We start from the raw sequence: 131,430 nt of genomic DNA on the forward strand, positions 1-131,430 counted from the left end.
TTACCCAGGGCTCATGGAGGGATGTGAGCCCTGATGTCCTCATTCACTGAGTTCTCTTATCTCCATCATTTTAGAATTTTTGTCCCTTTGTCTTTGTGGACATTCATTTTTCTAATGTCCCATCCCTTTGCAATAAGCACATTGGTGTTTTGGGAAATGGGGTCAGTGTTGCCCTTCCCCTCTCAATTGTGGGGCTGGTTTGCCCCTGTTTCTCCCATAAGCCATGTTTTTAAATTCCCTTGGGTCAGATTTTCCCATGGTAGCCAGTAGTATTTTGGCTTGTCTTCTGGAGTCTCTCTATTATTATAAACTTTTTCTGCAATTACTACAAGTTCTGACATATGTTTACCCACGAAACCATCCAGTCATTGGAGTTTTCTGTGGATGTCTGGTGCCACGTGGTTGACAAAGGCCATGTTCATGGCAGACTACTTTTCTATTCCTTCCAGGTCCAGGGGTGTATATGTCTGGTATACTTCTAGTAGTCTTTCTAACAAGGCACTGGGGCTTTCCTCCTTTCCTTGTATAACCTGTCCTACCTTAGATAAATTTGTGGGCTTCCTAGAAGCCTCTTGGTGACCCCCCCATCAAAATCTGGTGATAGGCTTGAGCCTTTCCTTACCTTCAGGGCTGTTGGGGTTCCAGTCAGGGCAGGCTAAGGAGAAGGCTGTGTCCACAACAGCCTGCACAATCATGGGTTGGTCATTAGGTACAGGAACTAGCTTGTGGGCAGCAGCTAGAATCCGTTCCCTTTCCTCTGTTGTAAAGAGAACCTACAAAAGCTGCTGACAGTCATCCCAAGTGGGCTAGTTATCATTATAGAATCTAACAAGTGTAGGAGGGCCAAGGGTTTTTCTGAAAACTTTGGATTCTGCATCTTCCAATTATACAGGTCACTAGTGGAGAAGGGGATATGGGCCATGAACGGTTGGCCATCCTGATCAGGGGTGCCTACTGCTCACAAGGGCAATGAAACCACTGTGGGGTCTGCCTGTCTTGTGGTCTGGGCCTGTGTATGGGGAGGACTCATCATGTTTTCTCCTCCTTCCCTTGGGCCCAGATCAGTAGCTGCCACTTGCAGTGCAGGGGCAGGTACATAGGGATGTGGGTAAAGGTCCTCTTCAGGGGCAGAAGGGGGCAGGACTTCCAGCTTATGATCCTCTGGTGGTTTAGATTCCTTAATAGACAAGATGGCTGGGGCAGGCAGCAAAAAGGGGCTCAACAAAGGAGGGGAGCTTTCTACCAGGTGTTGCCAGGCTGTGATGTATGCGACCTGGTCAGGATTCCCAGGATTCCCATACACAATACCTTTAACCTTATAAATGGTGGGGAGGTGGAAGGTGCCTCCCTCTGGCCATCCCATGTTGAAAGTCGGCCATTCATTCCTGCAGAAGATGGTTAGTTTCCCCGACCATACTGTTAGACCCAGATTGTCTGCCAGGCATCTGAAATCCTTGAATTGTGACTGGACTAGGTCCAGTGGGGTGGAACTGGTTGCCTGTCCCATAGTACCTTTCAATAAAACTTTCAAGAAACCAGAAAAGGACAAACAAGACACAGACATACAGACACAAAAATTAATTTCCTGGGAAGTGAGAAAGAAACCAAAAGGCTGCAGACAGCAGCCTATCTCATAAACTGGCTCTGCCAGATGGGCATGACATGTCAGCATTTACCAAAACCAGAGTCAGACTGGAGCACTCAGGCTCTGCCAGATTGGAGCTTTCCAGCTCCACCAGATGGCAGCTATCCTGTGTAGGGGCTCTGCCAAAATGGAGCTCTCTAGCTCCACCAGAAGGGGTTCTGGGGCATACTTGGAACCCGCTGGCCATGAGGTAATTACTGGCTCATCAGCCTTACCTTTGTGGGCTGCCAGATTGTGCCCGGACACCAGGTTTACTGAAAATGAAACAGAGAACAGAGCAGACAAGAGACACGTAGTACAAAAACTGCTTCAACTCACTCACTGATTGACAGAGAACCAAATGCTCTCCTGAAAACGCTCCACTATTGAATCGGTGGGGGGGGGGGTAAGTGATCCCGGATGAGCCCCCAAATGTAAGGGTCTGAGAATCACTGAAGAAAGACCACAGACTCATACAGTATGTAAAAGCAAAGAGCATTTATTTTGCAGAATTAGCCAGTATATGAGGGTCAAACATTCATGCAAAATGGTGACCCTGAGAGGAGCTTGCAGGCTCCTTTTAAGCACAGCTAGAGGAAGTTTGGTGGGCTTAGTCTTTTCTAATATGATTGGCTAATTTGAACAGTAACTGTACTTGTATCCTTTTGATTGGTCCCAAGGTATTGGCAGGCTAGGTCTAGGGGAATATCAGGCAGGTTAGGTAACTTTTAAAATGATTGGCTAGGCAAGCAGCATGTCCAGGAACTGACTCAGCCTCTGGGCAGCTACTTCCTGGCCACATGTCAGGGCAGGCCCTTTTGAGAAGTCCTCCCTGCCTTTCTGGGAAACTGAAACGTAGGCCTAGTTAGAGTGGCACCTTACTGAAGCCTGTCATGGTGTCAGTTTGGTCCCTTTACTGGACACCATAGAGGACCTGACCCCAACACCTCTAGCTCCTCCAGCTCCCTCAGTCTCTCCTGATACCCTGACTGATAACAAGGTTTGATTTTAGACTCCAGAGTTGTAAATAAAACAGAAATTTAAAGTGGGAATGTATAACTTCTGAATGAACGAATTATGGGGAAACAGTTGTCTAGAGGCCATACGAAAAGTACACTTAAGGGCTGGAGAGATGGCTTAGTAGTTCAGGCATTTTCCTGTAAAGCCAAAGGATCCCGATTCGATTTTCCAGGGCCCACGTAAGACAGATGCACAAGGGGGAAGCATACAACTGGAGTTCATTTGCAATGGCTGGAGGCCCTGGCATGCCCACTGTCCCATTTTCTCTCTCTCTCTCCCTCTTTCTCTCTGTCAAATATATATATTTTAAAGTACACTTAAAATAAATGTGTTGTATGAGTATTATGAGGCTCACAGCCCTAAGGTTGCAGAATGATTTCTGTATTGAGCAGTGACATTTCATTGTGGGGGATGTTCTCCACCAAGCCCACTGTATGAGATGGTATGGCCAATTTTTACAGCATAGCTAATTTTTATTGTTGAGCGTCCCCTAGAGAGAACAATAAAAGTAATTAAGAGCATAGCCTCCCCCCCCAAAAAGCAAGATTCTCCTACTCTTAAAGAGTTGTAAAATGAGCCGGGCGTGGTGGCGCACGCCTTTAATCCCAGCACTCGGGAGGCAGAGGTAGGAAGATTGCCGCCGAGTTCAAGGCCACCCTGAGATGACAGAGTTAATTCCAGGTCAGCCTGGACCAGAGTGAGACCCTACCTCGAAAAATCGAAAAAACCAAAAAAAAAAAAAAAAAAAAAAAAAAAAAAAAAAAAAAGAGTTGTAAAATGGCAGGAGCAGAAAGCTGCCCTGTAGCCATGAGGGAAGTCCAAGACCCTCCTTGGAATTTAAGAGAAAAAAATTGGCTCTTTCTTAGCTTCCCTGCCTTGCAGAGCCAGAGGGCAACAAGCACAGGGAATTTCAGGAACCTGGTCCCAGCATGATGATGTGTAAATGCCAAGGCTCTATAAACAGATGGGGACTTCTTATAAGAAATCTGTAATTGTTTCATGTTTACTTTATCATTCTATGCTTCTATGGAAATACTAACAGCCTCAGGATTTATATTTAAATTTAGAAGTACTCAATACTAAATTTGTAGAAAAATTTTTTCAATTTTTTATTAACAACTTCCATGGTTATAAAAAATATCCCATTGTAATACCCTACCTCCCCTCTTTCCCCTTTGAAACTCCATTCTCCATCATATTCCCTCCCAATCTCAATCTCTCTTTTATTTTGATGTCATCATCTTTTCCTCCTATTATCATGGTCCTGTGTAGGTAGTGTCTGGCACTGTGAGGTCATTGATATCCAGGCCATTTTGTGTCTGGGGGGAGCACATGGTAAGGAGTCCTACCCTTCCTTTGGCTCTTACATTCTTTCTGCCACCTCTTCCACGATAGACCCTGACCCTTGGAAGGTGTGATAGAGATATTACAGTGCTGAGCACTCCAGCCACTTGTTTCCAGCACCATGATGCATTCTGAGTCATACCAAGGCCACTGCCATCTGAAAAGAGAAGATTCTCCACCAAAAGTGAGAGTAGCATTAATATAAGGGTAGGAACAATAAAGGAAATGCTTACTGGGCAGTTTTATGAGCATAGTATACATATTTATCCAGACAGCAGCAGATGTTACATCCCTAGGACTCATGGCTACGCTTGTTTTAAATTTTCAGTGTCAGGGATGTATTCCCTCCCATGGAGTGAGCCTCCAGACCAATTAGTGGGCAATTGTTTTCCACCATGATAGAAGTGCCATTATTGCACCTGTTGGTTCATTTGCCACTGTTGAGTATCTTAAGTAGCAATTTATCTCTCTCCCATTGAACTGCATGCAGAATGGCATCTTCCAGCTTTCTGTCAGCTGATCTACATGGAGGAAGTTTTCAGCTGAGCTCCAGCAGGATTTCTCAGTAGCCTTGCAGCCCAAGTATGTGGAGTCTTCATCAATAGGGCCTTACCATCTATTCCTGGTGGGAAATCAAGGGCCTTGGCAATGCCTTAAATGTTTTGTAGGCATCAGAGACCTCCCTGGTCAACAACTCACTGTAATGTATCCCATCCCTGGCACTGAAAATTTGCTAGCAACTATCTATGACTCCTGAGTTGTCCACTGTCCAAAAAAGTAGGTTTCCATATAATTTATTTATATTCTCTTAGATTTTGATTAGCTATCCCTCCACCTTTCCTTTACTTAATCTCTTCCCCTGACCTCATTTTGGGTCTTTTTACCCCAATAAATCTATTCTTCTACTTACATATATTCAATACCATCCTATTAAGTAACCCCTTCCCTTCCTTTCTCTTCCCTTTATATCTCCTTTCTAGCTTATTGGCCTTTGCTACTGAGTTTTCTTCCTACTCACACAGAAGTCCAATCATCTGTAGCTATGATTCACATATGACAGAGAACATGTGACGTTTGGCTTTCTGGGCCTGGGTAACCTCACTTAGTATAATCGTTTCCAGATCCATCCATTTTCCTGAAAATTACATTTTTCTTTACTGCTGAGTAGAACTCCATTGTATAAATGTGCCATATCTTCATTATCCACTCATTAGTTGAGGGACATCTAGGTTGGTTCCATTTCCCAGTTATTGTGAATTGAGTGGCAATAAACATGGTTGAGCAAGTATCTCTAAGGTAATGAGATAAGTCCTTAGGATATATGCCGAGGAGTGCTATAGCTGGGTCATATGGTGGATCTATTTTTAGCATTTATGATCATTTTTTTCATGATGGTAGCCAATCTGACAGGAGTGAGATGGAATCTCAATGTAGTTTTAATCTGCATTTCCCTGATGACTAGGGATGTAGAACATTTTTTTAGATGCTTATATGCCATCTGTATTTCTTGTGAGAACTCTCTATTTAGTTCCATAGCCCATTTTTATTGGCTTGTTTGATTTTTTATTATTGATTTTTTTGAGTTCTTTGTATATCCTAGATATTAATCTTCTTTGAGATGTATAGCTGGCAAAGAATTTTTTCCCATTATGTAGGTTGCCTCTTTGCGTTACTCACAGTGTCCTTTGCCATACAAAATCTTTGTAATTTCATAGGTCCCACTGGTTAATCTGTGGTTTTATTGCCTGAGCAATGGGGGTTATATTCAGAAAGTCTTTGCCAACACCAATATTTTTTCCTCTAGCAGTTTCAGAGTTTCAGGTCTGATGTTAAGGTCTTTAATCCATTTGTACTTAATTCATGTGCATGGAGAGAGAGAAGAATATATTTTCATCCTTCTATAGATACATATCCAGTTTTCACAGCACCATTTGCTGTCTTCTCCAATGAATATTTTTGGCATTTTTATTGAATATCAGGTGGCTATAGCTACCTGGACTTATAATCTGGGTCCTCTATTCTGTTCCACTGATCTACATGTCTGCTTTTGTGCCAGTACCATGCTGTTTTTGTTACTATGGCTCTGTTGTATAGGTTAAAATCAGGTATGGTGATACCACCAGCCTTATTTTTGTTGCTCAGTATTGTTTTAGATATTTGAGATTTTTTTTTATGATTCCAAGTGAATTTTTGGGTTGATTTTTCTATTTCCATGAAGAATGCCTTTGGAATTTTGATGGGAATTGCATTAAATGTGTAGACTGATTTTGGTAAGATAGCCATTTTCACACTATTGATTCTTCTGATCCAGGAACAAGGGATGTTTTCCATTTCCTAGTGTCTTCTGCAATTTCTCACTTGAGTGTTTTAAAGTTTTCATTGTGGAGATCCTTCACTTCCTTGGTTAGGTTTATTCCAAGGTACTTTATTATCTTTGATGCAATTGTGAATGGGAGTGATTCTCTGATTTCATCCTCTGTGTGTTTGTTGTTAGCATATAGGAAGGCTACTGACTTCTGTGTATTTAGTTTGTATCCTGCTACATGGCTGTAAGTGTTTATCAGCTCTAACAGTTTGCTGGTAGAATCTTCAGGGTCATTTATGTTTAGAATCCCAGCTATAGCACTCCTAGGCATATATCCTAAAGACTCATCTCATTTCCTTAGAAGTATGTACTCAACCATGTTTATTGCTGCTCAATTTATAATAGCTGGGAAATGGAACCAGCCTAGATGTCCCTCAACTGATGAGTGGATAATGAAGATGTGGCACATTTATACAATGGAGTTCTATTCAGCGGTAAAGAAAAATGAAGTTACGAAATTTGCAGAAAAATGGATGGATCTGGAAAGGATTATACTAAGTGAGGTAACCCAGGCCCAGAAAGCCAAGTGCCACATGTTCTCCCTCATATGGGGATCCTAGCTACAGATGACTGGGCTTCTGCGTGAGAAGGAAAATACTTAGTAGCAGAGGCCAGTAAGTTGAAAAGGAGACATAAAGGGAAGAGAAAGGAAGGGAGGAGGATACTTAATAGGTTGATATTGTATATATGTAAGTACAATGATTGAGATGGGGAGGTAATATGATGGAGAATGGAATGTCAAAGTGGAAAGTGTGGGGGAGGAGGGAGGGTATTACCATGGGATTTTTTTATAATCATGGAAAATGTTAATAAAAATTAAATTAAAAAACAAGAGGAAAAGATGATGACATCAAAATATAAGAGAAACTGATTGAGGGGGGAGGGGATATGATGGAGAGTGGAATTATGAAGGGGAAAGTGGGGATGGTGAGGGAATTATTATGGTTTATTTTCTATAATTATGGAAGTTGTAAACAATAAAAATTTATATATATATTAAAAAAAGAATGTATATTCTGCAGCATTTGGATGAAATGTCCTGTATATATCTATTAGGTCCATTTCTTCTATGACCTCATTTAATCCAGATGCCTCTCTTTATTTTTTGCTGGGATGACCTGTCAATTGATGAGAATGGGGTGTTGAAGTCATCCACTACTACTGTGTTTGGTGTTATCTGTGACCTTTGTTCTAATAGTGTTTGATGAATTTTGGATTCACCATGTTAGGTGCATATATGTTTAGGATTGTAATGTACTCCTGTTGGAGTGTGCCTTTAATCAATATAAAGTGACCTTCCTTATCTTTTTTAACTCATGTTGGACTGAAGTCTACTTTGTCAGATATTATGATAGCAACCTCTGCTTGTTTTCTAAGCCCATTTGCTTGAAACACCATTTTACAACCGTTCACCCTAAGATAGCATCCATCCTTTGTGGAAAAGTGAGTTTCTTGGAGGCAACAAATTGAAGTATCCTGCTGCTTAAACCAGTCTGCAAACATATGTCTTTTGGTTGGGGCATTGAGGCTGTTGATATTAAGAGATATTATTGAAAGGTGTGTATTTATTTTTGCCATTTTTTGTAGTTCTTCTGGTTTTACCTTTGCTTTCTTGCATTAACTAGTATTTGAGTATTGTTTGTTTTTTTCAGGTTCCTTATATGTGTGCTTTAGTTTCTCTTCAGCATAGAGGATTCTTTCAAGCATTTTCTGTAGAGCTGGTTTTGTCTTCAAATATTCCTTTAGCCTGCTTTTGTTATGGAATGTCCTTATGTCTCCATCTATTTGAATGGATAGCTTTGCAGGATAAAGTAACCTTGTTTGACAGTTTTTATCTTTCAGAACTTGGAATACATCACTCCAAGCCCTTCTGGCTTTTAAAGTTTGTTTTGAGTAATCTGCTGTGATCCTGATGGGCTTGCCTTTGTAACTTTATTTTCTTCTCTAACTGCTTTCAATATTTTTTCTGTGCTTTGTGTGTTTGGTAGTTTAATTATAATATGGTGAGGAGAGGTTCTTTCCAGGTTTTGTCTGCTTGGTGTTCTAAAGGATTCCTGTATCTGCATGGCACGTCTTTCCCAATTTGGGGGAAGTTTTCTTCTATGATTTTGTTGAAAATACCTACAATGCCTTTTGAGTGAAATTCTTCTCCTTCTACTATACCCTGAATTCTTATGTTTGATCTTTTCATAGTATCCCAAATATCTTTAAATTCCCATTTATACATTCCTATTAGTTTTTCTTTCTCTTTGTTGGACTGCATTAGATCTGACACCTGGTCTTCTAGTTTAGATATTCTGTCCTCTCCTTTATCCATTCTATTGGTGAGATTTTCTACAGAGTTTGTTATTTCATTGACTGAGTTCTTCATTGCTAATAATTCTGACTCATTTTTCTTTATTATTTCTATTTCCTTATGTATGTCTTGTATTGACCTCTTTATTTTATTAAATTGGTTTCCTGTGTCTTCTTTGATTCCTTTGATTTCTTCTTTTATTCCTTTGATTTCGTCTTTGACTTCTTTGAGCATATTTATTATCATTCTTTGGAAATCTTTCTCAGGCATTTCCTCTAACTCAATTTCACTGGAGGTCATTTCAGATGCATTAATACTTTTTGGTGGATTTATATTGTCTTGATTTTTGGTGTTTCTTGTGTTATATATATTTTTGTATCTTGGATTAATTTAATGCTTGGATTTTCCAGTTAGCTGCAGGATTATGAGATGTATCAATCAATATGATGTTATATATCTTCAGGGTAGGAGCTTAAGGTGCTAGATGTGCTCTCAAGACTCTCAGAGCATCTACAAAAGTGACCCTAGGTTTTGAGTTTGCCTGCTATGAGAGTATTCACATAGGCTGAGTGGAACAAATACTGGGAGATTCTAAAATTTAACTAAACAATGTACACTTTCAATGAAATACAGCACAGAGTATTCATACAAGAGTAGGTATTATGACAACCAGATCCTTTAACTGTCCCTTAGGGTGTGTGGTACCCCACACCCTTAATCCTGACAACAAGGAGGTTAAGATTTCTGGTATGTTGAGGGTTCCAAGTCAGCTTGTGACTAAGAGACACCCTTCTCTAATGTACTACAGAAGAGGAAACAAAGCCACTATAAATCAAGAAGCAACAAAGAACAAGCCCAAAATATAGCTTATTTAAGAATGGCAAATCTGACCGTCCATCAGATTTAACATATAATTTATCCTGATATGGAAGGTGCAATTAACACTTCCAGTTCACGACTATATACCAGGTTTATTTGGCAGGTACTGACCTGGTGTAATCCCAGTTACCTTTTGGGGTGATTTTGGTCTCAGTTATGCTGTGCTCCTTCTTGGGCCCCTCTTTGGTGCTCTGTGGGTTCAAATAGGCTGGCTGGGTCACTGGATCACTGCTCTGTTCCTCAGTACTGGGTGCTGTAGTCTCCCTTCCATTCTCTGGTGCTTGTTGTGCTTGCACTGGTGCTGGGGCAGGGGAGGCTGTGGATGGTGGCTCTAGTTCGCCCACTCTGTAGAAAAATTGTCTAAAGTTTCTAATAATGTTCAAATCTGCTTTCATATTTTATTTTTTATTTATTTATTTTTTTAAAGCTTTTTAAAAAAATTTTTATTTATTTATTTGAGAGCGACAGACACAGAGAGACAGATAGAGGGAGAGAGAGAGAATGGGCGCGCCAGGGCTTCCAGCCTCTGCAAATGAACTCCAGACGCATGCGCCCCCTTGTGCATCTGGCTAACGTGGGACCTGGGGAACCGAGCCTCGAACCGGGGTCCTTAGGCTTCACAGGCAAGCGCTTAACCGCTAAGCCATCTCTCCAGTCCTGCTTTCATATTTTAAATAAAAGGGTGGCTAAGTGTTTCAGGAAAGTTATAAGAAACAAAGTTCACAAATCAAGAAATGATTAAAAAAATCTATATGTGTATTCTGGGTAAATAGCATAAGTCAAATCTGATCTACTCTTTCTTTAAAAAGTTATTTCAGCTGGCTGTGGTGGCGCACGCCTTTAATCCCAACACTTGGGAGGCAGAGGTAGGAGGATTTCCATGAGCTCAAGGCCACCCTGAGACGACATAGTGAATTCCAGGTCAGCCTGAGCTAGCGCAAGACCTACCTCAAAAAAAAAAAAAAAAAAAAAAGTTATTTCAAAGGTCTTTTGAGGGGAAAAATGGTCATATTAAAAGTGTTATGGTAAGGACAATAAAGTTTTTTTGGTAGTTATGAGATGAACTGACTACATGTTTGATGAAAAAGATTGCTACAGAGTGGTTATATGGATTGTAAGGTAAAAGTATGTAGATGAAGGTATGAGTAAAGTATGTAGGTGAAGATATGAGTCAGCTTAAACAGAAGGCTAAAGACAAAGTAGTCAGATTGCAGTCTTCTTGAGATATAAATGACTATTAGCCTATCCTTGCATCAGACTAACAAAGTATGGCCCTGGCTGGTAGCAGGTTGCTATGGTATTCAGGTTGTAAACTTAACTTTAAGTCATTGATGTTAATATGGTCATAATAATGGTCATGAAAGACTGAATTTAGAGCACCCAACCAAGTTAACTAGGTTCCTGTATTTATCAACCTCTTACCTAAATCTTAAGGTTAAAATTGACTTAATATTTAATTATCTCTTAAGGTTATTATATCTAAACCCCATCTCAAAAAAAAAAATCTCAGAGGAATTATTTACTCCCCCCCACCCCTGCATTTTATAAGGTAAAAAGACCACATTTGAAACATTACACAGTATTTATCTATCACACACTTGAAAACTATTTACTTCCTGGTGAACAGTAAAAGAAAATTCTAAACAAAGTTATGTCATGATTTAAGATGTAATTCCTCAATGCCTCCAACAGTCAATCTTAATACTTTAGTTTTAACTTAGTCATTACTGAACAAGTTTACCAAAGTGCCACAAACAGAATTATAGAGTTGGTTAAGGTTTGAATAAAGATTGTGTCAGGGCTGGAGAGATGGCTTAGCGATTAAGCGCTTGCCTGTGAAGCCTAAGGACCCCAGTTCGAGGCTCGGTTCCCCAGGTCCCACGTTAGCCAGATGCACAAGGGGGCGCACGCATCTGGAGTTCGTTTGCAGAGGCTGGAAGCCCTGGCGCGCCCATTCTCTCTCTCTCCCTCTATCTGTCTTTCTCTCTGTGTGTCTGTCTCTCTCAAATTAAAAAAAAAAAAAGATTGTGTCATAAAATTTTGTGTATGTTAAGAGATTAAAATATGTCTATTTGGCTCAGCAGTTAAAGGTGCTTATTTGCAAAGCCAGATGCACACAATGGAGCATACATTTGGAAATTGTTTGCAGTGGCAAATGGCCCTTGCATGCCCAGTCCCTCTCTTTTCCATGAGACTTAGTCTCTTTTTTTCATTAGATCATGTCAGTTTAACCCAGTTCCTCTATTCTTTGGGTATGTTAAATATAGCTAAATTAATTTCAGAAACTTATAGATTGGATGGATATCTTATTTAGCTTTTAAGAGTGCTAAATCTAAATGTATGCATATAAAGGTATCCCAATTCTGATAAGCTTAAAAAATTATAAGCCCTCTAATTGGACTGGTGCCGCCGCTGCTGGAGCCACTTCTGCTGGCCTATGTCTCTCTGGATGCTCTGGATCTCTCCTACTTCTCTGCTGCTGTTTTAATTTCTTATACACGCCACTTTTTAGTAGAAGAGTGTGTTTTGCTGTTTTTTTTTTGGGGGGGGGAGGTGCTTTTTCTCCCCTAGGCTGCTTTGGTGTTGATCCTATGCTGCCATCTTAACCAGAAGTCCGAGAACCTTCTCTTTTCTGATGGCAGTGACCTTGCCCCAAGCCCTCTATCCCTCGGCTCTGAATGCCCATCCTCCCTTTATGCCTTGCATTTTGATGTCATAGCTGTTGACCAGAGTAATAAGCTCCTTTATTCTCCCTTCTGTCTTCTCACAGGGTGCACAGAGCCCATCTCCCTCACCTTCTGTATAACAAGTGTCTGCCAGTGACTGCCTCAAGCCAACTCAGTACAGGGATGATATGAGAGAAGTCTCTGTTTCATTCAGGACCAAGTCATAATAACATTCTACAATGGTGCTGTTGATCTCACCACTCTGCCACCTCTAGCCACCATGAAACTGCCTCCTCATCACCTGCCCTGAAGGGAGAACAACTGACTGCATTATCCAGCCTTTCCCATAAGAACTCATTGCCCTTAGGATCAGCATGAAAAAATTAATCTTCGCCTCTTATCATTAACAAAAGGCTGGAATGTTAGGTCGGAACAAAATTGAGTCACCAAGGACAGCAGGATGGCAACAGACACAGGAAGTGGGTCATTCACATTCCTCAAGAAAACTGCCCAGCCATTATCACCCCCCCACACCTTTTTTTTCTCTAACAGTGGCCCCAGGTCTTGGTCTCCTGCCCCTTTATCTCCCAGGTCACTGTTCTGGTCTCACACCCTAGGTATTTGAAGTGGCTAATGAAAAGAACAAAGGAGTTCTTTTCCCTTCTGTTAGGTGGGACCATGCTCAGAACAAAGGATCTAACATGACCACCATTCCCTCCAATAACCCAACCCCCACATTCCTGGGCATGATCAGTACCAACAGTTTCAAGAGCCCCTGCTGGCCAACAGCTGATCCCCCTCCCTAGTTGGGACCTTATAAGGAGACCTCTGTTCTCTCCTATCCTTGAAATAGTTACTTTCCTCAGCCTGCCCCTGGTTCCTAGCTAACACACCATCTTCCCTCACCTTCCTCTTTAAAATACCTGCATCTTAGGTCCCAGATATGACTTCTTTGGCCTCACATCTTGGAGCCAGTGAACCTTGCACAAGAGCTGTGCCAATAAACCTGAACTAGCATTACTGATCTGGTTGGATCTTGTTTCTCATGTTGATCAAGCCTTTTCATCTGGTGCTGAAACCCAGGATGGAGCTGATGCCCCAGTCCCGAGGGGCCAGGCCCCCACTCAACTGTTGGAGGCCTGTCCTCTTCTAGCTGTGGACCCTATGCAATTGGTTACCTCCTGGTTCATGGTAAGTTGCCTGCTTTTTAGTCTGTGCCACCCAAGGCCCCTGTCCAAAGCTGTGGCCACACTAAGACAAGCCCTTCCATTTTTCTCCACTGCCAGGCAGCTGGGTACCCTAAGGTACTGGGAGATGTTCCCCCTTATGATTACCCACTCTCTCTCTCACTGTTTTGGGCCCAGGACATTGTGGGGAACGCCTCACTCTTCTCTCAGGCCCCCTGGCTCAGAGCCTCTGGCCTCAGCTTTAAAATGGGCAACTCCAAAACTCAATGCCCAGTTGCCTCTGGTCTGTCTGTTATAAAACATGTCCAAATTGGAGCTCTCTCAAAACATTAAACCTAAACATCTGATTTTTTTACTCTCAAAAAGTTGGCATTTTTACAAACTCAACAACTACTTACCCTGGCCTCCAGATGACACTTTAGATTTCAATGTCCTCGGTGATTTACAAAACTTTTGTCACCGCACCAAGAAATGGTCTGAGTTCCCTTATGTTCAGGCTTCTTAAAAACTACACTCTTGTCCTTCTCTATATAGCCAGTTTCCACCTCTTGGGTTTTCCTACCCATAAAAGACAAGCCTATGAATGAATCAGAACCACAACACTCAAATCCTGAACCTGAGTCTTTAGCACTAACTGAACAATGGGCTCCCCCAGTGGTTCCCAGCCTTCCCTTTGTTCTCCCTCTCCTGGCACAGGCAGTTCCTGACACAGACCCAAGATAAAATTATCAGGAGGGGGGCTGGAGAGATGCCTTAGTGGTTAAGGTGTTTGCCTGTGAAGCCAAAGGACCCAGGTTTGATTCTCCAGGACCTACATAAGCTAGATGCACAAGGGGCACATGCATCTGGAGTTTGTTTCAAGTGGCTAGAGGACCTGACATGCCCATTTTCTTTCTGTCTCTCTTCTCTCTCTCTGCTTGAAAAATAAATAAAAAGGAAAAAAAATATTTTTTTAAATTATCAGGAGGGATGAGGAGGTAAAAGATAAGAGACATAACAGTTACTTGTCTTGTTATGGGTATAAAAACAGTATCTAACAAGATAGTTAACTTTGATAAACTTATAAAGACCACTTAAAGCTCAGATGAAAACCCAGATATTTTTCTAAATAGGTTACAAGAGGCTATGATCCAATACACTCACTTAGATCCAGCTTCAGAGGCAGGGGCCACAGTACTGGATACCCATTTTATTTCTCAGTCCTTCCCCAATATTAGAAAGAAACTAAAGAGGATGAAAGAGGGCCCTCAAACTCCTATTCAGGATCTGATAGGATGGCTTTTAAGGTCTTTAACACCTGAAAAGAGGCAGCTAAGTCCTCCCAGTCCTCCCAACAGGCTAGGGTGCAACAGATGGTGAACCCACAAGCCCAAGTCTTCATAGCTGCTCTGAGACCATCAGTCTTCCCACAGAGGGGACAAGGGAGTGGTTTTAAGCCCCATTCTGCTGGGGCACAGTCACGGTCCACCCCACCAGGGACATGCTTCAAATGTGGCCAAGAAGGCCACTGGGCCCATAAGTGCCCTAATCTGCCACCACCCACCAAGCCATGTCCTATATGTCAACAATCAGGTCACTCACTGGAAGTTGGACTGCCCACATATGGGCTTGTCCTCTACACTGGGCCATGGAGGTCCAACCCCACAAAGTGAGGCTCTCCAAACTCTCCCAGCATTAGAGATTCTTGGGTTGGCAAAGGACTAATGATGTCCAGACTCAGAGACTCCTATTACCCTCACCAAGCCTAGGACAAAGCTCCAGGTAGCAGGTAAGTCCATCACCTTCCTGGTGGAAATGGGGACTACCATTTCAGTTTTGCCTGCTCACTGGGGCCCCCACCATCCCCTCATACATCTGTTACAGGAGTTAATGGGGTTCCCTCTTTCCCACCAAAGTCCCTACCTCTCCCCTGCTCATTGGCCAGATGCTTTTTCTCACATTCTTTTTTTTTTTTCTCTTTGCCAGTTTATTATCTTTTTATTGCAAGTATGTATCACAGTCATCATTTCAGCCTCTTTGAATAGAAAGGAGTTTTTGGAAGTAATTTCTTGTCACTTTCAGGTGAAGAATTTGCAGCCATATAGGTGGTTAACTCATCAGATGTTATGTGCATAAGTAGACAGAAAGAAAAAAAAATAGGTCAAGATCTAGAAATTTGCTATTGTGACAAAAGCATGTTTTACTACAGTTGACACAAAGATCCTTTCATAATATTTTTCTAGTGCCATGGCTTGAATTCAGGGCCTTGCAAAGACTCTTTGGATCTCTTTCTGTGTGTGTGTAGTGTGAGGTGTATGTGTGCTATGAGAGGTGAGTGTGATGTGAGGTGTGTGTGGTATGAGTTGTGTGAGAGGTGTGTGTGTTGTGAGGTGTGTGGTGAGAGAGATGTGTGGGGTTATGAGGTGTGTGGGAGGTGTGGGGGGTATGAGGTGTGTGTGTGTGGTGTGTGAGGTGTGTATGTGGTATAAGAGGTGTATGTGGTATAAGGTGTGTATGTTATGTGAGTGGTGTGTGTGTCTCACATTCTTTTTTAATCATGCCTAACTGCCCAATTCCCCTACTTGGCTGGAACATTCTCAGCCACTTCAGGGCCACACTCTCATTAGCCTCCTCTGCCTCCCCGGAAACACATCTCCTTCTTCCTTCAATAGTTTCTCAAACCTCCACCCACTACTGCCCTATTCCTTTCCTCCTACACCCAGTTGATGCCCAAGTATGGGACATCTCTACTCCCATAATCACCACATCATCAACCTGTCTCTATTCATCTCAAGAACCCTTCCTCTTTCCCATCACAACCCCAGTTTCCCATTTCTGAAATACACTGCCTGGAGCTCAAACCTATCATCACCCATCTCATGTTGCAAGGCCTCCTTATACCTACTGACTCACCCTGTAACATTCCCATCCTCTCCGTACACAAACCCTCTGGCACTTATTGCTTGATACAAGACCTCTGACTTCAATGAGGCAGTTGTCCCTGTTCACCTGGTAGTAACTAACCCTTATACCCTCCTGTCTCATATCCTACTCAACACCACCTACTTAACAGTCTTAGACCTCGTTCTTTATAGTTCCCCTCCACCCTGACTCATATTTTCTTTTGCTTTCACTTGGGAACATCCTGACACCCAGTCCTCCAGGCAGCTTACCTGGATGCTCCTCCCCCAAGGCTTCTGAAACAGTTCCCACTTTTTTGGCCAAGGCTTAGCCAGAGGCTTCTCCACATGCAGTCTAGAAATCAGCACCGTCTTACAGTATGTAGATGACCTTCTACCCTGCAGCCCATCCCTCCTCTGTCTCAACAAGCCTCAGCCTCCCTCTTGAATTTTCTTGGTAATAAGAACTATAGGGTGTTTCCCTCCAAAGCTCAGCTTTGCTCTCCTACTGTAACCTACCTGGGAGCCCAGCTCAGCCCTAGCTCAAAAACCTTCACAGTTGATAAAATCCAAACTCTCCGTGACCTCCAGCCTCCAAGAAAATGCTGATCAAATCCTCTCTTTCTTGGGTTGCATGGGAAGAAAAAGATCAAAATACTCAAAACTCTTCAACAGTTCAGGGCTCAAAACGTTTTGGCAGTCCTCAATCAGACTGGCCATAGTACTTCCCTATCCTTACAGCACCTCCACTCTTCCTTCCATTACTCTTGAAAAACAATCCTTTCCATGTCCCTGGGACTCTTACAAAACTTAACTCCATGATATGTTTACTTTGTTATGTACTCCAAGGGCCTGCTTTTTTTCCTCTTCCTACAAAGACCTATATTACTGTAAAAAAAAAAAAAAAGTTTAAGAGAAAAACAAAAGAAAACACTGGACTTGATCTCTACAGGTAGACTGTTCATTAAAAAAAAAAAAATCAAGGGGCCTCAGCTTTCCCTCAGGATGAAGGCTGAAGCACTAAGCCAGGCTAGGGTGTAAGTTTATGTTGGGAGCTATGAGCCTAACCTCAGCCATATTGACAGAAACCACCATATAGCAAGTTAAGTTTCTATCTCCTCATCTAAATGCTCAGTTACCAGAAATGAAGAAATTGTACCCTTGGGTGATAAGCCCCCTTCCCTCTGTGCTGCTGGTAACTGATGAAGAAACAAGAGATTAGCCAGTAACTCTGTGATCTTTGGCCTGATTACATCCCTTTCCCCCTACAACCTTATATAAACCACATGTAAGAATAAACTCTCGAGGCCTTGACCAGAAACTCGGCTTGGTCTCCTTCCTTGTGTCTGTTTGCCTCTTCCCATTCAGGTTAACTTCTCCTCGGGTCCTTGTTCAACTCCCTGCTGGCTGGGACAAGTGGCGCCCGAACGTGGGGCTCAAGGTACGAAGAAAAACCTGAACATCGCTCAAGTGAACGGCCATTCCTCTCCCTGAATCGCTGCCTCATTGGTGAGTGAAGATTCACACAGTGATCACCACAGGTAGCCTGCCTGTGATATAGATTGGCACAGTGATCACCACAGAAGCCCACCTGTGATACAGATCCGGTTAAGGTAAGAAGAAGGATGCAAACTTCTAGGCAAACTATTTAAAGACTATTCAGTCAGATTTGCAAGACACAGGAACTGTGGGATTTCTTTGTTGGCCTTTGTAAACTTCTTTTCTTTCTTTTACTTTCAGTTGGCACCATCACGTGGAGTCGCAACATAGTGACAGGGCAACTGAAGCCTCTTGGCCAGGGCTACCCTCTGGCATTGGCTGAAGGCCCCTAGCTCCCTGTGCGAATCCCAACGGCCCATTTGGGTGTTGGCAAAGATCTCCTATCTAGCCTCTCTTCCAACCATCGAAACAGGTCATGCAATGGCCAGTAAGTGCCCTTAGTGCGGCTGCTGGATTCTTAAACTTGCAGACAGACTTGCATCAGGCCCATTGGGGAATCCCCTATGCCGATTCTCCAGTGAGAACACTGCCCTCTGGTCTTGCCGTTTCTACTCCTTCCTTTCTATCATGGGACAGACCCTAAGTAAACAGGAACTTTTCATCCATGGACTTAAAGACTCCCTCAAGACTCATGGGGCAAAAGTTAAGAAAAAAGATTAATAAGGCCCTGGTACCTATGGGAGCCCTACAACCAGTCCTCTCCACTCCAGTGGCAATTCCTGCAGGATATTGTAAAATCATTATTGACCTAAAGGAGTGCTTTTTCACAATTCCCTTGCACCCTGAGGATCATCAGCATTTTGCATTTAGTTTGCCTGTAGTAAATTTTAGAGGCCCTATGCCGAGATTCCAATGGAAAGTCTTGCCCCAAGGGATGGCCAATAGCCCTATGCTGTGTCAAAAATTTGTGGCCCAAGTTATAGATCCATTTAGACATAGATGGCCTTCTTTGTATATCATTCATTATATGGATGACATTCTCCTGGCTGGACCTGATCCCACTGAACTCCTTATTTGCTCTCAAGAGCTTTCTAGGGCCCTTACCAGAGCTGGTCTTCAGGTAGCTCCTGATAAAATTCAATTAAAACCCCCTTACTTATTCTGAGGCTTTGAACTTTTTCATAACAAAATTCTTTCACAAAAAAATTCAACTTAGAACTAATCATCTAAAAACTTTAAATGATTTTCAAAAACTCATAGGAGATATCAATTGGCTCAGGCCTTATCTTAAGCTAACTACTGGAGAGTTTAAACCCTTGTTTGACATCCTCAAAGGAGACCCAGACCCTGCCTCAGGCCACTCATTAACAGCCCCTACCCTAGAAGCCCTAAAAATAGTAGAGGCCACAATTCTGAGCCAAAGGATCACATTTATCTCTTATGAGAAACCTCTTCTCCTGGTTATTTGTGCCACTGACTTTATACCCACCAGGGTGTTCTGGCAGGAGGGGCCCCTCTTCTGGGTCCATTTACCCGCCTTGCCACCCAAAGTCCTTACCCCTTACACCTTGTGGGTGGCAGAATTAATAAAAATTGGATGTGACCAAAGCAGAAAAATATTTGGTAAAGACCCTGATAAAATCGTTCTACCCTATTCCACTACCCAAATACAGTGGTTAATACAAAATGATGATGACTTGACAATATCTTGCACTTCTTTTCAGGGATCCCTTGATAACCACTACCCTGCTGACAAGCTTCTCCAATTTCTGAGAATTTAGCCATTTGTTTTTCCTACATTGACTTCTCCCCAACCCCTTCCCCATGTCCCCCTAGTTTTCACTGATGGTTCCTCTAATGGAGTGGCAGCCTTCACTGTAAACAATCAAACCACTTCCCTAAAATCCCCATTCCATTCTGCTCAACTGGTGGAACTTTTCACTGTTTTACAGGTTTTTCAACAACTTCCAAATGCTTCCTTTAATCTATATACTGATAGTGCTTATATTGCTCAATCCATCCCCCTGTTAGAAACTGTGCCATACATAAAGCCCACCACAAACGCTACCCCTCTGTTTTTCTCCATCCAGCAATGCATACATTCTAGGCAACACCCTTTTTATATAGGCCATATAGGCCGCAGGCAATGCCATAACTGACAAAGCTACCCAGTTTGCCTTCCTTGTTAAGCTCAATCCTGTGGCCCAGGCCAAAGCAGCTCACTCTGTACATCACCTTAACTCTCAAACCTTGTGTCTTCTTTTTAAAATCACTAGGGAACAATCCAGGCATGGTGGCACACGCCTTTAATCCCAGCACTCAGGAGGCAGAGGTAGGAGGATCGCCGTGAGTTCAAGGCCACCCTGAGACTCCATAGTGAATTCCAGGTGAGCCTGGGCTAGAGTGAGACCCTACCTTGAAAAACAAATTAATTAATTAATTAATTAAAAATAAAAAATAAAATAAAATCACTAGGGAACAAGCTCGCCAGATAGTCAAACAATGCACAAACTGTGTCACCCTCCTACCCATCCCCCACTTGGGCGTAAACCCTAGAGGTTTAATTCCCAATGAGGTCTGGCAAATGGATGTAACACATGTTCCCTCATTTGGTAATCTTAAGTACCTACATGTTACTGTGGATACCTTTAGTGGATTCATCTTTGCCAGTCTCCATGCTGGAGAAGCTTCAAAAATGTCATTGCTCATGTGCTCAATTGCTTTGGTGTCATGGGAAAGCCCCAAATTATTAAAACTGATAATGGTCCTGGATATACTAGAAAAAAATTCCAAAATTTCTGTCATCAATTACAAATTGAGCATATTACAGGCATACCATACAATCCCCAGGCTCAAGGAATTGTTGAGCGAGCCCATCAAACTATTAAACATACCCTCCAAAAATTAAAAATGGGGGATTTATATCCCATAAAAGGTTCCCCCAAAAATATCCTTCATCATGTCTTGTTTGTCCTGAACTTTTTAAACCCCTGATGCTCAAGGAAAATCAGCTGCTGATTGCTTTTGGCACACAAACACAAAAAATACCTTTGCCAAAGCTATGTGGAAAGATCTTTGACTCTAAAATGGAATGGCCCAGACCCAATCCTTATTTGGGGTTGTGGGTCAGTTTGTGTGTTCGATACTCAAAATGATGCCGCAAGATGGCTACCAGAACGTTTAGTCAAACAAGTCAACAAACCTATAGGCTCTCAGTAAAACACGCCCAAGAACACCCTGTTCCTGAGGCAACCTCCTCTTTTCTCTTCCAGCTTTCCAATACCCAAGATTCAAGATGAAAACGACTGACCCCCGACATCTTCTACTCCTCTGCTCCTTGTTGCCCATCATTCCCCTAACTACCGTTCTCGTTCTTCAATGGGAATTTCAAGTAAAGGAGGGCCCCATCAAACAGGATTCCACCACCCTTATCTGATCAAGGTGTTGCCACTGAAGACCTACCACCTGCAGCTGCCTCTCTCCCTTGATCATAAATTCTGTAGTCGTTTACTATTCCACTGTCCTCTACACCTCTGCTATCACTGCAGTCTACCTGTCTTATGGCCAAATAGCTACCCCTCCTTTAGGAGATGCATAGGATCCAGACCTACACATATCAGCTCACAATAAAGTGGGTGCGATATGGGCACCAACATGGGTGCGAGGCAAAGCACCACAGGGGAAGGTCCCTTTCTGAGCACTTTTGGATTCCCTGAGAGAAAAACCTGACTTGCATGGAGGTTGGTACCATTAACTGTTATCACATAGGCCCTGCCTCCCCTCCCCAAAAGGTACCAAGGGCCAAGATTGTGAGAAAAAGACATCCCATGGGAAGAGTCAGAGCACTACTCCCCAAGTTGGTTAATGCCTACTGCTGCATAGCGGGCCTCTCCCTCTTTTTGTATAAAAGAAGGGAGGAGATGTTGGGAGCTATGGAGCCTAACCTCGGCCATGTTGACAGAAACCGCCATATAGCAAGTTAAGTTTCTATCTCCTCATCTAAATGCTCAGTTACCAGAAATGAAGAAATCCTACCCTTGGGTGATAAGCCCCCCTCTCCCCGTGCTGCCAGTAACTGATAAAGAAACAGAGATTACCCAGTAACTCTGTGATCTTTGGCCTGATTATGTCCCCTTCCCCCTACAACCTTCTATAAACCTACATGTAAGAATAAACTCTTGAGGCCTTGACCAGAAACTCGGCGTGGTCTCCTTCCTTGTGTCTGTTTGCCTCTTCCCATTCAGGTTAACTTCTCCTCTGGTCCTTGTTCAACTCCCCGCTGGTTGGGGCAAGTTTATAAGTTATAAGGAGGATCCTAAAAAAAAAAACAAACAACAAAACAGACTGTACCGGGTGCAGTTGATTAAAAAAAAAATAGTAGCTGTTTGTGTCCTTGTTCAGAATAGGCTTCTTCAGCCAGGAATGTCTAAGGGGGGACACTCAGATGGTCTCTGGTCCTTTAAGGCCATCTAGGCTAAAGGGAGTACATCAACCAGAGAAGAGTGCCAAACTTCTTTATTGCCTGCAAACTTTAGGGATAGCTACTAATTCCCTTTAGTTTTCAGGAAAGTTTATTAACTTTCAGTTACCCCTGTAGATAATTGCCCAAGACATCCCCTCTCCTCTCCTCTGTTCATATCCCCATATCTCAATATCTCTGAATTCCAGCAAGGATACAGTGTCCCCCTGCCACACAAACCCATAATATTGCTTCAGACTTGTCTTTACCTCTGGGGATATTATTCCTTTGCAATTCTTCACTTTACCTCTGTGCTTCTCTCCAGTGGAAAGTCCCATGCATTCCAATCACCTTGATCCCCAGCCTAACAGTCTATACTAAGGGAGAATTAGAATTATATTATCAACAATATTCAAGTGTCCCAAAATCGCTACAAAGAAAAAGACGAGGAGCAACATTGACTGTACTGGTTGGAGTAAGCTCAGTCACATCAATCACAGCATCAGGCCTGGCTGGAGGTGGCCTACCGCAGCCTGATGACAGACCAACACTTTCCCAAGAGCTAACTGACCTAACTGGAAGGCTCACAGACACGGTGGAGACCACCACAATGGCCATATAATCCCTACAGTTCCAGCTGTCATCGCTGGCACAGGTAACTCTACAAAACAGGAGGGCTCCAGACCTACTAACCACAGAAAAGGGCGGGGGGCATGTCTCTTTCTCAGGAAAGAATGCTGCTACTATATAAATGAATCAGGCCTGGTGGAGACTTGAGTAAAAACACTCCAGACACCGGGTGAAGCCCTCAAATGCTGCTCCACTAACCAGGCATCCTCCCCAAGCTGGTGCCTCTACTCACCCCACTTATGAGTCCATTAGTAACGATTTGACTTTTTCTTCTAATAGCCTCTTGCCTCCTCTGCTTCCTCCAGGAGTGCATCCGGGAAGTTTCCAAGGTGGCCATCAACCAGATGCTCTTACAGTCATATGTTCCCTTGAGCACAGACTCTCCCTCCGACTCTCCCTCCCCCACGTCATCCCCAACCAGCTTGAAGTAGCCAGGAGCTGAGTCTTTCCTTCCCCCATGTCGTCCCCAACCAGCTTGAAGTAGCCAGGAGCTGAGTCTTTCCTTCCCCCATGTCGTCCCCAACCAGCTTGAAGTAGCCAGGAGCTGAGTCAGTGCCCACATACACAAAAAGGTCAGAAGGTTAGGTGGGACCCACCACCCACATTCCTGGGCATGATCAGGACCAGCACTTTCAAGACTCCCCTGCTGGTCAACGGCTGGCCTCCCTCCCAACTTGGGACCTTATAAGAAGACCGCTGTTTTCCCCCATCCTTGAAATAGTTACTTTCCTCAGCCTGCCCCTGGTTCCTAGCTAACTCGTCCTCCTCCCCCAAAAGACCATCATCTCAGGTCCGGGATTTAACATCTCTGGCCTCACATCCTGGGACCAGTGAACGTCACCTGAGAGCTGTGCAAATAAACCTGAACTAGCTTTACTGATCTGGTTTCTCCCGGTCAGTCAAGCCTTTCACCTTCCTCATCTCAAAGTTAACGGTGCTCCGCTCTCCAGAGTCAGCCCTGGCAGCTCAGGTTTTCCCGGAATAAAAGCTTGCATCTTTGCCCCAGAGTGTTCTCTGTGGTCTTGGTCACTCCTGAACCTTACAACAGTCACCCTGTGTCCTCATGGAGGGCGGGCCTCATGCCCTCCCTTAGTGACAGCCACCCGTGTCCTCAGGGAGGGCAGGGTCTCCTCAAGATCTTTGGCTCAGGTACTTGTCTGGGTCATGGAAGCCTGGAACTCAGTGTCCGTGGACTGACAGTCCGTTCGAGAACCTGTCCTGAGGAGAAGTGGACATTGCGCTCTCAGACCACAGGGCGACCACGACAAAAAGACGCCCTCCTCCAGTGAGATTAGCTGAGTTACCCGGCAGAGCAGGAACCGCTCACGGGGGACTGTGCCCGCGACTGGTCACCCGTATGTATCCGCAGGAAGGGGCGGGGCCTAGTGAGCCCCGCCCCCAGAAGCCGTGAGCAGCCCATCAATCTTCAGGCCGCAGGAGGAAGGGCCTGCGGGCGGGGGGCGGGGCCTGCCGCGGGGCGGGGCTCCACCTTGCCGCAGCGCGCTTACAGGCAGAGCAGTCCCGCAAGGGGGCGTGGCCTGGCTCTCGGTGGCGTCACGGCCAGCCCGCTGCAGGCAGACTCGGCCATGGCGGCAAGCAGCTCTTCCCGCAGCGCGCCAGGCACCGGCCCGTCGTCCAGGTAACCGGGCGATCGGGCGATCGGCGCGGAGCTGGAGGTTGGGGGGAAGCTTTGCTGGATGGAGAGGAAGCGGGGTGCGGCGGGGCAAGGGCGACATTCCCCCGGGATGGCGCGGGGGCCTCGGCCGCGGTGAGGGTCGGTGCAGAGTCCAGAGGGACGGGAGGGAAGGGGTCAGCCGACATCGGGGTGCCGAGCTCACGTCCATGGTTGCCGAGGAGCTGCCGCGGTGAACATGCACACGGAGGACGAGTGAACATTAAGGGCTGGGCCCGGCGAAGGCGTCTGTCACCCATACTGGGGAGGGAAGCTGAGGCCGGGGCATGGCAAGATCCGTACTCCCTGGGCAACCTGGCGTAACAGCACCGAGCTGGGGACAGTGGCGCGCACACCCTCCAGCTGGTCACCCAGAGTCGCCATTTCTGGGTCACCCAGAGTCGCCATTTCTGCTGTCCGTGATGGAGGGGGGAGGCTCCAGGACGTCACACCCACCTGTCACTCAGTCCTTCCCCACCGAGTTCTCAGTCCCTGGGGCCAGAGAATGTCTGCATTGCAGCAACAGCTCTGGCTGACATGCCTGAGACGAGCTTGGCTTCTGACACGGGGTCTCCTCGCTGTGTAGCCCAGGCCAGCCTCAAACCTGCAGTCCTTCTGCCTCCCGAGCGCGCCCCTCCATACATGGCGCTTGTTTTGATTCAAATGATGTGCAGCTGTTTTCTGAATTCTCATGAATCCATGTACACGTACGCAGAGGTGACGCCATCGCCGAAGGAATGTCAGGTGACTGATCAGACATGACATAAGTTGAAAATACATGGGTCTCAGCAAAATAAATCTAGGCTCATTCAACCTCTAAACAATATAGTTGTGTTTGAATGATTTTTTTTCTTTTTTACCTGAAATGATGGGGAAAGCACTTAAGGCCTTTAGCATACTAGTCGGGAATTCTAGGGCTGACCACTCCCCCAGTCTCTCATTGGGGGACTCTAGGCTGTCACTCTACCACTGACTACACCCCATCCCTCACTGTGGTTTCTAGCTGTCACTCTACTGCTGACCACCAGCCCCTCAAAATAAATGAAAGTGGAAAGAAGGAAGGAGGAAGGGAGGGAAAGAAGGAATGACTTGATCCAGTTGTGCATTATTATTATTATTATTATTTTGGTTTTTCGAGGTAGGGTCTCGCTCTAGCCCAGGCTGACCTGGAATTCACTATGTAGTCTCAGGGTGGCCTCGAACTCATGGCGATCCTCCTACCTCTGCCTCCCGAGTGCTGGGATTAAAGGTGTGTGCCACCACGACTGGCTCACACTGTCTCTTTCTAATAAAAAATAAATAATGGAGCCATGCCCGGCTAACTCTCTCTTTCTAATAAAAAATAAATAATGGAGCCACGCCCAGCTAACTCTCTCTTTCTAATAAAAAATAAATAATGGAGCCGGGCATGGTGGTGCACACCTTTAATCCCAGCACTCGGGAGGCAGAGGTAGGAGGATCGCCATGAGTTCGAGGCCACCCTGAGACTACATAGTGAATTCCAGGTCAGCCTGGGCTAGAGTGAGACCCTACCTCAAAAAAAAAAAAAAAAAAGAAAGAAAGAAAGAGTGAGAGACATTATGGGCATGCTAGGGCCTCTAGCCACTGCAAACAAACTCCAGATGCATGCACCACCTTGTATAGCTGGCTTATGTGGGTTCTGGGGGGTCAAACTTAGGTCCTTAGGTTTTACGGGCAAGCACCTTAACAGCTAAGCCACATCTCCAGCCCCAGTTGTGTATTTTAAATTGTGATTTAGAATGAGAAGCTAGGACTGGCAGTGCAGGTCAGTGGTAGAAAATTGGCTTTGTGTGCTTGAGGCCCTGTGTTTGACCCTTAGCATCATCAACAAATAAAGTCTGGAGCTGGGCATAGTGGCGCACACCTTTAATCCCAGCACTCTGGAGGCTGAGGTAGGAGGATCACCATGAGTTCGAGCCACCCTGACAATATAGAGTGAATTCCAGGTCAGCCTGGGCTAGACTGAAACCCTACCTGTAAAATAAATAAATAAAGTTTGGTATTTGCTTAGAAAGAAACATTAATTTATCATTGGAGCAGGAGTAGATTACTGACAGAGGTCCTATTTCCCCAAACATATGTCCAGATTTTTTGTGTGTGTGCAGTGTATGGTATGCATGTGTCCCATATTTTGTGCAGAGGCTTGATGAGGCTATGAGACATCTGCCTGTATCTCTCTTTCACCTTATTTCCCAGAGCCAGACTCTCACACTGAACCTGAAGAGCCTCAGTTTTCATTGAGACTGGCTTGTCCAGAGAGCCCAGCAATCCTCCTGTCTCCACCCTCAGCACTGAAGTGAGCGCATCCCATACACGGCCACACCTAGCTTTTTGCATGGGTGTGGGCCTGCTTATACTACAAGCACTCTTACAATTGAGCATCTCCCACTGTGAAGTTTTTAAAATATTTATTTGCTAGCAGAAAGAGAGAGAGAGAAAGACAATATGTGCACCCCAGCATCTCCTCCACTTCAGACAAACTCTAGAGGCACGCTGTAAATTGTGCATCTGGGGAATCAAACCCTGGGCCAGCAGACTTTGCAAGCAAGTGGTTACTATCTGCCCAGCTCCTTGTTTTGTCTTTTAGATAGGGACTCACCCTAGCCCAGGCTGGCCCCTAACTTGTGGCAATCCTCCGGCCTTAGCCTCCCAAGTGATAGGATTAGATTAAAGGTGTGAGCTGCCACACCCAGCCTCAGTGAATTTTTTATACACTTTTGTTTTGTTTTTGAGACAGGGTCTCATGTAGTCTAGAATTGCTTTGAACTTACTATGCAGCCAAGGATGACCTCGGACTCCTGATCCCCCATCTCAGCTTCAGGAGTGCCACCTCACCTGGCTCTGGGCACATTTGTCCCAGGCTATGCTGTCTTTGCAGCCTTGCCCCATGTGTCATTCATAGTGAGTGAGGCTGGGGACTATCCCCTCTGTGATTAGCAACATTCTGTAGTTGAAAGACTGAGTGAGATGTCCTCACTTCTTGAGAGCTCTTCCCCCCAAAAGCAGTGAGCACCTGCCACCCAGCAGCTCTATGAGTGTGTTTAAAAATGTGAATGGGGGCCAGATAGATGGCTTAGTGGTTCAGGCGCTTGCCTGTGATGCCAAAGAACCCAAGTTCAATTCTCCAAGTCCCATATAGGCCAGATGCACAAGGTTGCACAAGCATCGAGTTCTTTTGCAGTGGCTAGAGGCCCTGCCATGCCCATTTCTCCCTCTCCCCTGCCCCTCTCTCAAATAAAAATTTTAAAAATGCAAATGGTGGGGCTGGCACATATGGCTCAGTGGTTAAGTGCACTGCTATTTAAGGATGAGGGTCACTTGGCAGGAGACTGCCAAGTTTAACTCCCTTGAACTCACATAAAAAACTGGGTGTGGCCATACACATCAGTAGTCCCCATGGGGGGCAGTCAGGGAGGGCAGAGACTAGAGAATTACTGGGCATGTTGATAGTAGCTTCAGGTTGAAGAAGAGACCCCCATCCCAAGAAAAGAGAGCGGGCTGGAGAGATGGCTTAGCAGTTAAGCGCTTGCCTATGAAGCCTAAGGACCCTGGTTCGAGGCTCGATTCCCCAGGACCCACGTTAGCTAGATTCACAAGGGGGCGCATGCGTCTGGAGTTCGTTTGCAGTGGCTGGAGGCCCTGGCATGCCCATTCTCTCTCTCTCTCTCTGCCTCTTTCTGTCTGTCACTCTCAAATAAATAAAAAATAAGCAAATTAAAAAGAGAGAGAGAGAGAGCAATGATAGCACACCGAGTGTTCCCCTCTGGCCTCTGTACCCATCTGTGCACACACATGTTATGTACTACTACATTACACACAGCATACTACCACATACTCCACACATACACACAGAAATACCAATGTACCAGTAATGGGATCAGGAGATGGCTTAGTTGGTACAGTGCTAAGCTTACAAGCATGAGGATCTGAGTTCAATCCCCAGCACCCTCATATAAAAGCTGGGTTTGGGGGCTGGGGAGACGGCTTAGCAGTGAAGGCAATTGTCTGCAAAGCCTAAGGACCCTTGTTCAACTCTCTAGATCCCATGTAAGCCAGATGCACAAGATGATGCACACAAGGTCGCACATGAGCACAAGATGGTACATGTGTCTGGCGTTTGATTGCAGTGGCTGGAGGCACTGGTATGTCAGTTGTCTCTCTCTCTCATATTAAAAAAAAAAAAAGCTGGGCTTGAGGCTAGAAAGATGGCCCATTGGTTAAGGTACTTGCCTACAAAGCCTAATAATCCAGGTTTGATTCCCTAGTACCCACATAAAGCCAGATATGCAAAGTGGCACATTTATGTGGAGTTATTTGCAACAACTGGAGGCTGTAGCCCACGCCTTCTCTCTGTGTCTCTCAGCTTGCAAATAAATAAATAAATAAATAATATATTAGCCAGGCGTAGTGGTGCACATTTTTAATCCCAGCACTTGGGAGGCAGAGGTAGGAGGATCACTGTGAGTTCAAGGCAACCCTGAGACTACATAGTGAATTCCAGGTCAGCCTGAGCTAGAGCGAGACCCTACCTCAAAAAAAAAAAAAAAAATAAATAAATAAATAAATAAATGTTTTAAAAAGCTGGGCTTGGTGGCCTGCAACTGTAATCCCAGGAGACAGGAGGATTCCCCAGGGCAAGATGGCTAGCTAGATTATCTGAATTGGTGAGCTCCAGGTTCAGTGAGAGACCTTGCCTCAGTAAATAATGTAGGGAGTGATGGAGAAAGCTACCTCATGTCAACATCTGATCTCTACACACATGTATTCTAGGCAAAGTCAGGCCTTACTTTTATTAAAAAACACAGCAGAGCTGGGCCTGATGGCACACACCTTTAATCCCAGCAGCCTGGGCTAGAGTAAGACCCTACCTCAAAAAAAGGGGGGGTGTCTGGAGAAATGGCTTAGCAGTTAAGGCACTCAGCCTATAGAGCCTAAGGACTCATGTTCGACTCTCCAGTTCCACATAAACTAAGTTTACAAAGTGATACAAGCATGCAAGTTCACATATGCACACAAGGGGGTGCATCAGCTGGAGTCTGATTGCAGTGGCTGGAAGCCCTGGTGCACCAATTCTCTCTCTCACTTTCTCTTTCTCACTCTTACTCTCTTGTTAGTCTGTTGAGCTTGCCTCAAAAAAAAATGGGGCTTAAGCTGAAGAGATGGCTGAGTGGTTAAGGTGCTTGCATGTGAAGCCTAAGTACCCAGGTTTGACTTCCCAGAACCCACATAAGCCAGATGCACATGGTGGCTCATGCATCTGGAGCTTGCAGTGGCTAGAGACTGGTGTGTCCATTCTATTCCCCAGCCCTCTGTAATAAATAAATAAATAAAAATTTGAAAATAGAAAAAAATTTAAGATGGGGCTAGAGAGATTACTTAATGGCTAAAGTGCCTGCCTGCAAAGCTTAAGGTCCCAGGTTTGATTCCCCAGTACCCACATAAACCCAGATGTACAAGGTGGTGCATGCATCTGGAGTTCCTTCTCAGTGGCTAGGGGCCCCAACCTCTTTCTCTCTCTCTCCTTTGCAAATAAATAAATAAATAAATAAATGATTCCTTTGTTTGTTTGTTTGTTTTTGTTTGATTTTTGAGGTAGGGTTTCACTCTAGCTCAGGTTGATGTGGAATTCACTATGTAGTCTCAGGGTGGCCTTGAACTCTTGGCGATCCCCCCACCTCTGCCTCTCAAGTGCTGGGATTAAAGGTGTGTGCCACTCTGCCCTGCTAAATAAACAGTTTAAAAAAAAAATTAAAAGGAAAAAAAATTCAGGTATGGAGGCACACGCCTTTAATCCTAGCATTTGGGAGGCAGAGGTAGGAGAATCGCTGTGAGCTCGAGGCCAGTGTGGAACTACAGAGTGCACATCAGCCTGGACCAGAGTGAGAGCCTACCTCAAAAAATCCCCCCTTCTCCTCCCCCACCCCACAAAGAAAAGAAGCAGTCCAGTATATCGGTACAGGACTATGACTGCAGCCCTTGGGAGACTGAGGCAGGAAGATATCAAATTTGAAGCCAGCCAGCAACATAGTGAGACCCTCTCTCAAAAACAAAGCAGCAAACCAGGTCGTGACTGGCAATTGTCACATGTGCTAAAAGCTCTCACTTGCCCTCTCCCACAATGAACTCTGCCCCCCCTCCCATGACCTTTAATGATATACTCCATACCCACATTCCTGCGCAGGCTCACTCAGCTGAATGAAGCCAGGCAAGACTGGATGTCCCCACCACCCTTTGGCTAGCAGCATGTGTGTGCGCCTGTCCACTGGGCAGGGCCATAAACAAACTCTGCATGAGGTGGGCCAGAAATCCCCGGGTTGCTGTGACCACACGTTGTCAACAACCATCTGTGACACCCCATGTGATATAAGTCCGCAAAGCCCTACACCCCGAGAGCTGGCCTTAACCTTGCTTTCAGCAGGTGACAGGAAGGTATGTGCCCTCTGTTCCCATCTCTTCATCTCTCTGCACTTCCAGCCCCCATGTATCTTGGGTCTGGAATAATCCTTTCCTTTCTGGCCTCTTTGGATTTTCTTTTTTTTTTTAATTTCATTTTAATTTTTAAGTTCTTTAGTTATTGTTGATTAGAGTTAGAGAGTGAGAAAGAGAAAGAATGGGTGTACCAAGACCTCTAGCCACTGCAGATGGACACCAGATGCATGCGCCACCAACGTCCATCTGGCTTACATGGGTTCTGGGGAATCTCTAGGTCCTTAGGCTTTGCAGGCAAGTGCTTTAACCACCAAGCCATCCCTCCAGCCTCTCTTTCTTTCCTTTCCTTTCTTCCTTCCTTCCCTCCCTTCCCTCCCTTTCCTTTCCTTTCTTCCCTCTCTTCCTTCCTTTCTTCCTTCCTTCCCTCCCTTCCTTTCCTTTCCTTCTTCCTTCCCTCCCTTCCTTTCCTTTCCTTCTTCCTTCCCTCCCTTCCTTTCCTTTCCTTCTTCCTTCCCTCCCTTCCTTTCCTTTCCTTCTTTCTTCCCTCCCTTCCTTTCCTTTCCTTTCTTCCCTCCCTTCCTTTCCTTCCTTCTTTTTTTTTTTTCTTTTTGATCTTTCAAGTTAGGGTCTCACTCTAGCCCAGGCTGACCTGGAATTCACTATGTAGTCTCAGGGTGGCCTTGAACTCACAGCAATCCTCCTACCTCTGCCTCCTGAGTGATGGGATTAAAGGCATGCACCACCATGCCCGGCTGGATTTTTTGTTGTTGTTGTTGTTTATTTTTATTTATTTATGAGAGCGACAGAGAGAGAGAGAGAGAAAGATTGAGGGCAAGAGAATGGGCGCGCCAGGGCCTCCAGCCACTGCAAATGAACGTGCCACCTTGTGCATCTGGCTTACATGAGTCCTGGGGAATCGAGCCTTGAATTGGAGTCCTTAGGCTTCACAGGCAAGTGCTTAACCACTAAGCCATCTCTCCAGCCCCGAATGGATTTTTTTTGTTTTGTTTTGTTTTTTGTTTTTCGAGGTAGAGTCTCACTCTGTTCCAGGCTGACCTGGAATTAACTATGTCATCTCAGGGTGGCCTTGAACTCATGGCAATCTTCCTACCTCTGCCTCCTGAGTGCTGGGATTAAAGGCGTGCGCCACCACGCCCGGCTTCCGAATCGATTTTTTTAAAATGGTGTGTGTGTGTGTGTGTAAGCCAGGGCCTCTTACCACTGCAATAAATGCCTGTTTGGGCTTTATGTGGGTGGTTAGGAAGTTGAACTCAGCTAGCCAGCTTTCTCCCCAGCCTTCTCTTTGGTTTTCTTACATGTGTAGGTCTGTGTGGCATGCATGCACGTGTGTGTGTGCATATTCAAATGTGTGTGAATGCATGTGTTTGTATGGCTGAGCACATGTGGAGGCCAGGGGCCAATGTCAGGTATTGTCCTCAGTCACGCTCCAGCTTAGTTTTTGACTATCTCTCATTAAACCTGGAGCTTACTTGGCTGGCCACTCAGTCCCAGGGATGTTCCTGTCTCCCAGCACTGGGATGACAGGTGTTGCCATCAGGATCGCATTGCTTGTAGAAATCACCCAACCAAGAGCAGCTTGTGGGAAAAAAGGTTTATTTTGGCTTACAGCCTCAAGGGGGCAACTCCATGATGGCAGGGAAAATGCAGACATGAGCAGAGAGTGGACATCACCCCCTGGCCAACATAAGATGAACAGTAGCAACAGGAGAGTGGGCCAAACACTAGCAAGGGGGAATTGGATATAATACCCATAAGGCCGCCCCCAACAATACACCACCTCCAGCAGGCATTAATTCCCAAATCTCCATCAGCTGGGAACCTAGCATGCAGAACACCTAAGTTTATGGGGGACACCTGAGTCAAATCATCACAATTTTCTCTTGGCCCCCATAAACTGATATCCATACATGATATAAAGTACAGAGCATGCATCCAACTTTAAAAGTCCTCATAGTTTTTATCAATTCCAATGATATTCATACATCCCCATAGTCCAAGATCTTTTAACTGAGCCATAATACCAAAAAATAACCTAAAAAACCCATAATGGCACAGAATATGGCATTGGGCAATATAAAGAAATACTCAAGCAATACATGATTTAAGCAGGGCAAACACAAACTCTGTAGCTCCAAATCCAACAACTCTAGCCAGTGATGTCTTTAACCAGCAACAAGTGTCTGGAGTTCCAATTCTACCCCTCTAGCTAGGCTACTCACAGTCCTGGAAAACTTCATCAGGGCCAGCAGCTGTCCTTAACAGCTATCTCATGGTCCCAGCATCTCCACTGGGTCTCCATTGCAATCCATAGTTCATCCTCGGCCATGCAGGCATATGGCAAACCTGCTTCACACTGCCCATGACCATTTCCAAAACACAAGCCCATGTTGCAAACTCAATGATCCTCTCTTTCCTGCATTTCTTATACTCCACAATACCAGGTAGGGTGCCAATTTGTTAATCCATGGAGGGAATAAAACAGTCTTTGAAGAACAGGACACTCCTTGAGCACTCAGACCCCTCCAAAAGAGTCTACATTCTTCCTGTTGCCCCATGCAGGTTGGCTGGCCCAATCTCAAAGGTTGTAATCTCTCAATTACAGCTGAATGGACAGCAGTTCACCCAAAGATTTTTTTTTTTTCTGTTCCATATCCCTCTGCTCACACCAGTTCATTTCTACCCAAAGCAACCCTGCACAACTTCTCAGGACATAGGCATAAGAGCAAGCTTCTCACACAAATTAGCCTAGTCCAAGCAAAGCTCTTTCTCACCCTCATAAGCCAAACCTCACAAGCCATAGTTCTTACTGTGTTCAGGTCTTTCAACTCTGACCAGAATAGTCCATCAAGTTGTACTTACAGCACTGCAAGGCATCTCTTAGGCCAAGGTTTCAAGTCCTTTCATATTCTTCTTGAAAATCAGCTCAAAAAGGCCAAAGCCACACAGTCAGGTTTCTAGCAGCAATCCCACTTCGTGGTACCACGTTACTGTTGCAGTAAGGTTCTCATTGCTGGCAGAAATCACCTGACCAAGAGCAGCTTATGGGGAAAAAGAGGTCTATTTTGGCTTACAGGCTCAAGGGGGAAGCTCCATGATGGCAAGGAAAACGATGATATGAGCAGAGGGTGGACATCACCCCCTGGCCAATATCAGGTGGACCATAGGAACAGGAGAATGTGCCAAACACTAGCAAGGAGGAGCTGGCTATAACACCCATAAGCCTGCCCCCAATAATACACTGCCTCCAGGAGGCGTTAATTCCCAAATCTCCACCAGTTGGGAACCTAGCATGCAGAACACTTAAGTTAATGGACAACACCTGAATCAAACCACCACAACAAGTGTGTGGCACTGTTTCCCGCTAGCACATGGGTGCTGTGAATGGAACTCAGGTCCTAGTGCTTGGGTGGCCGCTCTGAGCCATCTCCTGGCCCACTTTATCTTCTTCAGATGATCACTGGCTTTCTGTAGGCTTGGGACGCCTTCATCATGTGCCCATCCTGGGGCTTCCGCCACACATACCCTGTCAGTTCAGCAGGCTGAAGTCCAAGGTCAAGTCAAAGTGTGGGCAGTTCTCCTGGGGCCTCCCTGTATTCATAGGCAAATGCTGTTTCTTCAGCTTTTTGTCACTATAGCAAATTGCCTACAACAGTTAACTTACAAAGAGGACAAGGCAATGTTTTTCTTGACACATGGTCTTATGTAGTCCAAACTAGTCTCAAACTTGCCATACGGGCTTAGCGGTTAAGCGCTTGCCTGTGAAGCCTAAGGACCCCGGTTCGAGGTTCAGTTGCCCAAGACCCACGTTAGCCAGATGCACAAGGGGGCGCAGGCGTCTGGAGTTCATTTGCAGTGGCTGGAAGCCCTGGCGCGCCTGTTCTCTCTCTCTCTCACTCACTCTTTCTCTCTCTGTCGCTCTCAAATAAATAAACAACAACAACAAAAAGCTTGCCATACTTCTGCCTTAGACTCTCAAGTGCTGGGACCACAGGCATGGGCTACCACATTGTATTATGTATTGATCATTTATTTTTAAATATATTTTATTTATTTATTTGAGAGAGAGAGAATGGGCACGCCAGGGCCTCCAGCCACTGCAAACAAACTCCAGATGCGTGTGCCCCCTTACGCATCTGACTTACATGGGTCCTGGAGAATTGAACCAGGATCCTTTGGCTTTGCAGGCAAATGCCTTAACCACTAAGCCATCTCTCCAGCCCTATTTATTTTTTAATATATATTTTTTATTTGACAACTTCTATACTTAAAGACAATAAACAATGATATTTCCCTCCCCTCTACCACTTTCCCCTTCATAACTCTGCTCTCCATCATATCCCCTCCCTCCCTCCATTTAATCTCTCTTTTAATTTCATGTCATCAACCTTTTCCTTCTATTATGAGGGTTTTGTGTAAGTACTGCTAGACACTGCAAGGTCATGGATATTGAGGCCAATTTCTGTGCAGACAGTTGCATTGTAAGGAGTGGTACCCTTCCTTTGGCTCTTACATTCTTTCCACAACCTCTTCTGCAATGGACCCTGAGCTTTGGAGGGTGTGAGAACACAGTGCTAAAAAGAAGGGATGGAGAAGTGTCCAGCATTGAAACATCTCCAGGAGTGGTGGCATACGCCTGTAATCCCAGCACTTGGGAGGCAGAGGTAGGAGGATCACCATGAGTTCAAGGCCACCCTGAGAGTACATAGTAAATTCCAAGTCAGCTTGGGCTAGAGTGAGACCTACCTTGAAAAATCAAAACTGGAAGGAAAAAAAAGAGAGAGAAGTTTCTCTAACCAAAAGTGAGAGTAGCATTAATATGTGAATATGAATATTAAGTGTAGTGCTTTCAGGGCAATTTGGTAAGAATAATATAAGCATTTTTCCAGACAAGAGCAGGCTTTATACCCCTAAGGCTCATGACCTCCCCGCCATAGGCTTCTGATTAGATTTTCAGTATCAGGCATGTATTCTCTCCCATAGAGTGGGCCTTCAGTCCAAGTAGGGAGCAGTTAGTTTCCCCCAGAGCAGACATGCCACTATTGCACTTGTTTGGTCATTTGGCCTGTCTGGACAAACTTGAGGCTTCCAGTGTCCATTGTTTTCACTGCTGATGACGTCTGTCTCCCATAGGGCTGCTTTCAGTTGGCTGGTCTACAGGGAGGAGGTTTTCTGCTCAGCACCAGCTTGATTTCTCAGTGACTTTGCTGCTCAGGCATGTGAAGTCTTCAAGAATAGGGTCTTACTATCTGTTTCTTAAGGGTTGTGCATTGATTTTTTTTCAGATAGGGAGAAATATGGTCTCATATAGCCCAGACTGGTCTTGAACTTGCCATATATAAATATATAATCTGTCTGTCTGTCTATCCATCCATCAATCCCAGGATAACCTTGAACTCCTGCTCCTCCTGCTGTCCCCTCCCAAGTGCTGGAATGAGAGGTGTGCACCACCACACCTGGTTTATGTGGTGCTGGGGATGGAGCCCAGGGCTCTGTGTGTGCTAGGTGAGTGCTCCACCCACAGCCCCGACTTCCCATCATGGTATATCTTGATGCCATTGGGCATCAAGGGTCAACTGTACCAGTGAAGCTCTAGCCCATGAGGAATCCTGAATCAGGAGACTTCTTTTTGTCTTCTTTCTTTTTCTTTTCTTTTTCTTTTTTTTTTTAAGTTTAACACTTTTGTTTTAGCTAGACATTGTGGCGCACACCTTTAATCCCAGCACTCAGGAGACAGAGGTACGAGGATCGCCGTTAGTGAGTTTGAGGCCACTCTAAGACTACATAGTAAATTCAAGGTCAGCCTGGACTAGAATGAAACCCTACCTCATAAAAACAAAAACAAAACAACAACAAAAAAAGTTCAACATTATTTATTTATTTGAGAGTGCACACATGCATGTGAATGAGAGAAAGAGAGAGAGAGAGAGAGAATATGGGCATGTCAGGGCCTCCAGCCACTGCAAACACATGCACCACCTTGTGCATCTGGCTTATGTGGGTCCTGGGGAATTGAACCGAGGTCCTTTGGCTTTACAAGTAAACACCATAACCACTAAGCCATCTCTCCAGCTTGTTATGGGAGATTTCTGCACAATGGATTATCTGATAAGTGGTCTAATGGGTTTGCCTCTCAACTTCGCCTCTCACCGTGCCTGTTTCCTCATTTGTAAACTGGGTAAAAGATTAATCCTTGTAGGACTAGGAGATGATGGCTCAGCAAGTTAAAGCTTATTTGCAAAGCCTTCCAGACTGGGGTTCAGTCTCTAGTATCCACGTAAAGCCAGAGACACTAAGTGGCGCATGTGCCTGGAGTTTGTTTGCAGTGGCAAGAGACCCTGGTGGACCTATACATGCTTTGTCTTTCTCATTAAAAAAAAAAAAAAAAAAAAAAAAAAAAAAAACACAAGCACTACTCAGGAGGCAGGAAGATCGCAGTGAGTTTGAGGCCACCCTGAGACTACATAGTGAATTCCAGGTCAGACTGGCCTGGAGAGATAGATCAGCAGTGGTTAAGGCACATGCCTGCAAAGCCTAACAACCCAGTTTCAATTCCCTACTATCCATGTAAAGCCAGATGCTGCCGAAAGAGGCACATGCATCTTTTTTCTTTTTTTCAAGGTAGGGTTTGACTCTAGCTCAGGCTGACCTGGAATTCACTATGTATATGTAATCTCAGGGTGTCTTTGAACTCAAGGTGATCCTCCTACCTCTGCCTCCCGAGTGCTGGGATTAAAGGCCTGCACCACCATGCCCAGTATTTTTTTTAAGAGAGAGAGAGAGAGAGTGGGCATGCCAAGACCTTTAGTGTGGTGCAAACTCCAGTCGTGTGCACCCCTTGTGGAGTATATGCAACATTGCGTGCTTGCATCTGGCTATGTGGGACCTGGAGATTTGAGCATGAGTTCTTAGGCTTCGCAGGCAAACACCTTAACTGCTAAGTCATCTCTCCAGCCCTGCATCTGGTATTTGTTTGTAGTTGCTGGAGGCCCTGGCATGCCCATTCTCTGTCTGTCTCTCTTTTCTCTATCTCTTTCTATTTGCAAATATAGATAGATGATAGATAGGTAGATAGACAGACAGATAGATAGATGATAGATGGATGGATGGACAAATAGATAGGTATAAAACAAAACAAAAACAAAAAATACAGGGATAGAAGGATAATCCTCAAGACTCAAGATTGTCAACTCATGTGAACTTATGAAAAGTGCCTGAAACCAGTATCTGGGCCCTTTGAAGGTCATCGCAAGGTTGTGTTGCTGGGGTCCTTGCTCTGCTGGGATTTACAGCACATGCTGTGTGGACTTCATCTTATCTGCTCTGGTTTCTGTGTTTTTGTGTCTCCAGTGCCCAGTCGCCCTCAGCCATGAGGACCAGCTACACCCCAGAACCTGAGGCAGACGCCCCTACCCATCCACCCATGCCCAGAGACCCAGATGAGTACGGCTTCTTCCAGCCTCAGTCCAGCCAAGACTTTGCATATGACAGCCAGGATCCTGGCCTTTTAGCACCCACCGAACAGGTATCTCGCCACCCAGCATGTGGCAGACATCTTTTCATTGCTGGGACAAGACGTAGGACCAGAAACAGTTCATGGGAAGAAATGGTTTGTTTCAGCCTTCCAGTTTCAAGGGGTTACTTCATCGTGACAGGAAAGCATGGCCTGAGCAGGAAGCTGGCTCACATCTCCACACATATCCTGATGGCAGTGATCTCAGTACTGGGCTTGGAGCTGGGCTAACACACCTCCTCCCGCAAGGCTCCACCAGCTGGGGCTGAAGTATGAGGCTTACTCACAAACACACGAGGCTATGGGGGACATTTCACATTCAGACCACCACATGGAGTAGCACAGAAAATTGTTAGCATAGCTTGAAGGACTGGGGGCTTCTGCATTGTCACCTTTCCTTCTGGTCTTGTGTCTCTGTGGTAGAGACATCAGCTCCATTAGAGTCACTTCTCAAGGAGACAATCTGCTCTTGAGGATGGAGGTGCCCAATTCATACCACCTCAAGCCAGCAGAGCTTCTGGGGACATGCAGACAGAGTTGTGAGCCTACAGACCTGCCCGCTGTGTACCCACCTGTTCACTTCCCCTAGATCACAGCCAGACCTCTGAGCCTGCAGACATGCTCATTGTGCCCAACTGGATGGGCACAGCGGCCCACAGCTGCTCACTTCCCCCAGCTCCCCGCACCTCTCCATGTCAGTAAAGTGTCACAAAGGTGAGCATGGTGGCACAAGCCTGTCATCCCAGCACCGGGGAGGCCGAGGCAGGAGGATCAGGAATTCCAAGTCATCCTCCACTACATAGCTTGAGGCCACCCTGGGCTACATGAAACCCTGTCTCAGAAAATCAAACCACGGGCTGGAGAAAAGGCTTAGCAGTTAAGTCACTTGCCTGCAAAGCCTACGGACCCATGTTCCACTCTTCAGATCCCACGTAAGCCAGATGCACAGGGTGACAAAAGGTTGCACATGCACACAAGGTGGCGCAAGGGTCTGGAGTTTGGTTACAGTGGCTGGAAGCACTGGCAAGCCAATTCTTGCTCTTGCTCTCTCACATAAAGAAAAGAGACTAGTATGTTGGGCTTGCCCCCACCCCCCAATCAAACCAAACAAGCATGATCAGACTCCTGGCACTGCAGCAGCTATGCCTCCTTCTGCTAGGTGCCCAGGTCCCAGCCTGTGGCCGAGTACAGGCTTGGGGTCAGGGACGGTACAACGTGGTGCATGTGCCCCGGCTCCCGGGCTAGGGCGCGGTGCAGGCTTCGAGACAGGGACAAAACAGTGCAGAACATGTAGCGATCTTGCCCCTGAGCTGCTTTTCCTTATGTCTCTCTGCCCCTTGGAACCCTTCACACAGGAAAGTTATGGCCATCAAGAGTCATTGGCCACCAGGAGCCATGGGGACAGACAATGTGACCAGTCAGCAGTCATCCAGGGTGGGCTTGAGGCCAGCGACTCACTCTGCCAGCCAGGTGGGTGACAAGGGTGTTCTCTGGGCCTGGAGGGGAGAGGCATGGCCATTTAAGGGAGACACTTAGGAGCTAGTTTGGGGCACCCATGCATGGGGGAAGAAGTCAGGCTTGCATGAGGTGGGCCCAAGTTCATGAGCAAGTCCCAACTCAGCCCCAGATGCAGGTTTATGTTCCAGCCAGCTGAGCTGTGGCTGGGAGGGAGGCAGCTGTGAGAAGTTCATTCTGCAGGGACCCTGGTCCGTTCTCTAGGGAGCACAGGTGATCATATGGCTGAGCTGCTGTCCAAAGGCAGAAACTCACCCAGGGTTTGAGTTATGTTTGCCCCATTTTCTTTGGATCCCCTCTGCGTTCTGCACCCCCAGATGACATCATTTCCCCAGGATGGCCATTAACCTAGGCTGTGCCCCACTCTGCCAGAGCTTGGCTGGAATCAACACTTTCCCCTCTTGTCTCTTGCCCTCCAGGACCAAGCCACCTGAGTTGTGACATGCTTGAGTACCCAGAGGCCGGGCCTTCACCCCTGACCTCTCAGACATGGTCTTCGCTGACCCAAGGACCTCTTCAGCAACCTTCCTCACCACCAGCACCCATGGGCTCATCCCCATGGGATGGCTCGAGAAGTGGGTCCCGGGACACTTCGGCCAGCAGCTTCACCATTGAGTCACCGCCATTCCCCAGCAGGGTGTCCAAGCCCAAGGCTGGGTCCAGGCAGCCCACACTGCACTACTGCGAGGTCTGCAGGGTCAGCTGCGCAGGGTCGCAGGTCAGGCCTCACTACCACTCTGTTCTCAGGTACCCTAGGGCTGAGCAGAGGTCAGGATTGAGTGTGGGCTTCAGGGTCAGAGTTGGTGTCTGTCAAAGAGAGATCAGCTGTCAATGTGGTAGGGCGGGCCTGTCGTCCCAGCATGTTGGAGGTTGAGGCAAGTGGATTGCCATGGGTAAAAGGCCAGCCTGTGCTACATAGAGAAGCCCTGACTCCTACAAACAAAACAAACAGCCAGGTGTGGTGGCGCATGCCTTTAATCTCAGCACATGGGAGGCAGAGGTAGGAGGATCGCTGTGAGTTCGAGGCCACCCTGAGACTACATAGTGAAATCCAGGTTAGCCTGAGCTACAGTGAGACCTTACTTCAGAAACAAAACAAAACAAAACAAAACAAAACAAAACAAAACAAAACAAAACAAAACAAAAAACAGGCATGGTGGCTCACACCTAAATTCTAGCATGCAGGAGAAGAGGATCTTGAGTTCAAGGTCATCTCAGCTACAGAGTGAACTTGAGGCCAGTCTGGGCATTAGAATAATGAAAAAGAAGAAGAAGCTGGGTGTGGTGGCGCACCCCTTTAATCCCAGCACTCGGGAGGCAGAGGTAGGAGGATCGCCGTGGGTTTGAGGCCACCCTGAGACTCCATAGTGAATTCCAGGATAGCCTGGGCTAGAGTAAGACCCTACCTCGAAAAACCAAAATAAATAAATAAACAAATAAATAAACAAGGCTGGACACAGTGGTACACACCTACTGTCCAGCACTTGGAAAGTAGAAGCCGTAGGATTAGGAGTTCAAGGTCATCTTCCACTACTCTGTAGAAAGTTCAATGCCAACCTAGATAACATGAGATCTTATCTCAAAAAGAAAAAAAGATAAGAAAAGAATATAGAAAAAAATAAGTTACTTAACTTTGCCCAAACCATGTCACCTTTGAAATGGGCCTGCTGATGTCTAGGGACAAAAACAAGAGCTGGGCACCACCTGCCACAGTGGCGTGTGTGGTCCTGACCCTCTCGTTGCGTTGGATGTCTCTGCTGGCGAAGATAGTCGCCTGCCCCACAGGTTGCTTGAGGGTGGGGAATATCACTGAGCCTGAGGCATGTGTGCCATGCCCCATATATGCACATGTGTTCCCATGTGTGTGTGCATGTGTGTGTGTGCAGGGAACCCCACCGAGGCATGTGTGCTGGTGGGTGTGCACCCCCATACATGCACAATCACATGTGTTCCCATGCGCGTGTGCATGCACGTGTGTGTGCGTGGAACGCCCTGAGCCTGAGGCATGTGTACAGGTGGGTGTGCATCCACACATGTACACACGGCCGTGCGTTCCCATGCGTGTGTGCACCCTGTGTTTGAGGATTTCCCTGCAGATGCAAGTGTAAGTAAGATTGCCGAGCTCAGCTGGGGAGCACCACACAAGGTCCTGGGTTCCATCCCCAATACCACAATAAAAATGTAAACTATGCATAATAAAATCAAGATAGAGAGGGCAAAATTCAAAAATAACCATCCGAATCATGCACCCATTTCCTGAAGGGACTCTGGTGTCAGAGGCTATTCTTGCCACATGCACCCCATGGCTTTGTGTCAATTTTTTTCTTTTTTGGAGATGATATTGTATGTAGCCAAGGGTTGCCTCAGATTTACATTAATCCTCTTGCCTCAACCTCCCACGTGCTGAGATGCCACGGGTGCACCACCACCCCAAGCATGGAAGGCGCTGGAGAACCCGCCCAGTCCATGAAGACCAACAACGCCTGCCGAGGACAGGGCTGAGGCTGGGGCTCATGCTCGGGTTGTTCACCCCTGAGCTGTCCCCTCTGGCTCTCTCCTCCATCTCATGATGGCGAGGGCCACAGGCCTCTGTGGAGTCCTAGGACACACTTTCTCACATGTCCCTTGTCACAGATACGCCCGTCAGCCAAAGGCACCTCCATTTCTCCAATGGGCACTTCTGGGTGGGAATCTCCTTTTGCAGCCACATGGTTATCTTCACACATCTCTTGGTTCTGTGTCTCTTAATCCCAGACTCCCAATGATAGGTGGGTACTATCCCTTCCTTTTGGATGCCTCACAACAGGGATGCCAGGGTCTATCACCCAGCCCACTGCCAGGCAGCTGGTGACCTGAACAAACAGCATAAGAATTCACTGAGGCAGGAGGATGACAAGTTTGGGGTCAGCCTGGGCTACATTGTGAGATCCTGTTTCAAACAAAAAAGAAATGGAGCCAAGGTTGTGGAAGCTACGTGACTAACGTGATTCATGCCAAAAGCAAGGGAGAAAGATCTACTTGACAAAACTGTGAAAGAAAGATGCCTGCCCGTCTGCTGCCCTGTCTTACTCTCCTTTTGTCTTTTTTTTTTTTTTAAGACAAAGTATCATCTAGCTCAGGCTGGTCTTGAACTCACTATGTAGCGGAGAATAACCTTGAACTCCTAGTGCTGCTGCTGCTATCTCTCAAGTGCTGGGTTGACAGATGTGTGCCATGTGGTGCTGGGATTGAGCCCAGGGCCTTGGCATACCAGACAAGTGTTTTGTTTTTTGTTTTTTTTTTTTTTCAAGGTAGGGTCTCACTCTGGTCCAGGCTGACCTGGAATTAACTCTGTCATCTCAGGGTGGCCTCGAACTCATGGCAATCCTCCTACATCTGCCTCCCGAGTTATGGGATTAAAGGCGTGCGCCACCACGCCCGGCCAGACAAGCGTTTTTACTGCTCAGCCACTGCCCCCACCTGGAAGAGCCAGACTTCCTTCTTTGGCAATCCTCTGTTCCCAAAGGAGACATGGGACCCTTGAAGGGTGCTTTCTTAAGGAGCTGGGTTATTTTTACATTTTTAAAGTCTTTTAGTAGAACTTGAGTGTGCTAATTTAAGGCATCAACTGAAGTCGTGGGGGCTGTGGAGAAGGGGGATAGTGGTCTCTGTCTCCCACTGAGCTCCTGCCAGTGGGAGACAGGAGCCTGGTGGGAGACATAGGCTCAGGGCACTGCACCCTCTCTGCTCCAGACCTATCGGGACCACCTGGAAGGGCAGAAGCACCGGAAAAAGCAGGCTGCTCAGAGGTCCAGTGCCCAGTCCAGCAGCAGCTCCCGCGGGTTGCAGGCCCAGCTCTACTGTGGTCTTTGTGCTGTGTCCTGCACCGGCGCAGATGCCTATGATGCCCACATTCGGGGAGCCAGACACCAGAAGGTATGAGCCTCCAATGCCAGCCAGGGAGGCTTTTAGGATCACAGCAGCCTGACCCCCGCTAGCGGTGTGAACAGGTGTGAGCCAAGAGGCAGACATGGGGAAGGCCACCATGGCCAGTTGCTGCGCCCGCACAGGTCACCGTCCCCAGGCTGGAACTTGGTTGGAGGTCTGCAGTCCTGAGGGTGGATATTGGATAAGAGATGCCAGCAGAGACGCTCATCCATGGGTGTGGCTCTCGCTGTCTAAGGAAGAGGGTTAGTGGAGCCAGTGAGGGGTTTGGAGAGATGGTTGTGCTGAAGGGATGGGGCCTCGAACTGGAGGTAGCTCCAGGGAGCCCTTCTTCAGGAAGCCAAGCGCTTCAGAGGGAGGCAGGGACAGACCACTCGTTTTCTCCCATGGCCTGCCTGCCATGGATGTTTGCCCATCCAGCAGATTGAGGGGTGGGCTTTGTTCCAGGTCGTCAAGTTGCACACAAGGCTGGGGAAGCCCATTCCCACCATCGAGCCCAGGCCAAGGAGCCCCACCTGCTCCCGCCAGCTGGGCACCATCCCGGGAGCCTCTGCCAAGTCCGCAGCCCAGGCTTGCCATGGTGCTCACGCCCCAAGCCGCCCAGCACCAGCCAAGGGACCCTCACGCAAGGGTATGTGTCTCCTCAATGCTGTCTGTGTGCCCGATTTTTCAACACATGTGAGGCATGCCATGTATGCTCACGTGATGTTCTCAGGGGCTTAGGCAGCTCCACATCCAACTGTACCCCCAGCCCTCACTGTGGGTTCTAGGCTGTCCCTCTACCTCTGACCATGCCCCCAGTCCTCACTGTGGGGTCTAGGCTGTCACTTTAGTGCTGACCACACCTCTAAGCCCTTCCTGTGAATTCTAGGTAGGGGCTCTATCCTTGAGCCACACTCCAGCCCTTGTTTTTGTTTTTTTTTTGTTCATTTATTTACTTGAGAGTGACAGAGACAGAAAGAGGCAGAGACAGAGAGAGAGGGAGAAAATGGGCGCACCAGGGCTTCCAGCCACTGCAAACGAACTCCAGACGCATACGCACCTTGTGCATCTGGCTAACGTGGGTCCTGGAGAACTGAGCTTTGAACTGGGATCCTTAGGCTTCACAGGCAAGCGCTTAACCGCTAAGCCATCTCTCCAGCCCCAGCCCTTGTTTTTTATTAATTTTTTTTGTTTGTTTTTTGTTTTTCGAGGTAGGGTCTCACTCTGGCTCAGGCTAACCTGGAATTACTATGTAGTCTCAGGGTGGCCTTGAACTCTCGGTGATCCTCCTACCTGTGCCTCCCTAGTGTAAATTATTTTTTAAATTTTATTTTATTTATTAGAGAGGGAGAGAAAGAATGGGCATGCCAGGGCTTCCAGCTGCTATAAATGAACTTCAGACACATGCGTCACCTTTTGCATCTGGCTTACGTAGGTCCTTTGGCTTTGCAGGCAAACACCTAAACCGCTAAGCCATTTCTCCAGCCCCCTTTTGTTTTTGTTGTTTGAGACAAGGTCTCACTTTGCAGTGCAGATTGACCTGAGACTTTTTTTTTAAATAATATTTATTTGAGAGACACAGAGAAAGAGGCAGACAGAAAGAGATCGAGAGTATGAGCATACCAGGGCCTCCCACCATTGCAAATGATTTTCAGGCACATGTGCCACATTGTACATCTGGCTTTATGTTGGTACTGGAGAATCAAACTCAAATAGTTGGGCTTTTAGGCTTGGCAAACAAGCAAGCACCTTTAACTGCTGAACCATCTCTCCAGCCCCGTGACCTGAAGCTCTAGATCCTCCTGCCTCAGCCTTCCAAGTGTGGGATGACAGGTTTGTCCTACCACGCCTGATTCTGGAGTCAGCTATAATGAGAGGCCACAGGCCCTTTAGAGCTCACAGGCAGTGGCCAGCAGGATTGGCTAGTCACTGTGCCTCTGCTAAGGTGGCAGGCTAGCTCTGCATGGTGTGTGCAGGCACCGTGCCTGACCCTCTCACTGCCCTTGCAGCGTCCCTGTCATCCTTATGTCTGGTGACAGCCCTTCATGGCCTGCCCCTGTGCAATGCCAGGCCGAGCCTGACGGCTTTCACAGGAGGACGTGGCCCACTGCCTCCTGTATTCTGGTCTTCATCCTGTAGTATGAATGGGACCAGTAAAATCTGACAGCTGGCCAAGGTTTCCAGATAATGTGAGAAATGAATGACCCAGATGCCTCCCTTCAGGGCTTTCTGAACCTCAGACAGCACACAACAGAAACAGAAGAGGGTCCCAACCCAACTCAGAAGCAGCCCGAGAATCGACCATCCAGGGAGGTCCAGGAGAAGCGTCTGGAGATGCCGAGCAGCTGGGCCCAGACTACGTGGAAGAGGTACGTGGAGGCTGCTGTAGTGTCGGTCCCTGCTAGCAAAGAACCCAACTCAGTTGTATCTTGAAGGCCACATTGGCTACACAGGCCAGGCCGACAGGCCCAAACTTCATGAGAAGCCACAACTGCCCTGCAGCTTGTGAGCTCTGTGTGTGTGTGTGTGTGTACATGCGTGCATGCACGTATGGAAGTGTCTGTCTTGCCTTCCCTGCAGGAGGGAAATGGGAATAGGAATTAGAGTGCAAAGACCCTCCCATCCAGCCCACAAAAAGGCCTGTGGGGTCTTGGGACCCACCTAGGTCAGTCTGGGACATTGGAGAGCCAAGTCCCACTCCAGCCCTCTTCTTGTAGATGTAGGGTTGCAGTCCCTCAGCCTCACCCCCAAGGTCTTGGATTCTGAGTCCTAGTTGAAGATGTCTTGGGAGTTGCCACACAAACACACGCAGCAGTTGACCTGCAGTGCGGACACTGTTCAGAGCCTTCCCCATCCACAGCAGCTCCCCGGCTTTTTCCTCTTTTCTCCCACTCCCCAGCGTCCCAGGGACATGTAGACTGTCACTTCCACAGACAGGTTGGTAGATCGTCTGTCCCATATTCACACATCTTGCATCCTGTGCAGTGCAGGGGACTCCATCAGCCCGTCCCAGCCGCTGCACAGCCTGCCACTTGGTTAAGGGAGTTAGAGACCAAAGAGGAGACATAGTGGCCAACCAGGCATCCTGGGGTGTGTGGCTGTACCACAGGTGGCCAGCAGGTGGGAGTGCAAGCTGGGGTTCAAAGGCCACAGTTTTGACCATGACCCCAGCGTCCGTGGCCTCAGGCTGATCAATACACACCTGTGATTTGTGTTCAGGTGTGCAACGACGAGGGGAAGGTGATCCGTTTCCATTGCAGGCTGTGCGAATGCAGCTTCAACGACCGCAATGCACGCGACATGCACCTGAGCGGGCGCCGGCACCGGCTGCAGTACCGGGTGCGTCCAAAGGGGGCGCTGAGTCTCGGGCTCTGCCCTGGGGGAGTGACGCAGGCAGTCAGTGGCTGCCTCCTGCACCCAACGAAATCATTTAGGGATGGGCTGGGAAGGGAGAAGTGACTGATGTCTGCATCTTGATCCACAAAGGTGTGTGAGTGGGTGGGTGGGGGTGGATAGGAAGATGGATGAATGGATGGGTGGGTGGGTGGATGAATGGGAAGATGGATGAATGGGTGGGTGGGTGGGTAGGTGGGTGGATGTGTGGAGAGGCACAAATATGGAAGCTCTTTCTTATTTGGGAAGCGCCTTCACTTGTGGTACCTGGGACAGACTTGCAGGCAGGTACCTGAAGCGAAGAAACCAGAGAGAACCCCAGGCTGTGCTTGGGAGGGAATTTCTCTCACTGAGTGTTTTGGTCAGAATGAAGTGTCTTCCCGTCAGCAAGTGCTCGTGGGTTGGATTTCCAGCAGATCCTGCAGCCGTCATGGTATCCCCCGGGGGGAATAACACTATTGGTACACAATGACATTTTGGTCAACAGTGGATTGAATGACCAAATATAAGCAATCTCCTCAGGTCATGTGACTGAGTGACATGATCACTTTGCTAAGTTGGGTAAGCACAGCCACGAATCACCTCGGGAGACATTTCCCCCAATTGTGCCCTTGTAGTTAGGTGACACAATAGTCCTGGCCATGGAAACATGGGTTGCTGGTCCGTGGGTGGTTGCTGTGGCCTGAGTCTGTCATACGCTGACCACCCAGCACCCTGCCCTGTCACTGCTTCGTGGTACAGGATCCCTACTCTCCTATAAGAAGCTGGGGATGTCGGCGGGGAGGGGGGGCCATATTCCTGTAGTGGGGCCTCAAGGGTCACTATGTTACTTGCCTTTGTAGAAGAAAGTCGACCCTGGGATCCCAGTGGCAGCCAAGCCAAGCAGCAGGGTGCAGAAGGTACTGGCTGAGCAGCTGCGGAAGCGGAAGCAGCTGGCACAGGAGCAGCTAGAGGATGTGCGACGGCGCTGGAGCTCAGAGCGGAGGTGACTGTGCCCCCTGGGCCTCGGGGTGAGGTGCCAGTGCTCCTCAGGTCCATCTGCAGGTTATGTCCTGGGTCACAGGAACTGGCCACCCTGGCATTGCCCCGCTGCCCAGCTGGCTGTCAGGCCCTGCTGTACATCCCACATAGATAGCACCAGCCTGACTGAGGTGAAGGGGCACCAGCAGCCACTCAGAGCAGCTGGCTTCTCATCACTGCCACAGTACACAGCTCCCGTGCCCCCTGATCCCTGGCACCCCACTTCCTGACCACTGATGCTGCCATCTCCTTTCGCCTTTGGAGCAGCCTCAGCGTTTCCATGTGGCACTTGGTTCACCAGGTGTGGTAGTGAGGAGAGGCTGGTTCTTTGGCCAGGGTACCCTTCACGTGTGGTAGTAGGTACCAGCAGTGCCAGGCTCTGCCCACCTTTTACACCTGAGGCTGTAGTGTGTGTGCCTTCTTGGGCCAGCTGGGACTCTGGCAGCCACACAGCCAGTGTCCCCATCTTGCCCCCATAGGCAGCTGGAGGAGCCACCAAAGTCCCAGAGTGAGGTTCAGCCATCTGTGTCACCTGCCTGGGCTTTGCCTTCCACCTCAGGAAGGCCGGGGACAACTACTGCCCCACGCCAGGTAGGTACCAGGTGCCTGTGTGACATGCCGGTCATCTGCTCTCTCCTTGTAAAGGCCTGGCCTCTCCCAGGCTGCAGAGCTTCTCGGAGGATGTTGGGACCCTGAGTGCTGCCCAGGCTTGGGGGTGGAGCTCCACAGCTGGCTCCTCACCCCACAAGTGAAGCCTCTGCTTACTGCCTGGCGCTGATGATCCCTTCAGTTTCCTGACGCAGTGACATGGGGTACCTTGTCTCACATGCCCATCTGTCCCCACAAGCTAAATGGGAACCTTAGATTTGACCATTGTCGTTGACTCCCATGTGAGCTGCCCAGGCTCTGGGCTATTAGCTTGGAGCCTGTCTAGCCATGGCTACCTGCCCAGCTCTCATAACTCCCTGATGCATCCTGGCCTCTGGGTCCCCCACCACCACCACTGAGTTCTGCAGCCACCTCCACAGGATTTCCCAAATGCTTTCTTGTGCTCACTTGGACAAAGAGACCCTTCAGCCTGCCCTTGACGAGGGTGGCCTCTCCCCACAGCCCGGGCGTCGGCCGGAGACCAGCGATGATCGCCATGTCATGTGCAAGCATGCCACCATCTACCCCACTGAAGGGGAGCTTCAGGCTATCCAGACAGCCGTGTCCCATGCAGAGCGGGCCCTCAGGCTGGTGTCTGACACATTGGCTGAGGAACAGCGAGAAGGCCTTGCTGAGGATGGCAGCCAGTGCAGGTAACAGGGAAGCTCTTGATTCCGAAGGGACAGTGGGACCACAGAGGCTTCAGGCCTAGGGCTCAGGCCTACCTTCTTTGTCTCAAGTCTTTGGGGGCCCATGGAGTAGAGATGTTCTGGGCATGGTCACCTAGACCTGTGCCCCAGCACTCAGGAAGCTAAGGCAGGAGGATTTCTCCTGTGAGTTGAAGAGCAGCCTGAGCTACCCAGCAAGCCCCTGTCTCAGATAATAGATGGATCAATGGTAGATGATAGGTGATAGATAGATAGACAGATAGACAGACAGACAGATAGATGGATGGATGTTGGTAGAGGAATGGGAGATGGATGGTAACAAGCAGGCCAAATAATCACAGAGGCTGACCTGTCCCCAAGAACCCAGGATCCAGGGCTGTGACCGTCTTTCCCTATGGTGCTGCATCTGTGCGTTCTGCCCCCCATGGAGAGAAAGTAGCTTGTAACAAAGCTGCACCTGGACTGAGCAGAAAGACTTTGTCCCTGTTGCAGTCAGGATCGCATTGCTGGCAGAAATCACCTGACCAAGAGCAGCTTGTTGGGGGGGAAAAAAAGACTTTTATTTTGGCTTACAGGCTTGAGGGGGAAGCTCCATGATGGCAGGGAAAACGATGGCATGGGCAGAGGGTGGACATCACCCCCTGGCCAACATCAGGTGAACAATAGCAACAGGAGAGTGTGCCAAACACTGGCAAGGGGAAACTGGCTATAACATCCATAAGCCTGCCCCCAAAAATACACCGCCTCCAGCAGGCATTAATTCCCAAATCTCTATCAGCTGGAAACCTAGCATTCAGAACACCTAAATTTGTGGGACACCTAAATCAAACCACCACATTCCGCCCCTCACCCCAATAAACTGATGTTCATATATGATGTAAAATGCAATACATTCAGTCCAACTTCAAAAGTCCCCATAGTTTTTATCAATCCCAATGATGTTCAAACATCCCCATAATCCAAGATCTTTTAACTGAGCCATAATACCAAAAAACTCCCCCAAACCCATAATGGCACAGAATAAACATTCACACTGCAAAAGATGGCATTGGGCATAGCAAAGAAATATTCAGCCAATACAAGATTTAAAACAACCAGGGCAAATATCAAACTCTGTAGCTTCAACTGCAACAACTGTAGCCAGTGACAAATTTCCAAATCTGATAGTTCTAACCAGCAACAAGTCTCTGGAGTTCCAATTCCACCACTCCAGCTACACTACTCATAGTCCTGGAAAACTCCATCCGGGGCCGGCAGCTTTCCTTAGCAGCCACCTCGTGGTCCTGGCATCTCCACTGGGTCTCCACTGCAATCCATGGTTCATCCTCATGGCCCCATGGGGTCTCCATTCAGGCATCCAGCAAGCCTGCCTCACACTGTCTATGGCCATTTCAAAAACACAAGACCATGTTGCAAACTCAATTACCCTCTCTTTGCTACATTTCTTATACTCCACAATACCAGGTAGGGTGCCGATTTGTTAATCCAGAGGGGAATAAAGCAGACTTTGAAGAACAGGACACTCCTTGAGCACTCAGACCCCTCCAAAAGAGTCTATATTCTTCCTGTTGCCCCATGCAGGTTGGCTGGCCCAATCTCAAAAATTGTAATCTCTCAAGTGCAGGTGAATGGGCAGCAGTTCACCCAAAGATTTTTCTTTCTGTGCCATATCCCTCTGCTCACACCAGTTCATTTCTATGCAAAGCAACCCTGCACAAGTACTCAGGACATAGGCATATCAGCAAGCTTCTCACACAAACTGTAGCCCAGTCCCAGAAAAGCTCTTTCTTACCCTCATAAACCAAACCTCACAGTCCATAGTTCTTACTGCATTCAGGTCTTTTAATTCTGACCATAATAGTCCATCTGGCTGTATTTACAGCACTGCAAGGGATCTCTTAGGCCAAGGTTTCAAATCCTTCTACATTCCTCTTGAAAATCAGCTCCAAAAGGCCAAAGCCACACAGTCACATGTCCAGCAGCAACCCCACTCTCGGTACCACTTTACCGTTGCAGTCAGTTTTGCATTGCTGGTAGAAATCACCCAACCAAGAGCAGCTTGTTGGAAAAAGAGGCTTATTATACAAGCTCGAGGGGGAAGCTCCATGATGACAGGGAAAATGATGAATGAGCAGAGGGTGGACGCAAACCCTGGCCAACAGCAGGCAGACAATAGCAACAGGCGAGTGTGCCAAACACTGACATGGGGAAACTGGCTAGAACACCCATGAGCCTACCCCCAACAACACACTGCCTTCAGCAAGTGTTAATTCCCAAATCTCCATCAGCTGGGAACCTGGCATTCAGAATGCCTAAGTTTATGGGGGACACCTGAATCAAATCACCACAGTCCCCATTACACAGCATGCCAACCATGCACACAGCAGGGACATGGAGCCAGGTGCTGGCTTGTGTAGGAGAGGGTGCACAGGTCCTAGGCCGACGTGGCACCGTGGAGAGAGATGACTGGTTGTGGTGCCCACAGGTGCTGGCAGCCATTCACAAGGATATCCACAGGGGGCCTCGTCTGGGACCCTTTAGGTGCCAGAACTAAATCCCTTGTGTCAAACAGGTTATTTGCAAGGATGGATATTGGGGGCAGTATATGAGGTTTCATTTCTTACAAGCAAGTGCCCCCCAAAAAAAGTGGCTGGGTACCACTTTACAGATGAGGAGACAGAGGCACATTGCTTGGGTGACCAGAGCTCATGAGTGTAGCAGGCGGGGATTCCTCGTGCCTCTTCCCTCACGGCAGTGTGCTTCTGTCTCTGCAGCCTGGCGCCCCCACCACCAAGAGTCCTCAAGGGTGTTGTGCGGGTTGGCATCCTGGCCAAGGGCCTGGTCTTGAGGGGGGACCGGAGTGTGCAGCTGACACTGCTGTGCTCCAAGAAGCCTACACGCTCTCTGTTGCAGAGGATCGCCCAGGAGCTGCCCCGTGAGCTCCCGGTGAGGGACAGGGCGTCTTCTCCCAGGGAGCCCTGTGATCTCCCAGTGAGGGATGGAGGGTGTCTTCTCCCAAGGTGCCTGTCTCCAGCTGGGGAGACGGCTCAGTGGCTGGAGTGCTAACCTCCAAAGCATGATGACCTGAGCTCCATGCCCAGAACCTAAACTCTAAAAACATCTGCCACCCTAGCACTGTGTACCGAGGCAGGGGCATGGCAGGTGCCAGGTTAGTCTGGGCTACAAAAGCAAGACCCTGAAGTAACAAAAGGGGGGTGGGTGCTGGGGTAATGGCTCTGCAGTTAAGAGCACATGCTTCACTGGCAGGCCTGAGGACCTGAGTTTTGTCCCCAGCACCCAGGTAAAAAGCTGAGTGTGCCCATGTCCTGAGGGGTGCAGAGGTGACTTGCGGGGCTCACTGGTCTCTAACCAAACAATGGCAGCTTCAGGTTTCGTGAGAGACCTTATCTCGAGGAAACAAAGCCGGAAAGGGCTGGAGGAGGGCACCAATGTCCTTCTCTGGCCATGTGGGTCTTGTTCCATTGAGGTGCTCAGTGTCTGACGTGGATCTGGAATCTAGGCTGCTGTGTGCTGCGTCTAGTTTGTCTTTTGGATACTGGGCTGTAGTAACAGCCTGGTGTTATGTTCACACCTAGATAGTGACTGAAACCAAGTATGAGGTCTCCTCGGACCCTGAGGCCAACATTGTCATCTCTTCCTGCGAGGAGCCAAAGACCCAGATCACCGTGTCTGTCACCTCACCCCTGATGCGGGAGGAGCCCTCCGTGGAGCTAGGTGCAGTGGGGCCCTATCTGCTTCCAGGCCTGGGGCCACTCCCACCTCTGCCCTGGGCAAGAAGTCACAGCAACAGGGACCTTCCAGCCAGTTGTCTGTGTTACTACGGGCTCCTGGGGGGCAGGGGAATCACATGGGGTTGGGACAGTGGAGGAAATGAGCTAGTAACAGAGGGCCCGCTAGCTCAAAGTGCAGGCCATGTCTTCGAGACAGCCGCCTCATGAGCAGTGCTATGTGCCCTTCCCTCACCTGCCAGACCCATGTGGCCCCTGCTGCCCCACCCAGGGGGCACCCAAACAGGGAACCCCCATGTCATGGGGGCCACAGCAGACCCAGCCTCAGGGTCTCAGGGCCACTCATCAAGGACACAGGTTCCAGAGACAGGGCTTGAAGCTAGAGTCACCAGGCCCCAGAGAGTAAGAAGGGCTCTGGGCTGGGCCACAGGGAATGAAGAGAGCCACAGCCAACACCACACAGCTGCGCACTGGGGTCTCTGGGAGAGTGGGGGGGGGCTGTTATTCTGACACCCACTGAAGACTTACTTTATGAGAGCACTCGTGGCTGTTTCCATGGTTCCCCTTTGAGCTAAGAATGTGGGAGCTGGGAGTGCAGCTGTACAGTAACGCACCCTGCTAGGATCCCAATGAGAGGGCGCGGATACGGCTCAGCGCAGAGTGCTGACCTATCATGTGCAAAGGCCCTGTGAGCTAGTCCCTGGCAACACCAAAGTTTTTTTCCAAAGTTAAGATTTTGAACTGTAGGTGAATAGCCCTTGGTCATCTGTCACCTGTGTATCTGTCCCTCCACACAAGGAACAACATGCTCTTGTACTTGAATCAGGCAAGGAGGTCTGGGGACTGTTCCCAGAGTTCATGTGGTCAGTTCCTCCACACAGGGTCTCCTGTGGCCTGGCTAGGTGGATTAAGACACTCCCATCCTTCTTCCTGGAACATTCTTCAATAGGCAGATGTCACCCACACCCCTTCCCACACTCCTCTGTAGTTCCACCTCTATTTGCAGGACTTTGGGTGACTGTGCAGAGATCCAGCACTCCATACCATGAGGCTTTTGGGTTTGCACAAGGGCATGAGAAGAACATTCTTGTTCTGCTACTGCTGAGCTGGAAGCCAGGACTTTTGCACATGCTCAACCAGTGCTCTTTGCACCTGAGCCACTCCCAACCTGTGGGTGACAAAGTCTCCCTGTGGAGCCCAGCACAGGTCTAAGGCCTACTGGGCAGATTCCCTTTTGCCTTAAGAATGTTCTGTGTGCTGGACGTGATGCCTCACAACTGTCACCCCAGCACTCAGGAAGCTGAGGCAGTCGGACCCAAGTTCCGGGCCAGCCTGGACTATGTAGTGAGCCCCTGACTCAAAAAACCAAAGTGAGGTCCCAAAGATTGAGTCCTGACCCAGCCACCCAGCAGAGCAGGGAGGCTTCCCCACTTGCTCAGGGACTCCATATCCTATTCCTTCTAGAAGGATTGCAGGAGCCCCCAGTGGACCCGGTAGATGTCCTGAGCCGGGAGAAGTGTCTTGAAGCCCTGGCTGCCCTCCGCCATGCCAAGTGGTTCCAGGTTAGACTCACAGGGTGGACAGGGATGGAGTGCCAACCCCAACGTGGCTCTGGGCATCCATGCCCAGGCTGGAGCACCAGAGGGACCATAAGGCAACTCTGGTCCTTGGGGTCACACCTCTGATCATTTCTTCCTCACAGGCCCGAGCCAGCGGTCTGCAGCCCTGTGTGATTGTCATCAGGGTGCTCCAGGACCTCCGTAGGCGCCTGCCCCCCTGGGGGGCCCTGCCCACCTGGGTAAGGTATCGGGGCCAGTGGAGATCCCAAGTGGGGACAAGTCACACCTTCTCCCCCACAGTCAGCTCTCTCAGACCCAGTGGGTGTGTGGGAGCTTTCAAAGAGGGGGCTGAGCCTGAGGGTGTCATGGGGCACCTGCTGTGGGAGGGAATCTTAGACTACAGGCTTGTTAGCTAGTATTACCCTAAACCCAAACCTGATGGGGAAAGTCCAGACCACATGCAAATACAGACGTATTGGGCAAATGGGTTGGCTATGGCCTAGACCTGGTGGCGTCAGGGTGGGGAGCCTGGCCTAGTCCGGCCATTCCACACTAGCCATCTGCTCTGAAGCGGAGAGCCCCGTACCTTTAGAACCCTGCCTCCAGTCAGCAGACCCATGTCCCGCAGTGAGGTCTCACAGTGAGCTTGCGGGTGCCCACCCAACTCATACCTCTCTGGCATGTAAACCCCTGCCCCAATGCAGCCTTCTCCCCCGCCCTGGCACCCTCCCAGAACCACAGCATCTCCTTACCTTCCCTGGCAGGCCATGGAGCTACTGGTAGAGAAAGCCCTGAGCAGTGCGACCCGGCCCCTGAGCCCCGGGGATGCCATGCGGCGGGTCCTGGAGTGTGTGGCCACAGGCACCCTCCTCACAGGTCAGTGCCAGGGACAGAGGGCTGGGATGGGGGCCGCAGAGGCCCCGTCATCTGCACACACCTAAGGAATGAGTGCCCTTCCCCTGCCAGAAGAGCAGCCTGCAGCCCATGCCACCAAGGTGTCTCCGTGCAGTGGCAGGCATGTCTACCTTCCAGAGGGACAAAAACTGGGAGGCATAGGAGGTTTGTCTTGTCTCTAAGCCAAGACTGCTTCCAGACTGCCACCTTGTCACCAGTGCCATTGAAGCTGGCCAGCACTGATGGACTGTGTGTCGCCATGCACAAAGCCACCTGTGTTTCCCAATTGAAGGAGGAGCAGAAAGTGCTGTGGTTCCTGGCTCAAGGAGATAAGGGTGGGCCACCGAGAAGGGTGTGCCTGGCTGTTTAGGGAGACCGTGGTGCTGAGTGGGGAAGGAGGGTCAAGGGTCAGCCCCTATAGCTACAAAGTGGCTTCATGCATACACGCACACACACACATATGGAAGGACATGTGTGGGCTGGAGGCATGGCTTAGTAATCAAGGTGCTTGCCTGCAAAGCCTAAAAACCTAGGTGCCATTCCCCAGGACCCATGTAATCCAGATGTACAAAGTGGTGCATGCATCTGGAGTTCATTTTCAGGGGCAGGAGGCCCTGGTGTGCCCATATTCTCTCTCTCTTTCAAATAAATAAATAAAAATGAAATATTTCTAAAAGTTTTTTTTTTAAAGGATATATGGCATATTTGTAAGCAGAGAAAGAGAGAGGGAGAATGGGTATGCCAGGGCCTCCAGCAATTGCAAGCAAACTCCAGATGCATGTACCACGTTGAGCATCTGGCTTTATATGGGTACTTAGGTTTTGAACCCAGGTTGTTAGGAATTGCAAACAAACACCTTTAACTGCTGAGCCATCTCTTCAGCCTTGTTTCAAGCTCTGTAAACCAGAGATCATCATTGTCAGGAGCAGAGAGGATGATGAAGATGACTTCCCTTCATCTAGGGATGAATTGCTATCCTTCTATTTTGACCCTTCTAGCACATTCCAATTGCATCATGACCTTGTAACATTACTCAGGGACACAGACTCCATGTCACTGCATCGCTCACTTCAGAGGGTTCACATTCTGTACTAAAGTGAAATCTTATACAACGAGGCCACATAACAAAAAAATAAATAAATAAATAAAGTTCTCAAACCAATAAATATGACAAATGAAAATTAAAAAAAAAAAAGGATATATGGACCTGTGGGACCCTGTGTCACCCAAGCTGGCCTGATGTGGCCCTTGGCTTGGCACCATGGACACAAGTACCCCTAAGGTCCCACATAGTGGGGCAGAGAGGTGCTGTCTTATCCCAGGAGACCCTTACCAGGATGTCCACCCTCTGCCTGGCTCAGATGGCCCAGGATTACAGGATCCCTGTGAGAAAGACCCGTGCGATGCCCTGGAGCCCATGACGCTGCAACAGCGTGAGGACGTGACTGTCAGCGCCCAGGTAGGGAACCGGTGCGGGACCCTCAGCCACCCTCTCCTGCAGAGAGTTAGGGTACAGGATAGGGCCTGGGGTGGTAGGACAGCTTCCTGGGACAGTGACAGTCCAACACCAAGTCCCAGTACTTAGAATGATGACTGTGGCGGGGATGAAGCTCAGATCCCAGGGCTGATGGCCAGGACTGTCCCAGGTGTCCCCAGCCTTTTACAGATTTACTTACGTGGGTACTTGGGGAGTGAACCTAGGGTGGCAGACTTTACAAGAAAGCACTTTTTTTAGTGTTTTTTTAAATTTTTTTATTTTTATTTATTAACTTGAGAACGACAGACAGAGAAACAGGCAGAGAGAGAGAGAGAGAATGGGTGCGCCAGGGCCTTCAGCCTCTGCAAACGGACTCCAGATGCATGTGCTCCCTCGTGCATCTGGCTAACGTGGGTCCTGGGGAATCGAGCCTTGAACCGGGGTCCTCAGGCTTCACAGGCAAGCCCTTAACCACTAAGCCATCTCTCCAGCCGAAGAAAGCACTTTTAATCACTGAGCTCAAGGCTAACCTGGAATTCACTATGTAGTCTCAGGCTGGCCTTGAACTCATGGTGATCCTTGTACCTGGGAATGAAGGCATGTGCCACCACACATGGCCATTGATACATTTTTATAAGCATAGTGGCCAGAAGCTGGGAGAGAGACACATGCCTGGGATCCCAGCGCTTGGGAGGCTGAGGCAGGAGAATCACTACCAGCTCAAGGCAAGCCTGGGCTACCTAATGAGGCTGGCTCCAAAAAAAGTAGGCATATATAAAGAAAAGATGGGAGGAAGAGAAAGGGAAAAGGGAAGGAAAAAAGAGACTGCAGCCTAGTTGCTAGAGTGCTCACCTAACATGCACATATCTCTGGGTTCATCTCCAGCACCCCAAAAACCAGGTGTGGTGGTACACTCTTATCACCCCAGCACTGTGGAGGTGGAGGCAGGAGAAACAGGTGTTCAAGGTCATCCTCAGCTACATAGCAAAAGTAAAGGACCTCCCAGCCCCACAACCTCCATTCTCACAGGCCCCATGCTCATTCCAGAAGAGTTGATCTTGCAGGGTTCAGAACCCCTTTAGTCAGGGCTTGAGGCAATCCCGTCTAGGCCACCAGCCAGCAGCATGCAGTCAGGGAAGAACAGGCCCAGGCCCCTGGTGCCAGGGACGGCAGATCTGAGCCTTGTCCTTACTGTCTCATCTCTGTGGTCACAGCATGCCCTACGTCTCGTAGCCTTCCGCCAGATCCACAAGGTCCTGGGCATGGACCCACTGCCACCCCGGAGCAGGCCCGGGGCCCGGGGCCGGAAGAGGAAAAGGGAGGCCAGTGAGGCCCAGGAGGCTGGCAAGAGGAAGCGAGGTTGGCAGGGCGCAGCGGGCCAGGAGGGAGAGTCCCCATAGCTGGATACAGCTACATCCCCAGCTTCAGATGCTCCCTGACATGGGACAGAGGTGTTTGCTCTATATTGTGTCCTGTAGGTCTATCTAAATATTGTGTGTCTCTCGTCAGAGAAGTCACAGTCTCCATCACCAAGAGCCCCCTTGGGTGGCTCCCATGTCCATAACTCTGTCCACAGGCATGCCAGTGGCTCATGACTCCACTGGTGCTTCTTGTGACTTTAAACTCTCCTAGTGGCATCTATATGAAGTGGGTGGATCTTTATTTGACTTCACTGGGCTGGAGAGGATGGCCTGGAAGATTGTAGAAGGAGTTACAGAACAGGCCTTAGGAAGCATGGAGTGGTATCCTCTGGGCCCCAGACTTAGCCTGCTCCACACAAACACCCCACCCTGTCCCAGCAGTGAGAACATAGGCTGGACCCCCTGGGAATCCTTCACCCCATCAGGGGATCCCATCTCGAACTAGAACCACCGAGTGCCTTCTGCAGACAGGGCCCCTGTGTCCCATGACCCCTCAGAGGAGCCAGGACCAGCCTGCATCTGAAAGGACTTGGGCAGGTGTGGTCACCTTGTGGACACTAGATGCAGCAGACAGCCCTGGTTGTTCTCCACTGTGCCCCATGAGTCTTTCCCCTCTTGTCTTTCCCAATGGCATTGAAAGAGAAGTTCATCTGTGGCCCAATTGATATGATCGCTGGGGATTAGAATGGCTCAATGATTGAAAGGGATACCCACGTGTGGCTCAGTGTCTGGATGTCTCTGAAGAACTATCTGGAAATTGGGGTGGTCATTTGGGAATAAAGATTTGCCCATGTGTTGTGTGACCCGTGTGTCCTTTGCTTGGGGTGTGGGAGGCTATGCATGCCAGGCCCTCTGCCTGGATGGGGGCTGCACACAGCAGGCTGTTCCCAGGTTCTGTCCTGAGCCAATGTCCACGGCACAGGCTTCCTTGACTGTCCCCGTACCTGGCCCCTGGGAATGTCCCACAAGCCGGATCCCGGCCTCAGGCCTCAAGGAGCTCCCTGGCCTCAAGGGGACTCAAGGTTATGTGACTGGTAAGATGATCAGGAGGTCCCCAAAGCTTCTCTGGGGAGGTATGACTCAGTGAGTGTGGATGGAGCAGCCCCCCTCGTCCACACCACTGGGCTCCAGGCCATTTGCCCCCAACATCCCCTCAAACCAGGGAGTACCAGGTTCCTCTGCCTTCTTGGCCAACCTACCAGGAAACCTTAAGCTCAGTTTCCCCTCTCCCCATCTTCTTAAACTCCCAAACAGATCCCGACTTCACTCCCAGTGAAACCCCAAATCCAACAAAGGCCCCCACTAGAAACCTCCTGCTTCGCTGCTCCATTCCTTCACCCAAGACCAGCTAGATCAGTCCTGCCTCAGGACCTTTGTGCGTGCTGTCTTCCCCTCCTGTCAGCTCCTCCCCTTCTTGAAACCTCTGTGCCAGAGGGTTCCTCCACCTTCACATGCCACATAGCCCTTGTCCGGTGTCATTACACCAGACCTGCTTAGTGAAAATGACATCAATCACACTGAGCAGGAAGCCTGTCTGCCTGGCTGTGTGGCCCCAGGTCAAAACGGGCCAGGTACGCATAGGCTAGTGAATGATAATATGTTCACACAGATCTCCAGCAGGCTAGAGAACACTGTGTATTTCTGTATTTCCATCTGGCTACCAGAGATGATGGCTAACCGTCATCCGGGCTCATAGGGAGGGGAGGAAGGAGGGGATCAGCACTCCCCCCAAAGAACAGTCACGGTGACAATGTTGTAGAAAGGACCGAGCTGGCTTGAGCCCCTGTCTACCAAGCAAATTCTTCCCACCCTGGCCTGACAGCCCTCCCGAGCCCAGTGGCTGTCACTCCTGACTTCCTGGGAAGGCAGATGACAGTCACCACCAGGTGACAAGGAGTTAAGTGGGCTCCTAGCAACCCCAAACCACGGAGCTTCCGCCGGCGACAGCAAAACCTAGCAGTTGGTGAGCACAGAGTCCGGTCCAGATGAGTGAGCCATCTGAGTGATGAAACCCTAAGGAGCAGTAGCAGCTTTTGCTCTTGCAGCCCAGCCCTCGTGGCACAGGGCTCGGGGACCCCACGGCAGGTGGGCGCGTGACCCAGACCGTGAACGCGAGGCAGGTCAAGAAACCAGACCCTTGGGGGCTGCAAGCAATAGCCAGGCTGGACCACAAGCTGTGGATGCAGGCGGAGCGTTGCTAGGAGACACGGTGAGTGTGGGCGGATGATGCGTGTGTGGGCGGGGCCGCAGCCCATCTGCTAGGATGGTTGGGAAAGAGAACTGACACCTAGGCCAGGTCTGTCACCTCCATCCCTGCAAGGTCACCCTCAGCAGCAAGGATAACTCAGACTCAGCCCTGTGGCTATGCTGCCCACATGGGGATGTGGGGCGCACACTCAAGAACTGCATCCCCACTGTATCTGCTCTGGGCTTCTGGACCAAGTTCCCCAAGAAGACGGAGAATGCAGCCCCTCCCCTCTCCCCTGCAGCTCCTCGTGAGGTGACTGGCGTTTTGAAATGAAGTATTTAGGGACACCGATGCTTGCACATTCACGCTCACTGTGATTCACTTCAGCCGAGAGATGGACGCACAAGTGGGGTCCAGCCATACGCTGGACTGTCATAGAGCTACAAAGGGCCTTCTGACTCTTTTCCAACATGGATGGCCCTTGAAGGACACGATGCTTGGTGACATGAGCCATACACAGAAGGACACACTGCAGGGTCCCCTCCCAGGAGGTCCCCCATGTCGTCAGACCCAGGGACAGGAAGTGGATGGTGGGGGCTGGGGCTGGGAGTTAGTGTTAAATGGGGACAGAGCTTCACGGTGGTGAGATGGAAAGTTCTGGAGCTGGGTGATGGGGACAGTTGCACAGCCATGTGGATGGGCTTTATGGTACCAACCTGTGTGCCGAGACATGGGTATAAGATGGCAAACTTTATGTCATATGTATTTTTCTTACAATTGAGACTGAGTGCGCTGATGCCAGCTGTATTTTTTTTGTTTATTTGTAGTTTATTTATTTGCTTGCTTGCATGCATGCATGCAAGAGAGAAAGTGAGGGAGAGAAAGAGTGAGTGTATGTGGAAGGGCCAGGGTCTCTTGTTACTGAAATTGAATCCTGTCTGACTTTACGTGAGTGGTGGGCAATCGAACCCAGGCTGGCAGGCTTTGCAAGGAAGTTCTGCTTTTAGTTTTCTATACACTATTGGTTATGGTGGGCACCTTCTGCCATGTTGATTCTTGCTGTCTTCACTGGACAGGACACCTCCTATCTGCCTGTGCTTGGAGTGTTGGAGTGCTTCGCTTGTCTCGTGTGTGTGTGTGTGTGTGTGTGTGTGTGTGTGTGTGTATTGTGGTAGATGCTCATGTATGTGGCAGAAGCAAATGTTGGGTGTCCTGCTCCATCATTCTTTGCCTGTCCTTATTTGAGTTGGAGTCTCTTACTGCCTGGAGCTTTTGCTGTTTTTTTAGGAATTCTGGAATTCTTGGGTCCTATCACCCCAAAAGGTAGCCCTGTCTCCATGAGCTATAACAGCCCCTAGCACCCACAAACCACTTCCTGCCCCTAGTCACCTAATCTGGACACTTCCTGTCATGGAGTCCCACACTGTGTGGCCTTTTGTGTCTGGTCCTCAGTGAGCCCAGTGTCCTGAGGTCCTCCATGCTATGGTGTGTTATAGTCTCGCTCCTGCTTCTGGCTCCAGTGTGTGGCTGGACTATGCTCAGTATAGCCTTTCATCCATGGAGAGCATGAGCTGTTCTCATGTGGACCCTTGGGAATGGCATAGTATTTTAGTGACTGCATAGCACGTACTCATGCACCCTAATGTGCTCACGTTCCCCTGTTGTTGAACCCATTTGTGAGGTCCTGATGACATCAGAGCACAGTGTCCTGAACAGTTGGGATTCTCTCTGACACAGCCCCTAGAGAAGGATGTCATCATCAAAGGACATGAACGTTTTTATTTCAATTTTCCTTTCTTTTTAAACTTTTTTGACAACCTCTGTATATATAGATAATATACCACGGTCATGATCTCCTCCCACACCCTTCCTTCCCCTTGCAGATCCCCTTCACTGAGTCCCTCTTCCTTCCAATGAGTCTCTCTTCTCTTTTGAAAGACACCTGAAACTGACATGTAAACCTTCAAGAGAAGCCAGTTTCAGGGTCCTCATTCCAGATAAGGGTCCTCATTCAAGGTCCTCACTCACACTTTAGGTAAGGACTGGACCATCTTCCTTCATCTTTCACAGGGTTTTGTGTTTGATTTTAATTTTTTATTTATTTTAGAGAGAGAGAAAAAGAGACAGAATGGGCATGCCAGGGTCTTTAGTCACCACAAATGAACTCCAGATGCATGTGCCACCTTGTACATCTGGCTTACGTGGGTCCTGGGGAATCGAATCTGGGTCCTTTGGCTTTGCAGGCAAGCGCCTTAGCTGCTAAGCCATCCCTCTAGCCCGTTTGTTTTTTGAGGTAGGATATCCCTCCAGCCCAGACTGATCTGGAATTCACTATGTAGTCGCAGGCTGGCCTTGAACTCACAGTGATCCTCCTACCACTGTGCCCGGCCTCCTTTATCTTTGACACAGAATTTGGCTACAGCACCCAGGCTGGCCCCAGCCCCTTGGGCTCAGGTGATCCTTCCAGCTCAGTCTTCCACGTAGCTGGAATGACAGGCATGTGCGCCACGGCACCCATTCTGTTCTTCCATGTCCACACAAGCCCATGAGGTTGCTGGCAAGGTTTCAGTTTGTGCACATTCCATGTCCCGAGCCCTAAGTCATGCGGGTTCCCTCTACCATTGAGTTTGGTAACATGCGTCCACCGATCAATCAACAGATACCACTTTTCTTAGGAGACCTAGAAATGAGCCACACAGGACAATGGTGGCCTCTAATCACAGCTTGGCCCTCTATCATACCTATGCCCTTCCCAAAGTGGGGAACAGTCCCCTAAGGTTCTGTGCAACTGAACGAGAGCTGCAGCCTGACCTTGAGGAGTGGGAGAGGTTCAGCAGTCAGGGATTTAGTCATGGCGAAGGGCCCCGAGGGAAGGGGGCTGTAAATAAACAGCAAAAGGTAAAAATAGCTGGCCATTGCCAGGCACTGCATCATCCTAGCACTCAGGAGGCTGAGACTGGAGGATCACAGGTTTGAAGCCAGCCAGGGGTATACAGTGAGTCCCCATTTCAAAAGCATGGCATGCGCCTTTAGTCCCAGCACTCAGGAGGCTGAGGTAGGAGGATTGCCTTGAATTCCTGGGCTAGAGAGTGAGTTCCAGGTTAGCCTTGGCTAGCATGAGAGCCTGCCTCAAAAAAAAAAAAAAAAAAAAAAGAGAGAGAGAGAGAGAGAGAATTGTGCCTACACCAGTGCATGGAAAGTGGGAGGAAGACACTATTTCTACAATACCTGGGGTCCATGTTCACAAAACAAGGACACAAACCAAGAAGCTGGGCCCTAGGCCAATAAGTAAGAGCTGCATCCCAGAGCCCCCACTGTGAGTGGAAGAGAGGGGTTCCTCAGTGGGCAGAGCTAGTTCTGCTGGAGGCTAGGAAAGAGAAGGGGCCACAGACACCCCTCCCCCCCGACACACACACACACACACACACACACACACACACACACACACACAAAACCAGGGTGGTTTAAAGGCCAGAAAACCAAAAAGCACATCCTAGAAAGAAAGTGTTCCTCCTGGGCCTGGCTCCACTGTGAACCATGCATACCGGTGACTGTATAGGCCTTAAATATCCATTTAACCAAAAAGTGCAATGTGACTCCTGAGAACCCAGAATAGGATGTTCCAGAAAGCAAGATCTCAGCCTTTGGCAACAGGGATTAAAAAGGTATGCACTCTCTGACCAGTATATCAAGAGATGTATGAAATATGGAGGTCAGAACCAGAGACAGGGAGGGAAAACAGCAACGGGGAAGAGAGGGAGCAGGGGAGGAGGTAGTGGGAGGTGGAGTTGCACATGCAAAGGCCCTGGGGTTGGGCACTTCCTGGAGCATCTGAGGAGCACTGTGAGGGCAGGGGAAGCCACGGAATGAGGTAGGAGCTGGGAGCAGAGAGGACACACTGGATGGACCCAGGAGCTCAGAGGTGCCCTGGGCCTGGCAGGAACCATGAGAAGTCATTAAAGCTGGAAGTAGCTTGGATCCAAGCCTCCAAGTCCACGAGTGCTGTATCTTCGGTACCAGGACAATGGGCCTAGAGGGGAGATCACACCACACAGTACCCACCAGCACCTCGAAGCCACTCACCCCAAGAGAATGTCCATGCCCCCCGCAGCTGGGCGGTGGCCTGCTGCAAAGAGCCAATATATCCCCCCCCCCCAATCCCACAGTCCCCTCACAGGGGAGGAAAGGCTAAATTTAAAGGCATGCTAACTGGGGCAGGTAGATTGGGCCATGAGCCTCAGCTGGTGACAGGCCGGGCAGGAGTGACTTCCACTGAGCTACATGACATGTCCCCACCTGCCAGACTCCTCTTGTCCAGAAAGCTCCATTATGGGCACATCCATGCCGGACACCTTGTTGGATGGTAGCGTTCCTCAGAGCCTCAGTCTCCCATCTATTATAATGGCCGTGATGAGTGCACATCTCTCTCAGGCAACAAGCACCATCCCTTAACCCTTTCAGTAGGTGCTGGCTTTAAAAGTGTGGAAAGCCAGGCCTGTCATTCCAGCACGAGGGAGGCTGAGGCAGGAGGATGGAGAGATGCTGGCCAGCCTGGGCTACGTGCCTCAAAACATGGTTCTAGGGCACCTTTAAACCCTCTTGCACCCATACAGAATCCAGTCTGCATGGGGCAGGGCTTCAGCCAGTGGCAGAGGCCTCTAAACTAGACTTCCTGACTCTTTAGGCTTCTTGTTCCTATGTTAACTTGACATTTCTTCACACACACACATATGCACGCACGCACACACCTTTTTTTGTTCTGTTTTGTTTTTATATGTGTTTTATTTTTTCGAGGTAGCGTCTCCCTCTAGTCCAGGGTGACCTGGAATTCACTATGTACTCTCAGGGTGGCCCGGAACTCACAGTGATCCTCCTACCTCTGCCACCCGAGTGCTGGGATTAAAGATGTGCACCACCACGCCCGTCCTCTTTACTTTTTTTTTTTTTATAATATTTTATTTATTTTTTTCATGAATGAGAGAGGGAGAAAGAAGCAGATGAGAGAGAGAGAATGGATATGCCAGGGTCTCTGGCCACTGCAAACTCCAAATGTATGTGCCATCCTGTGCATCTGGCGTTATGTGGGTACTGGGGAATCAAACCTGCGGCCTTTAGGCTTTGCAAGCAAGCGCCTTAACTACTGAGTCATCTCAGCCCCTGTTTTTTGAGACAGGGTCTTTTGCAACCCAGGCTGGCCTTGAACTCTTGATCCTCTGGCTTCTGCCTCAGGAGTGGTAGGGTCACACCTGGAATGGCTGGGGCACGCTCATTCCTTCTCTAACCAAGTGCTCATGCATGTGCACGGGGTGCCCCCGCCCCGCGCCCGGGGTGGGTGGCGACGTCCACCCGTGAGCGCGCACTCGCGGGAGCCGCGGAGGCGGAGCGCCGGGCCGGGAACGCGCTGGGAGCAGCGCAGTGCGGTAGGCGCTAGGACCCGCGGGGACCGACCCGGGGGCGCGCCCTGAGCCGGTGAGCGCGCGCGGGGGCCGCGGAGGGGACCCCGGGATACGGCCGGGGACGACAGGGGGATCCCTGAGGGCTCCGGTGGAGAGGGACCGGGGCGCGTGCAGATGTCACCGAGCGCGGCTTCCTCGCTGTGGCGCGCTCCCGTCCTCGCGTGCACGTGGCCTCGGGCGCGCGCGTCCCCTTCCCATCCCGGCTCTTGCGCGCGCCCTGCGGACTTCGTGCACGTGCGCTTGGGACGACACGTGGGCCCCAGTACTTAGAGACCTGAAATGCACCCCTAAACTTCCCCGACGCCGCCGGGCCACCAGCCTGAGGGACACGGGGGCCACAGCCAGCGCCCCCGCCACAGAGGGGCCTGGGGTGTTTGTCCTCGGTTGGGGTAGGGGGATGCGCAGACGCTGCCTCACGACCCCTGGCGGCCCTGGTTGGCACTTGGTGGCCCCTGGTGATCCTTGGTGGCCCCTGGTGGTCCCTTGGCCCCTAGTGGCCCCAGGAGGCCTCGGGCTGCCTGGCTCCACCCCAGGTCTAGATCCTAGGGACTGATCTTGACTCACAGCCCTGCCCAGAGCCTCAGAAAGAGGAAGTGGCCGCCCAGCACAGGGACACCTGCTCTGTCCACACAGCGCCCGGCGGCCAGGCCTGACACAGGGGACTCCTCCAGCCCAGCCTGTGACACTAGCTGTGGGCCTCAATTTCCTTCTGGGAGAAATGGCAGGGCAAGACTCTTGGGGTTCCAGGGTGGCATTTCATGGCTGTGACTCAGCTAAGGACCTTACCCGGGTAAAGAGACTTCCCCAGAGGGCTTTGGGAGGGGCCAGGAGATGGGGTGCCTTCACCTCCAGGCTGTGGATCACTCTTGTACATGGCCAGCGGAATGAACTGAACACAGGGATTCCCAACTAGCTGGAGCTGGAGGTCCCCAGCCTGACATGGTTTCCTCCACAGGTGAGCCCTCGCTTCCTGCGAGCCTGGCACACACCACACGTGGCAGTGAGGATGCCAACCGTGAGTATCTGGATGGGAGGGTGACACACACCTTAGTGTGCCATCCTCCACAGAATGTTCCAGACCCTCTGCTCTGGCCTCTGCTTCTGACTCTCGTTCTTTCTTTGTTTTTCCCTTCCTTCCTCCGTCCTTCCCTCCCTGCCACCCTTGGGGACTGGAACCCAGGGCCTTTGCACATGCTAAGCAAGCACTCACGTAGCCATGCTCCAAGCTTCTCTCTCTCTCTGTCTCTGTCTCCAAGTCAGGTCTCACTTTAACCCAGGCTGACGTGGAACTCACTATGTAGTCAGTCTCAGGCTGGCCTTAAACTCACAGTGATCCTCCTACTTCTGCCTTATGAGTGCTGAGATTAAATATATGTGCCACTACACCTGATATATACATATACATATACATCATATACATATACATATACATATACATATACATATACATATACATATACATATACATATACATATACATATACATATACATGTATCAAACCCAAGCCTTCAATCTTGCAAGCAAGTGTCTTTAACCCCCTTGTTTGTTTGTTTGGTTTTGGTTTTTCAAGGTAGAGTTTCTTCCCTGGCTGACCTGGAATTCACTATGTGTTCTCAGGCTGGCAATGTGTCCCTTGGCCCCTAGTGACCCCAGGAAAGTCACAATGATCCTCCTATCTCAGCCTCCCAAGTGCTGGGATTAAAGGTGTGCACCACCACACCCAGATTTATTTTATTTATTATTATTATTATTTTGTTTTGTTTTTTGAGGTAGGGTGTCCCTGTAGCCCAGGCTGACCTGGAATTCATGCACCACCACACCCGGCTCTTTTAATTTTTATTTGGGGTGGAGAAATGGCTTAATGGTTAAGGTGCTTGCCTGCAAAGCCAAAGAACCCAGGTTCAATTTCCCAGGACCCATGTAAGCCAGATATACAAAGTGGCACATGCATCTGGAGTTCCTTTGCAGTGGCCGAAGGTCCTGGTGCACCCATTCTCTCTCTCTCTCTCTCTCTCTCTCCCTATACATACATACATACATACATACATACATACATACATACATTCTCAAGTAAATAAAAAATTTAAGTTTTATTTATTTATTTACAAGCAGAGAGAGACTAGGAAGAGAGAGAGAGAGAGAGAGAAAATGGGTGCACCAAGGCCTCCAACCACTGCAAATGAACTCCAGATGCATGTCCCACTTTGAGCATCTAGCTTTATATTGGTTTTGGGGAATCAAACTCAGGTGTTAGGCTTTGCAGGCAAGCGCCTTAAGTGGTGGACCATCTTTCCAGCCCCAACCTCCTGGTTGTTGTTTTTGTTGTTGTTGTTTGAGAGAGAGAGAATTGGTGTGCTAGGGCATTAGCCACTGGAAACGAACTCCAGACACATTTGCCACCTTGTACATATGGCTTTCTGGGTTCTGGGAAGTTGAACTTGGCCTCTTAGGCTTCATAGGCAAGCACCTTAACCACTAAGCCATCTCTCCAGCCCCTCCACCTTGGGTTTTTGAGACAGAGTTGTCTGTAGCAGAGGCTAGTCTGGAATTCCCACAGTCCTCCTGCCTTAGCCCCTCCACAGCTAAGATTGACTATTATTCCTTTGTTATTTTCTCGCCCTCTCTCCTCCTACCCTGGCTGACCTGTTTGCACTGTTTTCTGCCCATCTCTGGTCTCATTTCCACTTCTGTCTTGTCTCCCATCCCTGCTCATTTCCACGTCCTGCTTGTCCCCTGACCCTCCTGATTTTCATTTTCTTTCTGTCCCCTGTCCCTCCGCCTTTCAACTTCGTTCTTGTCTCCCCTCCCTCATTCCACTTCCTTCTTTTTGTGTTTTCCCCCCCTCCCTGAGGTAGAGTCTCACACTATCCCAGACTACCTGGCATTCACTATGTAACCTCAGGGTAGCCTTGAACTCATGGTAATCCTCCTACCTCAGTCTCCTGAGGTCTGGGGTTAACAGTATGCGCCACCACGCCTGGCACCACTTCCTTCTTCTTATCTCTCATGCCTCACTTCTAATTCCTTTTTTTTTTTTCTTTGTTTTTTGAGGTAGGGTCTCACTCTAGCCCAGGCTCACCTGGAATTCACTATGTATTCTCAGGGTGGCCTCGAACTCGTGGCAATCCTCCTACCTCTGCCTCCTAAGTGCTGGGAGTAAAGGCATGCACCACCACGCCTGGCTCCAATTCCTTCTTGCCTTTCTATCCCTCCTCATTTCCACTTCCTTCTTGTCTCCCATCCCTTGGCATTTGCACTTCCTTTTCCCCTTGTCCTCCTCCTCTTCTGACATCCTCTGCCTCCTCCCCAGAGGCGCTGGGCCCCGGGTACCCAGTGCATCACCAAATATGAGCACACACGTCCCAAGCCTGGTGAGCTGGCCTTCCACAAAGGCGACGTGGTCACCATCCTGGAGGTGGGAGAGGTGAGCAGAGCTGCAGGGCATGCATGTGGCAGGGGTAAATTGACTTGGGTGGTCCTAAGGGGTCCTTCTGTCCCTCAACAGAACAAGAGCTGCTACCGTGTCAAGCACCATGCCAGTGGGCAGGAGGGACTGCTGGCAGCCAGCGCCCTGCGCGAACGTGAGGCCCTGTCCACAGACCCCAAGCTCAGCCTCATGCCGTGAGTAGTGGCCCTGGGTGGTGTGGAGAGGGGACATGTCCCCATCTAGTCTGGCTGCATGGTGTCCCCTCAGATGGTTCCATGGCAGGATCTCAGGCCAGGAAGCCGTGCAGCAGCTGCAACCTCCCGAGGATGGGCTGTTCCTCGTGCGGGAGTCTGCGCGCCACCCCGGTGACTATGTCCTGTGTGTTAGCTTCGGCCGCGACGTCATCCACTACCGTGTCCTGCACCGCGATGGCCACCTCACCATCGACGAGGCTGCAAACTTCTGTAACCTCATGGACATGGTGGAGGTGACAGTGGGAACAGGCTGAGGCCCAGACACCACAGTCTTATGGGTGGCCGGGAATCCTCAGTTCTCCCTCTAGGAAAGGGGACATGGCTAGGGACCCTTAAGCTGACACCACTCCATAGAAATACCCCAGAATGCATTCTGTACCCCTTCCCATTTCCATGGAAACCAGCCCACCTTCAGCAGTGCCCAGCCCTTTTGCTCCTCCAGGGTTTCTGCACCTTGTGGTCAGAAGCCATCCTGGAGGGTTCAGGGGTTCCCTAACACTGTAGTTGCTCAGATATGTCCCTGCCTGTCCCCACAGCATTACAGCAAGGACAAGGGAGCCATCTGTACCAAGCTTCTGAAGCCCAAGAGGAAGCAGGGTGCCAGATCAGCAGAGGAGGAGCTGGCCAAGGGTAGGACAACTGCAGGATGCAGGAATCTCTCCCGGCCGTGTCCACACTGGCCCGGTGCTCAGTGCTCAGCCTCCACACGAGCCTCAACCTCGACCCCCAGCAGGCTTCCTTCTATGGAGAATGTCCTCTTCCGGTCTGGTTCCTGCATCACAGCCCCAGGCCATCTTTCCATGGGAGACCCAGTGTCTCCCATCTTTCAGAACCTGCCCACATGGCTGGAGCAACATTCATGAACTTGTCTCCACAGCTGTCCCTCCATGCACATGCCTCTCCACATCAAGAACACGTCCCCTCCCCTCATGCCTCCACATTCAGCAAGTGTCCCCTCTCTCCTCATGTGTCCATGTCCAGCACATGTCCCCTCTCTCTTCATGTCTCCACGTCCAGCATGTGTGCCCTCTCTCCTCATGCTCTGGGTACTGCTGTGTTCTGTTACTGGTACCTGAAATGTGTGTCCAGCCCCTGTGTATGACATGATCATTATTCAAGGCCCAGAGCAGATGTCCCCCCCCCCATACCCTGACCACATTATGGTCTTCTGAACCTGTTTCCTGGGTGTCTGGAGTCTGGGGACAGTCCCAGGGTAAAGCCACTTGGATTTTTGGTGCGGAAGTGGACACCTATCCACCCTGAATTTGTATCTGAGAGCTGAGGGCTGCACCCTGACTTGGTATCTAAGGGCTGAGAGTTGTTGAGGCAGGGGTGGAAGAAAGAAGAGGGGACCTTTAGGCCAGCTGAATGGTTTGCAGGTAGCACACAGGAACTCATGAGTGAAGCAGTTGGTGAGATCACAGCTCTAGAAGATTCTGGAATCTTTTCTGGAAGATACTAGAATATTTATGGGTGTAAATGTTTGTTGTACTTTTTGCTCTGTATGTGTCCTATGGACTCAGAGGTCAAGGGTGGTCAAGAAATGCTCCTACCATGGACTTGGAGGGATGCAAGGTCCCTGGGTGTCTGACAGGATAGCCCCAGGCCCTGACAGGGAGGTTCTGAGGTGAAACTAGAGTCCAGGAGTCTCAGTAGTCCCCGCCCATGACCATGACCACCCATCCAGACATCCTGTGGTTTGCTGGAGCATAATTGGTACCAGGAGAGGGGTATATTTGATATATCCCAGGAAGAGCATGGGTATTCTGCTGCTAGGCGCCATGAGGATATCACTTCTTCTCATCAGGAAGGGCTGGGGGGCTTGTCTCTGCTGACCGAGGCTCTCCTGTCCCCATAGCTGGCTGGCTACTGGACCTGCAGCACCTGACGCTGGGAGCGCAGATCGGCGAGGGAGAGTTTGGAGGTGAGGGATGCCCAGGAGTGGCACAGAGCTTGTGAGTCTCCCTGAGCCACTGCCCAACTGGGTGGCAGACGCCTGGTGAAGGCTTTTTCTGAGCCTCAGTTTCCCATACTGTCAGACAGGCACCTGAGTAGCAGTCATTCCCTTGCCTGACAGGATGTCACTTGTGGAGCTCTGTGCAATGCCAGTTCCCGAAATCATTATTCTGGATGGTTCTGGAGCTTAGATCAGAGGAAGGACAATGGACTATAAATGTCACTATTATCACGACCTGCAACCCAGCTAGAGCCACCACAATATGCAAACATGAGGGCATGGCCCTTGCGGGGTGTTTTTATAGCACAAAGATTTGAATATAACAACCATGTGATGTGAATCTTCTGGGTTTGGGATGTTTATTAATTCAAGATGCTAGGAGCCTTTACTCACAGCACTCTAGAGTAGAGATAGGAGGATAGCCAAGTTTGAGGCCAGCCTGGGCTAGAGTGAGACTCTTAACTCAAAAGAAACAAATGAACAAAAAAAAAGAAGATGCCGGGCATGGTGGCACACGCCTTTAATCCCAGCACTTGGGAGGCAGAGGTAGGAGGATCGCCGTGAGTTCAAGGCCACCCTGAGACTCCATAGTGAATTCCAGGTCAGCCTGGGCTAGAGTGAGACCCTACCTCGAAAAAGAAAAAAAAAAAAAAAAGAAGATGCCAGAAGCCCGGCATAGTAGTGCATGCCTTTAATCTCAGCACTCAGGAGACAGAGGTAGGAGGATCATTGTGAGTTCAAGGCCACCCTGAGACTACATAGTGAATTCCAGATTAGCCTGGGCTACAGCAAGGCCCTACCTCAAAAAAACCAAAAACAAATAAAAGAAAGATGCTAAAAATGGAACCCCAGGCTATGTACAGGCTAGGCAGGAGCTTTACTGCTGACCATGCCCCCAGCCCTCACTGGGGGTTCTAGGCTGTCACTCTACCTCTGACCACACCCCGGCCCCTCACTGTGGGTTCTAGGCTGTCACTCTACCGCTGACCACGCCCCCAGCCCTCACTGTGGGTTCCAGGCTGTCACTCTACCTCTGACCACGCCCCCTGCCTCACTGTGGGTTCTAGGCTGTCAATCTACCTCTGACCACGCCCCCAGCCCTCACTGTGGGTTCTAGGCTGTCACTCTACCGCTGACCACGCCCCCAGCCCTCACTGTGGGTTCTAGACTGTCACTCTACCGCTGACCACGCCCCAGCCATATATCCCCCCCTCTGCTTTGAGGCAGGATTGTGCTAAGTTGTCCTGTCTGGTAGCACCTGGGTAGTTGAGTTCAGTCTTATGCACACCTGGCTCTACATTTGAATTTGATGGGGTGGGGGGTGCGCGTTCCGGGGTGCTGATTGGAAGTCTGGTCCCATAGGGATGGGTGTGGTCAGTTTCGTCCTCCCTCTGTCCGCTTGCTGCGGTCCCTGACTTCTGTCCCGTATCCCCAGCCGTCCTACAGGGCGAGTACCTGGGCCAGAAGGTGGCCGTGAAGAACATCAAGTGTGACGTGACAGCGCAGGCCTTCTTGGACGAGACGGCCGTGATGACGTGAGTCCCGGGCGGGCGGGCGGGCGGGGGTCCAGGGCCGGGTCCCGGAGCGTCCTCACCTCCCGTCCCCGCCAGGAAGCTGCAGCACCGGAACCTCGTGCGGCTCCTGGGCGTCATCCTCCACCAAGGCTTGTACTTGGTCATGGAGCACGTGAGCAAGGTGCCCTGGCGGCGGGCGCGGGTGGGCGGCGGGGTGGTCTGCCAGTCTGGAGCCCCAGATCCCTGCCTCCCCCGACACAGGGCAACCTCGTGAACTTCCTGCGCACCCGCGGCCGCGCCCTCGTGAGCCCGGCCCAGCTCCTGCAGTTTTCCCTGTGAGTGTGGCTGCCCCGGGGAGTGGGGGCAGGGGCAAGGGGCAAGGGAGGCCCACGGTCCTCACCTGCCCCAGGCACGTGGCCGAGGGCATGGAGTACCTGGAGAGCAAGAGGCTGGTGCACCGAGACCTGGCCGCTCGCAACATCCTTGTCTCCGAGGACCTCGTCGCCAAGGTCAGTGACTTTGGCCTCGCCAAGGCCGAGCGGAAGGGGCTGGACTCAAGCCGGCTGCCAGTCAAGTGGACAGCACCCGAGGCTCTCAAAAATGGGGTGAGCCCTCCTATGCCCCCTGGGGCTTTGGGGTTTCTCGCAGCCAGCTTGATGCCCCTGTTGGGCTGTGTGACCCTGGGTACATCGCTTGACCTCTCTGAGCCTGCAAGAGAAAAATAAATGGCTGCCTGTCTGGTAAGCCTGAGCACCACAGCACTCCTTTTAACCCCCCTCTCCCGTCAGTTTCTCCGTCTTGGAAGTGGGTGTGGGCTCTGCAGGGTGACCTCATGGGGATGTGGGGAGAGAAGCCTACCAGGAACTAGAGTGAGGACCAACCCAGGAGGGTGTTCTGGAGGAAGTGGGGCTGCAGTGGGAGACCCAAGGAACCCTACTCACCTAAATCTCTGACCCCACAGAAGTTCTCCAGCAAGTCCGACGTCTGGAGTTTCGGGGTGCTGTTGTGGGAAGTTTTCTCATATGGACGGGCTCCATACCCCAAGATGGTGAGCAGAGCCCAGGGGTGGCCTTGCTGTTCTGGCCCGGACCCCATGCCCATAGTGTCTGAGGGACATATGGAGCCCAGGATTGGCCTTGCTCCCCTGACTTTGACCCCCATGCCCTCTGTCCACAGTCGCTGAAGGAGGTGTCAGAGGCCGTGGAGAAAGGATACCGCATGGAGCCCCCCGAGGGCTGCCCAGGCCCTGTGCACACGCTCATGGGCAGCTGCTGGGAGGCGGAGCCCGCCCGCCGGCCACCCTTCCGCAAAGTGGTGGAGAAGCTGGCCCGGGAGCTTCGCAGCATGGGGGCTGTGGCCCCTGTGGGGGGACATGACACCGAGGGCTCTGCTTCCCCCCAGAGCCAGGAGCCCTGATGCTTCAGGACAGAGTGGGAGGGTGCAGGGGGGGGCTCACACGGGAAGCGAGAGACTCCCCCCCCCCCCCCCCCCCCCCCGATAAACATCGACTGGAGGGGCTGTGGGCGTCTGTGTCTCTGTCACCCCACTGACCGGCCGCACCCACGTGGTCCCGCCCTGCAACTGACAGCTAGTGTCCTGAGTCCTCCCCGAGCCTGGAGAGTCGTGCCTTGCTCACCTGTCACTTCCCACCCCACCAAAGCCACTGATCTCCAGATGGGATTCCATGATCGTCAGCCTCTTCCATGTACACGTGTCCATGTTGGGACCTCATGGCCATGCTGGCAGGACCCAGATAGTTTCACCCCACTCATAGGCCGCTGGGGGGACAGTGTCCTAGGGAGCATCTGTGCTAGGGACCTATTTGTCATCAACTCCCAGGCCACTTCCTTCTCTCCCAAAGCCTTTCCTCAGCAAACCCTGTCCCATGGGGAGGAGGGTGTCACAGAGCCTCTGATGGGACCTAGAGAAGACAGTCACACTGACTGCCACCTCCTGTTGGGAGGGAACGGTGATGAGGGCTGGCGTGTGACCCCACAGACATGGTGAGGGAGCTCAAGTCATGGAAGGCATACTGAGGCAAGACAGGGGACTCAGACCCCAGGAGCAGGGACATGGCTGAGGGTACACTGAGGCAGGGAAGGAGACTCACTCAGAACCCAGGAGCAGGGACAGGGCTGAGGGGACACTGAGGCATGGCAGAGAACTCATTCAGACCCCAGGAGCAGGGACACAGCTGAGAGGTAGCTGGCGTTAGGGAGAAGGCCCTCTGCCCCTCAGCCCAGCTTCTACCTCCTGCCCTCGAGCACATCAGCCACTCAGCATAGCTTGGAAGCAGGTGCACTGAGACCCTGACTGTGCCCCACCTCCCACTCAGCTCTCCATAGATACCAAGCACCCATCATCACCCAAGGCCAGACAAGGGTACTTCCAAGCCATCCATCAACCTCTCCATCCACCCACCCAAGATTCTGTTCACTGATCCTTCTACACTCCATGCCACCATGGTCTTCCCCACACAATTCACTTTGCTCACCTCTCTGGGTCTCTCATCCAAACCTACGACTCCAGGGTTCTCCCCCCTCCCCCACTAAGGACCTCTGTTCTGTCCTCTGCTTGGTGCTGGCCACGTTGAAGGGCTTCTCGACCTGTGAGCGTCAGTGCTTGGAGCACAACTGGCCAGCTGTCTCTCCTGCTCAGAAGGGCCAAACACTCATGAGCCTGTATACAACCGGTGCTCAATAGTGACCCAGTCCTATCTCACAAATGACTTTCCCCCACAGTCTCAGCATAGGCTATTCTTGGGGAAAAGGTCTGGCTCATGGTCTGAAGGGTGAAGCCCCAGCCTATTACTGTGCCCCATGCAGGAGTTCTTGGTGACACAGACCCCAGCAGGTGGGGAGGGGACACCCATACACTAAGATGCCCTTCGCATACCCTGACCCACCTGTCTCAGCCCAGCCTGACCCCATGATCACACTACCCTCCTGTCCAGTTCCCTGCAGCTCTGCCTACTCTCTTGCCTCAGTTTCTCTCTAGCACTTGGTGACTCTTTCTGCAGAAAACTGAAGGATGGCTGGAGGATCCCCACTGTCCCCACCCTCTGAGCAAGTGTGTTCAGAAAGCAGCAGCAGGTTAAAGGTCAATGTCCCCAGAGGTCCCACTGCCTTCTTGCCCAGGTCCCTAGCTTCTCGGACCCCAGCCCCAGCCTCTGCTTCCTCCTGGCTTCCCCACAATATAATATTTCTGGAGCCTCCCCTGCTCTATAACCCCATGGCTCCCCAATACCTGCTCCATTCACGGCTGTGACTATTCACTGAGTGAGCAGAGTGAACTTCTATTCATACGTGAATGCCTGGCCCAGACTGACTTCCTGCTGACCCTGGCCAGTGTTAACTGGGGTTCCCTCCTCCCACCAGGACTCACTTCCCAACCAAATGACATCCAAGACTGAACATGAAGAACTGAGGACACCCGCAGAGTGCTACTGTGTGCCAGGCATATGTCATGCTGTGTGCACCCTCTGACAACAGACATGCTCACAGACAGGGAAACCGAGGGCTTGTGTGGAGCCCTGTGACACCCTCCATCCCACTCTTCCTGGTGGCTCCAAGCAGCCAGTGCCCGCAGACAGGGCCACCTAAACTAACCCTGAGTCAGAGTTAACATTGAGGTAACCTGGTGGGACTAAAGATGGCTGTGGGCAGCGAGTGCCAGGCAAGGATGGCAGGTAGGAGTGGGGTGCAGGGGGCCTCTTTAGATCTGCCTGCTCCTGCCTCAGGGACCTCAACTTTCAGGGCCAGATACAGTTAAAGAAAGATGAGGCCTATGGTGACACTGAGAATAATGTCAGAACCAAGCAGAGACAGGGAGGGACCAAGACAGACCAGATGGGGTGCAGAAAACTGGAGGCATGTTCTGGGCTCCCCCTGCTTTCCCCAGACAGCAGTCCCTCCAGCTGTCTGACCAGTTTGTCCTGCTGTCATCCTAGTAGGGAAGGGCCCTATTCTGAGTCCTGGCAAGGTCTGGGGGCAAGGGCTGGGTCCCAGGAAACAGCACAGCAGCCATATGGGCCTCACCATGTGCCACCCACATCAGCTGGAGTGGGTCTCTGAGTCACCTGCCCTCCACTACCCAGAGTGGGCAGCTGTGAGGAGTTGGCTGCGAAGGTGTGCAGGTGAGGTGCCATGTCTCTCACACCCTGAGGGCAGAAGCCTTATGTGGGCTCTCACAATGCATGGGCAGAAGACATCTGGGAAGCTTCTGGAAGGACAGGGCTCAGGAGCTGAAGCCTTGACGTTGGGGTAGAAATTTGCCAGCAGCAAGGGAGAAGGGCTGTTTTTCTAGGAAAGATGGGAAGAGTTGGGGTGTTGATGTTGGTGAGTTGTATTTGAGATAGGTTCCGGGATAGGCAAGAAATAGAGTCCTTGAGACCTGGGGAGGGCCTTGAACACCCAGCAGAGAACCCTAACAGGTTAAGTAGATAGAACAGAGGGATCCAGCCTGCAACAACCCTCTCCCACCCTCAGGTGTGGCCCCACATCCACCTGGCCAGATGGCAGGTAGAGTGTGGCCTAGGAACTGTGGTGACCCATGGATCCTGGGGCCAGCGCCTTTGGAGACGGCCACAACCTTGCTGGCCAGGAAGACACACAAACTCTGGACAGGGTCTGGATGCTGGTCTGAATCCTAGGCTGTACCTGGGGAGCCAAAACCCACCATCGGGCTTGGCCTTAAGAAGTCTCTGCCCATCCCTGCCCCTGTCTGTCTGTCTGATGGGTACATATGTGGACTGTGAGGTCCTGGAAGCATGAGCCACTGGGACTTGAATTCTGGAGCAGAAAACACAACTCTCCCACCAGAAGCTGCTCTCCTGACCTTCCTTCCAGCCAAGGCCCAACCTCCCTCAATAGCCCTTACCCAGGTCTGGGAGATGACTGAGGCCGCAGTCAACAGGTCATTTGCTAGCCTGACCCCTTCTCTGGGAATGGTGGCCAAGTACTGGGAAAGGGGGCTTGTGGCCCAGGAGAGACCTGCTCCTTCCAGGGATCACACTGCAACCAGAAGCCCTGAGCATGCCTGCAGCCCTCTGAGGACAAGGCTGACTCTGCCCCGTCACCCCCACCACCCCATCTATCTATCCATCCTCCCACCCACCCACCATAGACAGAAGGATGCAGACAGACAGGACTACAGATCTTGTTGCAGCACTTGGGACCCTGAATCCCGCCGCATCTCCAGGACTGGCTGGGACCAGTGGGGCACGGAGGTCTGAGTCTGAGAGCCCTGCTCCCTCCCATCCAACATCATCAGACATGGCAGGCAGAGCAGGGCCAGAGGTCAGCGGCCCTAGGTCTTGGCAGCTGCTGGCCATGGGTGGGTTTCTCCTCTTGCTATAACTTCTTGTTCTTGCTCAGGCGGTTGTGGCGCCAGATGTTCTGCTTGCGCAGCAGCCGCCAATACTCTCGGGAGTCAGGTTCCATCTCCTCCAGCTTCTTTGGCGGACCCACGTTCATCTGGAATAGCCTGGGGGGAGAGAGGAGACCGGGCTGCACCGTGGCTGGCTTGGCATGGTCAGTGGCAGGACTAGTTGTCAGTCCCACAGTGATGTACGGCTCTACACTCCAGTGGCATGGTGCAGGCAAGGCCAGCGTCCACCCTCTGCCTACACCTTTCTGACCACTCCCCAGCCTTCCTGACCAGCATACCACCAGAGGTTTCTAGGCCTTGCCCCTGCTCTTAGTGTGGAAGAAAGAACTATTGGCTCTACCCCATCCTCTCCTCTCCTCCCTCCCTCTATTCCAACCACATGGCCTCCTCATTGTTCCTCCGACATGCCAGGCTCCATCCTGCCCCAGAAGCTTTGCATGGGCTGTGCCCTCTGCCCAAGGGACTTTGCTCTGGTCACACCATCTGTCTTTTTTAAACTTGTTTATTAGAGAAAGAGAGATAATGGGCACGCCAGGGCCTCCAGCTGCTGCAAAAAGACTCCGGACGCATGCGCCACTTTGTGCATCTGGCTTATGTGGGTTCTGGGTAATTGAACCCGGGTCCGTAGGCTTCACAGGCAAGTGCCTTAACCACTAAGCCATCTCTCCATCTCCCTGTGTTTTTTTTTTTTTTTTTTTCCTCAAATAGGGTCTCACTCTAGCCCAGGCTGACCTGGAACTTACTCTATAGTCCCAGGCCTCAAATTTCCAGCAATCCTCTTACCCTTGGCCTACCCAGTTTTGGGATTAAAGGTGTGTGCCACCACACCTGGCACATTCTGTCTTTGAATCCCTTCTCCCCACTGGGTCTTGGTCCCTGCATCAGACCCAAGAATTGATCACCCCAGACCCCATCCCCTGTCCCCGAGTCTCCAGACTCATCCTGGGAGTATGCTCATCAACAGCATTTACTCCACAGCAGGGACTTCTCCCTGTTCTGTGAACCTTTGGGTCCATGAAAACTGCCATCCAGTGAGCATCAAAAAATGTTTATTAGCCAGTGTGGTGGCGCATGCCTTTAATCCCAGTACTCTGGAGATAGAAGTAGGAGGATCGCCATGAGTTCAAAGCCACCTTGAGACTACATAGTGAATTCCAGGTCAGCCTGGGCTAGAACAAGACCCTACCTTGGGGGAAAAAAAAAAAAAAAAAAAGAACAAAGGGGCTGAAGAGATGGCTTAGCAGTTAAGGTGTTTGCCTATGAAGATGAAGGACCCAGGTTCAATTCCTCAAGACCTACATAAGACAGCTGCACAAGGTGGCTCATGTATCTGTAGTTCATTTACAGTGGCTGAAGGTCCTGGTGCACCCATTCTTTTTCTCTTTCTCTCTCTCTCTCTCCATACACATACACACACACACACACACATACATACATACATATACATACACACATATGACTCTTTCTCTCAAGTAAGTACAACAAAGGAGGCAGGGAAGATATTCAGCGGTTAGGGTGATTTTTGCAAAGCCTGCCAGCTCAGGTTCAATTCCCCAGTACCCATGTCAAGCCAGATGCACAAAGTGGTGCACATGTCTGAGTTCATCAGCAGTGGCAGGAAGCCCTGCTGCACCCACTCTCTTCTTGCTCTCCTTAAAAATAAATAAATAAAACAAACTGGGGCTGAAGAGATGGTTCAGTGGTTAAAGGCACTTGCTTGCAAACCCTGACAGCCCAGGTTTGTTTCCCCACTGACCACATCAAGCCAGATGCACAAAGTAGAGTATGTGTCTGGGGTCTGCAATGGTGGAAGTCCCTGCACACCTATTCTCTTGTTCTTTCTCTTCTTGCAAATAAAGAAATAAAAATATTAGCAATCCAGGGCAGGGCGTGGTAGATCATTCCTTTAATTCCAGCAGTTGGGAGGCAGAGGTAGGAGGATCACTGTAAGTTCAAAGCCACCCTGAGACTACATAATGAGTTCCAGGTCAGCCTGGGTTAGAATGAGACCCTACCTCAAAAAAAAAAAAAAAAAAAAAAAAGGCATTTCAGACCTTCACCTCTGTTCTGTTCTATCTCCTTAGCCCTCAAGGGACATTGCCCATTTGCAGCCTGGATCTTTAAGGCGCAGGGCCATGAAGACTGGCCCAGGAAGGTACACACTGGGGCCCACTCACCACTCAGGGTACTCAGAGTCAGGTTTCAGGACCACGTCCTGACCTTCCTTATAGATGTTGACGCCCATGGCGTGTGTGGTGAGCTTGACGGGGTCGGTGCACACTTCTGGATCCTTCAGCTCCACAGCAACTGCACCTCCTTTTCCGCCTTTGACGCTCTTGACCACTGCCAGGGAGAGACCTTTCAGATTCCAGCCAGCTCCACCTCCCAATCCTCTCCCTGCAGGGCCTCAGGCCTCAAGTGAGAGAGCCCTCCTTTCTGGAGCCTTCGCCTTTATACTGCTTCTCTGTTTACCACAGGGGGGCAGTCTCTTTGGCTTGCTGTATCTTTAAGATCTAACACAGATCCGTTTTCACCTTTCAGAGAAGAGATCAGGCAAGGCCATATCCAGTTCAAATACAGTGATAAAAATTTAAATCTAGCCGGGCGTGGTGGCGCACGCCTTTATTTCCAGCACTCAGGGAGGCAGAGGTAGGAGGATCACCATGAGTTCGAGGCCGCCCTGAGATTACATAGTGAATTTCAGGTCAGCCTGGGCTAGAGCGAGACCCTACCTCAAAACAAAACAAAACAAAAATTTAAATATGAGCCGGGCGTGGTGGCACACACCTTTAAACTCAGCACTCAGGAGGCAGAGGTAGGGGGACCACCATGAGTTCGAGGCCACCCTGAAACTATGTAGTCAATTCCAGGCCAGCCTGGGCTAGAGTGAGACCCTACCTCGAAAAACAAAACAAAGCAAAAAAAATTTTTTTTTAATCTGGGGCTGGAGATGGCTCAGCAGTTAAAGGCAGTTGTTTGCAAAGCCTGATGGATCAGGTTCAATTCCCTCAGTACCCACATAAAGCCAGATGCACCAATAGGCACATGTGTCTGGAGTTCCTGTGCAGGGGCAAGAGGCCCTGGTGCACCCATTCTGTGTCACTCAAATACATAAATAAAATTTAAAAACTTAAATCTGGGTATGATGGCATACACCTTTAATCCCAGCACTCAGGAGGTTGAGGCAGGAGGATCTCTGAGTTTGAGACCAGACTGGGCTAGAATGATTCACTCTGCCTCAAAAGTCAAAAGCAACAGGCCAGCCAGGCATGGTGGCACACACCTTTAATCCCACCACTCTGGAGGCAGAGGTAGGAGTATTGCAGTGAGTTCGAGGCCACCCTGAGACTACATAGTTAATTCCAGGTCAGCCTGGACTAGAGTGAGACCCTACCTCAAAAAAAAAACAAAAACACAGGCCTGACTCAGCAGGTAAGTGCCCTTTCTACACAAGCAAGGGGACATGAGGGGGCCTAAACAGCCAAAGCCCTCAGGCTCAAACACAATGGATACACAGAAGAAAACAGAGCAGGACATCCAACCTCTGCTCAGGTCACTACTGCAGGAGTGCACTTGGTCACAGGGGAGTGCATGGGTGTCATGGGCAGACATGTGCATACACCCCATCCCACGGAGCCCAAGCAACAATATTTAGCCAGGTGCAGTGGCACACATTTGGCAACCTAGCACTCAGGAAGCTGAGGCAGGAGGATCATGAGTTCGAGGCCAGCCTGGGCTACTTGAAGACCCTGTCTTAAAATATCTAATTTTTAACCCCGACACTGGGGCTGCAGAAGTTGTAGGAAGATCAATGTAAATTCCACTTTGCGACTATGTAGTAATTCCAGGTCAACTAGGACTAGAGTGAGACCCCACCTCGAAAAACATATATATCTCTACATACATACATACATATTTTTTTGAATAAACAAAGACATGTTTAAAAAATATTTATTTGTGCCAGGTGTGGTGGCGCATGCCTTTAATCCTAGCACTCAGGAGGCAGAGGTCGGAGGATTACCATGAGTTCAAGGCCACCCTGAAATTACATAGTGAATTCCAGGTCACCCTGAGTTAGAGTGAGACCCTACCTCGAAACCCTCCCCCCGAAAATATATATATATATATTTGCAAGCAGAGACAGTGAGGAAAAATATGAGCACACCAGCGCCTCCAGCCACTGAAAACGAACTCCAGACACATGCGCCACTTTGTCTTTATGTGGGTATAGAGAATCAACCCGGGTCCTTGGGTTTTGCAAGCAAGCATCTAACCTGCTGAGCTCTCTCTCCAGCCCCAAAATATCTAACTTAATGTTGAGAAGGACCCCATTTCTTCCTCCACTTGCGCGTCACACAGCAATTTGTACGTAGACACAAGACAGATAGACAGATACACCCAGGCACCCACGGCCGGGTAGACTGATTAAAAAGTAACGCGAAAGTCATCAAACTGCACCTGCGCGACGTGTTACCTTGGCCCTGCCCTTCTGCGCGTGCGCAATGGTTCCTGACGGCCTCCCCGCGCCTGCGCACTGCCCATTCTCCGCGCTAGCTGCCGTCCCCACGTTGGTCCCTCCTCACCCCACTCACCCGGCTTCTTGGCGTAGCCACGAACTAAGACCCTACCAGGCGCGGCGGGGCCCTGGAGCCCCCGGGGTCCCCTGCCGGCCCACGTCCAGGCGGCCCCGAGCACATGTCGGGCTGCCATGACGTGCGCTGGCTGCTTGAAAGTGCGCGCTTCCGGGGAACGTCAGGGCTCGCGGTGGCTTCTCGGTAGGCTCACGAGAATTATGGGAAATGTAGTCGTTCCCGTCTTAGAATGTGATTATGTGATTTTTTTTTTTTTTTTTTTTATTTTTCATTTTAAGGTAGAATCTCAGCCGGGCGTGGTGATACTCGGGAGGCAGAGGTAGGAAGATCGCCGAGAGTTCAAGGCCAGCCTGAGACTACATAGTGAATTCCAGGTTAGCCTGAGCTAGAGTGAAACCCTACCTCGACAAAAACCAAAATAAATAAATAAAAGGTTTCGTTTATGGAAGTAGCGTCTCGCTTTAGCTCAGGCTGACCTGGAATTCACTGTGTAGTTTCAGGCTGGCCTCGAACTAACAGGGATCCTCTCGCCTCTGCCTCCCTAGTGCTGGGATAAAGCCATGCACTACCATGCCCTGCTCTAATGTGACTTCTCTTTAACAAAAAATATTATTTATTTATTTATTTGGGAGAGAGAAAGAGGAAACCAGAAAGAGAGTGAGTATGGGCACACTAGGGCCTCCTACCACTGCAAACGAACTCCAGATGCAGTGCCACCGTGTGCGTCTAGCTTCACTTGGGTGCTGGGGATTTGAACCCAGGGCGGCAGGCTTTGTAAGCAAGCAACTTTAACCACTGAACAATCTGTCTAGCTCTAATGTGACTTCATTAAGTTTTTTTTTTTTTTTTTTTTTTTTGAGGTAGAGTTTCATTCAAACCCAGGCTGACCTGGATTTCACTATGTAGTCTCAGGGTAGCCTCAAACTTGGTGATCCTATCTCTGCCTGCCTCCTGAATGCTGGATTAAAGGCATTTACCACCATGCCCAGCTTCTTTAATCATTTGTTGACTTTCCCAGTTTTTGTAGGAGAGGCTATGCAGAGGAGGTTTCATTAAATTATTGCCTCGATTCAGTTCCTAATTTACTTAAAACACCATGCCATGTACCTGTTTCTAGTCAGTGAGAAATTACTGAAAGCCTAGAATTAACAAACAAGCTGATTGTGGGGGGGGGGGGGCTGGAGAGATGGCTCAGGTGTTAAAGGTGCTTCTTGCAAAGCCTGACAGCCCAGGTTCAATTCTCCAGTACCCACATAAAGCCAGATGCACCAAGTAGTACATGCATCTGGGGTTCCTTTACAGTGGCTGAGGCCCTGGTGTGCCAATTGTCTCTGTCTCTCTCTCACTTGCTTGCTCTCTCTAAAAAAAAAAAAAAAATAAAAGGTGGGGAAAAAAAAAAAAAGCTGGGCTGGAGAGATGGCTTAGCGGTTAAGGCATTTGCCTGCAAAGCCAAAGGATCCTGGTTAGACTCTCCAGGACCCATGTAAGCCAGATGCACAAGGGGGCACATGCATCTGGAGTTTGTTTGCAGTGGCTAGAGGCATGCCCATTCTCTCTTCCCCCTTTTCTCTGAAATGAATAAATAAATATATATATATATATATATATATATATATATATATATATTTTTTTTTTTTTTTTTTAAAGCTGAGCTGGACTGATGGCTCATTTTTTTTTCCCGAGGTTGGATAGTGAGACCCTACCTCAGAAAAGAATAGTAAATAAAAATTAAAATCCATCTAACAGACATTTGAGATTTTCCCACATCTATTGCTACACCCTCACCTACCATGCTGGGTTGGTTCAAGCCTCACAGGACGTGGGCACTATCACTGTACCTACTGAACTAAATTCCTACCCGGATCCCGGTATACACTATGTTGTCTCCGTCCTGTGAATCAAACTGGAGGTACGCATTCAGTACTGTTTCCCCCCCACACCCCTTATTTTCCTTTACTATTTCCAGTTGCGTTTCTCCCCTTGTGCCACCACCACGGCCACTCGAATAAAGAAATGCTTAGCAACCCCGCTTTCCAAGAGAGTCTGGACTTCGCTGCACTCCAAGTCTTGGGATTTGAACCTGCTCTATTGCGCTCGCTGCGCCCGCGGTGTGACGTGGCTGGCTGAAAGGACTACATTTCCCAGCAGGCCCTGTGCCATTGCGCATGCCTACTGGGCCAGGTCGCCGCGCAGACCTGACGAGCGAGGGCCGGAGACCGGACTTGGAGAGCGGCGGTGGCTGCTAAACTAACCGGATGGACGCGGATATACCTCGGCTGGGCCTGAGGCTCGGGGTCCTGCGGTCTGCGTGGGACGGAAACGAGCTCGGTGTGGGACTCTGGTGTCCCGGCAGGGCTGGGCAAGGGGCCGGCGCCTGAGGTCTAGGGATAGGATCTGGGAGTCGGCTCCGGCGGTCCCGGGCTGGTGTTGGGGTGGCGTTCAGAGGTTAATCACCCTGTGGCATCTTGGGTCTCTGGGATCCCCGTTCAAAAGTCCTGGCTGCAGTCTCGGGTATCAGGTTTGAGGTCTTGAGAATAGGGGTGCTTCAGTGTAAGGTCCCCAGGATCTGCATGCCACTGGCCTGTAGAACCTAGGAGTTGGGTCCCCAAGCCTGCGTTCTCAATCACTGGAACATCAGAATTCCGAAGACCACAGGCTGGAGTGGACAGAGCACCCCAGTGACTTGGGTTTGACCCATCTATGCCTTGTTTTGCTGATGTGAAATAGACCTTTCCTTTCCGAGCAGGGCACAGCGCCGGGTGTGGCGGCGCACGCCTTTAATCCCAGCACTTGGGAGGCAGAGGTAGGAGGATGGCTGTGAGTTCGAGGCCACCCCGAGACCACATAGTGAATTCCAGCGAGATCCTACCTCGAAAAGCCAAAGAACAAACAAACCCAAGCAGGACACGGTAGGTAACAAATCCTGTAAGAAGCCCCCACCTGAAACCTCTCTTTTCCAGCCTTTTGAAGACTTACTTGAGCCCAGAACTCCGCCATGGAATTGGTGCCAACCCCCAAGCCACCCTCAGGACCCCCAGCCATGGACTTGGAGGAGCCCAAAGACCCTCTCATGCCCTCTGAGGACAGCCAGTGGGCCTTGGTGTCAGGAGGCCCTGTCAGTGTGGCCCAAATGGAGCTGGACTCATCTAACATTCAGGATCTAGCTGAGCAGTTGGAAGCCCTAACAGGCCATTTGGGGGACCCAGACGGAACCCCTTGCCCACTGCACACTGCTACTGCCCACAGCCTGGCCCCTCAGGAAACAGCAGACCCCTGTGGGCTCTTGTCCACTGAGGCTGGTCAGCATGGTTTCCTGCAGTGTGGGATGCACTTGCCTACCCCGCCTTGTCCCCAGGGACTTCTACAGCCTGTTCCATGCCCGCTACAGCCATCTGAGGACCCTGAAGGGGAGCCTGGACCTCCATATTCTGCAGAGGGGGCATCAACAGAGCAGGGAGATAGCCGGAGTTCCAGCAGTTCCCCAGAACCTTGGCTGGAGACCATGCCCCTGGTGGCATGCCCAGAGCAATCTATTAGTACCCAGGTAGCACCCACCGTGCCCTGCAAGTGTGCCTTGTGGCCTGGAGCCAAGCATGGGAACTCAGTCTGGGCCATCTTCTGTCTTCCAGAGCCCTGAAACCCTGGCTTCCTGTCCTGCCCTCCCTGAGGGTGAGTGTCCTGGCTGTCCAGGCCCCGCAACTTCTCAAACAGCCCTTGCATGTGTTTACATGCAACCATGTGGTGTTTACAAACAAACAAAAAAATCAAAAGGGAACATAAGATTTCTTGTTTTGTTTTTTTGAGGTAGGGTCTTGCTCCAGCCCAGCCTGGGATTCACTCTGTAGTTTTGTAGTCTTAGAATGGCCTTGAACTCAAGGCAAACCTTCTACCTTTGCTGGGATTAAAGACATCCACCACCACACCTGGCCTAGGAATTATTTTTGTAAATGCGTGCTCAGAAGTGTGTGGGCACACTTTCTTTTCCTTGGGAAAAGGTACTATACACCCACCTTTCTTGAGACAGGGAACAAGTAGGTTAGGCTGGCTGGCCAGGAGCCTCAGGGGTCCTCCTTTCCCACCAACAGGTAGTTTGACATGGATTTTGTCAATTAAGTCTTTGGGGCAAGTATTTACCCACTGAACCATCTATCTGCCCAAGCCTGCCAAATAACTTTTTTTTTTTTTTTTTGGTGTGCCAGGGCCTCTAGCCACTGCACACTGCAAACAAACTCCAGATGCATGCACCATCCTGTGCATATGGCTTATGTGGTACTGGGGATTTGAACCTATGTTCTTAGGCTTCGCAGGCAAATGCCTTAACCGTTAAGCCATCTCTCCAGCCCAAATAAGAACTCTTAATGTGTCAAGGTGAGGTGAGGTTTGGTATGTCACACTTGTTCACACACATGCAGGTCGGCAGTGGCCAAGCTTGGGTTCAGCCACAGGCCCCAGAACCTGTTAGTAAATAACAGACCCTGTGAAGACTAGAGCATGCGATCAAATGGCTTAGTGACCTTACAGATGGCTTCATTTGTGTAAACAGACACATAGCATTCATGGTTCTTAGAGCACATCCATCATCAGGTGACAGTTGACAGAAATTAACACCAAGGCCATCTGGCTCACAAAAACATGAAAATACTGACCATTTTCTCTTTCACAGAGAAAGCACCAAACTGTGCCCTAAAGCTGGTTCTGGCCAGCCCAAATGTTCTAGATTTTCCCACGGGCTGCTTTAATCCTGAAGTGTTTTGTAAGCAAGTTCAGTGGTGTGGGAAGGGGAGCTGGTTCTGACCTGTGTCTCTGAAAAGGTTCTAGAATTGGGAGTGTTCTCCTTCATTTCTAGACTGAAGACTATAAGGCTGAGTGCTTACATGAGTGGACGTTCCATGTGCCTGGCACTGCCCAGACTCGAGAATTCTAGGACTACAGAGTTGATGGGCTCTCCGTTCATTTCGAAGGATTCAGTTCTAGAATGTTATAGAAAGTTATCCATCTGAGACACCAGAGTGGGGCTGTGTGGTTCTAGAAGTGGTGTTGAGTCCTATGTGTGGCTTTGAGTCTGACTGTGGGCTCAGCAACGTGATACTAACCAGCAGTTCTAACACAGGGACAGCTGGCTGAAGCTCTAAGGGTGGGCCTCATGAATTATTCTAGAACAGTGGGGCACAGCTTTGTGGCTGTAGGATGTACTAAGCAGAGTAGGTCAACTGTTTTGGAGTCCAGAGTGTGCAAACAGCCCTGGGGTAGATGCAGCTGACCCTGTCCCTCACTCTCAGTTCCAGGTCCCTGTGACCACGACGACCTCTTAGATGGTGTCATCTTTGGGGCCAAATATTTGGGTTCCACGCAGCTGCTATCTGAACGGAACCCGCCCCCCAGCACGCGCATGGCACAGGCCCGAGAGGCCATGGACCGTGTCAAGGTGAGGCCAGGTCGGCCAGAGTACCTGGGCTGCTGGCATGGGTCTCTGGGGACCCTCTACCTTGACCACCTCCCTGTAGGCCCCAGATGATGAGACCCAGCCCATGACCGAAGTGGACCTGTTTGTCTCCACCAAAAGGATCAAGGTGCTTGCAGCAGACTCCCAGGTATGGAGTAGGTCCAGCCTTGGAGGTGGTTGCTTGGGGTTCCTTCAGGCCCATGACCGATCCATCCCATGTCTACAGGAGGCGATGATGGACCACGCCCTGCAGACCATCTCCTACATCGCTGACATTGGCTCTGTGCTGGTGGTAATGGCGCGGCGGCGGCTGGCTCGGAGGACCACACCCCGTGACCGTGACCGACACCTCTACAAGATGATTTGTCACATCTTCCACTCAGAGGACGTGAGCAGCCATGGTCACATTACCCAGGGTTGGGCAGGGGTCAGGAAGAGGGACTAAAGGAGAGCCTGTAGTAATAGAAGCCCTGTTCCTGGGAAAGGTTCTCAAAGAGTGGATATTACCGGGCATGGTGGAGCACACCTTTAATCCCAGCACTCGGGAGGCAGAGGTAGAAGGATCACTGTGAGTTCGAGGCCACCCTGAGACTATATAGCGAATTCCAGGTCAGCCTCGGCTACAGTGAGATCCTACCTCAAAAAAAAATAAAAGATATTAGAGCTGAGACTTTGTAAGATGTGCAAGGGTTTGTTCACAAGGCCTTACTGATTTCTGCCCAGCACAATCACCATCTCAGTGGTAGGTAAGTTCCAACTCCTAAGACATCTGGGTCTCCTTGTTCATTTTAGGGAGCTGACTCCCTAGGTCCCCAAAAGCCTTAAGGTAGGAATCCACCTCCCATGGATGTTTTCTTTGGTGCAGCCACGGAGGGGTTGGCTCCAAGGATGTCAGGAGGGTGGGGGGGATACCTTTGAACACCCTACTCCTCCTGACAGGCCCAGCTTATTGCCCAGGCCATTGGCCAGGCCTTTGCCGCAGCTTACAGCCAGTTCCTCCATGAGAATGGTATTGACCCCAGCCAAGTGGGCACCCAGCCAGGCCACAATGCAAGCAGCCACCCCCACAATGGAGACCTGGACCACTTCTCCAACAGTGAAAATTGCAGGGAGGTGAGCCACTGGGCAGCCCCTGTCCATGGTGCCACTGCCACGCTGCCCCACTGAGCGCGCCTGTCCCCACCAGGTGTTCATTGAGAAGCGCCCTGGTGAGGGTCTGGGCGTGGCCCTGGTGGAGTCTGGCTGGGGCTCGCTGCTGCCCACAGCAGTCATTGCCAACCTGCTACATGGGGGCCCTGCTGAGCGCTCAGGAGCCCTCAGCATTGGGGACCGCATCACTGCCATCAATGGGACCAGCCTAGTGGGGCTTCCCCTGGCCACTTGCCAGGCTGCCGTGCGCGTGAGTACCCCGCATGCTGTATGTGCCCCCAGGAGGGGACCTGTGGGTTTGTGGTGTGTTCAGGAGCTCAACAAGGCCTTACCCAGGATTAGAGGCAGGTTAAGCAGCAGCTCATGATCCCTGGCGAGAGCTCCCCAGATTACTTCCCCACATGGTCCAGGGGGTTTACAAGTGAGTGAACTGAGGTCCCACATCTGTAAAGCCAACTTGAGCCAACAAGTGGCCGATGGGTTCCTCAGGAGGTGAAGCGACATGCATCTGTGAAACTCAGCATTATCCACTGTCCCCCGGTCACCACCGCCATCATCCGCCGGCCACATGCACAGGAGCAGCTGGGCTTCTGCGTGGAGGACGGCATGGTGAGGCCAGGGCCGTCGGGGTCGGGGTCAGGCTGTGGGGTGAACAGGGTCTGAGCAAGCGGGGTCGGTGTCACCCTACTCAGATCTGCAGCCTGCTGCGCGGGGGTGTGGCCGAGCGTGGCGGCGTGCGCGTGGGACACCGCATCATTGAGATCAATGGGCAGAGCGTGGTGGCCACACCACATGCCCGCATTGTGCAGCTGCTCACTGAGGCCCACGAGGTCCATATCAAGACTATGCCGGCTGCCACCTACCGCCTGCTCACGGGCCAGGAACAACCCGTGTACCTGTGACCAGCCATCATGTCCTGGTTCCTACCACGGTGCCTTAGTCCCTGCCAGCCACTTCCTCAGCCAGCCGGGACCCCCAGAGATTCTCAGTCCTGTGTATTTTCTGATGTAAAAAAAATTAAAGGTTTATTCAACAATCTTGGGTCAGGGGCTGCAAAGAAAGCCATGGTGCCGCCCTCACACCCTGGTCCTTCCTGGGAGCTGGGGCTGTGATACCCTATGAAGCAGGGGTACAGACTGTGTGGGGGAAACATGCCCAATTCCAGGGTGGGAAGCCTGTGAGGGTCACAGGTCAGTGGCCGGGCCCCAGTCATAGCCTTCGTCGTCAGAAGAGTCCTCGTCCCTGGCTCGTGTGAACTTCTTCCTTAGAGCTTCCCTTTCATACGTCCTGGGGATTAGGAAGTAGATGTGAAGGCCTGTGATGTGAGGACTTGAGCTCAACCCCCCCCATCACCCATGGGTGTGGGGCAGGGATGAGCAAGATGGGCTCTCGTAAACCGGGCGTGGTTGCGCATGCCTTTAATCCCAGCACTCAAGAGGCAGAGGTAGGAGAATCGCTGTGAGTTTGAGGCCACCCTGAGACTACATAGTTAATTCCAGGTCAGCCTGAGCTAGATTGAGACCCTACCTCGGGGGGGGGGGGGGGGGGCTCTCAGGGGATTCTGCCTCTGAAGCTGTCTGGTCCTTGTTTCCTCATGGGACCACTCACCGCATGCTATCCTGGCGCCACTGGCCCTGAGGGTGGCGGCTGGTCACCTGAAGAGGGAGAGGAGGTTCACATGAGCCCCAGAGCAGTGTTGGGATAAATAAACACTTGTTCTTGGCCCAGGATAATCTCTGTTATAAATAGGGGAGCAGTCTAGGTGTAGGATGTCTCTGTGGAGACCGAGCCTATTTGCCAAGGGAAAATGACATTTAGCTATAATCCCACACCCTGCGGGCAGGGGTCTTATGATTTGAAGCAGTGGCATGCTGTCACAAGCTGTTGAGCAGGTTAGTGTTCACATCTGCCCGGAGGTGGTTTTCCTATGTCCCTTGCCCTAGACTCCCACATCCCAACCTGAGTCCCCACCAGCCTGCCCACCTGGGTGTCCCGCTGAGCTGCGATTCTCTCATCCCTCGGGCTCTGAGGCTCATCTACCCATACGGGCTCCGAGGACCGAGCCAGGGCTGGCTCTGCAGACCCCTCGTCCACATCCGTGTGGGGCCCACCCTCGCCATCCGTGAAGACACCACCCTCGCCATCTGTGTCCTCGTAATCGCTGTTGGCACGACTGTCGCAGCTGAGATCCGCGGCACTATCGGCTAGGCCACGGTGAGGCAGGTCCAGGTTCTCGGAGGATCCATCAAGCTGCAAGAGGGACAGGGACATTGAGGCCAGCAGACCTCTTCCCCCCACCCGGGTCCAGAACTGTACCAGACCGTGGGGAGGACACTGCCTGCAAGCTGTTGACATAGCCAGGTGACACCTCTGTCCTCAAGGCTCTGTGGAGGTCCAGCCTTGTACCCAGGGGACAGCTGGTTGGTGGGTGGTCCTTGATTCCAGGTTGAGCCACAATTTACTCCAGCCTCACCACATCCTGATACAGAGCCAAGACTTTCATCTGACTCAGCATTGACAGTGACCAGCCAGAGAACCAGCAGATGCCACAAGGTCCCCACGCACGGTACCTGGTCCTCAGCCGTCCAGATGGGCCGCATCTGCTGTTCACGGATGACCTCTTTGACCTCCTGGTACCAGGCGTCATTAGTACCGTGCAGAGGGACAGTAGCTGAAGGAGAAGGGTGTTAGTTCAGCCAGGATGCCAGCTCCCACCCAAGTCCCCCCGCTGTCCCTCTGGACACCTGTGAACAGGTGGCTGCTGTGTTTGCGCAGCTTCTGCGCCTGTGCATAGAGGCGGCGGCTGCTGTGGCGGGAAGCAGGTGCCAGCCACTCGCGCAGGGCCTTCAGGGCCGGCCGGCTCTCGGGGGCACAGAAGACCACGATGGGGTAGTACTGCACATAGTTGAGCCGCTCGATGGCCGAGGGTGTCACATCCAAGAGAGCGTGCTTGTCCTGGGTCCATTGAGAGAAGGAGAAATACAGGAGCCCATGGTCAGAGCAGACCCCAGCTTTTATGCCCACAGCCCAGCAGGTTAAAGGTGTGTTTTTGGAGATGGGGTGCTGCCTTAGCTTCCCAGGTGCTGGGATCACCGGCATGTACCAGGTGATGGTCTCTCATAGCTGAGACCACTGCCATCTTGGGTGCCACAGTTGTCTCTTTCCAGACTCCCAATCCACAAAGGGGGCTCCCCTGAAGACCTCACTTGTATGGTATGGGAACAGATCATGTGGGCAGATGGCCAGACCTCAGTTTCCCCAACCATGAACATGCTATACTCACTTTTTCTGCGATCACCCGCACAGTGTCCAACTTGATGATCTTAGAGGGGTTGTCTGTCCTCGATACACTCTCTGTGGAAGGTGAGGGGACCAGCAGCTTCAGGAAGCAGCCCTCTTGTCTTGCAAGTCCATGTCTTCAGGTCCCACCCAGCCTGAGAAACCTTATGGCTCCCAGTGGCCATGCCCTGCACTCATGGTGCCCTCCTGACCTGGCTACCACCTTCACTGAGCAGGGAATCTGTCCCCATCCAACGCTAAGTTCCAACTCCCAGCACCCACCACCCTGGTCTCTGTGGATCTGGCAACTCTCAGGACCCTTTGGAGTGGGATCATGTGGCCTGTGTCCTGTGTCTGGCTCGTGTCACTGAGCCATAACCTCAGGCCATTCATTCATGTTGGATCAGGTGTTAGACGGCCTTTCCTTTTTTATGTTCCAGTGTGGGGCTGGACCATGCTTCGTGTGGCTGATGATCTGTGGGAGGAGGTGTGGATTGCCTCCACCTTCTAGCTGCTGTGAGTCACACTGCTGTGAACATGGGTGTGTGGATATTTGTGATAGCTGCTTGCCATGCCTGAGGGTCTGCCCAGCAGGGGGGCGTTGCTGAGTCCTATGACCACACATTACTCCACCCAGGACCCTCTGCATAGCTCCCTCATGGTCCCACACACACATAGCACCGACGCTCACGTTCTTCTGGTCTTTTGTTTCATCTAATAAACTCACCTCCATGGGCGTTCAGTATCAGGGTTCACATTCCCCAATGACTCATGAGGTGGTAGGTAGGCGACATTGCCCTTTGACCACACCAGCCTCCTCCCAACAGCTGCCCACCCCACTGCCTCTGTGCCCGAAAACCTGTCTCTGAAGATTTTTCTTCTTTCTTTCTTTCTTTTTTTTTTTTTTTTTTTGGTTTTTCGAGGTAGGGTCTTACTCTAGGCAGGCTAACGTGGAATTCACTGTATAGTCTCAGGTTGGCCTTGAACAAATGGTAATCCTCCTACCTCTGCCTCCTCAGTGCTGGGATTAAAGGCTACCTGTGTTAAGGACTCTGAGGGCCTATCCTGACCCGGGTTTGAGAATGTCTGGTTTGGATGCAAGAGGCATGAGAGGTGGACAGATGTCCCATGTTTGCCATGCTCACTGGGATTCTTTTCCCATCCTGGAGCAGCCCCAAGACCCAAGGTCTCACCTGCAATTTCAAACTGGTCAGGCATCTCTGCTGTCAGCTTCTTCATGGCGATGTCTGAGACGGGTCCCAAGATCACCACTGGGCGCTTGAAGCTGGCTGAGAGTCAAAGGAACAGTAACACACGTCAGGGTCCTACTTGTGACAAGTGTGACTGCCTTCTGCTATACTGCTATACTACTGGGTCTATGACTACACAGTGAGAAAAACTACACTTCCCAGCTTCCCTTGCAGCTAGGACTGAGCATGTGATCATGCTCCAGCCAGTGGGGAACACGCAGAGCTGGGGTGGCCATGACAGGCATGCTCTTCAAAGGCAGAAAATGCCATTTGGCAATGTGGGAAGAACACAGGGGACAGAAAAAGACAGGACTGGGTTGTGCCTTAGGGGTATAGTGTGTACCCAGATGCATGGGCCCTGTGCCCCACCCTTGGTACCATACACAAAAAGAAAAGTTCTAGATCGGTGCAGTGGCACACATCTGTCATCTTAGCACCTGGATGGCTGAGGCAAGAAGACTCCCTCACATTCAAGGCCAGCCTGGGCTGCATTGTGAGACACTATCTCAAAAACAGAGATTGAAACAATTTTTTTTTAATTATTTATTTATTTATTTGAGAGCGACAGACACAGACAGAAAGACAGATAGAGGGAGAGAGAGAGAATGGGCGTGCCAGGGCTTCCAGCCTCTGCAAACGAACTCCAGATGCATGCGCCCCCTTGTGCATCTGGCTAACGTGGGACCTGGGGAACCGAGCCTCGAACCGGGGTCCTTAGGCTTCACAGGCAAGCGCTTGACCGCTAAGCCATCTCTCCAGCCCAGATTGAAACAATTTTGAGCAACAAAATTATGGCTGGTGGTGTCACCATACCTGATTTTAACCTATACTACAGAGCCATAGTAACAAAAACAGCATGGTACTGGCACAAAAACAGACATGTATGTCAATGGAACAGAACAGAAGACCCAGATGTAAGTCCAGGTAGCTATAGCCACCTGATATTTGACAAAAATGCCAAAAATACTTATTGGAGGAAAGACAGCTTCTTCAGCAAATGGTACTGGGAAAACTGAATATGTATCTGTAGAAGGATGAAAATAGATCCTTATCTCTCGTAATGCACAAGAATTAAATCCAGAGCCGGGCATGGTGGCACACACCTTTAATCCCAGCACTCGGGAGGCAGAGGTAGGTGGATAGCTGTGAGTTTGAGACCACCCTGAGACTCCATAGTGAATTCCAGGTCAGCCTGGGCTAGAGTGAGACTCTACCTTGAAAAACCAAGGAAAAAAAAAAAAAAGAATTAAGTCCAAATGGATCAAAGACTTTAACATAAGACCTGAAACGCTGAGACTGCTAGAGGAAAAAGTAGGGGAAACCCTTCATCACATTGGTCTTGGCAAAGATTTTCTGAATATAACCCCAATTGCTCAGCAAATAAAACCACTGCTAGGACCTCATGAAATTACAAAACTTTTGTATGGCAAAGTACACTGTGAATAGAGCAAAGAGGCAACCTACAGAATGGGAAAAAATCTAATTGAGGATTAATATCTAGGATATACAAAGAACTCAAAAAATTTAATGACAAGAAATCAAATGACCCAATTAAAAATGGGCTATGGGGCTGGAGAGATGGCTTAGCGGTTAGCGCTTGCCTGAGAAGCCTAAGGACTCCGGTTCGAGGCTCAATTCTCCAGGACCCACATTAGCCAGATGCACAAGGAGGCACACACATCTGGAGTTCGTTTGTAGTGGTTGGAGGCCCTGGTGTACCCATTCTCTATCTCTCTCTCTCTCTATCTCTGTCTGTTGCTCTCAAATAAATAAAAATAAACAAAAATAAATTTTTTTAAATGGGTTATGGAACTAAATAGAGAGTTCTCAAAAAGAGGAACCCTTCTACACTGTTGGTGGGAATGCAGTCTGGTCCACCCATTATAGAAATCAGTGTGGAGGTTCCTGAGACAGATAAAATTAGATCTACCATATGACCCAGCTATAGCACTCCTAGGCGTATATCCTAAGGACTTGTCTCACTACCACAGAGATACTTGCTCAGCCATGTTTACTGCCGCTCTATTGAAGATATCTAGGAAATGGAATTAGCCTAGATGTCTCTCAACTGATGAGTGGAAAAAGAAGATGTGGCACATTTACACAATGGGGTTCTACTCAGCGGCAAAGAAAAATTAAGTTATGAAATTTGCAGGAAAATGGATGGATCCATATAGTATTATACTTAGTGAGGTAACCCAGGCCCAGAAAGCCAAATATCACATGTTCTCTCATATGTGGATCCTAGCTACAAATGACTGACTGGACTTCTGTGTGAGTAGGAAGAAAACTCAGTAGCAGAGGCCAGTAAGCTAGAAAGAAGATAGAAAGGGAATAGAAAGGGAAGGGGGGGGTACTTAATAGGTTGGTATTATATATATGTTAAGTAGAAGAATGGATTAATGGGGGTGAAAAGGCCTAAGTGAGGTCAGGGGAAGAGACTGATTAAAGGAAAGGTGGAGGGAGGGCTAATCAAAATCTAAGAGGACATAAATAAATCATATGGAATCCTACTTTTTTGGACAATGGAACACTCAGGAGCCACAGATTGGTGCCAGGGATGGGACACCTTCCAGTGAGTTGTTGGCCAGGGAGGTCCCTGATGCCCCCAAAACATTACAGGCCATTGCCGAGGCCCTTGGTATCCCACCAGGAATAGGTGGTAAGACCCTATTGCTGAAGACTCCACATACTTGGGCTGCAAGATCACTGAAAAATCCTGCTGGAGCTGAGCTGAAAGCTTCCTCCATGTTGACCAGCTGACAAAAAGCTGGAAGAAACCACACTGCATGTAGTTCAATGGTAGAGAGAGAAATCACCAGTGAAGATAATCAACAGGGGACACTACAAGACTTATATTTGGCAGCCAGGCCAAATGAGCCAATGGATGCAATAGTGGCACATCTATTATGGGGGAAAACTGCCCTCTAATTTGATTGGAGGCCTGCTCCATGGGAGGGAAAACATCCCTGATACTGAAAACCTACAACAGGGGTAGTCATGAGCCCTAGGGGTGTATCATCTGCTGCTGTCTGGCTAAATGTATATAGTATGCTCACAAAACTGCCCAGTAAGCACGTCTCTTAATGTTCATACCCTTATGTTAATGCTACTCTCACTTTTGGTAGAGAACCTTCACTTTTCAGATGACAGTGACCTTGAGATGACTCAGAAGGCACCATGGTGCTGGAAAGAAGTGACAGGAGTGCTCAGCACTGCAATATCTCTATCACACCTTCAAAGGCTCAGGGTCTATTGCAGAAGAGGTGGTGGAAAGAATGTAAGAGCCAAAGGAAGGGTAGGACTCCTTACAAAGTGCTCCCCCAGACACAAAATGGCCTGGATATCCATGACCTCACAGTACCTGACACTACCTACACAAGACCATCATAATAGAAGGAAAAGATCATGACACCAAAATAAAAGAGAGACTGAGCTGGGTGTGGTGGTGCACGCCTTTAATCCCAGTACTCAGAAGGCAGAGGTAGGAGGACCACTGTGAGTTCAAGAACCCTGAGACTACATAGTGAATTCCAGGTCAGTCTGAGCTAGAGTGAGACCCTATCTTGAAAAACCAAAAAAAAAAAAAAAAAAAGAGAGAGAGAGAGAGACTGATGGGGGGGGGATATGATGGAGAGTGGAGTTTCAAAGGGGAAAGTTGGGGCAGAGGGAATTACCATGGGACATTGTTTACAATTATGGAAGTTGCCAATAAAAAAGAAGAAGAAGACGACTGAGGGCTGGAGAGATGGCTTAGTGATTAAGGCACTTGCCTATGAAACCTGAGGACCCATGTTCAACTCTCCAGGTCCCATGTAAGCCAGACGCACAAAGTGACACAAGTGCACACGGTCACACAAGACGGCACACACATCTGGAGTTCAACTGCAGTGGCTGGAGGCCCTGGTGCACCAATTCCCTCTCTCACATTCACATTACAAGAAAGGAAGAGAGAGAGAAGAAGGAAGGAAGGAAGGAAGGAAGGAAGGAAGGAGGGGGGAAAGAAAAAGGAAAGGAAAGAAAAGAAAAAAAAGGAAAGGAAAGGAAAGGAAAGGAAAGGAAAGGAAAGGAAAGGAAAGGAAAGGAAAGAAAAGAAAAGAAAAGAAAAGAAAAGAAAAGAATGAGCTGGGAGTCGTGGCATGCATCTTTAATCCCAGGACTTGGGAGGCAGAGGTAGGAGGATTGTCGTGAGTTCAAGGCCACTCTGAGACTACATAGTGAATTCCAGGTCAGCCTGGGCTAGTGCAAGACCCTACCTCAAAAAACAAAAATTAATTAATTAATTAATTAAAACAGGGCTGGAGAGATGGCTTAGCAGATAAGGCACTTGGCCTACAAAGTCAAAGGACCCAGGTTCAGTTTCCCAGGACCCACGTAAAGCCATATGCACAACGTGGCATATGCATTAAAACAACAAAAGAAGAGAGAGCCTGGTGTGGTGGCGCACACCTTTAATCCCAGCACTTGGGAGGCAGAGGTAAGAGGATCACCATGAGTTTGAGCCTACCGTGAGACTACATAGTGAATTCCAGGTCAGCCTGGGCCAGAGTGAGGCCCTACCTCGAAAACCCAAATAATTAAATTTAAGAAAATATATATTAAATCAAAAAAGAAACTTCTATTTTGTTTCTGCTGGTATTTGGGGTTAGACAATCCTACCACCAGAAAGCATGATCCACAGGCCACAACTGACCCTCTGCTTGGTTTTAGAAGTAAAGTTTTGTTGGTACACCACTGTATCTATCTATCTATTTATTTATTATTTTTATTTCATTTTTGTTTTTTGAGGTAGGGTTTCACTCTAGCTCAGGCTGACCTGGAATACACTATGTAGTCTTAGTGGGGCCTCGAACTCACAGTAATCCTTTTACCTCTGCCTTCCAAGTGCTGAGATTAAAGGCGTGAGCCACCACACCTGGCATGTTTCTTTTTTTTTAGAGAGAGAGAGAATTGGCATGCTAGGGCCTCTAGCTACCACAAACAAACCCCAGACACATGTACCACTTTGTGTAGCTGGCTTAGGTGGGTACTGGGGAATGGAATTCAGATCCCTAGGCTTTGCAGGCAAGCACATTAACTGCTGAGCCATCTCTCCCGCCTGTGTTTGTTTTAGCCCAGGCTCACCTGGAATTCACTCTGTATTCTCAGGGTGGCCTCAAACTCACAGCAATCCTACCTCTGCCTCCCGAGTGCTGGGATTAAAGGCATGCGCCACCTTTTTCATTTTTTTTTTTTTTAACCTTTTTCATTTTTGAGACAGGGTTTCTTTCTGTAGCTCAAGCTGGCCTAGAACTCATCACCTCAACCTCTCAAGTGCTGGGATAAAGGCATGTTTCACCACACCTAGCTTCATGTTGTATTGCTGCAAACAGGAACTGGCATTAAATAAATAAATCCCTCCTTATGTCCCTCTGTCTCCTAAAGCCAGTGTCCCTGGGATGGTCACAGCTGTACCGTGGATGTGGAGACACATAGGTGTTGAGCCCTTGCCCATTCCTGCTGTGACCAAAGGCTCTGTCAGCCACCCACCTTCTCGAAGCACCACACGTTCATAGGGTGGGTAATGGCCCTGCTTGGTCAGCACTGCCAGGTCCTCACGGCTCTGCTGCATTGTCTTCTTGGCTCCTCGCCGAAGACCCCGCAGCTTCCAGAACTCAGCCCTGGCGCTGGAGGCTGTGGAGGAGCCAGGACCCATGCCCATGGCCCGCTGGGCGGCTTCCAAGCTGGCCAGCTGCTCGGCCCTGAGGAACAGGACAGTAGACATGGGCAGCAGAATGCAGCCCCAAAGACAGCTACGTCCCCACCCTGGGGCCTGTGGTCATGTCACCTGTGGCAGAGGGGACTCTACAGCTGGGACCAAGCTGAGGACCCTGAGCTGGGGACCACCCTGGACTATCAGGACCCTGTGTCACCAGAAGATCCTCCTAAGAGGGAGGTGGGAGGGTCAGAAGCTGAGAGACCCGAAGATGCTGAGCTGTGGCTTTAAAGAGGGGCCACAAGTAGAGATAAGACATGGCCTGTACAGGCTGGGGTGGTGGGAGGTGTGGCCCCCTGGAACCCTCAAAGGAGGACAGTCTGGCCGTGCCTGGATCTTTTATTTCTCTCTCTCTCTCTTTTTTTTTTGGAAACAGAGTCTCATATAGCCCAGGCTGACCTCCAACATCCTACCTTGCTGAGGATGACCCTGAACTCCTGGTCCTCCTGCCTCCACCTCCTAAGTGCTGGGATGACAGGCGTGTATCGCTACGCCTGGTTTATGTGGTGCTGGGGATGGATCCAGGGCCTCGTGCATGCCAGCTTTACCCACCAAGCCACAGTCCCAGCCCCCACCTGGAGCTTACAATTTGACCTCCAGACTGTGAGGCAACTTTATGCCATGGATAACCACCAAAGTGCCAGGTGTGGGGTTCAAGCTTGTCACCCCAGCCACCAGGGAGCCTGAGGCAGGAGGATCACCTCAAGTTTTAGGCCGGCCTGGACTACAGACTAAGACTGTCTCCCAAAAATAAAATAAATAAGCTGGGCATGGTGCCTGTCAATCCCAGCACTCAGGAGATGGAGACAGGAGGATAAGGAGTTCAAGCTCATCTTTGGCTACATTGGGAGTTAGGGGCTAGCCTGGGCTACCTGAAATCCTGTCTGAAAAACATAAATATACAAACCCGGTAAATCCTGTGATCAGCCAGGCACCCGTACCATCCAATAATGTCCCACCCCAACTGAAATACAAGCTCAGGTGTGATGCTTTGCCACCTGCAACAGGGAAACTGAGGCAAGGGCAGGGCAGCACTGCTGAGCTCGGACAGCGCCCTCACCTGCTCTGGTTGGGAATGACGCCACGGTCCTGTTCGCGGAGGTCTCGGCCCATGCGCGCCGCCAGCCAGAGGCCCCCGCGGCTGTGGCCATGGCCCTGCCCAGGGCCAGGATATAATGTGTCCACAACGTGGAACACGTCACCACGGGTGAAGCCAAGGCCATAGGGTGGACTCGGCTCCAGCTCAAAATGTGTACGGATGTAGAAGGAGTCACCCACACGTGACTGAACCATTTTCCGGAAAACTGGGGGACAGGGAGAGGAGGACTGCCTGAGTTCCTTGCTCCCATGTGGTTCCACCGGGGGTGTGGACCACCCGGGGGATCTGCTCTGGGCAGACACGGGTGGCATCCCAGTAGGGCCTACTGAAGAGGCTTGGGCACACCATCACACCACGCCTTGCTTTCGCAAGCTACTCACACTTCGGTGCTGGGTGAACACGGGACACACACACACTGTTTTGCACATGAGGACAGAGGACATGAAGACAAGGAACACTGGGACACGCTCACTGTACACGGTCACACAGGGACAAGGCATTCAGGAACACACTGTCTTGCACATGAGGACAAGGGACATGGGACACACTCACTGTCTTGCTTCCTCTGCGTTACCAGCTCCACTTCCTCGCCCGGTGGCAGTCCCAGTAGATACTGCACAGCCTCCTCCCGGGTCAGGTTCCTGAACGGCCTGTCATTTGCCTGTCAGGGAGACATGGCAAGGGGACAAGGTTGGGGTGCAAGCGAGGCAACATGAGAACTCAGGGCAAGTCGCCATAAGCTGTGGGACCAGCACAGGGGAACGGGGATCACGCCACAACATAAAGTTCTGCAGCCATGCAGCCAGGTGTGATGGTGCACACCTTTCATCCCAGCACTTGGGAGGCTGAGAATTCAAGACCAGCCTGAGACTACATAGCGAATTCTAGGTTAAGCTGAGTTATAATGAGACCCTACCTCAAACAACAACACTATAAGCTGGGCCGGGCATGGTGATGAACACCTTTACCCAGTACTCAGGGGGCAGAGGCTGATGGAGCATGAACTTCAAGGCCAGTCTGGGACTACAGAGTGAGTGCCAGGTCAGCCTAGGCTAGAGTGAGACCCTACCTCAAAAAACACAAAATAAATTACTAAAAAGTGTTCACAGTCTTGAGTCCCCAGGATGACCCACGTGAGAACACGTAAGACTCTACAGATGTTCAGAGAACCCAGCATGCCGAGTGCCCCCACAGCAACGTCACCTGGAGAATCTCATCGCCTTCCTGGATGCCCTGCCCATCGGCTGGGCTACCTGCTTGCACCCCAGACACGAAGATGCCCACGTCGTTGCCCCCGGCCAGCCGCAGCCCAATGCTCGTGCCCTTGGGGAAGCGGACAACCCGTGTATCCGGGCTATACCTGTGGGAGATGTGGCACACATCAGGCCAGAGCAGAAGAGGGGAGAGCCGGGCACCCCCAGTAATGTCTTGACACCCACAGGGCCTCATTGTGGTAAAGACACCATAGGACAGACCCTGTCACTGAGCCACACAGGGAAGAAAACTATGCAGAAGAGAAAGGGCACAAGATGTGTGTGGCTGGGGGGGTCTGTGCTTAGGGGGCCCATTTTGGGGTACGTACCCACGGTCCTCTAGGCTCTGCCGGCTGGGTACCTTGTAAATGTCGTAGCTGCTTTCCTTGGGTGACTCTGCAAGGAAAAGCCGGGATTTTTCTGGTAGTGGGCATCAAAACCAGGAACACCCATGTACTTGACTACTGAGCCATGCCCCCCAGCCTCCAAGTCAGCAGGCTCTTCACCAAGCTGCCGGGCATGGCTGAGCCTCCCATCCTCTTCAGGGCATCTAGCCCTGGGAATGGTCCCATGCACATCCACCCTCACACTGGCACAGTCTTGTCAGAGTCTCTGGGGATCAGAAAAGCCAGGGACAGGCGCACAGTTATAACCAGCTCACCAGGTTCAGAGATGTTTCTGGAATCCACCGATCTTTCTCTCCTTCGAGGCTGTGGGCTCTCCCTGGGTGGGAAGACAGATTCAAGTTGAAGCAAGGGTATTTTAACAAATTATGTTACAATGCTTTTTTTTTTTTTTTTTCCCATCGGTACTAGGGATTGAACACAAGACCTTGCACATTCAGGGAAAGCATACTACCACTCCATTTCATTTCCAGCCCTCGTATTTTACTGTTTTAAACTCTTTTGGTGGGTGGGGTTTGAGGCAGGGTCTCACTCTACTCAGGCTGACCTGGAATTCACTATGTAGTCTCAGGGTGGCCTCGAACTCATGGTGATCCTCCTACCTCTGCCTCTCATATGCTGGGATTAAAGGCATGTGCCACCACGCCCAGCTTAACTTTTTTCCTACCTACCTACCTACCTACCTTCCTTCCTTCCTTCCTTCCTTCCTTCCTCCCTCTCTCCCTCCTTTCTTTCTTTCTAATTTAGAGAGAGAGAGAGAGAGAGAGAGAGAGAGAGAGAGAGAGAATTGGTGCTCCAGGGCCTCAGCCACTGTAATTGAACTCCAGGTGCTAGCGCCACCTAGTGGGTATATGCGACCTTGCGCTTGCCTCACTGGGGATTCTGGAACCTGGAGAGTCGAACCTGGGTCCTTAGGCTTCACAGGCAAACATCTTAATAACAGCTAAGCAATACCTGCAGTCCCTACTGTTTGTTTTTGACATCCTCCTGCCTCAGCGCTTGAGACATGTGCTGAGATGCCAGCTATCACTGTGCTGTCAAGGCAGGGTTCACACCATAGGCCTGCAGTCCACAGTGACCTGGGAACATCACAGCTGCCATCACTAAGAACTCAAATCTCCAATGTGACTCTCAGCTTCCAGTCTCCAGAATGACCTTGCCTGATTTGTGTGGTGACACCCGGTCACCCCAGCACTTGGGAAGCGGAAACAGGAGGATCTCAAGTTTAAGGCCTCCTGGATCTATGAAGTGAGAAGCAGACCAGCAGGGGCAGCTCACCGGAGATGACTTCACAATAAAAAGTAAAGACAGGGGCTGGAGAGATGGCTTAGCGGTTAAGTGCTTGCCTGTGAAGCCTAAGGACCCCGGTTCGAGGCTCAGTTCCCCAGGTCCCACGCTAGCCAGATGCACAAGGGGGCGCACGCGTCTGGAGTTCGTTTGCAGTGGCTGGAAGCCCTGGCGCGCCCATTCTCTCTCTCTCCTTCTATCTGTCTTTCTCTCTCTATGTCTGTCGCTCTCAAATAAATAAATAAATAATGAACAAAAAAAAAATTAAAAAAAAAAAAAGTAAAGACAGGAGCCAGGTGTGGTGACACACACCTTTAATCCCAGCACTCGGGAGGCCAAGATAGGAGGACCACTGTGAGTTTGAGGCCACCCTGAGACTACATAGTGAATTCCAGATCAGCTGGGGCTAGAGTGAGATCCTACCTCAAAAAAAAAAAAAAAGTAAAGACAGGGTTGGAGAGATGGCTCACAGGTTAAGGCATTTGGCTGCAAAGTCTAATGACCCAAGTTCAATTCCCCAGTACCCATATAAAGCCAGATACATAAAGTGGCCCATGCATTTGCAGTTCATTTGCAGTGGCTAGAGACTCTGGTGTGCGCATTCTCTTTCTCTCTCAAATAAATAAATAATTAAAAGAAAATATTAAGCCAGGCGTGGTGGTACAAGCCTTTAATCCCAGGGCTCAGGAGGCAGAGGGGAGGATCGCCATGAGTTTGAGGCCATCCTGAGAATACAGAGTAAATTCCAGGTCAGCCTGGGATAGAGTGAGACCCTACCTCAAAAAAGTACGGAGCTGGGAGATGGTTAGTGGTAGAGTGACAGCCTAGAACCCACAGTGAGGGCTGGGGGCGTGGTCAGTGGTGGAGTGACAGCCTAAAACCCACAGTGAGGGCTGGGGGCGTGGTCAGTGGTAGAGTGACAGTCTAGAACCCACAGTGAGGGCTGGGGGCATGGTCAGCAGTACAGTGACAGTCTAGAACCCACAGTGAGGGCTGGGGGCGTGGTCAGCGGTAGAGGGACAGCCTAGAACCCACAATGAGGGCTGGGGGCGTGGTCAGTGTTAGAAGTAGCCTAGAACTCAGTGAGGGATGGGGGAGTGGTAAGTGGTGGACCACTGGCCTGCCATGTGTGGGTTCTTGGTGTGTGAACAGCATGTGGTTGTGTTGTGGACAAGGTCCCTACCCAGGCAGACACATACCTGGAATGTACTTAGGGCAAAAGCTGAGCCACACTCTCCCACCACCCTGTGACCTCCACATGCCCTGGCATCCCCTGGCCTAGGTACGCACTCAGGGGAGTACTCTGGGGAGTACGTGCGACTGGCCTTGGGCCTCCGCTGTCTGTGCTGCGGCGGCGGTGGGACATGTGATGGAGGCGCCTGTGACAGTTCAGAGTTGAGCTCGGAGATGTCTGTGGACATGGAGCATCAGGTCAGCCAGGGTCACACTTGTCAGCTGGACCCATGTTGAAGAGGCCACTTTTCCTCGAGTTCTCGGAGCCCCCTGAGAACCAGCCTCAGCTGTCCCCATCCCTCTTGCAGCTGCCTCACCATCCAGGAGGGAACTGTCGCTGTCGCTGCGGGCTGGCGGGATGTTCACCAGGAACTGCCCTTGGTCCCTCAGCACGAGCAAAGTCAGCTTTCCTTCTGACTTCTCGATCAGGTGCCGTGTGTCACTCAAGGACAGGTCCTTACTGGACACCCCATTGATCTGAATGGGGACGAAACAAGTGAATGAGAGATGGGAGATAACAGAAACAGTTTATGGTGGCGGTGGGACTAGAAACAGACGTTCTCCAGAAATCACTCAAGATGGAGGACACAGGGTAAAAGTGGATCTCTGCAGTGAAGACTATTGCAGGACAGCACTGTCCACAGAATTCCAGACTGTGTCGGGACAGCACTGTCCACAGAATTCTATACTGTGTTGGGACATCGCTGTCCACAGAATTCCAGGCTGTGTCGGGACAGCACTGTCCACAGAATTCCAGACTGTGTCAGGACAGGACTGTCCACAGAATTCCAGACTGTGTCAGGACAGGACTGTCCACAGAATTCCAGACTGTGTCAGGACATCGCTGTCCACAGAATTCCAGACTGTGTCTGGGCAGCACTGTCCATAGAATTCCAGACTGTGTTAGGATAGCGCTGTCCACAGAATTCCAGACTGTGTCAGGACAGGACTGTCCACAGAATGCTAGAAACTGGCAATTTCAGCAGGGCATAGTGGCACACACCTTTAATCCCAGCACGTGGGAGGCAGATGTGGGAGGATTGCAATGAGTTCAAGGCCACCCTGAGACTACATACTGAGTTCCAGGTCAGCCTGGGATAGAGCAAGAACCTATTTGAAAAAAAGAAAAAAAAGAAAAGAAAAAAGAAACAATTTCTACAAGAGGCAAAGTTAACAGCCTCCTTCCTTCCAGGAATCAAAAATTATGCTGGAAACAGAAACAAAAAAGTGAACCAGGAGCCTTTAATCCCAGCACTTGGAAGACAAGTAAGTACAAGGATCACTGTGAGTTCAAGGACAGCCTGGGATTACAGCATGGAGTTCTAGGTCAGCCCGGGCTACAGTAAAACCCTTCCTTGGGGAAAAAAAAAAAAAAAAAAAACATACACAGAGAGAGAGAGAGAAGAGGAGAGGAAGGGGGAAGGGAGAAAAAAAACACCTCTACAGTCCCTAGAAATAGCAATGTTTTCATGCACATCAGGAATCCATTCCTGACATTTTTTTCTTTTAAGTGTTTTCAGGAATTCTAGAAAGTATGGGTTTCTAGTGTGCCCACCAAGTTAGCCATTTCTGACATCTGCCCCAAATCACTAGAAGCAGTTCTGGGTCCCTACAAACAGACAACTCCAGTCATGCAGGAGGGACAATCAGCTGCAAGTGACCTGGAAATCAAACAGCAAAATCGCTACAGACAGACTTCGAAGAACAATCTCTGAGGAATCTGCTCCCTGAGGCGTGACTGTCCCCTGAGTCTGTTCTCTGGGTCATTCTCCTCTGACCTCATGCCTGGGGCCAGGGGAACCAGCGCTACAGTCAGCAGCTCCAGGATGCTGATGGATGGCAGAATTAAAGGGTACTAGAAACAGCCAGCCCAATGGGGAGACCAGAAACTAGCAATGAATTTCTAGCAGAGGGAACCATGAGAGACAGCCTGGCCTCGGTAGCAGGCAGACCTTGGCTCTGGCAGTCCCGCAGTATGATTGGTGGCATTGTTTGCCCTGGCCTTAGCTCCCCCTCCACAGAATAAAACGTCTGTGCTTACCTGTAAGATAAGGTCCCCTTCCTGCAGCCCCCGGTTGCGGGCAGCCAGGCCGGAGTCTGTGATGTGTTTGATGAAGATTTGGCTACCCAGCTTCACACCAAATTCTATGGGGAGGAGAGGGAAACTGAGGCAGAGCCAACGCAGACAGGCAGATAGGCAGCCAAGAGTCTCCTCATGCTGTCATGACAGTTTCCAGGACTACTGAATCCGTCCATCTCACCCAGTGACAGGGCACTGGTGTCCCAAAGAGTAAGGAACACCAGAACTGGGTGACATCTCTTCCCCTTCCCCCTTCAGTTTTTCGAGGTAGGGTCTCACTCTAGTTCAGGCTGACCTGGAATTCACTATATAGTCTCAGGGTGGGTTCACACCTACTTCGGCCTCCCAAATGCTGGGATTAAAGGCATGCGCCACCACACCCAGCTTTTTTGCTTTGTTTTATATTTTATTTATTTATTTATTTGAGAGACAGAGAAAGAGGCAGATAGAGAGAGAGCGTGCACTAGGGCCTCCAGCCACTATAAACGAACTCCAGACACATGTGCCACTTTGTGCATCTGGCTTACATGGGTACTCGGGAAATGAACCTGGGTCCTTAGGCTTTGCAGGCAAGTGCATTAACCACTAAAGCATCTCTCCAGCCCCTAGTGACATCTTGGAGAGCACTGATGACCCAGTGCGAGTCTGATGGCATCCCTGTGCTGACACCAACATCACAACACAAGGGAGGTGACAGTCGGTATCACTGACATCATGACTCAGCCCTTCATGTTGTCACACTTGTCATCAAAATCACCATGGGGGCTGGAGAGCTCAGCAGCAAAGGTGCTTGCCTGGGAAACCTAAGGAACCAGGTTGGATTCCCCACTACCCACGTAAAGCCAGATGCACAAGTTGCTGCATGCATCTAGAGTTTGTTTGCAGTAGCTGGAGGCCCTGCCATGCCCAATCTCATATTATCTCTTTCTCTCTCTCTCTCCTTGCACATAAATAAATATTTTTTAGAGCTGCGGCATGGTGGCGCAGGCTTTTAATTCCAGCACTGAGGAGGCAGAGGTAGGTGGATCACTGTGAGTTCAAGGCCAGCCTGAGATTACAGAGTGAATTCCAGGTCAGCCTGGGCTAGACTGAAACCTCACCTAAAAAAAAAAAAAAACAGAAAAAGTCACCATGGGGAACGGAGTGGGCAATCCTCCTGCCTCAGCATCCCAAGTACCTGGAAGAGGGGCCTGGCTTCTGGTCATGCATGAGGACAGCAGGCCCCTGGGCAGGAGGGCACCTCACCTTCACTGTTGCGCCTTTTCACCAGGACAGACTTCACGGGCCTCATGAGCACATCCTGCCTTGGGAGCCTCTTGTAGCCTGAGACCAGGTCCAGCCCATTGTCCTCATCATCCTCGGAGCCTGAGCAGGTGGGGCTCCTGCGCCTGTGGCCATCCCCGCGGCGTCGGCGGGAGCGTGCGCTGTAGGAGCGCCCCGAGCTGGATGAGCCACCCTCGTAGCCACGGCCATGGTCAGCTTCATCCTCCTCAGACCCAGCCAGGGCAGCCTTGGGGACAGGCAGGTGGACCCTCCGGGGACGCTTCACGGTCTGGGAGAGAAGGGACGGGATAAGCAAGAACTGTGTCCTGTCCACAGGGTGACACTGCAGACCCAAAGTGAGGGAATCTGCTGGGGACATGGGCCAGGGGTGTGGTTAACAGTAGAGTGACAGCCTAGAACCCACAGTGAGGGCTGGGGGCGTGATCAATAATAAAGTGACAGTCTAGAACCCACAGTGAGGGCTGGGGGCGTGGTCAGCGGTAGAGTGACAGCCTAGAACCCACAGTGAAGGCTGGGGGCGTGGCTCTGTGGTAGAGCACCTATTTTGCAGGAAACCCTGGGTTCCTTCCCAACACCACTACAGTAATAACGAAATAATAGCACCCATCCAGATAGCATCCGGCCCCACTGGGCTCATGGGGTCACAGACTCAGACACAGTCCTGGATGATAGTCCCCTCTCCCTAAGTCCACTTACTATGTTGGCCGCCTTGGTGCAGGTCTTGAGGATCTGAATTGCAAAGGCAGATGTGACATTTTCCACAGAGACCCCATTCACCATGACAACCTGGTCCCCGGTCCTAAGGAAAAGGACCTCAGAGTGGAGACTGGGCACATCTGGGTCTATGATGTCTCTTCTTTAGCTCCTGCACACCCCAGGGTCACAAAGACATTCACCTTCCAGCCTCAGTTTCCTCATGTGTGACTCACACAGCCAGATATCACCTAAGGGTAAGGGTTTACCCCTCTCTCCTGTACTCTCTCTCCTCTCCTCTCTCTGCTTCTCTCAGTCTGTTTCTAACTCTCTGTGAACTCGGTTGCCACCCCCCAGGGCCAGGCACAACTTCCCCACACATCTCCCAGGAAACCTGGGGGCCTCAGAGCCCAGCTCCAGCTCTCCTCTCCTCCTGCTATGAACTTTCTCTTCCGGGGCCACTATGACCTGACACAGAGCTTTGGCTCCCATCTGAGTCTCTCCCTCCCGGCCTGTCATCTTGTCCCTGGGCGGTGGTCTGGAGCCTTACTGGAGCCTGCCCTCAGCAGGGCCACCGGGCACCACGTCGGACACAACAACGGAGCCACTGGACCGGTCCCGGCCTCCAGAGATGGCAATGCCAAAGCCACGGCGGGGGTCCTGAAGGGCAAGGGGGACAAGGGCGTTTGCTTCCCCGGGACCCAGGGCCCCTCCACGGAGCCAGGCAGGACCTCACTCACCTTGTACAGAGTGGCTGTGTGCTGTTCCCAGATGGTCAGCTCCTCCATGTCTGCCACCTGGAAGGGATAAGAAAGGGGACATCAGGTTGTGGGGGGGGGTCCCAGGGAAACCTTGAGCCACTATCCCTCAGCTTCCTCCCTCGTGCCCCAAGGTCAAGATGCCAAGAGCATAGTAGCAGGGCCTTCCCTCCTCCACCCACAGCCCTCCATGTCTCCCACCTCCTGGGGTCAAACCCCACCAGACCTGGCCCTGGCTTCTTTCCCTGCCCCTTGCTCCCTCTCTGCAGACACACACACAGGCCTCCACGCTGCTCCTCCATCACTGGGGCTCATCCTGCCCCCGGGGCTGTGCCTTCTGCTTGGATAACAGTCTAATCTTTCCCAGTTCTCCACTCTCCTCCCTGGGCCACTCTGCTTAGAACCGAACCCCTCCCATCTCACCCTGTCCAGTACCCAATCCATGCCCCTTCCTGCCTGCCCACCCCTCCCCTTCTGAGCTGTGCTCACAGCTGCGAAGATGTGAAGCGCTGTCCCCAAGCACATTGTCCTGCCTGCTTGGTTTTCGGGTGTTTTTATTTTATTTATTTATTTATTTATTTATTTATTTATTTATTTATTTATTTATTTATTTATTTATTTTGGCCCAGGCTGGTGTAGAACTCACAGTGATCCTCCTGTCTCAGCATCCCAAGTGTGGGATTCTTCAAAAACAGAGCCAGCTCTCCGCAGGATTCACCTCCTGCCCAAGGAATTTTTATTTCTTGGCTCTCAAAAAGGTTCCCTGGGGGCACCTAGGCTCCTTGGGGGGTGGGAATGCAGGTGGCCCAGACTTGTCCCAGCTTGTGCGGGCCGGTCTCCAGGGGATACCAGAGGCCTCTAAAACCCTCCAGGGCTCTCCCGGTGCCTGGGTGTTAAGCTGAGTTCTGGCAGGGCTCCCTGCACTGGGGACGGCTTCCAAGGATTCTACATGGCCGTCCTCAGCCACATAAGATTTGCCTGAACTGACCAGGAAGGGTGGCTCAGGTCTTTAATCACAGTACTCCAGAGGCTGAGGCAGGAGGATTGCCGTGAGTTCAAACCTGGGCTACAGAGTGAGTTCCAGTGAGGCCCTGCCTGGAAACAAGACAAAACTCCTGAAATGCCACTCCACAGGAAACCTCCCTGACCATGCAGCTAACCAAGGGCCGCTGCACAATATCAGCCCCTGCTGATAGCCATGTCCAGCCATAGTCAGGAGGTGGGGATCAGGCTCCTCCTGGCTGTACAATCAGCCAACGGTGGGCAAAGCTGTACTGGGGGGAGGCACTCCAACTCATCCTGTAGAGCCCCAGGGCCAGTCTCTTCCCGCCTTGACACCTTGCAGTGGAGTCTCCCCATCCCCAGTCTGGGAGGCTCTGGGCTGGTTGACTGAGACTGAGAAGCCAGCCTAGTCCCCGCAGCCTGAAGGGGGAGGAGGGGAGTGAGGAAGGCTCCTGCTGGCTCCTAGGGAGAGCTGAGCCCCTGAGCCACGCCCCAAGCCACCTGCCGACAGGAACGCCCTGAGGGGACTGAGGGGACCAACCAGGTCCAACCAGGTCATTACAGTCACCCAACCCTGGGGCACTTGGTTCCTGCCCGCCCCTCCCCTCCCCCACCACAGGCCCACCTCCAGGAACGGTATCCGGAGGGGACTAGGCTGGGGACAACTTCTCCAGCACGGTTGGGACTCAGGGACCTGGAGACGACAGTTCCTCCCCGCCAAGGACCTAGAGCCACATGGCCCTCCAGCTAAGAGCAGCATGGCCCTGGGGCTATGCCTCAACCCTGCAGCCTCAGTTTCCCCTTCTAGGGTGGGATCCCAGGCAGGGCGCTGTGGGTGGGTGGGCGGTGGGTGCGAAGGAGTTTGAACTCCATGTTTGGATGATGAAGTCACTTCAGAGTGACAGGAGTGGCCACCCAGGTGTGCAAGACCGCACCTCTGCCGGGTCAGGCCTGTTAGTTAAGGGTTTTGTATACAGCAGGTGCCCAATAAATGGCCGTGGCCTCACCCACAGCCTCAAACATGCCAACAACCACAACCAAGAAATCCCACTTCCTTCCCTAAATCCTCTTTCAAACCACGGCCCACCACCCATTTTACAGGCGAGGCACGAGTGGTCCCACCGGCCCATGGGATTTGAACCCAGGACTCCGGGTAAAGGAGGCAGAGGGGCGCCCTAGGGGCAGTTCTGGGGGTGGGGGGCGAGGGGACTAGACCCACTTCGCTGTGCAGCCCCAGGATAAATCACCGCATCTCCTTCAGCCTCAGTTTCCCCACCTGGAGGGCAGTAGAGTCCCACGCCTCTCCTCCTGGCAGGTCCCTTCCCCCTTCCACACTCCGCGGGGATACTTGCCTGGAATCTCACCGCCATGGTCCACGGCGGGGTTGGGGAAGGGGTCGCTTGGAAACAGTCAACCGCCCTCCCACCCCAGACGAAGGGGGGGTGGGGGGGACCTGGAAACAGTCAATCAGCGTTTGGGGAGGGAGCCGGCGGGGTGGGCTCGCGCGGCTCGGCCGCTCTGGGCTGCACCTGCCTGTCTTCCTCGTCCAGGTCCGCGGCCGCCCCGCCCCGCGCGCCCCGCCCCGCGCCTCCATCGCAGGCTCCGGATCCCAAGACCGACGATCCCAGCCGGGTCTTCCCAGCAGCCGAGCCTGCGCCCGCGGTCCCCGCTGCAGGGCGGCCCGGCGGGGCTGCGGCAAAAACCCGACCTGGATAACCGGCCAGCGCGGAACGGAGTCTGGGGGCGCTGCAGGGTTTATTTTTGTCCCGCCCCCCACCCCCCCCCCCCCGCAAGGCCGGTCGGTGATCTGAGCACATTATGAAGTTCGGGGCAGGGAGGCCCCACCGGGGTCCCGGGAGCACGAGTTGTGACAGTCGGAGTGGTCACAGAAGGCTTCCTGGATGAGGGGGCATTGTAAGGTGAGGGTTGGAAGGTTGGCGGAGACTGCCAAGACAAGACAGGCTAACTTCTGGCTCTTCCAGCGTCTCTGCACAGGGGGAAACTGAGGCCCGTGGAACTGGACTAAAGAGAAACTGGGAACCAGGGACCTCGTGAAGAGGCCCAGCCGTCCCCACGCCAGGGTCCTGGGCTGAGGTTCGTCCAGGTTCTGAGTTCAATCCCCGCTCTGCGCTGAACCCCGGATGAGAAGAGGGGACGGGGCTCCGGGGAGAGGAAGCCCTCTCCGGAGAGGTCCAGGCCAGCCTGGATCTGACCGGCACCCGGGAGGACCCCAGGGGCTAAGCCTCTGGTCAGTGGGTGGCCCCGCCCACGCATTCCACACTGGAGAAACAAAATAAAAATACACCCAGGCGCAGGGTGCTGCGGCCCCACCGCAGCCCAAGGTCGAAGGGGCACATCCGGGTCTGGGCGCCCTCCCCACCCTGGGTGGCTCCTCTTTGGGCCCCAGAGGGACGCCCAGAGCCCGCAGGCCAGAGGGAACCTGGGGAGTCTGGGAAGGCTTCTTGGAAGAGGAAGAGATTTGTGGGCGGGTTTGAAAGTTGGTGGTTAAGAGTTTAACTCTTGCTGGAGGATGGTTCAGTGGTTAGGGTGCGTGCCTGCAAACCCTGTCGACCTAGGTTTGATTCTCCAGCACCCATGTTAAACCAGATGCACACTCGTTTGCAGTGGCAGGAGGCCCTGGCACACCCATACTCACTGTCTCTCTCTCTCTCTCTGCACAGTCAGTAATACATAAAGAGTTTAATATAGAGTTTGACACACACTGAACCCTGGTCTAGAAAAATGGCTCACTTTAGCCTGTTGCAAACCCAGGGTTCAATTCCCTAGCACCCAAGTGCATGTGTGTTCACACACACAAATTGGGGGGGGGAATGTTTTATGAGTTTAGGTCAGATGTGGTGCCCCTACCTCTAATCCCAGCCCTGGGAGGCTGAGGCAAATAAATAAATAAATAAAAGATACTGTATGTATAGGTATGGTTCTAAGCCAGCCGCTCAATGGACCTGTGTGTGCCTCAGTGTCCCCATCCATATAGGGGGATGGTAACAGAGCTCAGACTACCACAATCTATTCCGAGACAGGTATGCAGTTCCTGCTGGGCTGGACCTCGCAATCCTCCTGCCTCAGCTTTCCCATTTCCAGTCTGTTCCTGTTACCTGTGCTCAGGAGCCCTCCATGGATCCCAGAGGCCAGACCCCAGACAGGGCTTCCTTCTGCGTGTGTCCACCAGTCCACCCCTGCAACGTCCATCTGCCCTTCCATCCATCCACTTTCTCACTCTCTTCACCAGCCCCTCCGGTGTCCACCCCTGCAGCGTCCATCCATCCTTCCATCCATCCACTCTCTCCACCAGCCCCTCCAACGCAGACCCAGATAAAACCTGAATGACGAGGGACCCGCAGAACTGTGACACCAACTCCAGCCCACGGTGGGGGGGCATGGCTGTCCAGGAGGGGGCTGGTGTGCGCAGGGACCTGCATCTGGGGAAATTGAGGCACGGGATGGGAGCAGGGGCTGTCCAAGGTCTTTCCTGGGGAGATGGAGTGGATGTCACTCAGGATCATGGACTTCCCTGGGACCAGAGCCCAGGAAACCACTGCAGGCCTCTGCCTGAGTATCTATTAGGCTCCTACTGTGTACACAATGCTGTGGCTGCCAGGTGACAGGTCAGGTCTGAGAAGGCCAGGCCATGTGATCACTGTCCCCACAGAAGCCCGAGGGCCTCTGGAAGATGACAGAAACGGAATAATACATAGTAAATAAAAACACCATGTTTAGTGCTGAGGCAAAAGGATCACCATGAGTTTGAGGCCAGTCTGGGCCATAGAGTGAGTTCCAGGTCAGGTCAGCCTGGGCTAGAGTGAAACCCTACCTCAAAAACAACAGGGGGCTGGAGAGATGGCTTAGTGGTTATGGCACTTGCTTGCAAAGCCACAGAACCCAGGTTTGATTCTCCAGTACCCACATAAGCCAGATGCATATGATAGCGCATGTGTCTGGAGTTTGTTTGCAGCAGGTGAAGGCCCTGGCATGGCCATTCTCTGTCTGTCTATCTCTCTGTCTATCTGCCTCTCTTTCTCTCTCATAAATAAATAAATAATTTTTTTTGTTTTTTTTTTTCAGTTTTCCTTTTTTTAAATTTTTATTAGCATTTCCCATGATTATAAAAAAAAAATGTCCCATGGTAATTCCCTCCCCCCCACACACACATAAATAAAATTTTTAAAAAGGGCTAGGAAAGGTGGTTCAGCAGTTAAGGTATTTGCCTGCAAAGCCTAAGGAAAGGGTTCGATTCCCCAGTACCCACATAAGCCAGATGCACAAGGTGGTGCATGCGTCTGGAGTTCATTTGCAGCTGCTGGAGGCCCTTGTATGCCCATTCTCTCCCTCTCTCCCTCCCTCTTTCTCTCTCTCTCTCTATCTCTCTCTCTCACTCTCTCTCATAAACAAACAAGCAAACAACAGCCTCCAACTAAACTTGGGTTAGCCTGGGCAGGGATGTTGAGGAGGTGACCTGGGAAGGGATCCCTGGGCAATGGGGGTGAGGGAAGGATTCTGACGTGTGGGAGGTGTGCTGAGGAGGGCTCAGGCTGTGCACAGGCCCAGGGTAGGGTGAGCCTGGGTGATGGAGGAGCAGCAAGGAGCCTGCAGGGTGCAGAGGGAGGGTGGCTGCAGAGGGCAGAAGACTCTCAGGACTCCGACTCTGACCCTGGGAGATGGGAGCCTGGAGGACTGTGGGCTGCAGGATTGTGAGCGCAGGAGGGCTCACAAGGCCCTCTGGTGGCTGTGCAGGGAGGAAGGGCAGAGCCTGAAGGTGGGAGCCTGGGACCCAGTAGGAAAGTGCTGGGGCCTGACCACCAAGCTGGCCTCCTACTGCCTCAGCGCCCCCTCCCCCCAGGACTGGGATGACCAATGTGTGCCACCACGTCATCATTAGCGACACACCTGTGATCCCAGCACCTGCAGGACAGAGGCAGGACAGTGAGTGAGATGCCAGCGTGTGTCACAGGGAGGCAGTGGCTCCAAACAAAAACAAACAGGTGAAAGATACAACCTTCCAAAAGCTTGTCAGGGATTCCAAGGAGGGGACTACTCCAACCCAGGAGATGCTAACCTGGAAGGAGACCCAAGGGAAGACAGAGCAGAGTCCAGAGCAAATCCTACACCAGCCACTCTGCCTCAGTTTCCCCATCTGCAAGTCATCTGCAATGACTCTGAGCAGTATTTGGGGGGAAGCAGCCAAAACGCATGGTTCTACCTTGTCCATCCAGGTGCCTCCGCTGTCCAGGCTCCATCCATAGTGGGTCCTCTCCACAGCTCTGCCTGCCCTGCCCCGTGTGCTCCCTGCTCCCCCTGCTCCATATACACAGGCCTCCTCAAAGCTCCTCCATCACCTGCCTCTCCTTGGGCCTTCCTCGGCACATTCTTTCATCTGGATCACTCTTTCACCCAGACAGCAGTTTGACAAGTATTCAAGTTCTTCAAGTCTCTGCTTAAACATCACCTTTTAAATCAATACCTCCATCTTTCTATGATAAATAAAATAAACCAGGTGTGTGTACACACGCCTATCACCCCAGCACTTGGGAGGCAGAGGTAGGAGGATCGTTGTGAGTATGAGGGCAGCCTGAGACTACAAAGTGACTTCCAGGTCAGCCTAGGCTAGAGTGAGACCTTACTTTGGAAAAAAAAAAAAACAAAAACAAAAACTGAATAAGGAGCTGGGGAGATGGTCCAGTGGTTAAAGGCACTTGCTTGCAAAGCCTGCCAGTCCAGTTTGATGCCCACGTAAAGCCAGATACAGAAAGTGGTACATGCATCTGAAGTTGGTATGGAGTGGTAGGAGGCCCTGAAACTCTCAGACTGTCTCTCTCTCTCTGCCCCTTTCTCTCTCAGATAATTAAATAATAATAAAATTAAATAAAAGCTGAATACAATAGAAGTAAGTGCTGAATACATGTGCTTGCTGACTACATACCTTGCACACAGTAAGGGCTCAATAAGTGTAGTTCATTGCCTAGGCAGCCTCTCCCTATGGCTATGTGGCCCACTGATCTCAGTCCATTCCAAAGGTGTTGGGCTCCACCCTGGGCAAACAGGGCTCCCCTGGTGCCTGGCCAGGTGGAGGAGGAGAGACCAAAATCCAAACTCCCTGCTATGAACTTTCCCCATAACTCAGGGCCACACGGAAGTCCGAAGTGCTGAGCCTCACTGAGGGGCAGGGATTTTTTTAGATGTTGAGCCCAGTGCAGGGGTCTGGAGGGGCAGCCTTCCAGCTTCCCCCCTTCTCCATTTTGCCTCTGACACTTCTACTTCCCTGTGCAGCCCTGGGAGGGCCTCTCAGCCTGTTCTCACTCCATTCTGCATGAAGTACACCATTGGCTTTGACCATCGGTCTGGCTTTGCCTCCTGCTAGACCTGGTGTGTGTTACCTGTCGTTCCCAGCTCTTGATGACATGGGTTAATCTCATTCCTTAAGGCACAGAGACTGAGGCTGGGCCAAGAAAAGGGTGTGTGTGTGTGTGCGTGTGTGTGTGTGTGTGTGTGTGTGCGCGCGCGCGTGTGTGTGTGTTTCGAGATAAGGTCTCACTCTAGTTCAGGCTGACCTGAAATTTACTATGTAGTCTCAGGCTGGCCTCAGACTCAAGGCAATCCTCCCACCTCTGCCTCCCAAGTGTTGCACCACCACATCCTGCTTAAGAAAAGGTTCTGATGGTCACAACTCCATGAACCATCCATTTCTCTCTGAATCGCACATCCCTAGGATGGGACCTGAGAGAGAATGAGCCTGTGTCCTCCAGGGACCCCCCACCACCACCACCATCCCTTCCAACTCTGTCCGAAGGCTAAGTCCATTCTGGGGCCTCAGAACATGGGTTCTCTACTTCCTGGGCCTTCTGGGTCTCAAACTAAGTCATCTGAGGAGCAAACAGAGACTGCCACCTTTGGGAATTATCTTTTGTCCTCTCCCTCTTTGTGAGCAAATGACCCAGAAAAGATTCCGGTCATCCGAGTTCTTTCCTTTCCCTGTTTAGCTCTGGTCACCCACCCACCATGACCATGAAAGTCTCAGTTGAGTGACATGACCCACAAACTTCTGGGGTCCCTGCACCATGTGACACGAAAGAGGCAGGTGCATGCTGAACTTCTGAAAACCTGGGGGTCCCTTAGGAAACTTCCAAGAGACTCAAAAAGAGGCAAGGTGACAATCTGGCCCCATCTGTCACCTCCCCACTCTGTCCTAGGCTTGCCTGTGATCCCCTCTGCTCCCCTACTGGGGATCAAAAACCACCCTGCACCCCTGGGCCATCACCACCACCCCCACCTGCCTCACAATGTCTCTTTGAGGGCTCTGGCTGCTGTGTCCTGGGCTGGCTGCCAGGGTAGAAATTACAGCCACATAATCGCTCGGAAACTATGTCAGATGCTTACAGCTTCCGGCTGGCTGGGGTGGCAGACAGGGGCAAGTTGGGGGTCCCAGGAAGCTGAGGTTGGGATACTTGGATCCACGATACCTGCAAGGTGGACGGAGCAGAGCTGGGGACTTACCTATCAGGCAGGCTGGATGGACTCCGGCAGGATGGTGGGAACCAGGCTCCGTAACTGCCTGGCATGGGCGGTGGGGAGGAGAAAGAAGGAAGGCTCACCACTCCAGCCCGGCGACCTGTTTGCTCATCTTGGCCACCCTCATGGTGGCAACAGGCAGGCACGTCCCTGTCCCTTCACTGGGTGGAACCAGTGAAACAATGTGCCAGGCCAACAGGGAGAGAGAGAGGCTGGCCAGGAGGGTGTGTGGCTCTGTTGCAAGGTGATCTCAGGAGGCATTAACCCCTGAGCACCCAGAGGCATAGACACCAGGTCCTACCAGGGCCAGACCAGGCACCAAGCCAAGAACCTCGGAGCAGGTGCTCAAAACACAGGTAAGGACACGTGAAGAAAAAAAAAAATGAATGAACTACACTTTAAGCTATACCCCAGCCCTCACTGTGGGTTCTAGGCTAACACTCTACTGCTGACCAAGCCCCCAGCCCTCACTGTGGGTTCTAAGCTAACACTCTACTGCTGACCAAGCCCCCAGCCCTCACTGTGGGTACTAGGCTGTCACTCTACTGCTGACCACGCCCCCAGTCAGATTATTTTGACATTGACTTCCTTGTTTGTAAATCATGACTCTTAAGGCCACTTGTGATTTTCCAGTTTCTGTTTATTTTTTTTAAATTTGTTTCCTCTTATTCATTGGCTTCAAAAAGTATTTATTTATTTATGAGGGAGAGAGAAAGAGGCAGATGAGCCTGGTATGGTGGCGCACTTCTTTAATCCCTGCGCTAGGGAGGCAGAGATAGGAGGATCACCATGAGTTTGAGGCCACCCTGAGACTACATAGTGAATTCCAGGTCAGCCTGGACTAGAGTGAAACCCTACTTCAAAAAGCGAAAAAAAAAAAAAAGATGCAGATGAGCATGAAAGAATGGAGAATGGGTGTGCCACAGCCTTTAGCTACTGCAAACAAACTCCAGACACATGTGCCACCTTGTGCATCTGGCTTATATGGGTATTGGGGAACCAAATCTGGGTCCTTAGGCTTCTCAGGCAAGCACCTTAACCACAAAACAATTTCTCCAGACCCAATTGGCGTTTGTTTGTTTGTTTGTTTGTTTCAAGGTACGGTCTCACTCCAGCTCAGGCTGACCTGTAATTCACTGTGTAGTATCAGGGTGGCCTTGAACTCATGGCAATCCTACCTCTGCCTCCCAAGTGCTGGGATTAAAGGTGTGTGCCACCATGCCCAGCTTTTATTTTATTTATTTATTTTTTAGAGAGAGAAAGAGAGATAGAAAATTGGCACACCAGGGCCTCAGCCACTATACTCAAACACCATCTAGTGGGCATGTGTGAACTTGTGCTTGCCTCACCTTTGTGAGTCTGGCTTATGTGGGATCTAGAGAATCAAACAAGGGTCCTTAGGATTTGCAGGCAAGCACCTTAACCACTAAGTCATCTCTCCAGCCCAGCTTTTAAAATTTATTTTATTTGTCTGAGAAAGAGAGAGAAAGGCAGAGAGGCGGGGAGGGAGAGAGAGAGAGAATGGGTGTGCCACTGCAAATGAACTGCAGATGTATGTGCCACCTTGTGCACCTGGCTTATATGGGTCCTGGGGAATTGAACCTAGTTCCTTTGGCTTTGCAGGCAAGTGCTTTACTGCTAAGCCATCTCTCTAGCTCCTGGCTTTTTTTTTAAGAGAGAGAGAAAGAGAGAGAGAATTGGCACACCAGACCCATGAGCCACTGCAATGGAACTCCAGACACATGCACCACCTTGTGCACATGCATGGCCTTGTACATCTGGTTTACTTGGGTTCTGGGGAAATGAACCTGGGTCCTTAGGGTATTCAGGCAAGTGCCTTAACCACTGAGTCATCTCTCTAGCCCTTCACTGGCTTTTTATTCTACTCCCTCCTTCCACATTTCTGGGACACCCAAGGGCATTGGTTCAGCCCCCCACACACACCTCTCTGCCTCTGCTGTCAAAGGGCACATCTGCAAGCATAACTGGAGAGTTACTTCCAGATCTGCCTGCCACAGTGAAACCATACTTTGAAAAACCAAAATAAATAAATAAATAATAATAATAATAATAATAAATAAAATAAAAAGGGCTGGGGAAGATAGCCTAGTGGTTAAGGCATTTGTCTGCAAAGCCAAAGGACCCAGATTCGATTCCCCAGGATCCATGTAAGCCAGATGCACAAGGAGGCACATGTATCTGGAGAGCCCTGGCACTCTCTACCTTTTTCTCTCTTTCTTTCTCAAATAAATAAATACATTAAAAAGAAGAAGGAGGAGGAGGAGGAAGAAGAGAAAAGAAAGAAAGAAAAGAAAAGAAAAGAAAAGAAAAGAAAAGAAAAGAAAAGAAAAGAAAAGGAGGGCCAGGAGTGATAGTGCACACATTTGATCTCAGCACTCGGGGGGGGGGGGCAGAGTTAGGAGAATTGCTGTGAGTTCGAGGTCAGTCTCAGACTACATAGTAAATTACAGGTCAGCCTTGGCCAGAGACCCTACCTCAAAAATAAATAAATAAATAAATAAATAAAGGAAGCTGGGCATGGTGGTACATGCCTTTAATCCCAGCACTAAACCCGAGACTGCATAGTGAATTCCAGGTCATCCTGAAACCTCAAAAACAAAAACAAAAACAAAAGGAAAGGAGAAACTGGAAAGATAGCTAAGTGGTTAAAGGCACTTGCTTGCAAAGCCTGATGTCCCCAGTACCCATGTAAAGCCAAATGCACAAAGTGGCACATGTGTCTGGAATTTTTCTGCAGTGGCAAGAAGCCCTGGCACACCCATTCTCTCTCTCTCTGTCATTTATAGGCAAGTGCCTTAACTGCTGAGCCATCTCTCTAGTCCCTCATTTGTAAATATAAGTAAATAAATATTTAAGAAAGGAGAGAGCTGGAGACATGTTCAGCAAGTAAAGGCACTTGTTTCCAAAGCCTGGTAATCCAGGTTCAAATCCATAGCACTCATGTAAAGCCAGAGGCACAAAGTGGCACATGCATCCAGAGTTCATTTGCAGTGGCAAGGAGGCCTTGCTGCACCAATTCCTCCTCTCTGCTTGCAAAATAAACAACTAAATAAATAATGGTTTTTAAAAATGAGCTGGGCATGGTGGCACATGACTTTAATCCCAGCACTTGGGCGGCAGAGGTAGGAGGATCGCCATGAGTTCAAGGCCACTCTGAGACTACACAGTAAATTCCAGGTCAGCCTGAGCTGAGACCCTACCTTGGAAAAAAAACATACAAACAAACACAAAAAGAGCCTGGGTGCTGGAGAGATGGTTTAGCGGTTAAGTGTTTGCCTGTGAAGCCTAAGAACCCTGGTTTGAGGCTCGATTCCCTAGGACCTATGTAAGCCAGATGCACAAGATGGCACCTGCATCACATCTGGGTCCTTTGGCTTTGCAGGCAAATGCCTTAACCACCATATATATATGTATGTATGTATGTATGTATGTATATGTATATATATGTATATATGTATATATATACACACACATACATACACACATACATATATATATTTTATTATATATATTACATATATATATGTAATTTCATATTTATATATATATGTAATTTTTTTTTGGTTTTTCAAAGTACGGTTTCACTCTGGCCCAGGCTGACCTGGAAGTAACTATGTAGTCCCAGGGTAGCCTTGAACTCATAGCAATCCTCCTACCTCTACCTCCCAAGTGCTGGGATTAAAGGCATGAACCACAACACCTGGTGATTATTTATTTATTTGAGAAAGGGACACACAAGAGAGAGAGACAATGAGCACATCAGGACCTCTAGCCACTGTAAATGAATTCCAGACACATGAGCCACCACGTGCAGCTGGCTTATGTGGGTACTAAAGAATTGAACCTGTGTCCTTAGGCTTTACAGGCAAGCAGCTTAACCCCTAAGCCATCTCTCCAGCCCTTTTTTGTCCTTAAAAAAATTTTTTTTCTTTTGTGTTTTCGAAGTAGGGTCTTAATCTAGCGCAGGCTGACCTGGGATTCACCATGTAGTCTCAGGCTGGCCTCAAATTCACAACAATCCTCCTACCTGTGTGTGGTGGCTGGAGTAGGTGTCCCCCATAAACTTAGGTTTCTAAACACCATGTACCCAGCTGATGGCAATTTGGAAATTAAAGCCTCCTGGAGGTGATATATTGTTGGGGGGCAGGTTTATGGGTGTTATAACCAGATCCCCCTTGCTAGTGTCTGCCATGCTCCTGTTCCTATTGTCTCCCTGCTGTTGGCCAGAAGGTGATATCCACCCTCTGTTCATTGTTTTCCCCTGTCATCATGGAGCTTCCCCTCGAGACTGTAAGCCAAAATAAATCCTTTCCTTCCATAAGCTGCTCTTGGTTGGGTGATTTCTGCCAGCAATGTGAACCTGACTGCAACACTCTGACTTCTGAGTGCTGGGATTAAAAGCATACGCCACCATGCCCGGCTAAAATAATTTTTTAAAGTCGGGCGTGGTGGCACATGCCTTTAATCCCAGCACTTGGGAGGCAGAGGTTGGAGGATTGCCATGAGTTTGAGGCCACCCTGAGACTACGGAGTAAATTCCAGGTCAGCCTGGGCTAGCGTGAGACCCTACCTTGAAAAAAAACCAAAAAACTGTTTCATTTCCAGGTATGATGGTGCATGCCTTTAATCCCAGCACTTGAGAGGCAGTATTAGGTGGATTGTCAGGACATTGAGGCTACCCTGGTGCTATACAGTGAATTCCAAGTCAGCCAGGGCTAGAGAATGAGACCCTGCCTCAAAAAAAAAGCAAAAAAAAAAATCACTTATTAGAGAGAGGGTACATGCACCAGGATCTCCAGCCAACTCCAGATGCATGTGCCATCTTATATATCTGGCTTTATATGGCTACTGGGGAATTGAACCCCAATCATTAAGCCTTGCTAGCAAGTACCTTCATCACTTTGCCACCTCTCCAGCCCTTCTCTTCTTTTCAAAAATTTTATTTTGAGACTTCTGGTTAGATGGTGGCGTAGGAACCATGTCAAAGCAGCCTAGGGGAGAAAAAGCCAAAAACACCCCAGCAAAATACACTCGTCTACTAAAAAAAGTGAGGTATATAAGAAATTACCAACAGCAGCAGAGAAGTAGGAGAGATCCAGAGCATCCAGAGCCCACACAGGCAGGCAGAAGCGGCTCCAGCAGCGGCGGCACCAAGACGGCTGGGCCACAGCTGCCAGGCTCGGCTTGAGCCACAGGAAAAGCCAGGTGAGGGAATTTTCTACTCACACCAGAGCTCCTCACAAACTCAAGAAACATGAAGGGAGGACCACAGCGAGACCAACAGAGGAGCAGATCACAAGCTAGAGGATCACGTGGACCAGCGGGAGAACTAGAGCCACCACCCACAGCCTCCCCTCCTCCACCACCAGCACAAGAGCCAGCAAGCACCAGAAACCAGCGTAATGGAGATCACAGCACCCAGCACTGGTGACCAGAGCAGCAATCCAACCCAGCCAGCCTGCTTGAACACACAGTGCACCAAAGAGGGACCCAAGCAGGAGCACAGCATAACTGAGACCAAAATCATCCCAAAAGGTAACTGGTTTTTTGTTTTTTGTTTTTTGGTTTTTGGTTTTTCGAGGCAGGGTCTCACTCTGGCTCAGGCTGACCTGGAATTCACTATGTAGTCTCAGGGTGGCCTCGAATTTACGGCAATCCTCCTACCTCTGTGTCCCGAGTGCTGGGATTAAAGGCATGCACCACCACGCCCGGCTTCCAAAAGGTAACTGGGATTACACCAGGTCAGTACCCACCAAATAAGCCTGGTATATAGGCCTGAACCAGAAGTGCTCATTGGACTTTCCGTATCAGGATAAATTATATGTTAAGTCTGATGGATGGTCGGATTTGCCATTCTTAAATAAGCTATATTTTGGGCTTGTTATTTTTTTTGCTTCTTGATTTATAGTGGCTTTCTTTCCTCTTCTGTTGTTATTAGAGTAGAGCCTCACCTGGTCACAAGCTGACTTGGAACCCTCAACAGACCAGGAATCTTAGACTCCTAGTTGACAGGATTAAGGGTGTGGGGCAACACACACCCTAAGGGACAGTGACTTTGTTAGAGGATCTGGTTGTCATAATACCTACTCTTGCATACTCTGTGCTGTTTTTCATTGAATGTGTACATTGTTTTGTTAAATTTTAGAATCTGTATTTTGTTCCACTCAGCCTACTTGAATACTCTCATGGCAGGCAAACCCAGCACCTAGGGTCACTTTTGTAGATACTCTGAGAGTCTTAAAAACTACACCTAGCACCTTAAGCTCCTGTACTGAAGATATATAATATCAGATTGACTGATACATATAATAATACTGCAGCGAACTAGAAAATCCAAGCATTAAATTAATCCAAGATGAAAAAATATATACAATATAACACAAGAAACACCAAAAATCAAGACAATATAAATCCACCAAAAAGTATTAATCCATCAGAAACGACTTCCACTAAGGATGAGTTAGAGGAAATGCCTGAGAAAGATTTCCAAAGAATGATTATAAATATGCTCAAAGAAGTCAAAGAGGAAATCAGAGGAATAAAAGAGGAAATCAAAGGAATCAAAGAAGACACAGGAAACCAATTTAATGAAATAAAAAGGTCAATGCAAAACATAAATAAGGAAATAGAAATAATAAAGAAAACCCAGTCAGAATTACTAGCAAAGAAGAACACAATCAATGAAATAAAAATTCTGTAGAAACTCTCTGTAGAATGGATGAAGGGGAGGACAGAATATCTAAACTAGAAGACCAGGTGGCAGATCTAATACAGTCCAAGAAAGAGAAAGACAAACTAATAGGAAAGTATGAATGGGAATTTCAAGATATTCAGGACACTATGGAAAGATCAGACATAAGAATTCAGGGTATAGTAGAAGAATTTCACTCCAAATGCATAGTAGGCATTTTCAACAAAATCATAGAAGAAAACTTCCCCAAAATTGGGAAAGAGGTGCCAATGCAGATACAGGAATCCTTTAGAACACCAACAAGACAAAACCTGGAAAGAATCTCTCCTCACCATATTATAACTAAACTACCAAACATACAAACCAAAGAAAAAATATTGAAAGCAGTTAGAGAGAAAAATCAAGTTACCTACAAAGGCAAGCCCATAAGGATCACAGCAGATTACTCAACACAAACTTTAAAAGCCAGAAGGGCTTGGAGTGATGTATTCCAAGTTCTGAAAGATAACAACTGTCAACCAAGGTCACTTTATCCTGAAAAGATATCCATTCAAATAGATGGAGAAATAAGGACATTCCATAACAAAAGCAGGCTAAAGGAATATTTGAAAACAAAACTAGCTTTACAGAAAATACTTGAAAGAATACTCCATGCTGAAGAGAAAAAAAAGCACATATATAAGGAACGGGGGAAAAAACAAACAATACTAGTTAACACAAGAGAGCAAAGGCAAAACTGGAAGAACTACAAAAAAAAAATGGCAAAAATAAATACAAACCTTTCAATAATATCTCTTAATATCAATGGGCTCAATGCCCCAACCAAAAGACATAGGTTTGCAGACTGTGTTAAAAAGCAGGATCCTCCAATTTGTTGCCTCCAAGAAAGTCACCTTTCTACAAAGGATGGATACTACCTTAGGGTGAAAGGTTGGAAAATGGTATTTCCAGCAAATGGACCTAGAAAATGAGCAGGGGTTGCTGTAGTTAGACTTCAGTCCAACATTAGTTAGGAAAGATAAGGAATGTCACTTTACATTGATTAAAGGTACACTCCAACAGGACATTACAATCCTAAACATATATGCACCTAACATGGGACCTTCCAACTTCATCAAATAAATAGTATTAGAACTAATGTCACAGATAACACCAAACACAGTGGTAGTGGGTGACTTCAACACCCCACTCTCATCAATTGACAGGTCATCCTAGCAAAAAATAAACAAAGAGGCATCTGGATTAAATGAGGTCACAGAATAAATGGACCTAACAGATATATACAGGACACTTCATCCAAATGCTGCAGAATATACATTCTTTTCAGCAGCACATAGAACATTCTCTAAAACAGACCATATATTAGGACACAAAGCAAATCTTTTTTTTTTCTTTTTTTCTTTTTTTTTTAAAGTTTTCTTTTTCTTTTTTAAATTTATTTATTTATTTATTTGGGAGCGACAGACACAGAGAGAAAGACAGAGGGAAAGAGAGAGAGAATGGGAGCGCCAGGGCCTCCAGCCTCGGCAAATGAACTCCAGACACGTGCGCCCCCTTGTGCATCTGGCTAACGTGGGACCTGGGGAACCGAGCCTCGAACCGGGGTCCTTAGGCTTCACAGGCAAGCGCTTAACTGCTCAGCCATCTCTCCAGCCCCAAAGCAAATCTTAACAAATACAGAAAAACTGAAATAATTCTTTGCATTCTATCTGACCACAGTGGAATCAAACTACAAATCAATAGCAAGAAAAGCTACAGAGCATACACAAAATCATGAAAACTGAGCAATACACTACTAAATGATGAATGGGTCAATGAAGAAATCAAGAAGGAAATCAAAAAATTCATGGAGTCAAATGATAATGAGAATACAACACACCAAAACCCTTGGGACACAATGAAGGCAGTCCTAAGAGGAACATTTATAGCCTTAAGTGCCTATATTAAGAAATTAGAAAGTAAATAACCTAATGCTTCATCTTAAAGCCTTGGAAAAAGAACAAGGCAAACTAAAAATCAGTAGACGGGAATAAATAATAAAGATTAGTGTAGAAGTTAATGAAATACAAACCAAAAAAAGCAATCCAAAGAATGAATGAAACAAAGAGTTGGTTCTTTGAAAGGATGAACAAGATTGATAAACTCTTAGCAAATCTGACCAAAAGAAAGAGAGAAGAGACACAAATTAATAAAATTAGAGATGAAAAAGGCAACATCACAACAGATACCACAGAAATTCAAAAAAATCATAGGGACATACTATAAAAACATATACTCCACTAAGTATGAAAATGTTAAAGAAATGGATGATTTCCTTGATTTATATGACCTACCTAAATTAAATCAAGATGAGATTAATCATTTAACTAGACCTACATCATGTATGGAGATCCAAGCAGTTATCAAAAGTCTGCCAACTAAAAATGTCCATAGCCGGGTGTGATGGTGCATGCCTTTAATCCCAGCATTAGGGAGGCAGAGGTAGGAGGATCACTATGAGTTCAAGGCTACCCTGAGACTACATAGTGAATTCCAGGTCTGCCTGGGTTAGTATGAGAACCTACCTCAAAAATAAATAAATATGGTGCATGCCTTTAATCCCAGCACTCGGGAGGAAGAGTAGGAGGATTGCTGTGAGTTTGAGGCCACTCTGAGACTCCATAGTGAATTCCAGGTCAGCCTGGGCTAGAGTGAGACCCTACCTTGAAAAACAATAAATAAATAAATAAAAGTCCAGGCCCAGATGGACTCAGTGGTGAATTTTACCACACCATCAGGAAGAACTAACACCATTGCTTCTTAAGCTTTTCCATAAAATAGAAAAAGAAGGAATTCTACCAAACTCCTACAAATCCAGCATCACCCTGATAACAAAACCAGGCAAAGATAGAACAAAAAAGAAAATTACAGACCAATTTCCCTCATGAACATAGATGCAAAAATTCTTAAACAAAATATTGGCAAACAGAATACAAGAATATATCAGAAAAATCATTCACCCTGACTAAGTAGGCTTTATCCCAGAGATGCAGGGATGGTTCAACATATGCAAAATGATAAATGTAATACTTTACATAAAAAGACTGAAGAACAAAAATCACATGATCATCTCATTAGATGCAGAGAATGCATTTGACAAAATCCAACATCCCTTCATGATAAGAGTCCTACAGAGACTGGGAATAGAAGGAACATATCTCAATATAATAAAGGCTATTTATGCCAACAGCCAACATATTACTAAATGGGGAAAAACTGGAAGCTTTTCCATTAAAATCAGGAAAAGTCAAGTGTGTCTCCACTGTCCCCACTTTTATTTAATATAGTACTGAAAGTCTTAGCCATAGCAATAAGGCAAGAGACACACATAAAAGGAATACAAATTGGAAAGGAAGAGATTAAGTTATCATTACTTGCAGATGACATGATTGTATACATAAAGGACCCTAAAGACTCTACCAGCAAACTGTTGGAGCTCATAAACATCTATAGCCATGTAGCAGGATATAAAATAAGCACAGAGAAATCAGTAGCCTTCCTATACGCTAACAACAAACACAGAGAGGATGAAATCAGAGAATCACTCCCATTACAATTGCATCAAAAAAGTAAATAAAATGCCTTGGAATAAACCTAACCAAGGAGGTGACGGATCTCTACAATGAATACTTTAGAACACTCAAGCGAGAAATTGCAGAAGACACTGGGAAATGGAAAGACATTCCTTGCTCTTGGATCGGAAGAATCAATATTGTGAAAATGACAATCTTACCAAAAGCAATCTAACATTTAATGTAATCCCCATCAAAATTCCAAAGGTATTCTTCACGGAAATAGAAAAAACAATCCAAAAATTCATTTGGAATCACAAAAAATCTCAGATATCTAAAACAATACTGAGCAACAAAAATAAGGCTGGTGGTATCACCATACCTGATTTTAACCTGAACTACAGAGCCATAGTAACAAAAACAGCATGGTACTGGCACAAAAGCAGACATGTAGATCAATGGAACAGAATAGAGGACCCAGATGTAAATCCGGGTAGCTACAGCCACGTGATCTTCGATAAAAATGCCAAAAATACTCATTGGCGAAACGACAGCCTCTTCAGCAAATGGTGCTGGAAAAACTGGATATGTGTATCTGTAGAAGGATGAAAACAGATTCTTCTCGCTCTCCATGTACAAGAATTAAGTCCAAATGGATTAAAGACCTTAACATCAGACCTGAAACTCTGAAACTGCTAGAGGAAAAAGTAGGGGAGACCCGTCAACATATTGAGGTTGGCAAAGATTTTCTGAATATAACCCCAATTGCTCAGGCAATAGAACCACAGGTTAACTGCTGGGACCTCATAAAATGACAAAGATTTTGTACAGCAAAGGACACTGTGAATAAAGCAAAGAGGCAACCTACAGAATGGGAAAAAATCTTGCCAGCTATACATCTGATAGAGGATTAATATCTAGGATATACAAAGAACTCAAAAAATTAAATAATAAGAAATCAAACCACACAATTAAAAATGGGCTATGGAACTAAATAGAGAATTCTCAAAAGAAGAAATATGAATGGCACACAAGCATCTAAAAAATGTTCTACATCCCTAGTCATCAGGGAAATGAAGATTAAAACCATGTTAAGATTCCATCTCACTCCTGTCAGATTGGCTACCATCATGAAAACAAATGACCATAATGCTGGCAAGGATGTGGCAAAAGAGGAACCCTTCTACAGTGTTAGTGGGAATGCAATCTGGTCCAGCCATTATGGAAATCAGTGCGGAGGTTCCTAAGACAGCTAAAAATAGATCAACCATATGACCCAGCTATAGCACTCCTAGGCATATATCCTAAGGACTCATCTCATTACCTTAGAGATACTTGCTCAACCATGTTTACTGCCGCTCAATTCATAATAGCTGGGAAATGGAACCAACCTAGATGTCCCTCAACTGATGAGTAGATAATGAAGATATGGCACACTTATACAATGGAGTTCTGCTCAGCGGTAAAGAAAAATGAAGTTATGAAATTTGCAGAAAAATGGATGGATCTGGAAAGAATTATACTAAGTGAGGTTACCCAGGCCCAGAAAGCCAAGCATCACATGTTCTCCCTCATATGTGGATCCTAGCTACAGATTATTGGACTTCTGTGTGAGTAGGAAGAAAACTCAGTAGCAAAGCCCAGTAAGCTAGAAAGGAGATATAAAGGGAAGAGAAAGGAAGGGAGGGGAGTACTTACTAGGATGGTATTGTATACATGTAAGTAGAAGAATAGATTAATGGGGGTGAAATGGCCCAAGTGTGGTCAGGGGAAGAGATTGAGTAAAGAAAAGGTGGAGGGACGGCTAATCAAACTCTAAGAGGATATAAATAAATCATATGGGAACCTACTTTTTTGGACAATGGAACACCCAGGAGCCATAAATTGTTGCTAGGAAATTTTCAGTGCCAGGGATAGGATACCTTCCAGTGAGTTGTGGGCCAGGAAGATCCCTGATGCCCCCAAAACATTACAGGCCATTGCCAAGGCCCTTGGTTTCCCACCAGGAATAGATGGCAATACCCTATTGCTGAAGACTCCACATACTTGGGCTGCAAGGCCACTGAGAAATCTTGCTGGAATTGAGCTGATAATCTCCTACATGTTGACCAGCTGACAGAAAGCTGGATGAAGCCATTCTGCATGCAGTTCAATGGGAGAGAGAGAAATCACCAATGCAGATACTCAACAGTGGACACTGCAAGC

General features: G+C 49.7%; 5 protein-coding genes across 16 annotated transcripts; 3 read left to right on the forward strand and 2 right to left on the reverse strand.

The window, feature by feature from the left end:
* The first annotated feature begins 24,347 nt into the window (after positions 1–24,347).
* On the forward strand, positions 24,348–59,495 carry Zfr2 (zinc finger RNA binding protein 2). Of its 2 annotated transcripts, none has more exons than XM_045134946.1 (18): positions 24,348–24,428; positions 38,280–38,454; positions 39,798–39,912; positions 40,377–40,675; positions 43,690–43,872; positions 44,329–44,512; positions 46,087–46,232; positions 47,083–47,202; positions 48,099–48,241; positions 48,756–48,867; positions 49,387–49,577; positions 52,367–52,538; positions 53,189–53,327; positions 54,806–54,903; positions 55,044–55,139; positions 55,665–55,776; positions 57,156–57,253; positions 58,486–59,495. In XM_045134946.1, the coding sequence occupies exons 1-18, from the start codon at positions 24,376–24,378 to the stop codon at positions 58,669–58,671; spliced, it is 2,622 nt and encodes an 873-aa protein (XP_044990881.1). In that variant the 5' UTR covers positions 24,348–24,375; the 3' UTR covers positions 58,672–59,495. The 2 variants fall into 2 exon arrangements, with proteins under 2 accessions (XP_044990881.1, XP_044990882.1); XM_045134947.1 differs by lacking the exon at positions 24,348–24,428 and adding an exon at positions 30,784–30,911.
* A 955-nt stretch (positions 59,496–60,450) lies between these two features.
* Positions 60,451–75,005, forward strand: Matk (megakaryocyte-associated tyrosine kinase). 7 transcript variants are annotated; one of them, XM_045134948.1, is made up of 13 exons: positions 60,451–60,901; positions 67,292–67,351; positions 69,648–69,761; positions 69,843–69,958; positions 70,032–70,251; positions 70,555–70,648; positions 71,877–71,942; positions 73,411–73,510; positions 73,586–73,670; positions 73,751–73,824; positions 73,899–74,094; positions 74,451–74,537; positions 74,666–75,005. In XM_045134948.1, the coding sequence occupies exons 2-13, from the start codon at positions 67,343–67,345 to the stop codon at positions 74,903–74,905; spliced, it is 1,401 nt and encodes a 466-aa protein (XP_044990883.1). In that variant the 5' UTR covers positions 60,451–60,901; positions 67,292–67,342; the 3' UTR covers positions 74,906–75,005. The 7 variants fall into 7 exon arrangements, with proteins under 7 accessions (XP_044990883.1, XP_004654989.1, XP_044990887.1 ...); XM_004654932.2 differs by lacking the exon at positions 60,451–60,901 and adding an exon at positions 66,286–66,349; XM_045134952.1 differs by lacking the exon at positions 60,451–60,901 and adding an exon at positions 66,536–66,570.
* Positions 75,006–78,630: 3,625 nt separating this feature from the next.
* Positions 78,631–83,620, reverse strand: Mrpl54 (mitochondrial ribosomal protein L54). Its single transcript, XM_004654933.2, has 3 exons — positions 83,470–83,620; positions 81,055–81,220; positions 78,631–78,973 (listed from the first exon to the last, which is right to left on the reverse strand). Exons 1-3 carry the CDS (start codon positions 83,585–83,587, stop codon positions 78,841–78,843), a joined length of 417 nt encoding a protein of 138 aa, XP_004654990.1. The 5' UTR covers positions 83,588–83,620; the 3' UTR covers positions 78,631–78,840.
* A 2,017-nt stretch (positions 83,621–85,637) lies between these two features.
* Positions 85,638–91,097, forward strand: Apba3 (amyloid beta precursor protein binding family A member 3). Of its 2 annotated transcripts, none has more exons than XM_045134833.1 (10): positions 85,638–85,797; positions 86,430–87,013; positions 87,099–87,138; positions 88,743–88,894; positions 88,974–89,060; positions 89,139–89,300; positions 89,852–90,025; positions 90,099–90,311; positions 90,551–90,670; positions 90,754–91,097. In XM_045134833.1, exons 2-10 carry the CDS (start codon positions 86,465–86,467, stop codon positions 90,961–90,963), a joined length of 1,707 nt encoding a protein of 568 aa, XP_044990768.1. In that variant the 5' UTR covers positions 85,638–85,797; positions 86,430–86,464; the 3' UTR covers positions 90,964–91,097. The 2 variants fall into 2 exon arrangements, with proteins under 2 accessions (XP_044990768.1, XP_004654991.2); XM_004654934.2 differs by having other exon boundaries at positions 88,749–88,894.
* On the reverse strand, positions 91,066–119,176 carry Tjp3 (tight junction protein 3). Of its 4 annotated transcripts, none has more exons than XM_045134829.1 (21): positions 118,948–119,176; positions 110,419–110,475; positions 110,229–110,338; positions 109,682–109,784; positions 108,947–109,253; positions 107,663–107,766; positions 105,939–106,098; positions 105,679–105,799; positions 103,359–103,420; positions 103,027–103,093; positions 102,648–102,804; positions 101,997–102,105; positions 101,406–101,649; positions 100,120–100,331; positions 94,534–94,629; positions 93,345–93,415; positions 92,806–93,016; positions 92,632–92,732; positions 92,045–92,311; positions 91,670–91,716; positions 91,066–91,348 (listed from the first exon to the last, which is right to left on the reverse strand). In XM_045134829.1, exons 2-21 carry the CDS (start codon positions 110,464–110,466, stop codon positions 91,246–91,248), a joined length of 2,700 nt encoding a protein of 899 aa, XP_044990764.1. In that variant the 5' UTR covers positions 110,467–110,475; positions 118,948–119,176; the 3' UTR covers positions 91,066–91,245. The 4 variants fall into 4 exon arrangements, with proteins under 4 accessions (XP_044990764.1, XP_044990763.1, XP_044990765.1 ...); XM_045134828.1 differs by lacking the exon at positions 118,948–119,176 and adding an exon at positions 112,791–112,969; XM_045134830.1 differs by lacking the exons at positions 110,229–110,338; positions 118,948–119,176 and adding an exon at positions 112,791–112,968 and having other exon boundaries at positions 109,682–109,714.
* Positions 119,177–131,430: the final 12,254 nt, after the last annotated feature.

The sequence above is a fragment of the Jaculus jaculus genome, chromosome 15, assembly GCF_020740685.1.
Source record: "Jaculus jaculus isolate mJacJac1 chromosome 15, mJacJac1.mat.Y.cur, whole genome shotgun sequence".
NCBI classification, from domain to species: Eukaryota; Metazoa; Chordata; class Mammalia; order Rodentia; family Dipodidae; genus Jaculus; species Jaculus jaculus.

Bases quoted from the DNA above. Each gene is read 5' to 3' on its own strand.
- Zfr2 (XM_045134946.1), top strand. From the start codon at position 24,376: ATGGCGGCAAGCAGCTCTTCCCGCAGCGCGCCAGGCACCGGCCCGTCG. The intron at 24,429-38,279 runs GTAACCGGGCGA...TTGTGTCTCCAG, and splicing joins GGCACCGGCCCGTCGTCCAG to TGCCCAGTCGCCCTCAGCCA. The intron at 38,455-39,797 runs GTATCTCGCCAC...CCCTTCACACAG, and splicing joins TTTTAGCACCCACCGAACAG to GAAAGTTATGGCCATCAAGA.
- Mrpl54 (XM_004654933.2), bottom strand. From the start codon at position 83,587: ATGGCAGCCCGACATGTGCTCGGGGCCGCCTGGACGTGGGCCGGCAGG. The intron at 81,221-83,469 runs GTGAGTGGGGTG...TCTCCCTGGCAG, and splicing joins TGGCTACGCCAAGAAGCCGG to TGGTCAAGAGCGTCAAAGGC. The intron at 78,974-81,054 runs GTGAGTGGGCCC...CTCTCCCCCCAG, and splicing joins GACTCTGAGTACCCTGAGTG to GCTATTCCAGATGAACGTGG.
- Apba3 (XM_045134833.1), top strand. From the start codon at position 86,465: ATGGAATTGGTGCCAACCCCCAAGCCACCCTCAGGACCCCCAGCCATG. The intron at 89,061-89,138 runs GTATGGAGTAGG...CCATGTCTACAG, and splicing joins TGCTTGCAGCAGACTCCCAG to GAGGCGATGATGGACCACGC. The intron at 90,671-90,753 runs GTGAGGCCAGGG...CACCCTACTCAG, and splicing joins TCTGCGTGGAGGACGGCATG to ATCTGCAGCCTGCTGCGCGG.
- Matk (XM_004654931.2), top strand. From the start codon at position 67,055: ATGGCAGGGCAAGACTCTTGGGGTTCCAGGGTGGCATTTCATGGCTGT. The intron at 67,352-69,647 runs GTGAGTATCTGG...CCTCCTCCCCAG, and splicing joins TGGCAGTGAGGATGCCAACC to AGGCGCTGGGCCCCGGGTAC. The intron at 69,959-70,031 runs GTGAGTAGTGGC...GTGTCCCCTCAG, and splicing joins CCCAAGCTCAGCCTCATGCC to ATGGTTCCATGGCAGGATCT.
- Tjp3 (XM_045134828.1), bottom strand. The intron at 110,339-110,418 runs GTGAGTGAGGTC...CTTGCCCTTCAG, and splicing joins ACACAGCCACTCTGTACAAG to GACCCCCGCCGTGGCTTTGG. The intron at 92,312-92,631 runs GTACCGTGCGTG...TCCCTCTTGCAG, and splicing joins TCTGGACGGCTGAGGACCAG to CTTGATGGATCCTCCGAGAA.